Raw genomic sequence first — 104,016 nt, 5'->3', positions numbered from 1 at the left:
AAATTGACTATTTCGCATCGTGAATGCACGATGGTTTTTATCTTTATTGGGCTATATATTACAATTGCTATGGAAAAAGACCAAAATAGGATTCAAACTAAAGTCTAAACGCAGGATAACTTTGTTGACTAGATAAACAGAACGCTGATGTTATTACTTATTACACATGTACCTCCTCTAGGTTGCACTTGAAAATTTTATAAAACTTATTCCACAAAATACTTGTTTTCATTTACAGAGAGAATAAACTCCGAGCAGTTGTTGCTCAAAAGGGAGAGGAACGACAGAAACATGCCCTATTTCGTTTTCCCTAAACTATGGACAGAGCAGTATATGAACCAAAAGTGAAACATCATTATGTCTTCACTGTTCCTCATTCGCTTCAGTGATTTCCTTCTTAGGGTGCTCAGCTTCATTATTATACGCATTAGAATTGTCATTATTCTGTACAAAAGTGAAACATCATTATAGATATCAAAGCAACCTACATATAAACTGCACACGCCAGTTGCAGCTAAATAAATTTGTTAAATCATATTAAAGAGAAAATTGCTAATGGTTTATATTGATTGAAATCCCAAAGTATAACAGAACACATACAAGTCTTCGCTTAGGAATTCAGAAACAACACAAAAGGAAACTAAAATAACCTAACACAGGATTCAGTCCCTCACATTGAGAGAACTACCTCAATCACAACTCACAAATTTCAAAGCAAAGGTATCCACTATTTTTCCTAACTTCCTTTGTACAAAAACAGTCCCCCCCCCCCCCCCCCCCCTTCCTTCCCTCTAAGATATGAACTATTCCTATCTGAATTGGAATTGTATTACTGTGTATAGATGATGAAGGAATTACAAGAAAATAAGAACATGCCCCCAAGCCAGAGACACGTCTCTAGGCTACAATCGACAATAATCTCAAAACATATCCCCCACTTATTCTCTTTCCCCCTATATATCAGATTCTACGTCCTTTTCTCTTTCTATATAACTAACTCCTCCCTTCCCCCAATAGTGGTTCATGTTAGGTTGTGCTAGCTTTTAGGCACTTTGGCCTTGGGCCTCTTGGTGTAGACCTTAAGAGCTTTCTCACTTGTAGTCTGTCCAAGAACCATAGGAACTGGGTTCCCATCAATATCACCCTCTCTAATTTCAGCATTTTCCTCAAAGCAGAGAGAAGGGAACTTCTCTTTGATCGTCTCTGTCTCTGTCTCTGATGCCTCCCAAGTTGCCTCCTCTACCAGTTGAGCTTCAGAAATTGTCTTGCCATTTCGCTCCCCTTCTCTAGTTGCTAGTACTGCTTCAGGTGCTACTGGTTCTTCTTCATCTACCTGCATGTCAGGGACCCTTGAGTTCAACTCTCAACAAATGCACCAAATGATAGGAATTATTCCTATCTAAAAAGGAATTGTATTACTGCGTAACTGTGGATAGAAGACGAAGGAATAAATGATGAAAATAAGGGCCAAGCCCCCAAGCCAAAGACACACACCTCTAGGTTCCAATCAACAATAATCTCAAAACATACCCCCTCCCCCCTCCAAAAAAAAAGGAACTAATTCTCTCTCCCCCTATATATCAGATTTTATCTCCCTTTCTCTTTCTAAAACTAACTCCTCCCTTCCCCCCAATAGTGATTCCCATAAGGTTGTGCTACTTTTGGCACTTGGGCCTCCTAGTGTAGACCTTAAGAGGTTTCTCACTTGTAGGCTGCCCAAGAACCATAGGAAACGGTTCCCATTAGATAACCACCCATAATTAACAGCCTTTAGGACTGGAATTATAAACCATGACATCAACTATAAGATCATGTTAAACAGAAAAAACAAAAAATAAATAAATACAAATTATCAATTAAATATTTTGGACAGACTAAGGAACACTAATTTTAATGGACTAATAATGAGATGTGTAGATCAACACATACACTTTTAGTGGGACCATGAGCTGACATAACTTCATGCATCTTGCGCATAAGCATCTCTTCTTCGACCTAAAAATCAAAAGTTCAAAATTTAGAGAATTGTCGACACAGATGAATTTGGGTTCAATTTAAAGGTCATCCATTATCAACTCCTGTTCAATTATTTTTGCTAAACCAGTAGCAGAATAAAAAAAAGTAATGCAAAACCCTAAAAACCAAATTGAAAACCTGAAGTTTCCGCAATTCATGGAACATGGATCTATATGCTTCCATAAGGACCTCATTCTGACTATCCATGTGCCTGTTGAGTAGAAACATAGAATATGAAGAGCAGTTCAAGTAAATTAAAGCAGAAGCATTGGGTTGAAGAAATGTACTTCAATAACTCCCCAGTGTATCTTGGGTCAAAATTACGAAATTCCATGTCGATCCAATCGGAAAAGGGATCTGTTTAGTGTATAAATGCACAGAGAATAGTTGTGGGTTCGAACCAATAATGACCCGGTTGGATTTGCAGCTTAAACTGAACGGGAATTTGTCATGCACAGACAAAGAGATGCAAAATCGTGAAGAAATTCAATAAAAACTAAGGAAGAAGTTTAATACAATCAAAGCCTAAAAGTTACCTTAGATTGAGGGATTGAGAGAGCCAGAAAACGATTTGGATGTGGATTTCGGATCTGATGGGTTTGGATTCAGATGTTCACGTAAGATCCATTATTAGATAATGAATTTTGAAAATAAGACGTGGATAGATTTTAAAAGCTCAATCCTTAAAAATTATTTTCAAAAGATTGGACTGAAAAACATTTATTGTAAAAGTAGAAAACAAACTATCAACACATGGAGGCTTTTTTTCTTCTGTTTTTTTTTTTTCACAGCCAAATCATGGAAGTTTGTGATTAGATTATATAAAATTTGTAATATTTCTTGCTCTTTTTGTTTTCAATTTTTTTTTGTTTTTTTTTTAGATTGTAATTAAGATTTTTTGACTTTTCTGGTAGAATTTTAAGATATTTTTATAAACTTCAATTTTTTTAATCAGTTATAAAATTAATCATCAATTACTGTATAATCTATTTTTACTTATATACAGTGACCATTATCTTTTGTTGTTATGTCAGTTTAAAAATATTTATTGTGCATTATATATCTCTTTTGAAAATGCTTTAATTTAATTTAGGTTAATTAAGTTTTTAATTTTTCAATTTTTTTAGATTTCAATTTTTAGTCTTTTAAATTATTTTTTTTGACAATTTTTAGTCCTCCTATAATTTTCCAATAGTATTTTTAGTTCCTTAATTTTTTTTATCTATTTTTAGTTTTTTATTTATCTTTATTACTCAAGATTAGTCTTTGTTTTGTTCATTTTTAGTCTTTTATTTTTATATATTTTGAAATTAATTTTGAGCAATTAAAATAAATGAAGGACTAAAAATAGGCAAAAAAAATTGAGGGACTAAAAATACGGACAAAAATTTAACTAAGGACTAAAAGTTCTCAAATAAATTTTGAGTGACTAAAAAATTAATTAACCCTTGAAATTAATACAATTATAACTTTGAATTATTTAGAAAAATTAAGGTTTAAATATATATTTGGTTCATACAATTTAACACTTTTTTTCATTTTCGTCCGTATATTTTTTTTCTTTATTTTAATCCTTACAAAATATGTTTGTTTTGTTTTTCTTCTTCAAGTCACTTTAAATAACACCTTTGAATCGTGAAACAACTGTTTTCGGTAGTGAAAAATATATTTATATAAAGTGCTTTAAAGATAAAAAGAATAAAACAAAATATTTTATAAGAATTAAAACAAAAAAATAAATTTGTAAGGACAAAAATGAAAAAAATGCTAATTTACAGGAAAAAAGTATTTAAGTTAAAATTTAATGAAAAATCATTATACATTATACCAATTAGATATCACTATTAATAAGGCTTTTAAAAAAATATTATAAAAATTAACAAATTCATCCTGTGATTAGATAATACTTGTTAACCTCTATGAAAGTAATAAAACCAAGTTATTACTTTTAGGATGAAACCTTGATAAAATTCTATTGATATCAAACAAGTTAAGGTTTAAAAGTTCATGTTGGTTAAAAATAAAATTTCCACTAATTTTTTCATTGATTAGGGATTTCTATTTTTTGTTTTTTTTTTTTATATAAGATGTTATTGTTTCTCTGGCCTTATTAGATTTGATTTGAGTCCTTAAATAAAATTGGATTTCTATAACTAGAAATTTAAAAAAATATATCATTGTGAGAGTAAAACTGAATTTTGTCTCCTTAAATAAAAATCTGGTTTGAGTTTTATAAATAGATATTTCATACTAATATCATGATATCAATGATGATAATTTTTTTAAGAAAAATGTTAGTGACATTCACTTATACTCTCTCTCAAATATTCTCTCTATGATTGATTAAAATCTTTTGGAAATAATTAATTTTCATAGATTTCATTTCTCATTAATATAAATCAGGATAAAAAATTATTAAATGATAAATAAAACCTATTAAAATAATAATTTCAAATAAATTATAATCAATCATAATCTTAGGAAAAAAATTATATCAAAAAGAGATTATCGCTGGTATTTTTTAAAAAATATCATTGATTATATTTACTTAAATAAGTTTTTCAAAATTTCTTGAGTGAAAATAATCTCACAAAGAAAAAAAAATCCAATGCAATGAATTCTAACCATATATCAATTGATGAAAGTTTAAAAATAAATAGAGAAAATACTTAACACTATAAAAAATATAAACATGATTAATTAACATAAAGAAATATCCCACTTGCAAACAAACAATTAATTTCATATTCTTAAAATCTAAAATAAAGAAAAAAAATACGTACCATTCTATTTATCACATTAAATACTTACCTTATATGTGAAAAGATTTTCTTTTTGGTAACGGAACGGAAATATGCAGATTAATATATTATTATTATTATTATTTTTTTTTTTTGTTTCACCTACATTGATTTCGTCTAATTTAATTTATATTATACCAACATATACCACCACCCTAAAATACCAAAAGTGCAGATGCAGTATATAAAGGATTTTTTATTTTATATAACCTATGGTTTTGCAATAATCGAAAGCAATTGAAATTGTCCTAAGGTAAGGTGTTTGAATGCTTACATACATAGATTAAGGATTTTAGGACCAAAGAGGGAGTCATGAATGTGACAAACAAACCAAACCCATATGGTTCCACCAATGGGTTTCAGTCTCAGCTTCAACAAAATGGGTGGGAACAGGGATCATCTAGACTCAGACCCACTAAGCTTTACCCTGCACCAACGGCTCGCTACCAGGACATTGTTCGTGATGCAAACCTCTTCTGGGGAACGCTTCAAGCTTTTCACAAAACACTTGGCACCAAATATAAGTAAGAATTTAAATAAATCAATAAATAAATACTCTTTTTCAATTATTCTCTTTTACTGTTTTATTTGTTGCTGATTTTTTTTTATTTATTTACTTTGTTGGGTTGGTTAATTTGTTTATGGGGGGTGTAAATTTGTGTGCTTTTTGGTGTGTGTGTTCGCCCACATAGCTGATGGTGAAAAACGACATTTTGAAAATTTGCTTGTTTTGTATTGAGTTTAGAGTTCTAAAGCTTGCATGGTTAGTTAATGATCATGAAAATTGGCATGCTAGTACTTTTTGCTATGCTGTTAAAACTTGCCCTGGTTCTATTGGTTGGACAATTGGGAAAATTGTGGTTAATAGATTTTCTTGAAGTTGGGGTTTTGAAAATTGGTTGGCTTTAATGAGTTTGATGCTTCCTTCTTATTGATTTTATAGTGCACCTGTTATTTTCTCCTGTCTATTTATTTGCACATGGGAGTGTTGAATGAAGCGTGGATGATGCAGAAAAGTAATAATAGAATTAAAATTGATGTCACTTTTCCCCTTTTGTTTGTGTAGGATTTCTACTGTGGGAGGAACGCCACTTGATCTACATCGTCTTTTTGTCGAAGTTACATCTCGCGGTGGGATTGAAAAGGTATGCATTGCATACATCATTCTCTATTAATTGTAGAAAATCAGGCCCTTTATGTCATGAAACATGTTTGTTTTGTTTTCTTTGTTTATTTTTCCTTTTTTTATGATGTGATTTTGGTTGAATTGAGTTTGGTTTACTTTCAGCAGATTTGGTGCTGATTGTAGAAATTTTAGGTTTTAGATTTATCTATGATACAGCTCTGTGATCTTATAAAAATTGTTAGATTCATTTATCCTAAGCGTTTCTTAAATTCATGTAGGTGATTGTTGATCGTAAGTGGAAGGAAGTGATTCTGACCTTCAATTTCAAAGATACCATAACCAATGCATCATTTATGGTGCGCAAATCCTACCTCTCGATGCTTTATCACTTTGAGCAAGTGTATTATTTTGGGAGGCAAGGCATTCCTCCCACAACACCTGGTGAGGAAAGATGATTTTCTTTTTCCTCTCTTGTTTGAGATCCTACTTTGACTAGTAATATAACCAAACTAGAGGATATAAGTGAGAGGCATCTCTCACCTCTTGAGCTTGTTTTTTGGTTGAGTTAGGCCAAAACCCAAATTCTAAATGGTACTAGAATCTATCCTAGTGATTGTTGTTGAGCTTGTCAGGTCTTAGGATGTTCAGTATTGGCCAAAATAGAGATATAAGTGGGGACAACTCCTGCATCTTGTTTTTGGGATTGAGTAAGGTCTAAACCCATATTCTAAGATGGTATCAAAGTCTATGATAACGATTGTTGTTGGGCTCATCAAGCCTCGAGATGTCTAGATCTTGGTGTGAGGGGATTTCGGAGATTTCACGTTGACTAATGGTATGTTCAAAATAGAATATATAAACAGGGGCAACTCTCACCTTGAGTCTATCCTATGGATTGTTGTTGGGCCTATCACACATTGAGATGTCTAGTCCTCGACATGAGGGTTGCATTGGAGACCCCACATCAAATAGTGGCATGGCCACAATAGAGTATATAAATGAGGGACAACTCTCACCTCTTGAGTTAGCTTTTGAGTTTGAGTTAGGCCCAAATCCAAATTCTAAGACCTAATCATGTTGTGATTTTTTTTTTCTTTTGCATCTTTGTCTAATCAATACTTTCATTTATCCAGATCTTATGATTAGAGGCCAATCATGCCAACCCTATAGCTCCACAACCATTCCAGAAGTTGCTGCTGTGAATGATTCACCTGTTCAGAGTAAGTCAACATTTAGATCTGATTACTGCTTTGATACTTCATATATTCATTTGACTCTATATTTTTATTCTCTTAAAACTGTGCTTAATAAGACATAGTCATAATCTCCAAATTACTAAAACCTTGTTTGAGCAATTTTTGTAAGACCGCTTTTTAATAGAATGTACTTTTGGAAGAATCAATTTTGAAGAGTTTATTTTTAGTAGACAGAGTCCTCTGTTTCACATAAAGTCATTTTTAAGAATCTTTTTAACTTGGGTGGGAAATTACCAAAATAAAAATTAATGCATTTTATTTTGTGTGAATATTTAGTACTTTAATGGAGGCCAAACTTAATTATTAAGATTTTGTTGAAATCTGAGTTTTAGGAAGAAAATGTGGAAAACAAATAAAAATGTTTGACAATATGATGAGACTAATATCAGGTGTTATAGGATACCCTAACCTAATGTTCAAATTTGTATTAATTCTAAGTTAGGTACTAGTACTACTAGTACAGACCCAAGATAACTTAAAATATGACTGATAGCCATAATATTGTGACAGATTGCATGACTGGAAAGCTTTAAAACATACAATTGCCAACTTCCTTGTGCCAACAATTTTGACACATTCCTCATGATTTAGGCTATACTTTTTGTTGTCATCAATAAGCAAGTTGAAGATAACACCTACAATATTTTAATGTGATGTGGAAATAGAAGTAGGGAGCATGCTTTTTTCTTAGAAAATTTATTTTTTCTCGTCCTGCGATTATTAGTAAATATCTGCTTCTGTTCTTTTGAAATTGGAAGTAATGAAACAAATTACTGTTTTCAATGATTCATTTCTACAATTTCCACTTGGCATTGCTTTGTAGCTTTGTGTTTATCCAATCATGGTAAGTGGATATACTTCTCATGTATAACTGTAACAAGGATTTGCTTTCTAATTTGCAGGTACTCCAGTACAGGCACATGATGATATGGTTTCTGGAACAATTGATGCGAAATTTGATGTTGGATATGTAGTTACAGTGACTCTAGGTTCTGAGCAGCTGCAAGGTGTCCTGTTTCATGTTCCTGATAACGTGTCCCAGAGTTCTCATGCCGAAGGCACATCTAGTTCACAGAATCTTGGTGATGACACGTCTAATTTACAGAGTCGAAAGAGAGCAAAATATGCACCACGTGATCCATTTCGGCCAAAGTCAAACAGGAGCGGTTACAACTTTTTCTTTGCTGAAAATTATGCCAGGCTGAAGCCCTCGTATCATGGGCAAGAGAGAGCAATTAGTAAGAGGATTGGGTTTCTGTGGAACAATCTGTCAGAAGCAGAAAGACAGGTATAGATGCACTCGTTTTACCAATGACGACAGTTTTGTGCTTTGGTTTTGTTTGGCTGCTGTTTCCTTTTTCTTTTTTTAACTTCACATACTGGTCTCTAACATACATAGTGAAGATGAAGGGAAATAAATGGATAAGTTATGTGTATCTGGACTAGTTTTTCAGGCATATGGATCATTTTCCTTCTTTTTCCCATCATTTATCTCTTACTGTTTACTAATGAGGCACATGCTGCATTGAGTTCTGTTTTAAGATTCAGAAAATTAATGACATGTCTGGTATTTTTCTACTTTCAATTTATTGATGCTACATACTTTGTTGCTTGCTATATTTGCATTTGATGTATCTATTATTGATGGGGTTGCTAATCTAGATGTGTGTTAGATCTCGAAACAGTTTCTATTTTCTTCTTTGTACACATGACTTGATGCTTAGCTATTTTTTCATTACAAACTAGAACTAAGCTAAATTTGACTTCTAAGAGAATGTTCTTCCACAAGTTTTATATTTTATAGCTAACTATTTTCTATTTGCTTATGGAAGCTATAAGGGATAACCACTTGTAATTTTATGTGGGTAATAACGACTTCTCAATTCTATGTGAAAATATTAGGAAGGCTATAAATATAAGAAGGGCTATATTTGTTTTAGTAATAATGGCCTTTTGCTTTTTTTGCCTTTTATACAATTTAACTTGTCAGAGAAAAAGTTGTGTTAACCATAGAATAAAAATACATTAGCTTGCTGACCAAAGTCCAATTCTTTGTCATATGTATGGAAAAGATTTTGTTAGGAGAAACAAAGCTCACTTTGGTGATCTTTACATCTTGAAGGGTTCAGTTCAGTCTCTAACTTTCAGCTGGAGATACCAAGATACCTTTAGTGCTAAAAAAATTACATTTGCTTGCCAAAAACAGAACATCGATGTGGAGCTACCTTATTTGTTTGGAGTTATATTCTGGGGTTATTTATCTCCAAGATTTTGTCATGCATTGTTTTTTTTTTTTTTTTTCATGTGTGTGAATTTGATGCAGGTTTATCAAGAGAAAGGGATAAGAGATAAGGAAAGATACAGGACTGAACTGATGGAGTACAAATCCAATAATTCAACTCCAAATGCTCAATAGGCTGTTTTATGTAATCCTTAGACTGTCATTTCATATGCTTCATCTGTTGTTCTTTTCATGCCTTTGCTATAGTTAATTTTCTTATCCATTCTACAGAGAAACTTAGAAGAGTAGCTTTGTGACAATTCTGGTGTAAATTATGCTGAATGGTTTTAATAAACATCTTGTAGCGGTTAATTCATTGTAGTTACTCTTGAAATTAAGGGTCCTTCATTCAATTTAAACATCTTATTTGTAAGTCTACGTCTCATTTGTGACATGGCCTTGTTTGTTTACTGTTTTCAAAAACAGTTTTCTGTTTTAGGGTAATTACTTCCTCACATCCTTCTTTGCTTCCTACACCCCACAATAACAATCAAATGACAAAATTACCCTAGTGAATGCACCTCCTTCCCTAACCTGCAACAACACTGCCTTGCCCCACCCGACACTGCCCAATCCCCTCACCGCAGGATGGCTGGCGGCAACAATCCCAACTCTTCCCTCCATAACAAACCTCCCACCACTGACCATTCAGATTTTAAATCCACCTCCCATGCACATGATACCCGCCTTTCAATAAATCCACACGAAACCACTCTTCTGAGTCACATATCCTCCTCACTCATGAGTTATGACCAAATCACAAATTCTACTTCTTGAATCAACAGTTTAACATCAAAAGTGTCATGCTTAAAAATACATTCATTTCTTATCTTCCAAATGCACCAAGTGATTGCACACCACACCACATACCACCTCTCTTTTTTCACCTCTATTATTCAAAACATACACACATGTTGCCACAAGTCAGATTCTACATCCATTGATGGCAGTGTTTCCAAACCATATCCACTTTTGGGCATGTGAAGAGAATAACATTCCGCTTCTTGAGGTTATCCTTTGTTGGAAGCCTATTTTTGATAACCCTTTAAAGAAAGTGTATGATCTTTGAAGGAACTTTTAGGCTCCAAAAAAAGGAAAACACATGCTGTGGCGATGTAAAATGAATAAGACTTTATGGGCCGATTTCACAAAATACTCCCACTAGGGTCTAGCTCCCACAACCAAACATCTTCACCGCCCTCTTTGCATTTGTATATTTGCCACGACATTAAAATATTTTTTTGATAAATTTCACACTTTCAATTTCAATTATGAAAATGCTAGCAATACATTGTACACTCCACCTTTTTGGTATAATGAAGGGAGATATTTAATTATTTGTTTTAAATAATTTATTTTATTAAAAGCCGCCACTTCTATTCTGTTTAGTTCAGCACCTTCAATCGTTTCAGTTGCAAATAACGGCCTATGGCGCCATGGTTGTCATGGCGGAAGAACAAAAGGAGAAACGAGCCTACATCCCTACCCGACCCAGTTGAATTACATCCTTCAAAACCCTAATGAAAACAGAGAGAAGCTCCAAACCTGTCTTCTCTCACTCTCACGCGTTACTCTGCATTGCTTCGATCACTGCTGCCGACGACGTGATTTGGAACGAAAATGGTGTTATCTGCCAAGAAACTTAAAAAAGAGAGGAGAAAATGACACTGACTTGGATGACTACAAATCTACAAGACTATGGATTACAAAGAGAAAGAGGTGTATATAGGAGATTGGAGAAGAGAACCTTGTTCAAGTCATCGCAGATAATGGAAGCAACTATGCTTTTGTAGGTAAGACGTTGGAGGAGAAAAAACCAAATATTTATTGGATTCCTTGTACAGCCCATTGCATTGATATGATGATTGAAGACATTGGGAAACTTCCCTTGATAAACAAGACAATTAGAAGGGCACAAGACAATTAGAATGGCAATCAATCTTGTTGGGTTTATCTATAACCATTCTAGTACCTTGATTTTGTTGAGGCATTTCACAAAAAAAAAGGGAATTGGTGAGGCATGCCATTACTAGATTTGCTACATCCTATCTATCGTTAGAAATACTTCATAAAGAGAAAGCAAATCTTAGAATGATGGTTGTTTCTGATGAGTGGAACATAAACAAGTTGTGTAAATTTTAAGGATTCCCTATATTAACAATTATAGGAAACTAATAGGATCTTGAAATCTATGATTCTCACAAATAATAGATAAATAGTGCGTATATTTCTCCATAGTAAGATTTCTCCCTGGTGCACTTTGATTCCTCGAAAGAGAAGAGAAACAAAATTTTGCTTTCTTGACTACTCTTTCTATATCTCTATGTTGGTTAAAGAAAACACTTCTCTCTTAAGAAGAAAACATGTTAATGATTATTAACTCCTTTTATTACTCATATTTAACTCATTATAATTTAATCTTTAATTATTAATTATTTATTAGTCCCTGCATAATTCACATTGACTTTGGAATACATTAATTCTAACAAGTTGTCTAGGCAGGCTAATGGGAAGAAAGCCGAAAAAGTTGTCTTCATGCCTTCATTTTGGAACCATGTGGTTTTCACTCTTAAAGTCATGACTCCATTGGTTTGAGTGCTTCGTCTTGTGTATGGTGAAAGAAAACCAGTCATGGACTATATTTATGAAGCAATGACTAAGGCAAAAGAAACAATTATGAAATCTTTCAACAATAATGAAAACAAATACAAAGATGTGTTTGCAATCATGGATGATAGATGGAGTTTTCAGCTTCATCGGCCATTGCATGCTGCTGGTCACTTGTTAAACCCAAATATCTACTATGACAACTTGGAATTGGAGTTTGATTTTGAGGTCCATAATGGATTGTATGAATGCATAAGGAGGTTGGTGCAAAAAGACAAGCAACAGAAAGTACTAGTTGAGTCACTACTTTACAAGAGTGGCGATGTCCTCTTCGGTTCTGATTTTGCAAAATCACTAAGAAAAACCGTTGCTCCTGGCGAGAAACTAATTTAAGTTTTTTTTTAATGTTTTACTGTTAAAATTCTAAGTCATACTCTTTTGTTTTATAGATGATTGGTGGCGAATGTTTGGTCACCAAACTCCAAATTTGCAGAGGTTGGCTATCAAGATTTTGAGCTTGACATGTAGTGCATTGGGATGTGAACCCAATTAGAGTGTATTTGAGCAAGTAATTGTCAATATTATATATATATGTTTTAGTTTGATGGTAAAACTTATTATTATGTTGTTATAGGAAGAAACTAGTTGACACTTCTTTATAATTATATTTATGTTACAGATTCATTCAAAAAAGCGAAATAGGCTTGACCATAAGAAGTTGCATAATATGGTTTATGTCAAATACAACCAAAAACTCAAAGAAAGACATAATGCTAGAGATGAAATTGATCCAATTAGGCTCAATGATATTGCTGAATGTAATGAGTGGTTCGTGGGAGAGATGAATGATGCTGGAAATGAGTTGGTTCTTTATGATGATAGCACAAAAATGAAAAAAAAGAAAAAAGAAAGGAGCTATCAAGTGGTGTTCCAACTGTGAAAACTTCTAAAAAAGGTGCAGCCTCAAAAGGGAGACAAAAAGTGGTTGAAGAAGATGATGAGGAAGTTGAATTTAAGGAGAATGATGAGGAGTCCAAAGAAGAGAAGTTAGTTAATTTTGAGGAATCCAAAGGAGAAGAGGGGGAGGGATATGCTTCACTTGATTACAAAGAAGATGATTATGTTGAGCTTGAGGAAGAGGATTAAAGACATTTACTTTGTGTTTGCATTGCTTTTTTACCATTTTGTTGTTTTGAACTCATGAAGTAGATGAAAATGAGGTCGTTAGTGGTTTATACATTTTTATTATGAGACTTATGATGCTTTCTAGGAATTGAGTCTATGGTTCTTGACATATTTTGTTAGTATATTTAGTTTTTATTTATTTATTCTCAGTTTTTTAGTGTGTTATTTTTATTTTGTCCACTATGAAGCTGCCACCCGCCACACCATATGCGCTGCCATTATCTGCCATGGATAACGCTGGGAATGACAGTCTTTTTTGACTTAAGAGTTCTCACATCTGTTCATAAGCATTGCAATTTGCAAAACATATGCAAGATATTGCTTTCCCAGATACGTTAATGAGGAATGTTACAGTAGCTTTGGTGCTAAGCAATATATTAATGTGAGAATTCTGGTCAGCTGTCAAACTGATGGTTCATAAGTCATCCTACTAACTGATACCATTAGTTCTTTCTATAAATTACTCAAGTTATGGTGAATATTATTTCCCTTAATCTAAAAGATTGTATGCATTCTGATATATCTCAAATTTAACTTTCTAACTTCATGGATACTTAGAAGAACTCGAAGCATCATAAGGACAGAGATCTTCTCAAGGGTCAGGCTGCGAAAAGCCAGAAGGTGTAGTTGTACTTTTATTGTTTGACTTTTGCCCTGACCAACGCTTTTTTGTTTCATCATGGTATAGGCTATTTTGTGTTCAGTTATTTTTTGCCATTTATCTATTCATCTGCTTCCCCATTTACTTTTTATTATAGAAAGTTAAAAAATGTTCATTAGTCATTAATTTGTCAATAGATGTCCATTTTACCTACCATCTTTGCTTCAGTATCATTTTACTCGCTTCTGTTATGAGTTTGTAATAACATCACCAAAAAATTGTTCTACCTGAAGGCCGTATTGTACAAAATTCTTGAGTTTATATTCTTACTTCAGAAGCCGTTCTCAAGTTCAAATAGGTCGCCCTGGGTATTTTCCTACCTCAGTTTTAATGTGAATTACTATTTTATTTTATCAGAATGTCATAGCAGTAGCTTATCTTTGGTGCGGAATTGTATCAAACATGGACCATTACACTTCTTCTGTGCAATGAATTTAAAATATGAAGGTAATATGAAAGAAAAGGGAATGAGATGTGGATATAGGAAGGGTAATTAGACAACAAAAATATGCAACTTAAGGGTACATTCTTACGAGATTTCGTAACTTCATGACATGTTACACAAGTCCACATACATCATATCCATTTTGAAATTGAATCCCCTCCCTTTGAAATGTTTGCAAAATAATAACACGGCAGAAGATTAATCTGATAATGAAGCACTACACAAATGTCTTAGATGCTCCAAATAATATCATGCCCTTAATGTTAAGAATGGTGGGAATTCAGGAGAGGAATACTCTGTTCATTCCTGAAAAAATTTAGGGGGTCAAACTTTGTCTTAATTTGAGCTAATCTCCTAAAGTTTCCCTTAAAGTACTTCTTGCCCCAAACACTAGCTTCTGAGTAGCTTGTGCTGTCCAGCTTGTTTTTGCCCAAATCAAGATCCTTATAGTTGAAATAGGCAGCTCTAGGAGATTTTGAGACATAAGGAGTCATGTATTTATAAACCATTTTGGCCCATTGTAGATGCCTCCTGGATGCTTCGTCGCTATTCACTTCCCAATTGACCAAGTATTGTAAGTTGTACAAGTTGCCCTTTCTGTGGGGAAAAGGAATTTCAGATTCTGAAATTTCATTCATTCTACCACCATATGGTTCCATTATCAGGAAGGCTATTTCTTCTTCTAGAAGCAGTTTCCAAGCTCCTTCTAGACCAGATTTTGGTACAGGCTCCTTAAAGAAGTCAGACTTGGCCTTGAAAGATCTTTTAAACATGGTAGTTCTGTTGAGCAAGAGTTCTAGAGGGTCCTCTATGTTGTATCCAGCTATGAACATAACTGATTGAATCCAGCTCATTTCAGTGCAGTCTTTGGCCTGCAATCCCAATTCAGGGAAACTCTCATTCATCAGTGGGATCAACCTGTCTACTCCTCCTAGGAAAATAGAGTTGAAGGTTGCTCGGAATTTTTTTGATTTGTCATGGCCACTAATTTGAGCAATTACTCTAATGACAAGATCCTCATGCAAGTCATGTGCTATGTATTGCCACCTGTGAATGAGATCGGTGACTCCTTCCTCAGGTGTTCTAGGAACGTTGAACCCGGTAACAATAGGTGGAACTCTGACCAACTTGATCTTCCATGCAAGGATGACTCCAAAACTAGAAGCATCACCTCCTCTGATGGCCCAGAAAACATCTTCTCCCATTGATTTTCTATCATGAATCTTCCCATTTGCATCTATGAGGTAAGCATCGACAACATTGTCTGCTGCTAGGCCATGCTTCCTCAACATCAGACCCTGTCCCCCTCCACTTATATGTCCTCCTATCCCTACACTTGGACAGGTTCCTGCCGGGAATCCGTGCACTTTACTTGCTTTTGAAATTTTGTAGTAAAGTTCACCTATTGATGCCCCAGCCTGAACCCAAGCTGTTTCATCAGCAAGGTTAATTTCAATGGAACGGATGTTGATCAGGTCAACCATCACAAATGGTACATCACTAAGGTATGATAGCCCTTCATAATCATGGCCTCCACTTCTCACTCTTAGCTGCAACTTCAGTTCTTTGCTGCATAGAATGGCTGCTTGAATTTCTGATTCATGGAAAGGTGTTAGAATCATAAGAGGCTTCCTTGATGAAATATTAACCCATCTTGGATTTTGTGCCAATGAATCCCAAACTTGGGGATATAGTGTGGAGGATGAGGTGAAGGTTATTTTTTCAATGTGTTCAGAATTTCCATCAAGTTGGGTTAACAAGCATTCCTTGAATTGCTTCTCAACTGATGTAGCATCTGCACGTGAGATTGGAATAAGCAGTATCAGAAACACTGCACAATAACTCAATTCCATGTTTACAATTATTTCTCTAGTTTCAGTTGATTATGTTTCGTTACATAATTCACACATTTATATACATGATAGTTCGTTGACATCATTTTTATAAACAAAAGATCGATATGAATTTTTTTAAAAATAATTTATTAGTATGAATCTATTTTAATCATTGACTGTCAAAATTGTTATTTTGACAAGTAAATTTAAGCACAACATATTAATCAAATAGGTAATTTTAATTAATTAATGATCAAAACAGACCCATATTAATAAATTGTTTTAAACTGACACATTGTTTATAAAAATTAACCAAATTGATCTATTGGCTATGGGCATACATGCAACTCATGTTTAGGTGAAAAGGTTGAATATTGAACTAGATAAAATGCTGACGCTATTTTGTAATCAATCCAAAATTAATATACGTTGATTTGACTGTGCGAGGCGTTTACTATTCCATTTTGGCTGCTTGAGATATTGAAAGTAAATAAAAACCAAAACGTTTTAAACTAAATCACTAAAAATTATTTTATTAAAGGCAAAAGATACATCATACATGGATCACGAGAGAAATAAAGGATTTAGGGATAGTCTTTTCGTCATGGATAATCTATCTATCTAATCAAAATTCATAGGTTTGGAATCATATATCATATAAAAAATAAATTTGATAGAAAATGGCAATAATCTATCTATCTAATCATATATCATATATCATACAATAATATCATATGATATAATAATAAATTTGTAAACAAATTCATAGGTTTAGAATCCGGTGACATTCCAGAGAAATTTTCAAGGTTTGAAAACCTATATCAACAATGTGAAATTTCGGATAACACGGGCTATAATATCGTGTTTTGTAAAACCTGGTTTGTTACATATAATAATAATAATAATAATAATAATAATAATAATAATAATAATAATAATAATAATAATAATAATAATAATAATAATAATAATAATAATAATAATATCGTGTTTGTTATTATTATTATTATTATTTCAGAATACAAAGTATTCAGATTTTAAAATTTGTTAATTATTTTGAAAAATTATTCTAGATAAATATTTTATTTTTTATAATAAAAGACCCACTAATTATAATAAATACTATTTATGCACAAATTTAATATTATACTTTTGGATATTGCACCAATTTGGCAAACACTATATATTAATATTCCAAAGTCAATACATTTTTTAGAGGCACCAAAGACAATACATGATTTCTACTAAATTGATTTAATTTTATATTTATATATTTTTATCCAATAGATTGTACTTAATTGAATATTAAAAATTACCATTCATGTTAAAAAAAGGTATTCAATTTTATGGTTTTCAATATAATTAGCACTATGATTTGTAATTAAGCTGAATTTAATAAAATTTGAATTTAGTTTAAACCAAATCAAAAATAATATCTCACAATTAAGGTAATTTGCATTAATTTTATTTTATTTTGGGCATAATCTGCATTATTTTATAAAATATGGTTATTTTGTAATTGTTTAGAATACCACAATTGTTAATTTTAAGAACAAATCGGTACAAGTGAAATTGAATTTTTTTCTGCAACCTTCATTCTACATTCTCTTTCTCAAAGCATGAGAACATTGTAAAAATATAGAAATGTAGAGCGTGCGATTTGAGAATTCCTCCGGGCCCCTTAGTCCCCTATATATAAGTAAGAAAAGATATTATTTTCCTGATAAAAATATCTTATGGGATAATAAACTAAAAAATTTGAATATAAAAATAAAAATAGTTTATTTTCCTTGATTTTTTAGTATTACTTAAAGAAATTATAAAAATTAAAATATCTTTGCAGGATAATAAACTAATATATATATATATATATATATATATATATATATATATATATATATATATTGTGCATCAAACTATTCTATCCAAATTAATACTAATTAAGTGATAATAAATAATTGTTAAATTTGATATATAATTTTCTAATTAATCATTTTGAGTCTCGAAATAAGTGAACGGTGTTTAACAATTTAAATTAATATGATACAAGTTTAATTAGTGAAAATAAAGTTGATAAAAATATGTAATCATTCAAAAAATATAATTTAGAAAGTTTTAAAAATGATTTTTTATTGATAAAAGAATTAATTATGATTTGAATAGTATTATCTATATTTAATGTTAACTTATAAAATGATATTAATTAAATCTATAGGATAACCAATTAAAAAATATACTATATTATTTTTCATTCTTAATTTTTTAATAATCAATTAAAAAAAAGAAATAATAAACTTAGTCGACAAATTATACGGACAAAGTAAGATTAAAGTGGAATTTAATATTTACATAAACAAGGCAATTAAGTGCAATTGATCAGTTTAATAGAACCATATTTGTTCCTAATTATGGATTAAAATGAAATTATTTGCAAATTTAGATATTAAAATTAATAAGCAATAATAAAATTAGTGATATTAAAATATATAGCAATGTATACTAAATGGAAAAAAATGTAATAATTTTGACAATATGATGAGTAAGATTCTATTTTGTACGTTATATATTTTTCTTGATGATCTTAATATATTTCTGGTCATTCGCGTAAGTTATTATACTAGTGCTAAAAATACATGCATTAACATAAGTTCATTCTCTTAAAAAGAAAAAAACTAAGTTCATTGATGTTCTTGTCTAGGCTGTTATGGTACTCTTTATAAAAAAAATTATTATAATTAAATCTCTAATTAAAAATTAATTTATACAAATCAAAAGATACGTGTACCACGAAAGAAATAAAGTATTTACTTATAGTGTTTCCGTCATGGATCACGAAAGAACTAAAAAACAAAAACTAAGCAAAATTTAATAGAAAATAACAATGATGCTAAAAATGCACCAGTGACCAAAGTTCATTGAAGTTCTTGTTTATTGTTTAGGCTATTATGGTAATGGTACTATTTATATTTATTTTGCCAGGAGTCGAGATAGGGTTTGTTTTACATATTACTTTTTTTAAAATCAAGTTTTATTATTTTAATATTAATTAAATCACAGTATACTTAAGTTTGATGGAAGTATTAAACTTTAGTATTAATTTAATATTAAAAAATACTGTAATATTATTTACACTACCATTTCTTGAGAGATGCAAGTATTACATCATTCTCTTGTATTAAGATATACACTTTTTTTTCCCTTAACAGATGCAAATATACTTTGTTTTAAAAAAATTCTTTATATATAAATTTATGACTAAAATATCTATTGCTTTCCCCTATCTTATTTAACTATTGTATTTTTCTCTAATCTTATTTTAAGATATACACCACAATTTTTACCATTTTTTTATGTAATAAAATAATAGTTCTATATATAAATTCATAAGTTTCTACGATAAAATCATTTGTTAATATATTTGTCATTTATTTTTAAAAAACATGTTACTAAATTAATCGTTTTTTATAATTTTTTTGTTTCATAAATTCATTCTCTTTTGAGTGTCATTTTTAGCCTTTATATATAATACTAATAAAAAAACCTGGTTAAATATTTTGTTACTCTCAAATGTGGAGTAGGGGTTGTTGAATGTTGTGGATTTTTTTGAAATTGTTGGGAGCCTTAGCTTAACACATTAAGGTACAGTGGTTATCTAAAATTTATGGTGTATAATTATATGGTAACCACTGGTAGGATAAGTTTAAGTTGAATTCTATCTACGTATATGGATGGGGTATCCCTTGTACCTTGGATTTTATTAATATATATTTATCTTTGTCGATAAATAATAATAAAAAAAAGACGTTTTACTTTATCTATAACATCTTTCGAAGAAAGGCAATATTAATGTGTAGATAGAAAGCAATGTTAGGGCATCAAGTGAATGAACTATAAAAATATTTTAGTATAATTTTAATTTTAAATATATTTGAAAAAATATTCTTTAATGGTGTTTAATTAAATGAGCTAAACTGTATATTTCAACCATAAGTCGGGATCGAGGACAATGCAATACATATATCTCATAAAGGAGAAGAGTGTAGTTTATTTTAATGGTGATGAGAGGGACCAAATTATATATTATTATTATTACATAAAAGAAGAGGGTGGTGCAATACTGATATCTCTAATGAGAGGAGAGTGTAATTTACTCAGTAAAAAAAATTAAAAAAAAAGAAGCAAAATTCAATAGAAAATGGCAATAATGCTAAAAATGCATGGGATAACGAAAATTGATGTTTTTGTAACTTTTACATAACTACTTAAGAGAGAAGAAAATAAAAATTTAAAATGATTAAATTGAGTTTCAAAATTTAAACATTTATCTTTTGTAAATTAAAATTTATTTATTTATTTAGCTTCTCCAAAAGTTAAAGTGCATAAGTTCATTTTAACATATGAAGAAACTTAATGCATTTTACTTTATTGTATTCTTCTTTTATAAGTGTTAATGAAAAAAATTATCTAAACAAGATCAAGACTATTACGATTAGTTTGCTTTAAGACTCAAGATTGGACATATTTTAGATATTACTTTTATATAAAAAAAAATCAAGCTTTATTATTTTAATAGTAATTAAATACCAGTAAATTTTTTAAAGCAATTTATAATTTTATGTTAACAAACATTAAACTTTAATCAATTCTTACACTCTAAGTTTAAGTCCATGTTCTTGAGCATGAGAACATTTTCTATTTCTGTTTTACTCTTTACCTGTAACAAATGGTTTTGTTTCTGTGTTTATTTTAAATTCTCTAATTACTGATTATTTTAATCCCATGTGAATCTCAAATACAAAAATATTAATTATATACTGATTATTTTTTTTTTGGAAAGGGAAATTCACATTTTATAAGGGTTGCGGATCTGGATTGTTTAATATTTATAAGTACAAAAAGTCAAATCAACAGGTATTTCGGGCTGTTGACAAAATAGTTTCAGCATGTCCTCTACAGCTCTATTTCAATATTGTATCTTTTCATATCAAATTATTCTTAAACATGAACATAGCTCAAATTAAAATTCAGACAGTGCATGTGCATGCTAATCCGAGTCTATATATTCAGTCAAAAAAAAAAAAAAAAACCGAGTCTATATTTTTTTAACTAATTTTATTAATTTAAGCTAAATTTTTAATCTCTGTTTTTTTAAATTTCAAATTAAGAATTATTATTTTCAATTCATCAAAATAATAGTAAACTATTAGAGTAAATTTATAATTTTATCATTTTATTTCAAATCAACTTTTTTACTTCAATCTAATTAATAAATTTTTAAAAAATATCAAATAACCTCACAACTTATTTCATACTTTTAAATTTTATTATCCGTATTTATTTTAATTTAATGTATTTCTTGCTGTAAGGTAAAACCCACATAAAAAAGCACCATATAATTACTTTATAAGTTAACATTTCCTTGTAACCTATTGACGAGTGTAATTAATTAGTTAGTCGTGTCTGAGTTTTTGTAAATTATTTGTTACATGAGTTCAACAATTTTTATGAATCAAAGTTTTCTATATTACCTATTTTTTTTTTATAAAAAAAAATAATCAAGCGTGCATATATCAACTAGTACAAGATTGGTCTAACTTAATAAGATGTCACGATTTTGAGTTCTTATTATGCCATTTGTCAAATAAATGAAAATCCCATAATAAAGAGTGCTCCTTAGATGCTAAAAAAAATCTTGTAACAAAAAATGCTAAAAATCAGCTACAGAATAACGCAATCCTTTGTGTGTCTTTATATATATATATATATATATATATATATATATATCAACTAGTACAAGGTTGGCCTAACTTAATAAGATGCCACCATTTTGAGTTCTTATTATGCGGTTTGTCAAATAAATGAAAATCCCATGATAAAGAGTGCTTCTTAGATGCTAAAAAAAATCTTGAAAAAAAATGCTAAAAATCAGCTACAGAATTACATAATCCTTTGTGTGTCTGTTTTAATATATATATATATATATATATATATATATATATATATATATATATATATATATATAATTTTTTTTGTAAAAAAACAAAAACAAGTATATATATATATATATATATGAACTCTATATTTCTAGATATATTAATTGTATACGTGTGTGTTGCCAACTATTTCTTAATTTCTTTCATTCTTTAATAGTCTGAAGTTGAATGACAGACTTTTTTTTTTTAAGCATATCAACTTATCCTCGTCACATATACTATTGACCAAGCAACAAGAAATTTGCATCTGTGTGGGCTGGTTTTGATGATCGTGTTGAGATTTTGTGTATCATTGACCAAGATATTTACATTAATGGCCTGGCGTTGAATTTGATCGTCTTAAGTTATTTAATGTGTGTATTATTGACCGTCTGGTTTAGTGTCTTTCATGAATATTAATTGCTTACTGCTATATATATTGTTTGACTACATTAATTTCCTCTTGGAATTTTCATAAATTGAAACTTTTAATGGAATGCATGCATGCATGGCTGCTAGTATGGAACGGCTCGCGATCCACGCGTGGGTAACGGATCAATTTTTTTAAACGGTCTATAAGTATATCATATTTTTGAGTCCGTCCTGCTTAACCTGCTAGGTCCGCGAGTTATCCGCATTAAGATTTTATTGCTTCAAATATGAAATTATTTATTGTTGGAGATGTTTAAGTTTCATATTTTAGATTTATTGTTTGAATTTTCTTTTTTTAAAACATTATTTATTTTATTGATGTAATTGACTAATTGTTAAGATTTTATTTATATTTGTATTGAACTTAATTTGATTGTGTTGTATTTTTATTGAAATTGAAATTTTTTTAAAACTAAACCCGCGGATCGGCCCGTTTGACCCGTGAGGGTAGACCAATTTATTTGGTCCGTGTAAGAATACGGGACAGGCTGGCCCGATCCGCTACCAATACGAGCTTATGTGGATGAGCCTTACACAGAAAGGACCTGCATGCTTATTCACCCCTACTAGGAATAGAAAAAATATTTGAGCATGTAAAATTTGCGCGAATAAAAGTCTACACTCGATAGAAACTAATTAATTAGTTAGATTATCACATATAATTTAAACGAATATATCTCGTACCCATTAATAAATAGGGATGGAGACCAATTCCATTTTATATTTGTTATAACAAATTTGAGTAATTTAGTTTCTAAATGTATAAATTATGTAATATCTGAATGGGTAAAAAATAAATGTAATAATTATGTTATCTGTATAATAATTTGATGATAAATTAATTTTTAAACTGTATAAATTAATATTAAATTAATTATTGAATATTATAACTTAATAATAAAATAGTTCCAAAAATTATCAATAAAAGAAGTAATTATCACAATTTTTATATATTTAGAAATTAAATCAAGTTTTTTGTTCATCCAAAAACAAAATTATAATCATATATTCATCGATTAAAATATCATTTACCCTAATAATGTTACTAAAGCATATTTATTTAAATATATGAAATTAAATTATTTTAATTTATTGACTTTTATATGGACGGATGTGATTAAAATATTTTATCTTTTAAACTTTTGTTCGTACTTATAAGAGAATTATTTTATTTTATTGATTTTGGTCGGGACTTATGGAATTGAAGTATTTTAACATTTAAATTTAGTTTTCAATTAAAGTATTTTGGTTGCTGTTATTGTGTAGAGTAATTTTAATTTTAATATTTTAAATTTTTAAAGAAAATAAACTTGAATAACAATTTATTTAAGTAAATAATTATTTTTATTCTTGAAAGTTATGATAATAATTTAGTTATCGAAAAAGATGAAAACTTTTTAGTCTATCAATGTATAGAAAGTATGACAATAGCGTCATGTCATAAAACTTAATATCAAATTAATTCATAAACTTTAGAACTTAATGCCAAATTAGTCTTAAAAAGTTATAACTTAATATCAAATTCATCATTAAACATTATAACTTGATGACAAAATAATTTCATGAAACTTAATGACAAAACGTAATTATTGTTGGGGATAAATGTGTATCCCTAAGATCTAATTCATCATGTAATCAATTTTAGTAAAAAAAAAATCGTTGCTTCAAGAACCTGCATCTGGGTACAAATATATTATTTATTTATTTATTTATTATTGCTGCATATTTTGAATACAAAATAGATCCTAATTTTCTTCTATAATTATTAGGAGCACTTCTATATAACTATCAATTATCACACATTTAGAAACTAAATGAGAATTTTTGTTGTTTCATAAAAGAAATTGCCACCACTTCACACATTTGATAACAGTTGCCTCCTGCACTTTTTTACATTTTGGAAAAAGCTAACCTAAAATGCAAGCAATTGCCCGACCCAAATGTTTATGAGAACCTCAACCTCTGTCTGTTTCACATGGCTTTTCGAATTAGAATTGTTTAACTTTGAGGACTCTAAAGGATTTGCCTCACTTGATGAGAATGAAAATTGATTATGTTGTCTTTTGTGTTGAATTATGTTCTTTTTGTCATTATTTGAAGTCTTCAACTCGGTGTTTTGTTCACACATCACATATATGTTCATTATGTAAGTTGTCAAAAGCCAGAAGGTGTGGTTTTTTCTTCATCACGGTATAAGCTATTGTGTTTTGTTATTTTTGCCATTTATTTATTCGTCTTGTTAAATGCATTTGACTTTCATTATAGTAAGTTAAAAAAATGTTCATTAGTCATTAATTTGTCTATACATGTCCATTTTACCTATCATCTTTTCTTCAGTATCATTTTACTTTCTTTTGTTATGAGTATGTAATAACATCGCCAAAATTTGTTTTACCTGAAGGCCTTCTTGTACAAAATTATTGAGCTCATCTTTGGTGTGGAATTGGAACAAACATAGACAATTACACACACTGCAATGACAATTTAAAATATAAAGAAAAAATATGAGGGTGGTATGGAAGAAAAGGAGATGAATGAAAATATAGAAAGGGTGATTACTAATTAGACAACATAAATATGCAACTTAAGGGTACATTCTTTTGAGATTTTGTAACTTCATGATGTGTAGCACCAGTCCACACCCATTATGAAAATACATCATATCCATTTTGAAATTGCATCCCCAACCTTTGAAATATTTGCAAAAGCAGCATTCCATTCCAGATTTGGTCTATACCAATCACACAAAGTATAAGATTAACATAATATTGAAGTACACAAATGTTCTAGGTGCTCCAAAAAATGTCAAGCACGCCCTTCAAAATTAAAAAGGATGGTTATGTAGAAGAGAAATACTCTGTTCATTCTTGAAAAAAAATTGAGGGTCAAACTTTGTCTTAATTTGTGCCAATCTTCTAAAGTTTCCCTTGTTGCCCCAAACACTAGCTTTTGAGTAGCTTGTGTTGTGATGCTTGTTTTTTCCTAAATCAAGATCCTTATAGTTTAAATATGCATCTCTTGGAGATTTTGAGACATAAGGAGTCATGTATCTATAAACCCTTTTAGCCCATTGTAGATGCCTCTTGGTTTCTTCCTTGTTATTCAATTTCCACTTGACCACGTATTGTATGTTGTACAAGTTTCCCTTTCAGATTCTGAAATTTGACTCATTCAACCACCATATGGTTCCATTATCAGCCATGCAAACGTTTCTTCTTCTAGAAGCATTTTCCAAGCTTCTTCTAGACCATATTTTGGTATTGGCTTCTGTCGAGCAAGAGTTTTGGAGGGTCATTTTTGTTGTATCTGGCATCGACTAGAACTAATTGAATCCATCTCATTCAATGGAGTGATTGGCATCCAATAGCAATTTTGGGAAACTCCCATTCATCAGTTTGATCAACCTGTTTGTTTCTCCAAGGAAGATAGAGCTTTGAATGTTTCGTATTTGTCATCTTTTGAGTAATTACTCAAATGACAATATCCTCATACGATTCATGTGCTATGTATTGCCACCTGTAAATCAAATTGGTGGCTCCTCCCTTAGTGAAATGGATTTGATGAGGTCAACCATGACAAATGGGGTCTTAGTCTTACTAAGGTATGATAGCCCTTCATAATGATGGCCTCCACTTCTAACTCTTAGCTGCAACTTAAGTTCTTTGCTGCATAGAGTAACTGCTTGAATTTTTTATTCATAGAAAGGTGTTAGAATGATAAGAGGCTTCCTTGATGTAATATTAACCCATCTAGGATTTTGTTCCAACAAATCCAAGATTTGGGAATCCAATGAGGAGGATCAGGTGAACATTATATTTTCAATGTTTTTAGAATTGCCATCAAGTTGGGTTAACAAGCATTCTTTGAACTTCTTATCAACTAAGATAGAAGCATATGCCACAAATTCTCTAAAATTTTCACAAAACAAAAATCAAATCAATAAAAAAATCTCAATACCATGTCCAAAAATATTACAATTACACCCATCACCATCATGACTGTTGCCAACACCGCTGCCATGACCACTATTGCATCCACTGTAATGACCATCATCGCATCCATTGCAATGATTGTCGTCCCCACTATCACCATGATTATTACATGCCGCCATCACCATAACTGTTGTCGTCACATTGGGGACACAAAGTGTAAATAAACAATATGAATGAGTGTGTTAGAACCATTAACATGGATTTTTCTTTTTCATGTCTCCTTTTTATTGTTATTATCAGAAATGAAAGATAGATGAAAATCTGTTTTAGGATTCATTTATAAAAGTATTACAAAGTTGGTTTATTTATACAAAGACAGAAAATAACTAACTTGAGTAACCAACACTAACTTACTCAAATAATTTCTAGTAACTAACTAACTTCCATAACCAAGTAACTACTCAAATAACTTCTAGTAATCAACTGCAACTGCTTAATCGTGATAGTAATCACACTATTAAACACCTAACTTTTTTCATTTCTAGTGCTAGAAGGCTCTACCCCTTTTTGAGTAGTTTGTTGCTTATTAACTTGCATAAGGTATCAACAAAATATTTGGTCTAATAATAAGATACAAAACAAAAAATAAACCTTTTAATTATGTAGCCAAAGGTTTGATTTTCAGGTTTGTGTATATGAAAGACCATTTACTGAAAGATATCAGTTCCTTAAATGAATAACAATTCGTCAAGAGATTAGTTTTTAACTTTTGGCCTGGAGATATCCAGAAGTTCATAAAAAAAACCCAACAATGACAAACAAACAACTTAGAAAATATAGGAAAGAAATTTTTGGTTGAATGCAAAGTCTTCATAAGTCATCATGTTGGTTTTAAACACCCCCCCCCCTAAACTTGTTTTTGACATTGTAGCTCAAAATCAACAAATTGTGTGGGAAACTTGTTAGGAATTAATAGGATTTATACTAGAATTTAAAACACCTAAATTATAATGCAAAGTGCTCATAAATTGCATATACCTCTTGAAGACATCATTTACAGTAATCACTTGATCTTGTGAAAGCACGCATACATTAGGAACAAGATCTTCCTCTTGATCTCCCCTCTTTTACAGATTGACTATTAGATAGAGCAATGAGCCGTCAAAGAAAACATGAGTCAAGTGGGAATCTCTCCTTTTTTTAAAATATACATGTAACTTAATATCCAATAATCACGAATATTAGGCCCATTAGGCCTAACACACTTATCTATTAGGTTTAACCCAATAAACAAACATATAAATGTTTCTTAAAACCCAAATTTGATCACTTAATAATTAGGCTCACGGACAAATATATTAGGTTATATATTCAAACCCATATTTTAATCAAACAAAATACACCAATCAATAAAAAGCCAAACACAAAAAATTATAACAAAACTACATTAAAATAATCCAATTTGATGCATGGTCACAACTAGTCATCCTGTTGGTTAAATGCTAAGTGAAAACTTACATTAGAAGTAAAGCAATTTGATGCATGGTCACAACAATAGTCCAATACCCCACATCATCAAGAGGAAAGTGAAATTGTGCAAATCAATGAATCATGAAATTCAATCTTTTTTCAATTTTACACGTCAAAAATATTTGCTCAGCTACCTGTTTAGTCACATCTCAAATGTGGTATTATTCATTTTCCTTAGCAATTTTATGACAAAAATAAATGAAGTGTAGATTGGGACACCCTTTACCCCGACATGCATATAAATAGGAAAAACATATACAAAATGCGAAATTAACTACATTGATTTTATTTTAAACATAAAAGAGCTCATGTGGGTAAAATGGTCATATTCGCTTTACTATCACCAAATAAAACTTATTGAAATCTTATCCAACTCAGAACAAGACTGTCAAAGTTTACAAAAGAAACTTGTTAAATAGTGTAATAAAATAAAATAAAATAACATCATGTAATTGAACTAAAAACTCATGTCTCAATGTCACATCCTAGCAGAGTATTGTGTCACAACGTCCTCTAACATAAGGTTCTTTAAAGTCATCCACCTAGTCATCTACTCCCATGAACACAATGTTCGAGATCATCACAGGATCCAAACACAAACAACACACAAGGAATATGTTATTACATTTCTAAATAAAATGCAAATAAATAAAGACATAATCAATATAAAGTATAAAAGTATTTATAACATAACTCAACTTAATACAATCCACGTTACTTTACCACTTTATCATTTAAAATTCATTTTTCAATCACCAACCACTTTACACATAAATCACACACTCGAGTCAAGATGTAACAACACTCGTCAATTTCATAATAAACAATTCACAGGTGTTATGCAACAAGTATACTAAGACTCAAGTCTATATGCAATGTGATAACATGTCAGGGAAAAACAACACTAGGGTGCTTAGGAGTACATAACAAGGCACGCCACACAATGAGTATGTCAGGTCGCTCTCACTAAGTAAAATTATAAGGTGACCAGTCAGGATCACTCTATTTTGCAAGAATGTTCCAACCATATGGGATCAACATAGGCTTAAAGGAGCACTCAAATCGAGTGTATTTACCCCTAAGACCTAGACTTCGAAGAATCCGTTATGGCATCACCTTCCTAATTCAGGTCCAACCCCTAAAACAACTTTTGCATGCAGACACTGCTCATGAATTATACAATATTCACGACCTCACATTTATTTTCAAACATATTTAACACATTGCGCTAGAATTTAACATCTTAGGTTCCTAACTTGGAATCCTACACTTTTCTTTTAACACCTCGCGCATTGCGATACAATTTAACACCTCAGGTTCCTAACTTGGAACCCTACACTTTCATTTTAACACCTCGCGCATAAAATTTTTTCTCAAGGTAAACACCAGTCGGTTTATTGTATAATTCACAACTCACAACACAAATAATTGTCACATCAAGTATTAACCACACACTTATTCACAACCATATCTCATGTCCATAATTTAGCATCTCACAATGTCACAATCCACCATCACATATTTACGTGTATCTTGCAAATTAACACATGTTTAACTTTGCACTTATACTCAATCTCAACAATAATGTTATAATCTCAGAGCAACATGTTATCTCACAATTCATCACATATTTAATTTATCACTTATATACAATTTCATGATTCCAATATAACAATTTATCATGCTAATATAGTAAATCTTATCCAAAACACAAACAAATTATACATAAATGTTTCTCACAACATGGGGAATAAAATTCCTCAAATAATTTCACATAATCATATAGGAAGAATTACAATACAATAAACATCCTAAAATAAACCCTAATTTGATCCTCTAAGGATCCCTAAACATGTTCATTCTAATCCCAATTACGATGAACTCATCCCTTACCTCTAAGCAGGCACACGTGTGTAGTCCAGTAGCGATAGTGGAATATCTAGTAGTTCCCTAAGATTTATCAAGTTTTTTCTCTAGTTGCTCTGCTAGGGTTTCTAAGCATTAAAGAGAAGGAGAAATGATTGAAGCCTCCATTCCACTATCCACGTGCGAGGGGAATTGCTCTCACCATAGATATTATTTCACAAATTCCAACGGTGGAGATGTGATTTACTGAGACATGTTTGAGTGTATGCAGGAAAAATAGAAGGTTTGGGGAAAAGAAGAAGGGAAAATGAAATTGAGAGGAAGAGACAGTGCAACGATGTATCGTAAATGTAAAAATTGACCTAATATGTATTTATAATTAGGGTAGTTTGGGCTTATTATTTACTCTATTTTTCTTTATTTTATCATTTTATAAAAATAAACTATTTTACTACCTATCAAATAAATAAATAAAACATTTTTATAAGAACATCTATTTATTTTAATTAATAAAACTATTTCTCTTTATTTATTTAATTATAAAATTTTCATTATTTTTTGTAAAACTCTATATATTTTTAAATAAAATCCTTTTTATTTATTTTATGAAAAAAATAAGGTGTTACATAGATAATAGGTAAGGAACTAAATAATAGGTAAGGAACTAAAAAGCTTGAGAAGACATCTTAGGAAGGGTCATTAGACTAAAATAATTGGCAACAAGAGGGTTCATTCTTATGATATATGAAAATACATGATATCCATTTTGAATTTGCATCCCCTAGCTTTGAAATGTATACAAAAGCAGTATACTGTTTAGGGTTGGGTCTCGCAGAAGATTAACATAATATTGAAGTATTACACAAATGTTTCTAGGTGCTCAAAAAAATGTAATACATGTCCTTTATGTTAAGAACTAAGAAGGATGGGTGTGTAGGAGAGGAATACTCTGTTCATTGCTGAAAAAATTTTGAGGGTCAAATTTTGTCTTAATTTGTGCCAATCTTCTAAAGTTTCCCTTAAAGTATTTCTTGCCCCAAACACTAGCTTTTGAGTAGCTTGTGTTGTGATGCTTGTTTTTGCCTAAATCAAGATCCTTATAGTTGAAATAGGCAGCTCTTGGAGACTTTGAGACATACGGAGTCATGTATCTATAGACCCTTTTAGCCCAATGTAGATGTTTCTTGGATGCTTCATTGCTATTCACTTCCCACTTGACCAAGTATTGTATGTTGTACAAGTTTCCCTTCCTGTGGGGAAAAGGGGTTTCAGATTCTGAAATTTCATTCATTCTACCACCATATGGTTCCATTAACAGCAAGGCTAACGTTTCTTCTTCTTGAAGCATTTTCCAAATTCCTTCTAAACCAGTTTTTGGTATTGGCTCTTTTACAAAGTCAGACTTGGCCTTGAAGGAGCTTTTATATGTGGTAGTTCTGTTGAGCAAGACTTCTGGAGAGTCCCCTTTGTTGTATCCAGAAAAGAACAAAACTGATTGAATCCAGCTCATTTCAGTGCAGTCTTTGGCCTGCAATCCCAATTCCGGGAAACTCGTATTCATCAGTGGGATCAACCTGTCTATTCCTCCAAGGAAGAGAGATTCAAAGGTTGCTTGGAATGTTTTTGATTTGTCACCACTATTTTGAGCAACTATTCTAATGAAAAGATCCTCATGCAATTCATGTGCTATGTGTTGCCACCTGTGAATGAGCTTGCTGGCTCCTTCCTCCAGTGTTCTATGAATGTTGAACCCTGTAAGAATAGGTGGAACTCTAACCAACCTGATTTTCCATGCAAGAATGACTCCAAAACTAGTAGCACTACCTCCTCTTATAGCCCAGAAAACATCTTCTCCCATTGATTTTCTATCATGAATCTTCCCATTTGCATCTATGAGGTAAGCATCAACAACATTGTCTGCTGCTAGGCCATGTTTCCTGAACATGGTACCAACCCCCCCTCCACTTATGTGTCCCCCTATCCCTACACTTGGACAGGTTCCTGCCGGGAATCCGTGCACTTTACTTGCTTTAGAAATTTTGTAGTAAAGTTCACCTATTGATGCCCCAGCTTGAACCCAAGTTGTTTCGTCATCAAGGTTAATTTCGATGGAACGTATGTTGATTAGGTCAACCATCACAAATGGGGCCTTACAAAGATATGATAACCCTTCATAATCATGGCCACCACTTCTGATTCTAATCTGCAGCCCAAGTTCTTTGCTGCATAGAATGGCTGCTTGAATTTCTGATTCATGGAAAGGTGTTAGAATGAGGAGAGGCTTCCTTGAAGAATTCAGCCATCTAGGATTTTGCTCCAATGATTCCAAGATTTGTGTATATAGTGAGGAGGATGATCTGAAGAGCATTTTCTCAATGGCTTCAGAATTGCCATCAACTCTGGTTATTAACATGCATTGTGTGAATTTCTTCTCAACCAAGGTAGAATCAACACATGAGATTGAAAGAAGCAGTGTCAGAAACACTGCAAGATAACCCATCTCCATGTTTTCTTCTCTACCCTTTAGTTGATTGAGTTTTGTTTCATATATAAGGAACACTTGCCCACTTGAAAAGAGGGAATATTCTAGTAGAGAACATGTTGAATCTGTTTTTTTCCTTGAGTTCAAAACATTCCAAAACAAATAAACAAGGGGTTGTGATATTTCCAAAGCAGAGATTGAAACGGTAATGTTTGATTTGCATTTGTACTTAGCAAGTTAGCATACCCAAGATCGGCAGCCGCATATAAAATATAGTTCTTGTTGAGCTACAGAATCCATATATGTTCAGCAATTATATTCTCCCTCACTTGTCATGTCAATTTTTCTAATATCTTGTTTGGTTAAGCTTAATTTTAGAAAATAATTACTCAATAAGCGCTTTAAAGACAAAAAAATAAAATAAATATAATTTATAAAGATTAAAAAAAATTATAAGGACAAAAAAAAAATGCTAAATTGCAACCACTAAAAAGATATTTAAACCTATTTTATATTAAATTTTACTACTAACTTGCTTTTAAAATAAAACATCCAAATGTAAATCACTTCACATTGAAATCAATTTTAACTAAAACCATTTTCCTTTTTAAAACCATTTTTGCAAAGTTCCATCCCATCCCTTGTATAGATTTTCATTGAGAAAGTCCCAAACCATGATTTGAATATAAGCTTGTTTCTTATAAAACAGGCAGGTGATCCAAAATACTTCAGTTATATCTAGCGTACCAAGTATCAGGGAAGCTATAACAGCAACAACAAAAAGTTAAAATGGATTTTATATATATATATATATATATATATATATATATAATCAAATTACCACATATGATGAGATTGATTTCTATAATAATTATTTTAAAAAATTATATTTAAGATGATTTCTAATTTGTTCACAATATACAAATCTATATCTTGGCAGGTTATTAAAATTAAACTCAAGAAAAAAACTAACAATAACAATTGTCTTGCCAAGCCCAAATTACAAGGGGTTGTGCACAAAATGATATTAAAACAACGAGAGCGGATACATGCTCTCCCCCTACCCAGAGAAAGAAGGGTCAGTTTTATATAACAACGAAATTTTACATTCAAAGATCAGAAAAAAAAAAAAAACTTAAACTTCTAAGATTGCACAAAATGAACCTAATTTTGCAGACCTACGTGGGTACAACCATCCCAGAATTTTGCGATAACTGTGACATGTAAAGCCAAAAGATCAAAACTAAAAACATAAACTGTATGAAAAGATAAAATGACATCTTACATACTCTTCTCTGCAGCACAAAAGACTCCTCAACTACTACACTATCACCACAATATTTTTCCAACTCTTCTGCTTTGTTCTTCAGCACTGAAGCCTTATTCTCTGCATCTACAAGCTTGTTGAGAACCTGCACTTGACTTTTGGACAGTTTCTCTTGTTCTTCCAATAATGTCTGATGGAAAACTGCCCCATCCTTCAAGTTCTGCATTACCTTTGAGATGGCTAGGCATTCAACCTCAGCTTCAATCCTTAGCCTAAAAAGGTCCTCAAGCTCCGACTCAACCACTTTACATTTTTCATCCGACGAATCTACGGTTCTAGCAGACTCTTCCCTAGAAATCTTAACACTACTCGAGGATGTTTCAAGTTCAGCAATCCTGGAGTCCCTCAGAGCAAGCACACCCTGTAAATCTTCCAACTTGCTTTCCAAAATATTTATATTTTGTGTCAGGCTCAATACCTGAGGATCTGAGGAACTTGAAGCAGTTTGTTTAATTTCTTCTGCACCAGACTGACCAGATTGGCTTGATTTATTAAGTCCAAGATCAATAGTAGTACCAGCAGACGCACTGCTACACTTGGCTGAGTCATCATCTAGTGAAACGGCTTCAATCCCAATCTCCCTGAATTTCTGGAGTTCTGCAAGAGTACATGTAGTTGGTCATTAGCAATGCCACATGCCATATTTGATTCTTCCGTTAAAGACCACTTTACGGAAAAGAAGGAACTTCAGCATACCAATAAAAAATAAATGGAAAAAGTTGTTTCTCAGTAGTATGCAAATAAACAATTTTATCATCAACAAACAAACACTAAATTGATTAAATAAAAGCTTAGAATATAGACTGTCATTAATCATTCCAGAAAACCATAAATTTAAAATTGAAAACATTAATAATTAAGTATAAAATAGCATAAGTTGTTCCAGTAAATAATAATCAAGGTAGGATAGGGAAGTAGAATTGTAAAAAGTAGCTTAAAAAGCCAATAACCTATCTCCCATCATTGTTTTCAGTTTCTGGCTCAGGTCATATATTAGCCAACTAATAGGAGCAACAAAAATTGGCGGGTCTAGGATTTATATAATCTCTTAATAAATGGTTTTTACTTAAGGGTAAAGGTACAAGTAATTTCTGTCATTAATGAAAAAATCAACTGTTGATATTCCAACATGTTAATGATTTGTAATACATGCACATATAATATTGATGGTTGATTTTCTCATCAATGACTGAGATTACTTTACCCTCTAAAGTGAGTTGGACACTTTAAAGGAGGCAGATCCTGAATAGATAACCAACAAACAATATTACAGTAACAAGATAAACAGGATACTTTTGGAATGAAAACAGAGAATAAAATATGTATGGTGGTCCTACTAAAACAAAGAACAAAGCTTTAATAGAAAATACAAGTAAACAGTGAAGCAGAAGTCAAGTTTTGGGTTCATATGGAAGAAAATAATATTACAATAACATTACAATATGCAGGCAAGCTTGCACAATCAAATTAATACAAAATATAAAAAAAAAGTCACCCGACAAGTTCATAGTTAGATTATATTTTCTAATTTCAGGTTCCATTCATTTAGCTATCTATAAGTTCTTGCATTTCTCAATATAGATGAAATCTAACCAACGAATCATTCAATAATCTTCACAAAGAGAAAATAAGATTCGGAATTCCATTAAAGAAACACACCAAATACATTAACTATGATAGGCTCAAAATGAAGATAATTAACCAAAAGACAGTCCACCCACCAGGGGAAAGGTCAAATGGGCATACTGACATTTAGTCAAGGCAATCCATGATATTAGCAATAAAAAAATTTAGCCTGCTGAACCACTTGATTTAATACAAGTATACAACCTATCCTCTACAAGACAACTTATAAGCAAAATCCAAAATGCAAAAATTACATCTATGATATATCTTAAAAACTTATAACATTTAACATAAGTTTTCCACAGGCTCATTTTATATTTTCCACCTATTTATCAACCAGCAAAGTGCTACATATGCAATAAGAGGACAACAGTTTTTAAATTTAAAATTATAGGATTATTTGATTTTGAAAAGGCTTACAAAGGAGGCTAGACTAGACCTGTAGACCATCAGAGTTTTAAGGTTATATAATAAAATAATCAAAAAAAATTTAAAAGGGGTTCAAAAGAACAAGAAATATAAGGAAACAGAATATTGATCATTCAGAGATTTAGTTCACAACATATTCAGACCCATTGGCTAAGCTAAATTAGGTAACACATTTAATATTAGTGAAATATTTATCAGAATGTCCAACATTATGCCAAAAACTTGCAACTGCTACTAAAATTTGAAAGATATTTTTGTTTTCCATCAAGAAACAAACTCCTTAATTCAATAAGACCCTCCAATGTTCTAGATTCAGGGGTGCTCAAGGCACCAAACAAACTGATTAAACAGAACCAAATCAATGGTTTCCTTTGGTTGAGTTTAGAAAAACAAAAAATCATAAGGTTTAAACAGTTATGGGGTTCCAATCAGACCAAAATATATTAGGTCAGTTCATGCATTGATATCTGCCATGCCGGCAGCTTTATTGACAGTTGAATTGAATCACACAACAGAATCCAATGGTCAAGAAACTGCTAATAAGGTAATATATTAACATACATTTTCCCAAGGATTATAAAACCAAGAAACATAACAATATCAGTTGCAAACAAGGTGCACAGAGAAGGATACACACAAAAATCAAACGTTCCGGAAAAATAGAAAGGACAAACCTTCTTGAAGTGCCTCCTGGACAGCCTGAAGGCAACTAACTGATTCAATTAAGGGATCTTCAATGGCTGAAGATGGGTTGTTCACACTTTTTTCTTCTGCAACATCCCAAGACAAATTTGTACCCAAATTCTCTTGTAAAAGATCTTCATCCTCAACAACATTTTCGTTGCCATAACCACCTTCAACTCCCTCAGTGAAATGCTCACTAGTGTGTGCTTCACCACTATTAACTCCATCGTAAACATTTGGCTTACCACTATGTTTTCCATTACTAGTAACCAAAAAAACACCTTGCTTGAAGTTGGAGCTTCTTGAATCAGATTCCAAACTAGAAAAAGAATTTTCCTTCTCAATTTTGACTGTTCCACCTCCTCCTGGTTTGTTACTGCCTTCAGTCCGTCCCTTTCCCTGTTGAACTCGTTGAGCTGAGTTTGCTAAATGCTTTGAATTCACATTCTTACTACGGCTTTTCGCTTGCCTCAACTTGGGCTCGCTAGCCGCTGTAGAAGACTTGCTACTCCGATCCTCGCTATTCTCAGAATCAGTCCCAACAACAAAACCAGATCCAAGTGCATATCTAGAATCCAAACTCGAACCGTGGATCACATTGCCATCTGAAAACACTACATTCCCAAACATATTCGAAGATCCATCGCTCTTCTCCTTAACATCGCGCAGAAAAGACTGGCTTTCACTCAAATTGGCATTGCCAGACAACCCCCTCTTCAAGACTTTACCGGAATCAACGCTCGAACTCGGATCCTTAACAACATTCCTCCTAATTCTCTTCCATTTCTTCAACCCAAACCCCTTTGTTGGTGTCCCTTTGGAATTCACACCTTCCCCACTACTACCCACTTCAACTTCACCAACCGTTCCCTTTTGATCCGAACCATTGACATCCGAATTTCCCTCCAAACCAAACCCAATTATCTCGTCATCATCATAAGAACCACCGTTTCCATTCCCATCATGATTCACTTCATTCTCTTCCACGGATTCGCTTCCCAAATCCATGATCAATTTCAACCCTTTTCGCTAAATCTGGACACAGAGATAAAAACCAACTTACAATTAATTGCGGTTGAAGCAACAACACAAATGAGATTTCACGAACTTCAAAATCAAGACTCCAAAAAAATTAAATAAATTATTTTTGGGATAGAAACGGATGAATAAATAAATAAATATATAAGCAATCGAAAAATTGAATGAGAGAGACAGAAAGAGAAAGAAGAGAGGATCTATGATTTTGAGTAAATTACCTTCATAAACGAAGTCTTTGGATTGGACACGGAAACCCTAAAGATTGGGATTTTGATGGGATTTGCAGTTTTACAGGCGGAGAAGGGATCAACCGAAGGAGATGCAAATACTAACAATTATTTATTTATATATACAAATCATTACATTCATTTATTTATTATTTTCGTCCATTGTCTCTCATCCGTATATTCTTTACCTCTTAATAATATTTCGATATTATTTATTAATTAAAAAAAATTATTATATAAGTTAAATTATCTTAGTTAATTATTTTTTAAATTCATTTTGAAAATATAAACCAGCACTGTCAGTATAAGATTTATATTATCAATAAATAAAACATGATAGTAATGGTTTTTAAGGAAATAATTATTAAAGTCCATAAACTTAAAATACAGATTAATTTATGTTTAAATTATAGTGAGAAAACAGTTTATACTGTTTTTTTTTTTACAGACAGTCTATACTTTATACCGTTTCTACATATATTATTTATTATCTTTTCAAATAAATTATACCCAGTATTAAATATATTGATTAAATTTCCTATAATTAGTAGAAGTGAATTTCCCGAAAAAAATTTAACTTTTACAGACAATAAATTACGCTTTAACTTCTTTCTCATAACATAACATATCTCTATAAAATATGTCTGTAAACAATAAAAAAAATCATTAGTATTTTTTAATTAATTAGTTAATACTAGTTAATTTGATGAAAAGTTGAAACAGCGACAATGGGTAGCGTGGGCCCCATGGAGATGTTGGCCCACTGTCGCATCATATCATGGGAGCAGTGTACCTGGATCACAGGTTCGTGAGTGGTACATAATTTTAAAAAATAAATATACTGAAAAATAATAAATATTGGTTTTAATTAATATGCACTTTTAATCTATTTTTTTACTCTCTTTACAAAAAATGTAAATTTTTTGAACAGAGTAAAATTATAATTTTAAACTATCAAATCATCCAGAAATAAATTTTAATATATTATAGAGTAAACAAATTAATCATATGATAATTTATAATTAATTAAATGGTAGTACATAAAATATATATTAAACTAACCATTTTTCTCACTTTGTCTTTTTGAGTAGAATCTCTATACGGTACATCTTCATTTTTTTGACATTTTTTCTTCACCAGTCGTGGCCATCTGACTTTAAATTTGAACTCTAACTAGCTTTTTTCTTGAAATCCTTGTTACTCAAGCATGTAACTTAGATCAACTCTAAGCTTCAAATAACATTAGCTTTCAAAAAATCGGAATTCAACTAAATTCCAAATGATGCTTCTAACACTGAAAATTTCTATGTTGACACTAAGGATAAAGTTATATACTAATAATGATAATATGTGTTTCTTTTATCTCCAACAAGTTATCCAAATAAATAATTCCTTTTATTTGGAAGGAAGATTGATAGATACAAAATGTTAACAAATAATACCATGTCATAAGAAAAAAGAGATGGATTACAATAATCAACATTTTTTTTTCAAGTGTTTTTCTTAGAATAATGATATTCATCATATTCACTCTCTGGATACAATAATTTTTATCTCATTTTTACTCTCTTTAATGTTCCCTATCTCTTTTACCACATAACATATTATATCTATAATTTTTTTTCTTTATTATTTTTATTTCTCTCTATCCCTATCTTTCATCCACCATTGACCCTAATTCATTCCAAAATGAAATGAATATAACATTTATTCTTATCTCCCATCCACCATTAGACCCTAATTCATTCCAAATGAAATGAATGTAACATTTATTCTTTGGATTAAGAATAATGATATTCATCCCACACACTCTTGCTACTCATTTTCATCACAATTTTTTCCTCCAACTTTTCCTACATTTTTCATCACATCACATTTCATATCTTAATAATTCCTTACATCACATCCCTTACTTGCCTACAATAAGTAGTTATTGTACGAAATGCTAAGATGCAACGCGTTGTTATATTACTGTTTAATAGTTAATTGAAAACAATAGTACCGTAAGATTTGATAGAAAACATGGTGCTGTGTTATTGTGGACAGTTTTCATCATTTTTTTTATTGAAAAATTCATACTATTCAATAACACAAATCATGTTATTTAATGAGGCCTTAATAGATTACATAAAATCTTAGCAATCATACAAAAAACATCGATAAATCTCTAGAACCTAGCATGCCCTAGAAGACATATAATTCAAATTTCTGTTGTGGGTGGGGGCAATCTGGAAATTATGTCTATCTTCCTTTACCAACCTCTAATCCTAATGCAACACCTTCCCTTGTAAAAATAACATCCATCACTAGTAAAATTATATTTTGTCCATTTCAAGACATGAAAACTGTCCTTAATGCTAAAATAAAGTGCCACAGGAAGTGACAAATGAAAATTCTTCATTTTCCCTAGAACAAGAAAATTTCTGGTGTTCATTTACAATAAATCTAGCATTACAATCATTTATTGAAGTTCACAAATCACAATCAATCTACTGGTAGGGTAATTTTACAGAGTTTTGAGTTCTCGAAGGTTGAACCTTTTTGTTAAAATTATTTTTTAATTAACTTCATGATTGAACCGTTGCCCAAAAACTTAGTAGAAATCTCCTAATTGTATGATGAGAAAGGTTAACCTCTTGAGTGAGAACTGCACACCACCAATAAAATTTACCCTACATGAGATATTAACTTATCAATCAGTATTAGATTACAAAAGTAGAAGTACCATGCAGTGATATTAAGTGATTCAGCCACCACTTATTGGAGGAATTATGGCCAACTCATCAGTGTCTTTAACAATGGTTGACTCAGTTGTATACTCCTCATTCAGAGCCAAAACCATGCAGCCTCTTATTTCTTCCAAACTTGGAAACTTGACAAAAAGCTTTTTCAAACAATCATGAGTAGTACTTCCAGATGACACCTCCAGTGGCAACTCACTCAGGCCAGTGAGATCACGGGCTCTGGCGAAAAACAATACTTTTATCTTCACCAGAGAACTTTCTTTCTTTTTGTGAGTGTCATCTCCATCCAAAAGCTTAATATCTCCTTCCATTCCCTTTCCTGCATACAATAAGTAGTTAGAGACAAACTAGTACACACAAGAAAACTGCAGAAAATTCAATATGACAACATAAACCAGTGTTTACAGTTTATTTTATCCACTGTAAAACCAATAAGTGGAAACAATTCTGTCAAAAAACCATCTCTGGCTGCTAAAATTATTAAAATGAAAAGATCCCAATCATCTAACTGACAAAATCTCTCTCTCTCTCTGTATGTATATATATATATATATATATACAGTGAACATGAGAACATGCTTCTGGAAGTAAAAGTCATTAGTAAGTGTCACAATAGTTTGAGAAGGGGAAGGGGGGATTCAGAAGCTGCCACTAATTTTTATTTGAATTGGGAAAACCAGAAAATATTTAAAAAGAACATTTTAGTCAATAACGAGTCTTGTCTGTAAAACAATATTAAATTTAGTGTTCTAAGTATAGGGAAAGATAGAAAGTTATGGGCTAAAATGGTTATAGGTAAAGAGGCAATTGATGGACTAATGTAGTACAATGAGTTCAATCTAGAGGCTAATGATGGAATGATGGTAACTAGTACTGCATAGTGAAATCTGCTGCTGATAGGTGTGTTCCCGGTGCAATTTGATTCAGTTTTTGGCTAAAAAGTCATCCAAACCAAACATAAAAATTATGTTATTCGGTTTGGTTCAGTTTGAATGTAATATTTAATCTGAACCAAACCAAACCAATCTTTTGTGGTTTGGTTTGGATCAGTTTTTACTTGACACATCCTCACTGCTTATTTTACTAGTTAAGAGTAGGACCACAGAACAGTAACATAAACAGGGATGAAGAAGCAAAGTGATAAGGAAGAAGAAACCAAAGTGAACATTTCAAATGTAGATGCAATTAGCATATACACAACCGCCTAAACAACATAAAGTATATATTATACGAGTGACAGAATGAAACGATGATCAACCCTTGCAATCAGTTGTTGGATTAAAAAAGTTAAATAATATTCCATGAATCGCATTACCCTCAATTGAAAGTCACCATAGAAAGATCACAGCAGAGCAGAATATGATAGGAGCTCCTTACTCTCAATTTAAAATTATTGGTACAACCACAAGCATATTCCTACAATATTACAAAACACATAAACCCAATAATCCATTTACAAAAGCTAATCAAACTGGTATCACATCTCTAGAAATTATAGAAAGTATGGTGAGAGTGAGGAGGTCAACTTATTGAACTTGTCTCTCAATTTGGGATTGGATGTTGGTGCTGATTCTGAGATTGAAAGCGGTCGGATTTGTAGCTTTGAAGAGCAAGAATTAGAAGTATTCAAGAGAGTCAAGAGGGAACTGTTTGTTGAGACTCCTTACTTGCTGATAATTGACAAATGACAACAATAACCATTCCCTCCTTTTTTTTCTTTTTCTTACAAAAAAGGGGCCAATCCATTTATCAAACATCTTGCAAGCAGATACAAGTCACAACAACTACAAGTACCTTAACCTTACTCCTACAACAGTTAATTAGATAAAGATTTTCACAAATATAACCGTTTCCCAATTTTCTCCTCAGACAGTTGAATCATACAGCAACACAAAATAGACAATAAATTCATAAATAAATCAGCCACAAGATAATTCAATTCAATTCAATATGCAAGAGCACAATTATCATGCTCCAGCAAAGCACTCCCCAAAAATGAACCATTTAAACGAAACCCATTAACTAAAGTTGAGGTTTTTCATATGATATCCACATGCAATTGGTTGTGTAAAATTCAATTTGCTTAATGATTTAAACATGAGACATAATATGGGCTTTTGTGGAAAATTGAGAGAGGAAATTGAGACTTACAGAATTGCGATGTGTTGACGGTGTAAGAAATGGAAATGGTTCATTCATTTATTCTCACACACACGTGTATATATATATATATATATATATATATATATATACATATATATATATATATATATATATACATTGTACCCAAGCCATATGTCAGCAAAAAGACAATACTATTGTTTTGTCTGTTATTAAATGCCAGCGCGAGAAATGCTTAATATTATTTTGTATTTAACGTAAAAATTAGTGAAAATTACTCCAAAAAAAATTAAATGTGTGAAAAATTCTGTCAAATCAATTTTAAATTCAAAGTGAATTTTTCAAACACGTGAAACCAAAACGTACTGTTGAGAATGTGATGTAAAATGACGTAGGATTGTTTTAGATTAATTAGTGGTTCTGAGATGGTAGGATTAGTTTTGTTGAATACTAAGACGAGTTATTATTATTTTTCTCACAGTAATGTTATATTATTTGTTTCAATAAGATTGTTTTTGACACAAGATTGTAATCATATATTTTTGTTTATCTTTGGTTCGGGAAAGAGGAAGAAGAAACAAATAGGTGAGAAAATAAAAAGAAAAAAAAATAACAAATAGGATGGAAATAAAAATCATTTGATTGTAGAAAAATAGTAAAGTAATATAATATAAATTAAATTTTTGAGATTATTTAGTTTAAAGAAATAAATAAATATCATTATTATTATATATTTTTATTATTATTTATTTTTATTATTGTTAATTATTAGTATATAACAAATCAGGAAGGGACAACCTCCATAATCGATAATGGGAGGCACCATAATCAACGACGGGGGCATTTAAGAAAATAATCGTTGTGTGCAACATAAACAATTATGTTGTAATCTGCCAGTAGAGTAACATTATTATTTTTAGAAAAAACGTTAATTGAATTGACCTTACTAAGAATAAATTAAAATTAGTAAATGAAATTAATATTAGATTTTTAATAATTAAAAATATTTAAAAAATAATCTTAAAAAGATCAGTTAATTTTATTTTTGGTTATATTGTGTTGCCATTAAAGTGTTTCTGTAATTTTTATCATCAGTATTATCATTGAAAAAAGAGATTTACTGGAGGTTAATCAGATTCTTCTATAACAATTAATCATTAATAGAAGTGATAAATATTTCATATTTATAACATAATAAAAAAATAACTTATCCGAAAATATATAATTATATTTTTATTATTTTAAAAATATATTTAATAAATTATAATTTTATTTACAGAATAATAAAATATAAATATACATATTGATTTTTTGTGTGTGGAACTTTTTTATCATTTAAAAAGTTGATGTCTATGCAGTCAAGAAAAAATTCTTACTTCTCAAAAAGAAAAAAGTTGATGTCTATCCTTCTCCTAGACCTCTCTAACAGGGGAGAGGATACGTGTTCATGCTGAAGTTATATAGATTTATAATATTGGTACACTTTCTAGCATCAATTGAATTAGATTTTTTAATACTTGATCTTTATATAAGAAATAAATAGATGTGATTTTTTAATTATAAAAATATGAATCCAGTTTTAAATGTATTAATTGTTTAATTTTTTATATATTTAATTTATTATGAAATTTATTAATGAAACATTTACTCTGTATTTACTGAGTTATTAATAATATAGGTTAAAGATGTTTCTGGTACGTTTAATTTTATTTTTAGATAAAAGTCATTTAAACTAAACATAATATAAAAATGCGGTATATTTAAGTGTAATTTAAATATAACATCAAATCTAAATTAAATCAATTTTTTAAAAGTGAGCTCAAATTCATATTTAAAAGTAAAATTTACTCATATTAACTTGATATTAACTAAATATAACATCTAGTTTTCATAACATCTACTTTTCATATTAACTTGATATTAACTAAATATACATAATTATTATACTATATTATTTTAAAAGTAAAATTTATTTTTTTATTAAATTTTCTTTAAGATATTTTTACTTTTTTTACTCATTTAACATATTAAAAGGTTCATGTGCGGTTATAATTAAAATATTTTTTCCTTAAATATTCTTTCAATTTTTTTTTATTTTCAAGAGCTTTATAAGTTAATTATATTTATTTTAATGAAAATATTAAATTTTATAAACAGATATATTTTGAATATGTGTCACAACTGTTATCCGAAAAAAAAAATGTGTCACAATGGGAATAATACGTGCGAATGTACGGATACTAACTGGTTGATTTTTTTAATTTTTATTACTGTGTGCTTCAGGTTGACCAGTCGTTGGTCCAATTTCCAATACCAATTGTTTAAATTGGTGTCAGATGATTACGCAGATAGATACCCTTCCCAACTAGTATTATTATATGAAGTACCATCATAATAATTTTCTGTCACTTCAAAAGAAAAAACTTATTAGTAGTGTAAGTTTTGATCAAATCCATTTTTTTGTGGGAGATAATGAAATTGTTTTTAGGTAAACTACCATTTTGGTATCCGAAATTGTAATCTCCTGAAACTGAAAGTACGAAAATATTACCATTTTTGTTAAAATTAATATTTTTACCAACATGACACATTGTTTGTCTATATGGAAATTGAGAGTGCACACATGATAATTTGATACATAGGTAACAATTGATGATACCCACATAATAGTTAGATCAAAGACCAAAATGATAATAACAAGATAATCATCTATTATTCAAGTATTACACAACATAACCAAATATCACGGTTGTCTCATATTATTATATGTCATTCACATATGCAGCATCATCAATTATCATGTAAACAAATAGAATGTCTCATAGGCACAAATATTTATTTTAATGAGAGTTTTTAATAGCATAACTAAAATGATAGATAAATTATATTTTTAGGAACTTAAAAGATATTTTCATACTTTTAAGGCCTAAATAACTGTGAAGTACATAATAAAGTGACATTTTTCCTTATTAATTTTTTCCTACTGTTAGTATTTTGATAACTTGTGAAGCATTGGTATATTGTTGAAATTGATTTGGCGGCAACTAAATTCATGCATTCACGTGATTATCAAATCGAAATCATTGAATAAGGGATACATAGCTCAAATGTCAAAATAAATCTGAGTTTTTTTAATTTTCATATAACAGTTAACTGACTACATAAACACATAAAATAATTGAAAAATATTCCTGAATTGTACAACAATTTGTTACACGAAATCACACAAATAAGACCATGGGTTATTCACTTATTCAACTTCCACTCCAATCAAATAATTATTAGTTACTTGACTGGTGAAACCATTAATTCTTATTTTTGTGTCAATTTTTTCTTACTAACAAATAGCCTCATTGAAATTATTACTGTAATAAATCTAGATCCATTCTCAGAATACCAAACTTCTTAAAGTATGATTAATAACTATCTAATGACATTCATATGGGAAAAGGCAGTGAAGTAAAATCATACCAAGTTCTCACTCAATTATGATAAATAAATCTGTCTTGGGGTAAAACTCTGATCAATCTTTGGTCTTTGTGCTATTGACAACTTTAACTGCAAGAATTTTCATTTACAGCAGGTGAGAGCCTGAGAGCATACAGGGCCAAACAAATAAGACAAAACGAAAATTGCACTACGGTGTATTAAACTATTTAGTATTGAAATACTACACCATACTTGCTTTTCTTTTTCTTTGTTTTGGTAGTGGCACCAAACTTGTTTTTAAGTGCTTATTTAATTATTACTTGTCCATTTGTTTTGGCAGAGAAATCAATACTATATTTTCAATTCAAACTTGGGAGAATCAACCCCACGTTAGATACCCTGCAGAACTACATGATGGAGAGAGAAAAGGTACCACTGGACTTAGACAAGGGTCATTTCTTTTCCCTCCATTTCAAAGGTTAACCCTGGAGTTGAAGTTGAAGCAGACATAGAGAAGAAAATGGCCTTTACATTTTTGTTTTTTCAGCCAAAAATAGTGGAAAAATAAGGTAACTTCAAAGGTTTCAGACTTTCAGAACAGAAGTTAGCATCACTATCACCAAATAAGGTTGGCTTAGTGATGTGAGAGTCACTTCTGATTTCTAAGACTAACATTTTTTCTTTGCTGTTTCCTTTTCAACTACAGTATAGTAGCATGGCCAAAACTGGAAGCTGAAACTCATCTCCAAGTTTTCACATTCATCAAGCACACAGTTTTGATGCTTCACAACTCACACACCACATCAATCAGTTTTGAAGTACAGCACACAGCTTCAGATACTAAAAGCCAAGTGATGAATCTGTGCACCACATGCAGAGCTCTTGTGTCTTAGCCTTTTACCATTGGATTGCATTTATGTTTCCAGGACCAAGCAAATGCTGTAGGGTCATAGTCAGAGCCACACAGATACATTATTCAGGTCTCCTGTATCCTAGCAACAAATAATGGTTTTTTTTTTAAGACCTACCTATGTCCCACATAAACAATAGAGGAGCCATTACTAATTATTAAGAAAGAAATATTGTAGAGTGTAGAGCAATATACTATGTGTGTACATCTATAGTGAGATCTATCATCCTATCCTAAAGGCCACTAGCACTGCACTTGTTAGCCATCTTTGAAGAGTTTCTTATTCATGGACAGTGAAAGAGAGGACAACAACCACCGAGGCACCAATGCAACACACACTGCAATCTCTAGCACACTTAAAATTAAGATTGCAAGCAGCAACAAACAAGGTGAGGGGAGTTTAGACAACTCAAACTTACCTTCACCAAACATAAACAATACCACAGAATCATCTCCTTATGGCTCTCCTCTTGTGTCCCCACCTTCTTCAGCATTTGTTTCAGCATTGCAGTCTCCATATATATCTCCAAGGGCCATAATCCCAGACCCACCTAATGGTTCTTCTCCTTTGGAAAACCAACCATCACTACCAACAACAACAACAACAACAACAACCACTTCCACCCCAGAAGATGTGCCTAGCAGTTCCTATACCCCCCCTTCTGATCAATATGAGTTCTCTGATGACACTGCTGACACAAGGCTCAAATATGTGACATGTGTTCCTGAAGCAGCTCCTGAACGCATCTCATTCTCATTTCAAGTCCCCAGAATTTCTTTTGCAAAAGGTGCTATCTCACCTGCTTCCAATGCTAAACTAAGAAGCTGTGATGTTTACATTGGATTCCATGGCCAGAACCCCAACTTGGTGCGCTTCTGCAAGTGGCTTAAGTCTGAGCTTGAGCTTCAAGGGATTGATTGCATGCTTGCTGATAGAGGAAAGTACTCAGACAGTCAGAGCCATGAGATTGCTGATAGAGTCATTTGCTCGGTGGCATTTGGAGTGGTGGTTGTTACAAGTTCCAGCTTCCTCAACCATTATACCATGGAGGAGGTGAGATTCTTTGCTCAAAAAAAGAACTTGATCCCTCTCTTGTTTGATACAGGAACTTCTGAGATTATGTCTCTTCTTAACTGCAACTCTATTGACAAAGAATGTAAAGAGGCAATTGATGGACTAATGAAGTGCAATGAGTTGAATCTAGAGGCCAATGATGGTAACTGGCGAAGCTGCATAGCGAAAGCTGCTGGCATCTTAAGAGCAAGACTTGGTAGGAAGAATACTGAGCAGAAGGATAATATGCAAGGATTTGAGAGTTTACCTTTCCCAAGGAACACATATTTTGTAGGAAGAGAGAAGGAGATCATGGAGATTGAAGGCCTTTTTTTCGGTCGAGGGAATTGCATGGAACAAGTCCAAGATCATTGTAGGGCATTCACCAAAGGAGAAGCTAGTGGAAGTGGACAATCTGAAGGCCTTGCAGATGAGGAAAGTGAGCCAGTAATAGGTAGGTGTGGAAGGTATATTAGTCTAGAGATGGGGAGGTGCAAAGAGCCAACTTTAGAGGCTTGGGTTGAACCAACCATAGGAAACAATTCTGTGAAGAGGTTGAAGAATAAGAAGGCAAAGAGTGGAAACTGCAAGAGCTTGTGTAGCAGTGTGATTTGCATTAATGGAGTTTCTGGGATTGGAAAGTCTGAGCTGGCACTAGAATTTGCTCATAGATATCACCAGAAGTACAAAATGGTCTTGTGGGTTGGTGGTGAAGCCAGGTATCTTAGGCAGAACTTATTGAATTTGTCTCTCAATTTGGGATTGGATGTTGGTGCTGATTCTGAGATTGAAAGAGGTCGGATTCGTAGCTTTGAGGAGCAAGAATTTGAAGCATTCAAGAGAGTCAAGAGGGAACTGTTTGGTGAGACTCCTTACTTGCTGATAATTGATAATCTTGAGACAGAAGTGGAATGGTGGGAAGGGAAAGATCTATATGACTTGATACCAAGAAACACAGGAGGGACACATGTGATTGTTACTACTAGGTTGTCCAAAGTAATGAGCTATGATACTATTCAGCTTCTTCCTTTGCCATTATCTGATGCAATGATTCTGATGATAGGAAGAAAAATGAAAGATTATCCAGCAGATGAGATAGACATCCTTGAAAAATTCAATGAGAAACTTGGAAGGTTGAGCTTTGGCTTGTGGATGATTGGTTCATTACTGTCTGAACTTGCAATAGGCCCTTCTTCTCTCTTTGAGGCCATAAACCAGGTGTCACTCATTGAAGATTCAAACTCTTGCTATATGAGCATTGCAGAAGGGCAATGGTGCAAGAGCAACCCTTTTCTCATGAAGACCCTCCTCTTTTGTTTGGAGACTTTGGAAAAAACAAAAGGTAAAGGGAACATCTTGGCCATAAGAATGCTGCTTGTGAGTGGCTGGTTTTCCCCTGCTCCCATTTCAGCCAGTTTATTAGCCAATGCAGCAAAGAGTATTCCTATGGTTGAAAACCGTCTCAAGAAGTGGACCAAATCTCTGAGCCTAACACCTAGTTGTTTATCATCGCGGTCGTGGAAAAACGAAGAAGATTCAGCAATGCTTCTTGTGAAAATGGGACTGGCCAGATGGGCTAATCAACATGATGGATGCTGGCTTAATTTCCACCCCATAACGCAAGCATTCGCCAAAAGAAAAGGCAGTTTGCAGTATGCCAAAGCCGCAATTCAAGGAGTGAGAAAAATGGGCAGCCATGTGAACTCAGATCACTTATGGACCTCAGCTTTCCTTGTGTTTGGGTTCAAATCTGAGCCTCCACTTGTGCAGCTGAAGGCAATTGACATGGTTTTGTACATCAAGAGAACAGCTCTCCCCTTAGCAATTCAAGCCTTCACCACTTTCTCAAGATGCAATTCATCCTTGGAGCTCCTAAGGGTGTGCACCAATGCACTGGAGGAAGTTGAGAAGTCCTTTGTCTCTCAAATCCAAGATTGGTCCTCACATAATTCAATCTGTTGGAAAAGGAGGCTGCAAAGAGGCCAAAAAGTGGATGAATATGTGTGGCAGGATGTGACCTTGTTGAAGGCAACACTGCTGGAGACAAGAGCGAAGTTGCTAGCAAGAGGGGGCCATCTAGACAGTGCCAAGGAACTGTGCAGAACATGCATCAGTATCAGAACTGTGATGCTTGGCCACAACCATGCACAGACCTTGGCAGCTCAAGAGACATTGACAAGGTTGGTGAGAATGAGGAGTAAGATATGAGTATGTGTTTTTTGTCTTCTACTTTACTGTTAAAACTTCATACAAAACAACACATGTAATGAAAGGTGTGTAAATGTTACTATGGCAAAATAAGCATTACTGTGTATGAATGTACTACTAATGTTCCTTGTCTGCCTCAACAAAAAAAGTATTACTGTCGCAATAATGTTGTTCTTGTTAGAGGCATTTACTGTAATGTTGGAGAATATGATAGTGCCAATGGAAAATCTAGTAGTTACCTTAATATGTTGCTGCTCTTTGATTGAATTTACATTACTCTACTGCATATAATAGATCAATAAAAATTTCATTAGTGGAATTCAGCTGAGGTTTTCTACAACAACTTTTGAATTACTCAACGGTTGAGGAATTTAAATGAATACCTTGAAGACAAGTGGTGAACAAAAATTGTTTTCAACTGGAAGCAAACCCACATGCTATGCTGGTAGATAAAGAAAATTGTTTCAGATTTTATTTAATTAGAACTACATTTTTCTTATGTGTTGATTTTCAAAGTTAAGAATAATACAATTAATTACATAATTCTTAGTTTCTGAGATCTTTTTTCCCCTTAAAGAGGCACTTAAAAAAAACAATGAGCTGTTAGATTCAGCAAAACTGGAAATTTGAAGCATCAAATTGGTAATTCGAAAAAAATGAACAAAGCAGAACAGACCAACTTGATAAACTATTGAGATCAAATGAAATCATGATGACTAAATTATTAGAATCCAATGAGTAAATGCATTAAAAAAATCCAATGAGTAAATAAGACAATTTATGGGAATCAGATAAGGATGATTGACTACAACATTAAAATGACAAAAAAGATAATTATGAATCCTAATCAAAACAAATAGAAAATACAAAACTGTATGTATTTTCACAAAAGAAAGTATTGATGAGTTGGTATTCATGTTCCCCCTTTACAATTACAATCACTTATCAGTTTTAGGAAATTTTTTTAGGGCTAAGGATATGTTTGGATAAAATTTTTATATACTTCTAGGAAAAAAAATAAGGAAAAAAAATGAAATGAGCTTTTCCATAAAATAAAATTAACATATTATAAGCTAATTGGCATAATAATTTTTATGTTAGTTTCTCTAAAAAGATTTTTTTTAATTTATACATAAGTTAATTTTAACTTATGAAAAAGTTTATTTCATTTTTTTATGTTCTTCTTTTAAAAAAATTTTATAAAGAAGTTTATTTAAATATGTCTTAAATATCATTATTGAAACTGTTTTAATTAACGGCAACTTGGGAAGTGTTGGAAGCAAAAGCCAAAACTTAATTTGTAGGGGTTGAGCGAAATAAATGTTCTTAGATATAGGGCTCCTTTACCTAAAAAAAAAAGAAAAAAGAAGAAGATAGGATTCCTCGTATATACTTGTAAAGACTCTAGACCTTACCATAGCCGAAGTAAAATTATGATGTTATACTAAGATAGTAATATTGCTCCTCTTAAGTTTTGTGTTAAAAAAAATCAACTCATTCTAAACTCTTATAAATACATCATATAGTAGTAGATAAATATTTATTAAGGTTAAATATGATTTTATTCCTCTAAATATTAACTTATTGGTTTTAGTTTTCCTAGAAATAATTTTAATGTATTTGGTCCCTAAATTTTTTTTAAATGCATCTTTTAAGTATTTTATTTAACTTCATTTATTTTTTAGTTAAAAGTTTAATTAACATTTTTATTTCCAGCATTAGCATGCAATGTGTCCTGCTAGAAAGAAGAAAAAAAACATATTACAACTCTACTACTTCCAAACAGTACATATAATTAAATTCATATATTATCTCTTTGTTGGTGGAGTCTGATTATGGAACAAACATAGTTACATGGACCGTAACAGTTTAAGTCTCAGTAACATAATTTACAATACATAGAGGTAACTTGCATTTAATAAAAGATATTAAGGAAGTTAATAAAGAACAAAAAAAAATTAAAAATTTCAAAGACCAAATGGAGAATACAATAGAATTATTTTCAGAGGATTAAAACTAATATTCATTAATATTTAAAGGACAACATTTTTAATCCATATTTATTATATACTATTGTTACCTTTTACATGTACCACCTTTTTTGCTCACTGCGGGGAATTTTTTTATTTATTATTATTATTAGAAGATATCGGACATTGGTTAATAACTTAATATGGAGTATACCTCCCCCATACTATCTTAAAAGTCAGTTAAAAGCAGCCATCTAAAAAGCATAAAAAAAATATACAGAATATATTTAAATTTTAAAAAAAAATATGAAAAGGATAGACAAAAGGAAAACCACTTGAAGAGCATGAGAGTAAAGAATCTTTTGTTAACCAAAACACACTTCAATTGAAATTTAAAATTTAAAAAAAAAATTAAAGCAAAGCTGGCAATTTATACTGACATAGCTTTAAAAAAAAAGATAATACCTACTAAGACGCAATGTATTTGTATAGTCTATTTTAAAATTTATATTTGTCATCAAATTCCTTTAAAAACATCAAATTATTGGTGTCATGTTGACATCAACATACATACATCACATTAACAAAGATGATGTCAATATGATATCATGTCATCAATGTCGTGTCAACAAAAAGTGACACATCATTGATATCACATGGACAATAATATAATATCATCGGTATCACACTATTGTTACAGTAAAGGAATTGAAAATGAAAAAAAAAATACAAAGATGAAAAATAAAAAAATTATATAGACTAAGGAAAAAATGACATACTTAGATACACGAAACATGTTAGTTGACTTAGTGATTAAAAGAAACAAGAATTTGTGCGAGTGTTGAGTGAGGAAAAAAAAAGACAATACGTAATGAATTGATTATTTTTGTATGCGGATATATCGAGAGTCCTTAAAATGTGTTTTTTTTAATATATATATCTTGTAAAAGAAAAAAAATAATGTATATAACCAATTAGAGTGTTTAAAGTACTTCCTCTATTCATAATTTTAAGATACTTTCAAAAATTTGTTTGTCCTTTTATATAAGACTCTTATCTAATTTCTAAATGGATTAATTATTTTTTTTCTACATATTCTTATTTAATTATTATCTCTCCAAACATTAGAGAGAAATAATTAAGTGAAAAGAAAGATAAAAAAAGATAATTTTAGAATAATAGTATCAATAATTGAATAATTTAATGTGATTAACTAAATCAACTATAAGATGTGTGAATTAGTTGAAAAAATACGTGATTATCCACATTTTTTTTCCTTTTTTCTCTCTAATGAATTCAAGGGGTATTCTCACTAAAAGAGAATGCTAGTTCTATTACTTTAATTATTATTGGGAAAGGCCTCTTGGAGATTTGCATTTTATGCGGATAAGTCTGTGAGGACAATCTGTCAAACACGTCACATGCTATTGTATTATGTGTTGTTAAGCTTTGCGAGTCGAAGAAGAGTCAAAATTCATGATTACACAAGTGTTTGAGTTCATGATGACTGCTGTTTCTAATTTTAGTTACATAGAACAACACTATATACGACTTTTAATGGAGAAATATTAATGCTTTCTTTGAATTAGAAACAAATAAATAAACAGATAGAAAAGATTCACCATGAGTAAAATAAAAAGGGAAAGTAATAAAACTTTTATCCTTCATTTGAATAAGTAAAAGAAAATAATAAATAAATTACAAAAAATATTTTTATACTAATTAAAAAATTAAACTTTTTTGTTCCATTAATTTCTATTAAATATTTTATTTTGTTCCATTATATTAGTTTTTAAAGAAACTAAAATAACAAACATGAAAAAGACAGGTCTTCATTTCCCCTATATTCATGTCAATTTAGAGGAAAAAATTTCTTGTGGGTCTAAGAAAAAACTTCCGCCCTTCCTATTCCTTGTCTCAATAAACAGTACAAATTTGATATTTCTTTTCTATTTTCTTCTTATTCCCTCCTAAACAAACAAGTGTAAAACAAATCAAAACCATAACATTGATTGTCAAAGCCCGAGACGAATTTCACACAAAACTGTATCTTCAAAACATGTAAGTTACATATTCACAAAGTTTGGGTGGCAGTTGCTTATTATGAATAAATATTTTTAAATGACAAGAAATTTGTAGTGACCACTTATAGAATTTGATTCATAATTATGTGATAGTTCGAATAAATATTCCAATAATCTCTTAGAAGAGAACAATATTGAAGAAATAAAATGAATTAAACTTCTCTTATAAGTTAAAACCAACTCTACAAAAAAAAAGATAAAATCTACTTATATACCTGAAATTATTCATAAATTAAATGAAAAATTACAACAAAAAAAAATTAAATGCAGAAGTTAATTCTAATATGCAAGAAACTCAACAAGAATGTCAATTGAAAGCCATTCTGTTAAATAATGGCCAAATACATAAGCAAATTTGTTACAATGGGATATTTTACAATTTTGCATCATTCGACACAATTCTCCTCTAATAACCCTAGTAGTGATGCAGAGGCATTAAAAAGAGAGAGGAGAACATTGGACAACATAAAATTCAGCTTACATAAATACATAATTCCTAAGAGGAGACAATTTATGAAAATGAAAAAAAATGAAAATAAAAAGCAGCATTTCATTTTTGTATAAAGCTAATGACTAAACATACCACTACATAATGTCTCCTGAGAGTTGAGTGATCACAGATCAAAAGTGTTTCTGATAATCCTGCGATGGAGGTTGCTCCCATGGCCGCAAAAAGCCTACACAGAGCAATCAGTTTAGATACATAGGAAATGGGAAATCTGCACACAAATATTTTATCATTGTTTTATAAAATCTACAAGTTAATATTTACATCTCATAAAAGTTGCAATAATCAATTATATTTCAATTCTGGATTCTTATCATGCTTTAAGCAACAAACCGTGAATCATATATTCAGGCACGGGTCAACGCAAGCTATGTTTTAACTTTTAATGTATCCATACTACGCCCTACCTCCCTCACAAAGAACATGCAGCAGAGATGTTTATATGATCCACTTGCTAAATTCAGTCTAAAACATCCTTCCCAATATAAATGTTGAAGTTATAGGATAGGGCTAAGATAGGGAAACAAAAAAAAAAAAGAATCCTCAGTAAACTAAAGCTTTGTTACAAATATACATACATGAAAGAAAGTAACCCTTAAAAAATGCAGGCTTCATTGACCATACATCCTCCCCCTTTTCCTCCTTTTGTTTCTCTCCCTTTCGAGATCATAACGAAGTGCCAACAACTAAACAGGCAAAGCTTCAATACATGGCCATCATAGCTTTGCCACACAAACGACTCAGTTAATATATATATAAATCTTTAGGGAAACGATGATTTCTTAGATTGATTATCATCTCAACATTTCCCTCAAGTTGGAGCATAAAAATCATATGCAAAAAACTTGTTATAAATGTAGATAATCCAAGGATCACGAAAAGACTGATAAGATATCTTATTAGTCATTTAAGTGACAAAAAAGTAAAAATACAGTGACAAAATTTCTTTCATGAAAAGGAAAACCTACCTCCTTTTTGTTTGGTTGGTCCTCACAGAAAATAGTTTAAATTGGAACAAGCATGTAAGGCTACTTGATTATCAGTTTGTCAAATATCAATAGTTTTAGACAAAAGAGTTGACATGTTGCCATTGCTTCTGCATTTGACAAGGCAATAATACCCCGATTCATACTTTTTCAAGATACAAGATTGCCTCCAAAGTACCCTAAAGTCAAATATCTATTTGAAGGAGATCTGGCAATATCTGCATATGTGAAACCCATTCTCAGGCATGTCCAAATATTGTCATGTATAAATTCTTCTCTTGGTAGCTTTAATGAGAATCACATCTTTCCAATGGCTGTCACATGGAGTCTGTTGAAAAAAACTGACCAAGCTCACAACAAAGGAAATATCTGATCAGATGATAGTGAGCTAGTTCAACTTGACATTTGGATCCACAAGTGCAAAAACAGGTCAGCAGTTTGTCATTTCAGTATCCTCCAGTACACCCAGTCCATATTTTCTACATGAGACGAGATTGCAACACCAGTAATATTGAAACACTTCAATACCCAGAATCATGGGTAAAAAATGTGCTTTGCAGTTGGCAGATATTTTCCTTATCACAATCAGTTATGACATTATGACAACATCACCCGCATAGACAACCAACTGTATGCACGTGGAATAGTGAGGAATGATAATAGAAAATAGAGGGATCTTCCTCACCATGAATCATCTCAAACTGTTAAATAACTATGTTAAATCTCCCAAACCATGACAGCAAAGGTTGCCTCAAAATACAAGGAGCATTATGCAGGCAGCACACTAATCCAAACACCTTATAGTGTTTTCTCCATATAAACCTCTCTAGCAAGCTCTCTGCGAAGAAAGACATTTATAACTCCATAGGTCAAAAGGTATCACTATAACCCAGCTCATGCATCTTTGTCTAGCAATTAACAACAAACTTTGCATTGAGCCAATCAATCTGGCCACTTGACCAACTTTAACTGTGTATGCACAGAAACAACCAAATGTAAAAGATAAAAGAACCAGCCACCAAGTGCCACTAGAATGTAAGGCAATCATTTCATCAAATGCACCATTTTTTTTGCAACCCACAATGGCATGAAACCTTATCAGTAATCTTTGGAATATAGGCAGGATGAAAAGATGTGCCAAAAGTATAATTGGGTTAAAATAGAATCAGTGACTCAAATTCATACATGCAATGCAGACTGGGATTGGAGCAAATAACTTTTCAAAAGGAAACAGAAAGACTGGTTATTATAGATGGGATTGTGCAAGGTAAGGGAATTGGAGAAAGAGAGTCAGCAGGTGCTTCCAGAGGTCTGGCAAGAGGATTAGGATGCGAGCAACAACAATAAACCTAAACTCTGCAGAAGAACCAGTCAAAGGAACATGAAGAACCTCATACACAAAGGAATGCTCAGTAGAACTCTCAAAGAAGGTAAAATTTGATATGGTAACGTAACAGTTTGTTCCTGGAGAAAAACATCAATATCCTTTGTGAGAATTGGCACAAAGTTTGTCTTGTCCTAGATCAAGATCAAGAACAAAGCACATGCAAGGTGAAGCTAAGCCCACAAAGGGGAAAAGAAGGGGTAATCTGGTTTAGTAAAACCAAAGGGGGTAAGCAATTAAGTAAAATATGAGAACTGCATCACCACAAAACCTCAAAAGGACATTATTGTGAAGAACCAAAATATAAGCATTCTTTTAACTAATGGTCTTTACGCGTTACAATGCCATTTTTCCGAGGGTTGTGATTGCATGAAGATTGATGAAGTATGCCCTATGAGGCCATAAAGTTGTAAGCAAACCAGAAAATTACTCCTGGGCCATATAAAAAAAATAGAAGATATCTAGAGGTACAAAATTAATTGTGAAAGTACAAAAGGATTCAAATATAGAAAGCAGTGATATATTTTCATATATGATAACCTTGTGCAACAAGAATAATCATTGATAAATATAAAAAATACTATAATCCCAATATTGGGAAAAGCCAAACCAAGTCCCACTTTGACTAGAGATAATACCTGATAAGAGCTTATAAAGCTTAGGTACCCCTCACCTTACAAAACGGTTTCGTAGGAATGAGTTAGACCCAAAGTCTAAGATGGTATTAAAGTTTATCCTAGATCTATTATTGGACCACCTACCATATTATATTATTATTATTCATGCACCAAGCCCAATAGTGTTGGGTGTGAGGAGGATGTATTGGAAAAAACTCAATTCCCACATTACAAAAGATAGTTCCTAATAAGAACTTATAAAGCTTTTTTTGTTGTTGTTGCTTTCACAAGGAATGTTCTCTACTGGTGTAAGGCCTAATCTCTTCCGGGGTACAAAAGGCAAAAGGTTAGACCCTCCCAACTAGGTTTTCTCGGGAATCAAACCCCAACCTCTCTCCTTGGCAAAAAATCAAATTGAATTTTAGTAACAGAAGAGACATCTTAATCTTTGCTCAATTTCCCTTACCTATAACTTCATAGTATGATTCATGGGCTTTATCCCCTTGTACAGAATTTTCTAAGACCTCGTAATCTTGTTAAACAATTTTGCAAGCCAACTAATACTTTTCGCTCCTAGACCCTTCTATACCTCAATGATCCGCTCCAACTGCTTTGTTATTTGTCATCCTCTACAATGCTTCTTTAACCTCAAGCTCTCAAATTCTAAGAAAAAAGTTATAAATTTGGTCCTCATCCCTTGTGTTAGCCTATTTGAATGCAAAAGATTCTTTCTTCATTAACTAGCTTGTGAAAGTAATTTTCCATCCTTCAATTATATATATCATTCTGTAACCAAGACTTTACCTTCATTCTCAATGCATTTTACTTTATCAAAGTATCATGACTATATTTCCCTACTTATAGCAAGCTCGTAAATAGTTCTTTCTCCATCTTTAGTGCCCATCAAAAGTTGTAGCTCTCTCCTCATCCACCACCTTCTTGACATCTTTCATAGTGACCACATATTTTTCCCATTTTTCAATATTCTTACACAAACCCACACTTTATAACATTCTTTTTGAACCTTAACTTTCTTTTGCAAACTTCCATTTCTCCAACAAGATTATTTACCCTTAGGTCCCCAACCTCTTAAGTCATCAACAATCTGTTTTGCTACCTTCCTAATCCCTTCATCCATTTGTCCAACATATTTTCACTTCCCACACCCTTCCTCAAGAACTTTTCATTGAAACTTCCTAATTTTTTGCCTTGTGACCACTTGATCCTTGAAATCCTATCTTGGCTTTTCCTTACTCTCTTCTCAACTCTTACATCCATGACCTAACTCTGTGTTGGGTAGTCAATCTCTCCCCATGTATCACTTTGAAATCCATGCAAAGTTTTCTGCCTGATTTCCTCATAAATAAGAAATCAATTTGCGAGCATACCACCCCACTTTTGTGGGAGATAAGATGGTCCTCCCTCTTCCTAAAACAGGTGTTGTCTAGTATAAAATCATAATCAACAGAAAAATCTAGGATAGATTTACCCTAAGCATTTGCTTCTCTTAGATAGGGAAAAAATAAGTCCTCTTGTCCTGCTGGAAAAGGAGGCAGCAGAAGTCGTCATTTTGATTGTACTATGCAGCTTCAATCAGAAGTGTTTGAAGAAACTCCCTTTTTCTCTTCTTCAATGCAGGATTTCAATTCTGTCCAACAAGTCTTGCATGTTCCATCTCTTACTCCATTAGTGTCACCAGTCCATGAAATCCCTAGCATGGACACAAGTCAAGCCACCTATCCAATCAGCCCTACTCGATCTCCTCCCAGTGTTGACCAGCATGAGTCACAGAGAGCTATCTAGTCCTATGTCACAAGGAGAGTCCTCTGCTTCATGTCTGTCACCTTGAACGACTCATACCACGGTTCCAGTTGAAGATGACTCTGGGTGGCCAATTGCCCTTAGGAAAGGTATCAGATCTACCAAAAATTCTCATCCTATTTTTAATTTTTTGAGTTATCACCGGTTATCTCCTTATTTTTCCTTTATTTCATCCATATCACCTCTCACCATTCCTAAATATATTCATGAAGCACTTGATCACCCTGGGTGGTGACAAGCCACGGTTGTTGAGATGCAGGCTCTTGAAAGCTATGGTACATGGGAGTTAGTTCCCCTACCTCCTGGGAAGCAGACAGTCAGTTGTAGATGGGTGTATGCTATTAAGGTTAGGCCTAATGGTGAAGTTGATCGCCTTAAGGCTCGATTGGTGGCAAAAGGATACACTTAGATATATGGTCTTGATTACGGTGATACCTTTTCTCTAGTCAACAAACTCACTACTATCCGTTTATTTCTTGCTATGATTGTCATTCGTCATTGGTCTCTCCATCAGTTGGACATCAAAAATGTTTTTCTACATAGTGACCTAGAAGAAGAGATATATACATGGAGCAACCTCTTGGATTTGTTGCTCAAGGAGAATGCGGGTTAGTTTGTAAACTGCGAAGATCTCTTTATGGCCTCAAACAATCGTCACGTGCTTGGTTTGGGAAATTTAGTCAAATTATATAGGCATTTGGATTAAAACGTAGTGAAGCAAATCATTCAGTCTTCTATGGTCACACCTCACTAGGAAAGTGTATTTATTTGATCGTCTATGTTGATGACATAGTTATTACAAGAAATGATGCTGCTGCAATTTCTCATCTGAAAAAACATCTATTCAACCATTATCAAACCAAAGACCTTGGATGTCTAAAATACTTCCTTGGTATAGAGGTAGCTCAATCAAACGAAGGCATTGTTATTTCTCAAATGAAGTACGCTTTGGATATTCTGAATGAGATTGACATGCGTGGATGTAGGCCCCATTGACAGTCCCATGGATCCAAATCAAAAGTGGATGGCAGAACAGGGTGAACCCCTCTCAAATCCTGAGAGGTACAGGAGACTAGTTGGGAAACTCATTTATCTCACAATCACCAGACCTGACATCTCTTTGCAGTTGGAGTAATGAGTCAATTTATGCAGAATCCTTACACTGATCATTGGAATGTTGTCACTCAAATTCTCAGGTACATTAAAAAGGCTCTAGGACAAGGGTTGTTGTATGAAGATAAGGGAAACACCCATGTTACTGGCTATTGTGATGCTGACTGGGCAGGTTCTCCTATAGACAGGCGCTCTACTACTAGATATTGTGTGTTCATAAGAGGAAATCTGATTTCTTGGAAGAGCAAAAAACATAATGTTGTCGCTCGATCTAGTGCAGAAGCTGAGTATAGAGAAATGGCCTCAACTACTTGTGAACTTATGTGGATCAAGCAACTTCTTCAAGAACTTAAGTTTTGTGAAGTTCTGCAGATGCAGCTCTATTGTGATAATCAGGAAGCACTTCATATTGCCTCTAATCCTATATTCCATGAAAGAACCAAGCACATAGAAGTGGACTACTACTTTGTTCGAGAGGAGCTAATGGCTAAGGAAATTAGTACAGAAAAAATTGGCTCTAATGATCAACTTGCAGATATTTTGACTAAGTCATTAAGGGGGCCTAGGATTCAATTTTATTTCCAAGCTTGGTGCATATGATTTATATGCTCCAGCTTGAGGGGGAATGTTGGAAAATAGGTCATGATGTACCTAGAGTAGTAGCTTACATTTTATTTTTGTCTTTTGTATACCTGCTCTGTTCAGAGCTCTGTATTTTGTACTTACCTTTCTTCAGCTTACTGAGTAAGCTAAGTTTTCTAATATAATAGAGCCTGAGTGTGGAGAACACACTTGAGGATTTCCATTCAATCATCTTTAGTTACATTTAAGTAAAAGTAAAGATGAAGTAACAATTTATAGGCAGGATACGAAGTATAAACCAGGCAGCAAAATATGCAGGTGAGGTGAACAGAAGTCACATAACCAAATCAGCCGCAAAAACAAGTGCAAATGGTTAATCTGAGAGCTGCAATACAACCATGTGGCAGCTTTATAGACAGAACCAAAAAAGAAGCTGAGGAGCTCTGAACAGATTGTCACAAAAGATTGTGTCACACACCAACATCGATGACAGGACTGCTATGTGGTAGAAGTATATGAAAAGGTAGATGACAGCAAGGTTGAGTAGGCCAATTGATCGAGGAAAGACAATCTGAATGTTGGAATCAATCAAACTTCAAAGGATAAAAGGTCTCAAAATGTGTGAGCTATAGGACACAACCAAACATGGGTGGTTGGAGAACACATCCAAACCCTAACTGTTAGGGTTGATCACCTGATTCCCATATCCAAATAAAATGTAGAAAGATGAAAGGATCTTTGAGAGATCCCATATACAGAAGTGTCTAGCAGTATATGTGTGTCTTGGTGTTATTAATAATAGGTAAAAGGCTATGTAAATTCTATAGTTCAAGAGAACAGCTATGCCTGTATTTTATAGAACAGATTAATAGATAGCTAGTATCTCAACCACCTCAAAAGTCAACTAAAGTATTAGTGCAGTAACCTACCCAATTACTCGTAACTGCAGCATCAAATATCAACTAACATGAATCACAGGTACACTTAACAAATAAGAAAACAAACCATTAATAAAAATCTGTCATACTTAATTCTCCAAGCGACATATATATGGAATCATCCTCAGCAAGTGTCCCCTGAAACGAAAAGAATGAAATTATGAGAAAATCATCAATTATGATTATTAAGAAAAATCTTCTCAGAATAAAGAATCATTTCATTGTTGATTATAAAGGCATGCAGCAACAATCAAGTCAGCAAAGGTTATATTAAAAGGACATGCATCAAAATATATCTCAATTTGAAGGTAGCATTGTACCGTTCCACTTTGAAGGCCCATTTCATTGTGCACAGAGTTTATGTCACCAGGTACTGAAGAACAGTTAGGGAAATCTGGCCCAAGCAACTCTGATATCATAAGCCCATATCCATCCTGAACATCATGCATGTCAGCAGCATTTTGAGCATGGCTAGAAAAACCTTCAAGGCCAGGAAACATAGTCTCTGTCCTGTGATTTCAAGACAACATATTACGAAGAGAGTGGCAAGTAAATGAAGGATGTTTAAAACTATATGCTCCAGCTGATATTTTCACTAAGTAACTGAAAGCAAGGATAAAAAAAATAGATAAATTAGATCCTAACAAACACTAAATTTGAGAGATTGGATAAAAGAACGCTTAAAAAAGATAACATAAAATATCCAGGGGGGAAGGAAGTAGGAAAAACGTACTTTCTATCCATATTGTCGATTGACTTCTCTTCTTGAATGGAATCATCATTTTCTAAATCAATTACTTCAATCTCTTTGCCATTTGTTGCATGAGTATTGAATTTCCCTGATACACTAGCATGACTCATGGTCAGATCTATGTCAATTGGCACAGCTTTCTTTGTTTCAGAAACTGCAGGGGGGTAAATCAGAACTGGATGATCAACATGATTTTCATGCACTTCAGATGCTTCAATGAGATTCAGATCACAGGTTCTAAACGAACTCAGCAAAGAAGGCTTTTCCTCTGAACATTGAAGAAAGGGTCTATCTCCACCTTCTGTGAACTGAGAACCACTACTCATCAGGCTCCCCTGATCAGAAGCCATGGTCACTTTGTCAATATGTGAAATTTCATCTTCTACTGAGCTCTCTTTCACTTCAATTGGGTTACTATGCAGAAAGTATCCCCCACCTCCAGTCTTAGGAACAAGGGAAGGCACCCATTCTCTCAGCTTCTTGTTGTCCTCCCTCACATCATCATCATCTTCGGCAACACGCTTTTCACCACGTTCCTCAGCCAAGGAACTGCAACCTCCATACTCTGGTAGTGTAGCACCAGACTCTTGGTTGTTATCCTGCATAAAACCGCTATCCTGACCAGATTGACATGTTACATACTGAACTTCCCCGGCTTTACACACAGCATCTAATTCTTTCACATCCTCAGCAGCATGAACAGGTTCCACCTCGGCAACGTCCGCGTCAACATGTACTATATCATAACTTTTCTCACCTAGCAAATCACCCGATGAGGATCCTTTAACAGACTCATTTTCAGGCACCACTTCCTCAGCTACTTGAAGATCCCCGACATCTTGTGCAGTCCCACTCCCATCTGGGTTGTTCTCGGCCTTCAAATTCTTGCGCGTAACCGAAGATCGCCTCCTGGTGGGCACCTTGACAGACTTGCACAGCGAAACCAAATTAGCAACAACCCCACCAGAGCTACTATTCTCCTGATCACTCAACTGAGCAGACACATTCCTCAATCTCTCACTATCATCGTCGCTGCTGCCACCATCTTTCACCTCCTTAAGCCCAACACTCACACTCTCCAAATCATTACCAACACCAACCTCCATATCCACATCACTCGCATCTTTCCCTACACCACTCGGCTTCACCTCCAACACTTCAGCATTCACCCTCTCCTTATCCCTATCCTTATCATTCAAATCACCACCATCCTCACTCCTTGGCACGAATTCATTCAAATTCGAATTCGATTTCACCGAAGCATCATCAACACTATTCTGATGCTGCTGCTGGTACTGGTACTGATACTGGTGCTGATCCTCCTCACCCTGGTGTCTAACAGTAAATCCACCACTCTCATAATCATCATCCTCACCACCACCGGCACGAACCCGATCAGACCAAGACCCGTTCCTCCTATGCTCCTTCCCCCAATCCATCCCATTGCTCCTGTTGAAACTCCCCCTCCTCCTCCCTCCTCCCTTCTGCCCAAACTCATCAAACCCACCCAATTTCCTCCTCCCATCAACACTCCCGAGCCGCGTCAGGGCCGACTGCCGCCCGCCGCCCTCCGCCGGACTCTTATGGTTCTGCTGCCACTTGGGCGGCGGCGGAAGCGCGTTGGGCGGCAGCAGCCCCTGGGAGACCAAATACTCCGCCGCAAGCCGCCCTGCCTCAACGAAAATGTCGCCGCCGCCTCTCCGGCCTCTCCCGAGCCCTCCGTCACGCTGCTGGCGGTACTCGGAGGCGTAAAACCCTCGCGGACTCCGTTGTCTGGCCTGCATAGTGATCAAATGAACCTAATTAATTGAATTGATGCAGCAGCTCAAAATCTTTAAGCCATGGAATTGAACAGAAAGGGATCGAGTGAGTTAGGTAGGTTTGAGGGTTTTGGTGGTTACAAGTAACAGAGTATTTAATATAATCTATGCTATGCTATGCTAGAAAGTATATTAGATTCGTTAGGATTTGGTGCGTAAATGGAAAAATTGAATTGAATGGTACAGAGGAACAAAGTTTCATGCTCATGCTCTGCATTTCATTCCCCCGATACTATTTTTTCTTTATTTGCTGTTTTGTGTGTGTCACTGTCCTAGTCAACTTTTTTATTTTATTATTATCATGCTTCCTACGCATATATACGGAAACGTGGTTTGTTATATGTACAAGTTTATCATTCAAGGAGTAATGTATTAAGCATTTACTTAAAAATAAAAGTATTCTGCATTCAATGTTTTTTTTTTCTTTCTAGAAATAATTTTTTTTAATGCAAATGTGATTAGTAAATGCCAACAAGTCGTTATTCAACTATATTTGATCATTTTAGAAAAGATTCTGAATTTAAATCTTACGAATGAGAAAAAAAAAACATATTAGATGAGAAAATCTTAAAAATAAAAAAACATAGATTGAAAAATCTTAATAAAAGTGATTAGTTAACTTTTTTGATAAATATTAATAATTGACAAAATTAATAAATATTTTAGACTGATATAATGATTACATGAAAAAATATGATTAGTAAATGGAAACAAAAATTACAAATAAAGAAAAAAAAATGGACTCAGCGCATGGTATTCACATTAGCTTATGTTTCAGCACCTTATAATATTGATTAAATTATAATTATAAACTTCTTTTTTAGATATTATTTTAGGATAAATAGTCATTTTCATCTCTAAAAGTATATAACATGATAATTCCATCTTTGGAAAAAAAAAATCCCTTAAAATGTAAGAAGTGAGATAAATTTGTCTCATCCTTAACTTTTGTCCATAAATTTAACAATTTGCTGATATTTTCGTCCTTCAAAAATACAACTTAGTGACAAATATATAAACATAATTAATTGACATCAATAATAAGATACATGCACTAATAACACATTAGACTTAGAAGTTTCTGATTTTGTTATTGTAAATATTTAATGTATTATAATTATAATTATATTTATAATATCAAATTATCACAAAAGAATAAGACTTAAGAGGTGACAATGCAAGGTTAGGTTCTCAAAAAAAAAGTTTGTTAAATCTTAAATAAATTATTCACAAGTAAAAGAAAACAAATATGAAAAATCTAATAACAAGGACTACAATACTTTTATAATTTTTCCAAGCATAGTTAATGATCACCTATATAATTATAATGTATTTGTAATAATAATAAATGAGACAAAATTAGAGACAACTTCATATCAATATTATGGTTATAAAAAAAAACTTATTAGATTATTGAATGACACTTATCAACTATCACCCATTCTAATTCTAATGATATAAAAAAATGAAACATAATTTTTGAAATTTTGTTTAAAGTAAATTACATTAAATACTATGAAGTTTAGAGAAATTATATAAATTTTTATTTTTTTTTCTACTCTTACACTAATCTTCTTAATTATTTTAAAAAAATATTCATTAATATCCTTTTAAACATTACACTAACCTCCTTTATTATTTGAAAAACATTACATTATATTTTTCTACAAGGCAGGTTAATGTAAATGTTAAAAAAATAAAAAAAAAATTGTGTAATTTTATAAAGCCATAAGAGTGATTAATATAATTTATTGTTGTATTTAATATGTCGTATTTAAATGTATCCCACAAAACCTGGAATATGATCAATGAATAGATGGAATATTAACATCTTTTAGAACCTTCAAATTATTCATTTTTAACAATTTTATATGAAATTTCAAGAAAATACAATAAAGTTTCATAAAAATATCATCATGATATGGAAGAAAACTAACCTTCCAACTCACTCAATTATCAATTTTACAATGTATATAATATAAAAAAAAACTTTGAACAACTTCATTTTAACTATTTGCAAAATTAACATTATAAATCTATCTATATATTCATAGTAACAACTAAGTCGCATAATATTTTCAAAAAGTACATCTGGAATTTCATTTTTTGAATCATCTTAGAGTTTCTTCTTCTTTACAAATGAAGGAATGAAATGGTGGATCAAACTCTCAAAGTTTGGCATTTCTATTATAGAAAAAAAGATCCATCAAGGTCCAAGTCTTAGCCGATTTCATAGTAGAACTCACCTTAACACTGATTGGAATGATGGCCTCCTCACCTTGGATTTTATCAGTAAACGGTGTTGTCAACTGAGAGGGCAACAGTCATGCATATGCTTAGAGGGGCCTGATGGCGTCATAGTGGACGTGTGGAACAATCTTTTAAATTCAATTCCATCCCAAGTCATAATAAAGTGGAGTTCATTTATGAATTAGTCGGCTTTGATGAGGAGTTCAAAGCCAACCTATGACATAAAAAATCAAATCTATGCCCATCATATCATTCAAATTCCACACAATAGCATCCAAGTTGTGCATAAACACCTCCAATAGATCAGCCTGAAGCTGAGGAGTCAAGGTCGTACTGATCTTCATCTTTTTTGCCTCTACGATCTCCACTTCTTTCAACTCCACTATCAGACTCGGACCCAATCGATAAAATCTTGCCAAGGGTCCAATTCTAACACATGAAACTCGTGTTGTCTTATTGGTCCATAAAGCCCTCTTCTTGCCCTAAGGATCTCCTAATAACATTTCTGAGCAATCTCTTGATTAACACTAATGGTGTCGACCAACCCATCTTCCTATAAGAATTTCACTTCAGATGCGTCGTCGTACAATTGCTTCTAACTTATTCAACAACGGCCGACCGAGAAAAACATTGTAGGATGGCGATTCATTTACAATCAAATATTGAATCGTCAATGTCTTGACCCCTTCATTACCAAAAGTTATTTCTAGGCCAGCATAGCCTTGAACTTCGATTTCTTCCATCACAAATCTAACTAGTGCCCCTAAATAAGGGCTTAACAAATCTTTTGGGACCTTCAAGCCGATGAAGGCATCCCAATACATCACATTAGCCGAGCTATCTTGATCTACTAAGATATGTTGAATATTGAATCCCATCATCGCTACAAAAATGACAACAACATCATTGTCATGTGGTGAGACTCCTTTAAAGTCTACATCAACGAATATAATGTCGGGCGTAGATCGAGGAGGTTGGAACGACACAGTCATGACCGATCGAGCATAACACTTTCTTGCTAAAGAAATTGCTCTTCCTCCTTAAAAACACAAGCTATAGTATTGTAATCATCACAAATTACCTGTTCGTGATTGAAAGTTGATGTCGAACCCGGTGTTGGGGGTGGTGAAGGTGGATCTCTCTTGTCAGCCTTATCCCTTTCTTTTATGTTTCGATGGTTTTTTTTTTGTGTGCATATTTGGCTAACAACCCAATTTTGATCAGATATTCGATTTTCTCAATCTGGGCAAAACTCTTTTTAGTTTCATGCTCATTTGTCTTGTGAAACTTACACCACTTAGATCGGTCAAGGCCTAGTTGTCGTTCGGTGGAAGCTAGATACTGGATCAAGTTTGCATTGTACACCTCCTTCAAAATATATTGTTTATGAACAGTCAATGGTATCGGGCCAAGGATTTCATCTCATCCTCCTCCATTGTTACGCCTTGGACCATGACTAATTGCCCTTTTGCTTCAATTACTTGGAGGCTTCAAAAACTCCTTCCAGTAAGGCTTGGAACTAGATGCTAGTTGAGGTCAGTAGATCCATCAAAGGGTGGCAACTTCGAGATCAGAATGTTCACTAGAATCTTTATATTCAATACGACCACCTTGAAAGGGGTTTAAATCCCTTGGTTGTTCCTCTGCGACCCCTTCCAAAAGTCTGAGATTGCTTGCTTGGACCTCGAGGGATGCCTAAGCTTGATCAACCCTCAATTGCATCTTCAGGTTTTGTTGTCGTAGTGTGTCATTGGCCTATAGAGCTTCACCAACCACCTTCATTGCTTCTACATTCTCCCTCCTAGCTTTTGCATTTTCTCTCCTCATGTCCTCCATCTGCACCATTATCTGTTCCATTGTCAAGGGATCTCCGCCATCATTCCCCAAAGTGGATGTCACTTTCATGGTGTGCCTCACCATCAACAATGAAAGAAACAAGGTGAAATAGAAAGGGTGACATGAAGTGTTTCACTATGTCTCATGGTGGATGCCAAAATGTTCTTATAGCTAGATCATGCCTCAGAGTAAGGATACTTAGTACAAGAGCATTCAAGTGTAAAATGTAACATGTCTTACTAGGTCAAGTGTTGGAGCTTATATGGGGGGTGCACCACAACTGAACCATCTAATCTTCCCGGGCATGTATCTATCATATCTGATCTAACTGAACAATCCGATATTCCTGGGTGTAAATCACGAACGGTTGCGGATGCTTGTATGCTAAAGGTCTAATGACTGTTCGACAAAACATTTGCCTACAAATATAAACACAACTAATTGGATTCCGAGCACTTAACTTAAATGGCAGGCCAACCGAAAGCTCAACTAAGTGTGAGACTAATCGAGGGGATTAAGGGGGTACACAACCTTGTAGTCTCAAGTGCGGAAACACAAAAAGACTAAAGCTTATAAATTGATCAACTAATAATCAAGAGAATACACAACCTTACAATCTGAAATACGAAAACAAGAAGATGAATCAACCAGCTAATAATAAAGGGGTACATTTAATAAAATTCTCAAGACTAATTTGTTATTATTTGACTCCCAGGCGTCTCTCTAAATTTTTAAATAATAAAATAAATAAAAGTTAAATACAATAAATAAAATAAAAAACTAATAATATAAAAATAGTGGAAAATTAATATAGGTTAAAAGAAAAATTTAAAATTCAAAAAATAATTTAAGAATAAAATTGTCTAATAATAAAATGTCAACAATGTAATAATTCTCATTAATATAATTATAGATGATTGATGATTAACAAACTGCCCAATTTCAATGGAAGTTGATTTTTTTTAGTTGAAGGATCTAGTCTTTAATCGGTGATCACATAGTGTCTAACTAGGAAATAAAACTGCCATAAACAACTTTTTCTTTGTATATCTATTAAAATCTAATTAAATTAAATTCTACAACAATTCTTATCCTAATTTTTTTTGTATAACAATATTTTAGATGGCCGTGAATTATTATAAATTAAAAAAAAAAGAGGGGACGTAGTTTTCAACTTTGATGAGAACACGCTTTCTGGGTCTGTGAGAAGAACGCACCACAGACAGAGAAGGTTTGTGAGAAGTAAAGAAGACGCAAACAGTGCTTTGATTTTGATTGGATAAAAGGAACAAATAAACAAAGTTATATTGGAAACGTGCCTAACGCTACTTCTTCGCCACATGCAACAGTGACGCCACGTCACCGCAAGATCCATTCGTTTGGAATCATCGTTCCACCCACCTTGGTTCCATCCATCTTCAAAAAGCAAAGAATTTGAGTAATGGGTTTTGAAATTCAAGTAATTTGAGTCGTGGGTTTTGAAATTCACGCGATTTGGGACGTGAGTTTTTGAAATTCGAGGCCATTTGGTTGATGGGTTTGGGAGGAATCTGAGGAAAATTTTCAATGTCGGAGAGCGATCAGCGTCGTCTTCTCGGGGCTTCCGAGGATGACGTGGAGTCTGGAGGGTCGGAATTGGCTTTGGCGGTCGTCAATGGCAGCAGTGGCAACAACAACAACAACAACAAAGGTTTTAGGGATTTGTTAAGGTTGTCGGGTCACCGACACAGTTTGAAGCGCATTGAGAAAGAAGAAGATAGAGATAGAGACAGGGATAGGGGTATAGATAGAGATAGAAGAGATCAAAATCGGCATCTCCACGATGTGGATCTTGATTCTTCTGTTGATGTGCTTGGGGACAGTGCACCTCCTGAATGGGCGTTGCTTCTTATTGGTTGCCTCATTGGACTCACCACTGGGCTATTTGTGGCACTTTTCAATAAAGGGGTATGCCGAATTTTCATTCTTTTTTTTTGTTAATCTCTAACTCTCAGTAGTTTTTGTCTTATAGATCACATGGAGGATTGTCCAATTTGTAGTTACCGAGGTTTTAAATTGCGGTTTCATTGCGATCCTTGATGTTGTAGACAAATGTGGCTGCAACTGCAGTTGCTAAGAGTCCGAAAACCTTGACGTTGTGGTCAAAATCTCGGTTGAGAAACCTTGATAGTTACATGATTTTCTCAATATCCTTGTGAATGGCGTACTGAATTTGCCATAGTAGTGTAGTACTTAGTGCATATTGGATTCTCTTTAAAGGAAGTCTTCTACTAGGATGTGTTTAGGACAATTGCGAAAATTAGATTATTTCAGTAAAGGTTTATAATGTCTATGCATTTTTTTTTATCAGCAAAGATAATTTATATTGATAATGAAGTACCAGAGGTACTAAGGGTACAAATTAGCATGAAACATCAGTGAACTGGTTCCAAACTCAGACTTTAGTCAGTCTCGATGGGAACCAGAAACTAAGAAAATACAGTATGTGATTACTGCCATTGCAGCTACTTATATTCCCCCCCACTATTAAACAAAAGCTGATGATAAATGTCTATGCATTGACAGCGTAAAACTGTTATACACTATCATCCAATCATAAATTTCCGTTTAAATTACTTTAAGATAATTATTTTAAAAGTCAACAAACTTACCATACCTGGGTTGTGATTGGATGACTGTTTAAAACTTTTTATATTGTCCGTGTATAAATAGAAACAGTTTTTGTTTAGGTAAGTTTGTTGGAAAGTGATTTAAGATATAAAAAGTGATGAGCTGGGTACTTACAAGAACGACATACCGTACTATGGGCTTGGTAACTACTACAGTTCCAATTAGTGGAGGCAAAGGGAGACCTATAGAATCTATTGGCCAAACCACTAGGAAGGACTTAGAGATCTATAGTTTGTCCGCAAACATGATTTATGACTGAGGTAAATGGTGCCATTTGATTTATGTAGCCAACTCCATTCATTGGTAAAAGGCTTGATGCTAATGTTGTTTTTAATCTCTTGCTAAAGAATTTTTTTGAGTTGCTTTGCTATAGTGGATTTCAACTTCTTTGCACTGGTTGCCTATAGTGGATTTACGAATGAACATCATGCTGTCATTTGATTCATGTACCATTGGTGAAAGTATTGACTATTGATGGTTGTTATGGTTAATCTCTCACTAAATAACATTTCTTTAGTTGCTTGCTATACTGGATTTCAACTTGTTCTTAGCCCTGGTTGGGCTTTGTTGATGTGTTTCTTATACAAGTTCATATAATGGAGGCAAGATGTTCAGATTCTAAAACGAAAATGTGTTTGTCGTGTATGAAATGTGTGTTATGTGAACATTGATCTCAATGGACAGGAACAAAAACATACTATAATATAATGTTAGGAGAAAGAGTTAGTAATAGTTGAGTTTCGATGACCCAGATCTTGTTTAAATTGTTTGCAAATTGTAATATTATGAGTAATCAGATGACATGTATTCATGTTGTCTGCTATTTTATATGTTTTTTAATTGGACTGGCCACTGGTGTAGAGCTCTTGAAGTACATGACAATTTCTCTAATGTTAAAACATAGAAGTGAAGTTAGTACTGTCTTAAATGTTAAAAAGTAGTAGGGCTGGTTTAAGAATTAGACAGCCCCATAATTTATGCTTGTGGCAATTTCTTCTCATGTGCTTTGTTGGTCTGCCTCTTCATTGGTATTAGGAAAAACGGCATAAATCATAACTGACTGAAATGATTACAAATTCTCTTTTTTATACTAATCTTGTTGGCAGCTATAAGTCCTTTTGTGGCTGTTCTCTTTTTTTTATTGCTTCTATTGTTTAGTCGCATTTTAGTTGGTTTGGCATGTGTGGAGAAGACTTACACAAGTGCAGTAAGGAGAGTACATCAGATGGAGGCTATCCTAGTGGTTTGAGGCAGAGGGAGACTAATAAAAAATTTAGGAGAAACAATCAAGGATTTAGAACTCAATAATTTGTCTGTAGACATTTTTTACAATGGAACATTATGATATCATTTGATCCATGTAGACCTAGTGGGAAAAGGCTTGCTTGTAGTTGTGTGTGTATATATATATATATATATATATATATATATATATATATTTTCTTTTAATGTTGTCTGGTAAGAACTTGGGCATTTATAAATTATTCTGTCGTGCTTGGCAAGCCGTCTTTGATACTTGTCTTTTGTCTGTTTCTTTGTTATACAGTGAAAACTAAAATCATTTGGTTTTGGGCTATCTGGTTATGCATATTCTATTTTTTATGTAAGGATCTTTGCCAAACCCGATGAGGAAGATGATTTATCTGATATATAATGAAATGTGGTCATCTAGGTGCATGTAATACATGAATGGGTATGGGCTGGTACTCCAGTTGAAGGTGCTGCCTGGCTTCGTATTCAGAGATTGGCTGATACATGGCATCGAATCCTTTTAATACCTGTCACTGGAGGAGTCATTGTTGGCATGATGTGTGGTTTACTGGAAATACTGGACCAAATAAAGCAATCCACTTCCTCTCAAACACAAGGATTTGATTTTCTTGCAGGAATCTTTCCAACAATAAAGGCTATCCAGGCTGCAGTTACTTTAGGTACTGGGTGTTCATTGGGTCCTGAAGGTCCTAGTGTTGATATTGGGAAGTCATGTGCCAATGGATTCTCACTAATGATGGAACACGACAGAGAAAGGAAAATAGCACTTGTTGCGGCTGGTGCAGCAGCTGGTATTTCTTCAGGTAGCTGGCAATATTGTCAAAGTCACTTTTTAAAACTCAATTTTATGTTTATTCATTTCATATTATGGTCATTTAAACCTAGTTGAAAGTTTTAATGGTGATTTAACCAATGAGAAATTAGTAAAAAAGTTGTTTATTGGTTTACCATATGCCTGCCATGTTGTACTCATTGTAGATTTTCCAAAATTAAAATATCCTAGTATACATGATGTGCTATTTGTTTTCTACTTTCTTTTCATAAAAGAAGAATGATGCAGAACTGCTATATCTTGACACCATAGCTGAAAATAACCTGGCTACAGGACTGCTATTCTTCACAGGACAGTATCTCCTATCTGATAAGCACCCAAACACTTGGGGAACCCTCCCTTAAAAGTTAGCTATTAAGGGGGGAGAACCAGACCACTTAGGTACTCCACTGAGCATCCCATACTACTCGATGTGGGACTTAGACACCCCATAATACCCACAACCCTATCATAGCATTGCCCTTGAGAGCTGACGTCTTGGTGGCTGCACTCTATGATGCTTCACTCAGCCTTTCTGGTCAGACCTTCCGTAAGTAGCCCTTTCGGAGACATTGACAACCAGCTCTCAACCTGCCCTTGAGATTTTTCACTTTTTTTTTAATAAAAGAAACTTTTAATCAAGGAAAAAGAGAAAGTACTGTTGAGAAGTTTGAAACATCCCCTGAAAGAAACAAGAAAAATAATTATGTCGAGAGAAAACTAAATATGACAAAGTACTCCAATCCCTTGAAAATATGACAAAGAATCCTCTTGAAAATGACCGTTGGCTGAGTTTAGGGGCTAAGAAAACCACCCGTATCCCATAAGGCTTTGCTTATTTTAAAGGAGGGAAATAATATACCAAAGAAACTTTGTACTATATTCTGTGGCACCCACACCTTTTACACTCTACTCTAATTAAAAAAAAATCTTCTATTTCTCTCCTCTAAACCAAACACACCCTAAAAGAGGCAGAAGATTTTTTGGTTGTAGTTTTAGTTTCTTTTCAATTTTTTAGTTATAGCTTAACTCTGCTCTCTATATAATATCCTGTTGCAAAAGGACAGGGTCAGACAAGCAAAGAAACTTGGGGTTGCTTATATGATCTATTTTTGCTCCCGCCCCACCTTCTTGTGCCTTAAGAGGATTCGTGATCTATCCTCTGTTCCCTTTCCTGTCTTAAATTATTGTTTTCTAAAAAAACTGTATTGTTGCAGGAGGTGGGGTCCTAATAAGATGTTATCTCATGAGAGATGAATTATTTTTGCTAATAAATTTGTAGCCCTTTGGGCATTTAATTTTGTTGCCAGGTCACAGGAAATAAGTTGAACAAATCATTATAAATTTTTATTGAGCAGTAAGTTTACACGCATACTTTTTAGTAGCTTCTTTTTGCTTTTTTAATGGAGCTCCAGATTAAATATAATAAACTGTTATATATTGTGTTCCAATGTCAGTTCTATAAAATTATGAATAAACCTCATTTGAGTGAATGAAAATTTCTTTCCTATGTGAAGATCAAGTCCCTGTACAGTTTTCTTCTATCTTGTGGCACCTAGCTTTGCTAGAGAGTTAAATCAATCTTTTCTTCCCTTGCTGATCTTGTTTCTTTTTTAAGAGTATGGATTTACTTTGCAGCATCTGGAATCTAGATTATTATGCTTTGGATTTTTAAATGTTGGTTGTTTTAGTTTTCAATTGTCCTCTCTTCAGGCTTCAATGCTCCAGTTGCTGGTTGTTTCTTTGCTATTGAAACTGTGCTGAGGCCTCTTCGTGCAGAGAACTCACCCCCATTTACAACTGCCATGATTATATTGGCTTCTGTTATCTCGTCAACTGTATCTAATGTTTTACAGGGGACCCAATCAGCTTTTACAATACCCGAGTATGATTTGAAATCTGCTGCTGGTACTTTTCCTTAACCTTGTTGCGTATATTATATATGGTTTCGGTTTGTCATCATATTTGCCTTTTCAAATCTGGTATCTCATTTTTTACCCAATGAGAAGGAATTGCTGTACTTTTTCTGCTGAATTTATTGTTGATTGTATTGATGAGGTTAACGACACTTTTTTTTTGGGAGGATTTTGTTGAAAGTACTGCATATATGAATTATGAAAAGTACTTCTGACTTCCCAATTCCACATTTTTTAGTATCCAATCTGTTTTTATATTCAATGTATGTTATGTCTGTCAATGTATCATGTAAATTATAGTAACTAAGAAAATTGTATTGTATTTTTTTTATATTCATAATATGTGGCATAGTTGAGAAACAATTTTCATTATATGTGTCAATTTTCTCTCTCTACAGTCTACACAAAATAGAATGATTTATTTTATTTTTTCCCCATTGTCTTCTAAAATGGTTTATTCAAAGCCTCAGTCCCCTGTTAATCACATTGTATAGATCTGAAACTTTTTTACCTATGCTCCAATGATCTGTTTTAATAGAAAGGCCTAAGAGTTAGTCGCTGGTACATAAGCTCTATTGTCAACCAATATTAATCTTAACTTATTTGTTTTTCAATAGAAGAAAACCTTACCCTGATTCATGTGTTGTCTGATATTTCATCATGATGTTGCATGCAGAGCTACCTTTATACCTGATATTGGGAATGCTATGTGGTGTTATAAGTGTGGCCCTGACTCGTTTGGTTGCTTGGTTCACCAAATTATTTAAGATTATTCAAGATAAGTTTGGCATTCCTACCGTGGTCTGCCCTGCTTTAGGTGGCTTTGGAGCTGGGATCATTGCTCTTAAATATCCTGGAATATTGTATTGGGGTTTCACAAATGTGGAAGAAATTCTACGTACTGGAAAGAGTGCTTCAGCTCCTGGAATATGGCTTCTGGCTCAATTGGTAGCTGCTAAGGTTATTGCAACGGCTCTTTGCAAGGGATCTGGGCTAGTAGGTGGTCTTTATGCACCGAGTTTAATGATAGGTGCCGCAGCTGGTGCTGTATTTGGAGGCTTTTCTGCTGAAGTTATTAATTCAGCAATTCCTGGAAATACTGCTGTTGCTCAGCCCCCAGCATATGCTCTGGTAAGCTGAATTTACTGTAAGAGTATGTTTGGTATGGAAAAGAAAGAGAAAGGAAAGAAACGAGATGGAAAGAAAAGGAGTGGAAAGTAAGATGATTTTTTAGGTTGTTTGGTAAGAAAGAAAAGGAAAGAAAAGTAAAGTGTAGAATAAAAATAATTATTTTTAATTAATAAAAAGTTGACAAATAATATTTTTATTTTTTTAGTTTTATTATTTAAATATTAAAATATTGACACTACAAATCATATTATATATAAATGTTTTTATTTATTACTTTCTTTTTATTCATAAACTATTTATTTATTTATAGTTTATTTTCAATTACATATTCTAATTTCTACACATAAAATTTGCTGCAAAATTCAAAGTTTTGAAAAGCTGCTAGTGTAGGAAGGATTGCTTTATTTTTTTTTTTATGGGTCCCACTCATTTCATTCTTTCCTTTCCTTTTTGTGTTCCAAACTTTGGAAAGAATGAATTTTTACTAGTACTCATTCCTTTTCTATTCCTTCCTTCTATTTTCTTTGGTACCAAACACATCATAAAGTATGTAGGTTACAAAATGTCACTGCTAACAATAATACTGATTTGGTTGATGAAGATTCAGATAGTTACAAGTTAATCTAACTTCTGCAGGTTGGAATGGCTGCTACACTAGCATCTGCTTGTTCTGTTCCTTTGACATCGGTTCTACTTCTTTTTGAGCTGACAAAAGATTATAGGATACTGCTTCCACTCATGGTAATCCTTCAATAGAATTCTCTTACCAAAAAAAGGAAAATTACTGTTTGTTGCATGTGTAGTTTTCTGCTGTTCTAGTAGTTCCTATGACTACCAAAATGAGTTAATTGTAAATATCTTTCTTTTTGGTAGCTGAATTGTTAAAGATGATTGGCTTACTCTGACCATGATTCCTTTGTGTCACTGATGGTTATCCATAATTCTATATATCTGATATTTACACCATGGCAAGAGAAATTGTTTCTTTATGAAGCCATGGCTTTGTTGTATTTTGATCTGGAGTTGAAAGTCAAAGTATATTAACATTTATATCCATGCATTGAAAGAAGAGTTGCATACTTTTCTCTTTCTTCAAGTTCATATGTATATGTGTAGCCATTCTGGTATGCAACAATTGCTTATATAAACAACTCTTTTTAATGCAACCTTCTCTCTTTTTCACGTTAACAACTTTAACCCTACAATTCATTATGATTTATGACAGTTGTTTATTTTTATGCTGCTCCCTCTAAAATTGCTCTCAAATGATCTTGCATGTTTCTTAAACTTAGTGTGGTTGGACATGATCTATTGTCTGTGAAGTGCATTAGCTTTTAATGTGGTTTTGAATTCATAAATTCATTGCATTATTCTCTCTTTCAAAATATCAGTTGCTTTAGGAAGTTTGTTTTGTTACAGTTTATCTGTTGTTTTAGAAAATGAAGGTGGTATTGATTGGTATCTTCACTAAATGGAATGAGAGGGAGCATTAATGGAGTGATGGGTGTTTTGAATATTTTAGCAAAGGATAAATTAGTCAAATGCAGTTAAATTAATCAAGGCTATTTTATAGATTTTTTTAATTCTTGTGTAATTATCTGAAACGGCAGATATTTTAAATCAGAGAAAATACTTTTTTTCAACTACTCCGGCTTTGTAATGCATGTAGAATTTTCTATCAACCAGAACTTGTGGCTTTAATTTTGAACTTCAACCTTCTTGTTTTATTCAGGTTTCCCATCTCCCTTAACTTGCAAATTGTGCATCTTTTTATTGTAGTGAAAATTGCTAATATTTAATGTTCTCATATTTGTCGTGTGAACCTTGCCCTTAGGGAGCTGTTGGATTGGCAATATGGGTACCCTCAGTGACAAACCGGGTGAAGGAGAGTGAGACACCTGATTCAAGTAAATCAGCAAGAGGATACTCTCCAATTTCACATGCCGGATATGATAATGAAGATAACTGGAGACAAGCCAATGATGGGAATGATTTAGAACTCCGTATTGTTGATGGCACTAATCTTGAACCAATTGATAAGGAACTGCTTCTGGACAATCTTCAGGTTGAGAAAAGATTTTTCGCATTTCCTTCTGATGACTGTCATTTCCATCTTCTGATGTTAACTCTGCAGCATGTTGACTTCTTTATCTTGTTTTTTTTTTATCTGTAAACTCTGTTGCCTTTGACACTAATATTTTTGGTTCTCAGGTTTCTCAGGCCATGTCAAAACAATATCTGAAGGTTTTGTCATCTGCAACCCTGAAAGATGCAATAAAATGCATGCATGACAGCCAGCAGAATTGTGTGCTGGTGGTTGATAAAGAAGATTTTCTAGAAGGAATATTGACAGATGGTGACGTTAAAAGGTGTCTGTCCCAGAAGTCTAATGACACTTCGAATGGCGATTCAGGGATTGTGGATGTATGTAGAAAATGCCTGTTATTTATGTATTCAAGAGCCATGTCTGTTTGCAAATTGTTTTAGAACCAGTTGTTTTCCATAATTCATGAAAAAAAAAACAAATTTTTGGCAAGAACTGTATTCGGAAATATTTTTAGCAACAAACTTGACTGAACCAACTGTTTTCAAGATTTTGGTCTAGCAAGAACAGAATTGCTACTACATTTTTTTTTTGGAGTTATAAACTATAATAATGCTTTGATGAATGGATTTTAAATGTACCATTGAGAAAATTCATGTCTGGATCTTCATGCTATACTGCTAGGATAGAATTGTCATTAATTTATTATAATGTCTGTACTTCATTGTTGCCAGTCTTCTATAAATCTCTAATGATAATTCAAATTGGATATTTGACAGGCAAACACATGCCTTGTTTCCTCTGTTTGTACTCGAGGGATGAGCTATCGTGGACGAGAGCGAGGAATCTTAACCTGCTATCCAAATACTAGTTTGGCTATGGCCAAAGAGTTGATGGAGGCCAAGGACATTAAGCAATTACCAGTGGTTAAACGTGGTGTAGATCACAGTAGAGAAATGAAGAGGAGAATTGTTGGTCTTCTTCATTATGATGCACTATGGCAATGTCTCAGGTTTTTCTTAGAATCTGATACTTGTTTATTATACTCTTACACAACACTAAATCTGGGTTTCTCTTTTTCACGTATAAAATGCCTTTTAGCTATGTCCTTTGGATCTTTTATAATACAATGAATACTTTTTTTCCACTGCAAACTAGATTTTGTTTAATTAGTTGAGCACATGGGAATGATGCTCATTTCTTGTCTGTCTAGACTGACTATATTTTGAACAAAAGCTGGTTTTTAAAATTTCTACTTACCCAACTTTTTCCTGATAGTCTTTGATACGTTCGAAGAACTTAAGGAATCAGGCAGATAAGAAATCGATCTTTTAAAGGTTTATAGCCTTTTCTTCTCTGCCACTATTTGTTGAACAACATTATTATAAAAATAGAGCACAATTTTGTATATTTCCTGTGTGAATGTGATTATGTATTCCGACACATTTAATTGCCTAAGTACTGTTACTATTTGTTGAGATATGATAGCGATTTGGGAGATATGATAATATATGATTCTGTTATAATATGGTGAACAGAATCATATCTTAATCTCTACCATATTATAACAGAATCATATCTTAACACAATCTATCTTCTTTCCACATTTTCTTCCTGCTAGTTGGTAGTTGAGTATAATAAATACTTTTCTCTGAAGTCACAATTGTCTTCTAAGTTTTGATCTCATCATTCTGATGGCAATGTCTAAGAACAATTTGTAGCCAAGTAATTATTGTTTCCATTCATATTACCTTTGTTGATATATTTGTCTAATGTCTATGTGCAGGAAAGATATTAATCACAGGCAGACAGCCCATCAAAATAGGACAGATAACAATTTGGCTGTGAAAACAACAAATGGGCACTAATTCTGTAGTCAATCTTTTTTGTTGCTCTTATGAAGGAAATAGTGAGGTTGTAGCAAGAAGCTCCCTTGGTTGCCTTCAAAAGTGAGACTATATAATTCATGTATATTCTAGTGCCAAAATAATGGTTATTGGATAAGGAAGAAAGTATTTCCAACCCCCACAAGTCTAAATCATAACTTGAGATTCTTTTGCATAATTTAGGACACTGCAGCGTGTAAAGTAACTCTTGAGAAGCAAAGGACTACGGAATACGATGGGAAATAGAAAAAAAGGTGTTTAAACACTGAAATTTGTTCCTTTTGTATTTCTATTCTTCCCTCCTCAACATTGGACTTTTTTTTAGGCAAAGCAAAAGCATACTTAATTTCGATACCATTTTATTTTATGAAAATTCTGTTATGCCATGGTTCATCTTGTGAATTTCATCTCCAATACTAATATATTATTATTTTTGAGAATTCAATAGCGAAATATGGTTGATTGAAGCATGTCTTAACTAGTATTTTTACGACACTAATTTACATTTGTTTTAAAACATTTAGAAAAAAAAGACAAGTTATGCATTAATAGATTAAAGCAGTTTTACACATTCATCTAATCAAATAGTACTATATATGATAAATTTGATGACTTTTGCAATCACTAAATTAAAAGTCACACTAATAGTAACTTTTTTATTGGTTTATAGTATAAAAGGTTAAGAAAATAGTTTTATGCACTAGTAATTTTATATAGTCATTCAAGCACAAAACAATATATATAAGTTGATTGACTTTATAATAATTATCTTAAAAGTCATACTAGTGGAGTAGTGGTGATTTCAACTAATTAATAATATAAAACTATGCTGATTCTTGTGTCGATGTTAGAACCTTTTTGATAAGTAGTCTGAAAGTATTTTTCTAAGTGTTCAGCTCACCTAAATTTGGATGACCCTTAAGATTCAACTCATCTAAATTTTCTCATAAAAAATATAATTTAATATGATTTAAAATAAATTTTAACGGTTTAGTTTCACATATTGAAAAATTAATTTTAAGTCCATAATAAATTTTAAATTGAAAAATCTGTTGGTAGTTTAGTATTAAATAAAAAACATATACTAAATTTTAGTTTTTGAATTAATGTTTTAATTGAATTTATTAAATTAAAGATTTTGACTCAATCACATGTTAAACACTTTTAGTTTAACAAAAATGAACCATCAAATTGGTTCCAAGAATCCCATATAAAAAAATGTTTATTAGAATGAAGATAAAAAAAAATTGTCTTTTCAATATTTGACTCAAATTGAAACACATAAAACTCAACAGATTTTCGTCGTCAACAATTTCATGTTGATTAAAGCAATTTTAAAGTGAAATTTGGTTAAAAACACGAAATCAAATCTCGAATTGATTTGATTTAAAAGTTTTGCTAAAAGTAATTTTAGCATAATATTATAATTAATTTCATTTTACTGTAATCAAACATAATTTTGTCAAAGAGAGCTCAACTCTCTCGATCCCAAAGACAATATTAGACCGATGAGAACTATTAATATACTCTTCTAAATATTTTTATTATTAATTGAAACTCATAAAAATTTATAAACCACCATCAAATGATCTTCTATCCAACTTCCGTCTTTGACCAATATTTCGAACTCAAATACTGTCTCACTCACTTAACCAATATTTTCCTCAGCCGTCCCTTTCAAAATGAAAGCTTTGTTAGTTCTCACTACTATTCCCTCCTCTTTCCACATTCCAACCAAACGGTCCAAACCTACCTCCTCCTCCTCATTCAAAACTATTATGTGATTTCAACTTAAACTCATATGTAAATTCAAAATTAATTTTTGAAAATTCGTTAACTTACTTCACATGCATATACAGCAAAAGGAAGGAATAGTGTATAATAGATCAAGGATACTTTTTTGGTGTAGAATAGTAAAACTAAGAATCGAACCTAAGTTCTGGTTTTTTTTATTTCAACTGCAATCCTAGACTGGCGCTAGATGGTTTGAATAATGAATTACATGTTGTGATAAGAAGATAGATATAGAAAAAAATACAAACACTTTCATATATCTCTTTTATCTATTTTTTATTTATTTATAATAATCAATTATTTATCTGAGGGCGAACCCTGGTGCAGCGGTAAAGTTGTGCCTTGGTGACTATGAAAAAATATAGACACCACACATATATAATATATTTATCCTTCGAGAAAATCACTACTCATATAAATTACCCAACCAACAAAATTTAAGACCTTAAGCACATGCAGTTCAAATTTATAAAACAACATTAATTAACTAGCAAGGTTTCACCCACCAAAAATGGAACAAGAAGACACAATAGTGTTGTATCCAGCACCAGGCATAGGCCATATTGTTTCCATGGTTGAACTTGCCAAGCTTCTCCAAACTCACAGTTATTCAATCATAATCCTCCTTTCCACCGGCTTCCTCGACCATCCCTCCGTCGACGCCTATGTCCACCGCATCTCCACCTCCCACCCTTACATCTCCTTCCACCGCCTCCCCCACATCGCCCCCACCACCACCACCACGGTTAGCTTCGCCGCAAAGGGCTTCAACTTCATCAAAAGAAACACCCCCAACGTCGCCACCACCCTCGCCAAAATCTCCAAATCCACCAGCACCACCATAAAAGCCTTCATAACCGACCTCTTTTGCTTCTCTGTCACGGAAACAACTTCCTCAATGGGAATCCCAGTTTACTACTTCTTCGCTTCTGGTGCTGCCGGTCTCGCAATCGTCTCGTACTTCCCGAAACTCCATGAAGAAACGAACGTGTCGTTTAAGGACATGGTCGGGGTGGAAGTGCGTGTGCCGGGTAACGCGCCGCTGAAGGCCGTGAACATGCCGCAACCCATGTTGGACAGGGACGACTCTGCGTACTGGGACATGCTGTATCTGGGCACGCACCTTGGTGAAGCGAGTGGGGTTGTGGTGAACACGTTTCCGGAGCTTGAGCCTCTGGCGGTTAACGCCGTAGCCGGTGGCGCATGCTTTGCAGACGCGAAAGAAGCACCTCCGGTTTTCTACATCGGTCCACTCATCGCTGAACCACAACTATCAGGTCTTGTCCTTTTCGTTGAATAATCAGTTTTCTACGTTCTGAAATATTCTCCCTCATACCATTCAATAGTTAATAATAATCTATGAAGCACGGATATTTCATCCCATTAACATCCCATTGACATGTACAATGTTTAACACGCGTCCGTGTCAATATTTGACACCAACACAACATACATTCGTACAGATATTCACATGTCCGTGTCATGTCCGATGTTTGTGTCAATGATGTTTCATGGATAATAATAAACCCTGTACAAATCGATCACTAGTTCAATTGTAATCACCAAGCCCTCCAAAAGACAATCAAGTCTTAAACTTCACCACAAATTAACATCATGAAATTAATGATAATGAATCGCATTAATTAGGATAATAGCATCTCTTAAAAAGTATGATAGATCGATCGTAGGCACGTTACCATGCACGCACACTCCAATTGTCCAAGAGCTTTAGGCTCAAGAATCAACACATACGAGATGCAAGCCCAAATCAATGAACTAATAAAAGCTAAGAAGAAAAACAAAACACAGACAAATAATAGGATGACATACTCCTCATAAGGACAAGTCCAACCATTCAAATCAAACCATTTAGATTAATTTGATTTTTTTTTTGATTGAATCTGAATCAAATCAATTAAAATCCCACGATGATATGTAGAATCCATAAATTTCAAATTAAAATCAATCAGAACCAAACCATCTATATATCTATTATTGTTTGTTTTTATTGTTTTTTAATACTTAACTTACATACTATTACCACTTTTGAATCTTTTCATTGTGTTGCATTTTAGCTTACTTTTAGAATCAAGGTCTACGTTGAATAATTTTATTTATTTATTTTCTATTATTAATATATAGAGGAAGTTTTAAGATTTAATCAATCAATTAATCATGTGTTTCTTTTTTATATAATTTATGCAATTATTCAGTTGGTATAAGATAATTACATTTAAATATATTGCTTACGTTATTTTATGATAATATTATTTGTCAAATTTAAGATAAAATTATGTTACTTTAAAAAATCAAAATTGTTTTTTATTCTAAATTTTTAGTCGGACATCTAATAATTTAAATCAAACCAATCCATTAATAATTGGATTTGTTTGGTGCGGAGAGAAAAAATTATAAATCCAAACCAATTTGAATTTTATTTTCTCGCAAATCTGAACCATATCAACCATGAACACACCCACACCAAGGCCAACAACTCCCAAAACCCTTTTGGGTAAGAGAGTAAGTCAAAAGAAATGAAGGTATAATTATTTTTTCTCTTTTCTTGTTGTTTGGGTTGAAAATGAAAGAAAACAAATATACTACTTATTTTGTAAAATTTCATTAAACAAAAATGAAATGTATTAAAAAAGAATAAAAATATAAATATGCTCTTAATAATGGGTTAAATCCGTCGACAAGTAAACCTTTTTAATTCACTAAAACGGGTTTAATTGGTTTGTAAATCAACCCTTCAACTTGAATAATTAGCAAAATCTAAACGGGCAAAGAATAAGTGGTTGCGTTGGCCTATTAAATTGTTGTTGTTGAATTTTTTACCGTGTTTGGTTAAATATTTTATTATTTACACCATTTTATGCTCTCTCTATATATATTAGGAATGTTATGCTGTTTTGTAATACATTTATTTAATTTGTAATGATAATTTTTAGAAAATATTTGTATCAGGGCAATTTAATAAGATAACATTTTTGGTAATTAATTGTAAAAACATATTCATCTTTTGATAGATTTATATTTTACTTATGAGAAAAATTATATACACTGTACAAAAATTTATACAATTATTCAATCATGTACAATAACTTTATGGATCAGAAAGTTTCGAGAAAATTTTCATTTTTTTATTTTCTTAAAATAATTTAAATGATAATTTATAATTAGACAACATAATAATACACAAACATCAAGCTCTTTATTTATTTAGTATATTAATTTATAAGTTATCAATCTTTTATATTTGTTATTTTTTCTAAAAAAAATTAAACAGTGAGTCAACTCAATTAGAAAACACGTTCTCATTCCATCCTGCATGAATACCTTCTAATTTTAAATATTTCATAGAAACTTTTCAATTCTTTTATCTCTCTTTTCTTATTAAACCTAAATTTTATTTTATTTTTTCTCCAAGGGAATATTTGATAGGGTGTATCCATCAAACATTTTCCAATATATAAACAAAAACAAGACCATTACCCAACCAAACAAAAATGGAACAAGAAGACACAGTAGTGTTGTATCCAGCCCCAGGCATAGGCCACATTGTATCCATGGTTGAGCTTGCTAAGCTTCTCCAATTACATGCTCATTCAATCACAATTCTTCTCACCACGGGTCTCCTTGACCACCCCTCTATCGACACCTACATACACCGAATCTCCATCTCTCACCCTTCAATCTTCTTCCACCGCCTCCCCCACACATCACTCTCCACCACCACCACCGTGAGCATGGCCGCCAAAGCCTTCAACTTCATCAACATAAACACCCCCAACGTAGCCACCACCCTCACCCAAATCACCAAATCCACCAATATCAAAGCCTTCATAATCGATCTCTTCTGCACCTCCGCAATGGAACCGGCTTCTTCATTGGGAATCCCCGTCTACTACTTCTTCACCTCCGGCGCCGCCGTTCTCTCGCTTTTCTCTTACTTTCCAAAACTCCACCAAGAGACCCACGTGTCGTTTAAGGATATGGTCGGGGTAGAACTGCGCGTGCCGGGCAACGCGCCGCTGAGGGCCGTGAACATGCCGGAGCCAATGTTGAAGAGGGACGACCCTGCTTACTGGGACATGCTGGAGTTCTGCACGCGCCTTCCGGAGGCGCGTGGGATCATCGTGAACTCGTTTGAAGAGCTGGAGCCTGTGGCGGTTGATGCCGTCGCGGACGGCGCGTGCTTTCCAGACGCGAAACGTGTGCCTGGTGTGTACTACATAGGACCACTCATCGCTGAACCCCAACAATCAGGTTTTGTCAATGATCTCGTTCTCGTCTTATGAATTAAATAATTTTGTTCTTCTTCAAAAAGGTTCCTCTTTTTTCCATTCGATACAAAAAATTGTTCTGCATTGATGAATAGAATGGAACATTAATGGACCAAATTAATACACCGTTCTTATAGGATAAGCAGATGAGAAAGATAATTTTCTTTGTCGGTTTGCTCACTTAAGTTATAAGGATCAAGGAGTGTCATTGTTAACTTCTTTTTACTCCAAATATATTATTTGGTATATTTTAGTCCTTGATTTAATTACTTTTTGTTAGTACAATTTAATTTATAAATTAACCAAACTCGTTCCATATTAAGTGTATCTAAACAGTCCTTTGCAAATTTGGTTGATTGAATTCTTAGCTTTGTTTGTAACAAAAGCTTGGTTTCTGTAAAAATCAGATGTAACAACGGAGAGTAAACAATGTTTGTCATGGCTTGATCAACAACCAAGTAGAAGCGTGGTGTACCTGTGTTTTGGAAGCCGTGGATCGTTCTCAGTGTCACAACTGAGAGAAATAGCAAATGGGTTGGAGAAGAGTGGCCACAGTTTCTTATGGGTCGTGAAGAGGCCAACACAAGACGAAAAAACAAAGCAGATTCACGACACAACAACAACAACAACAACAATGGATTTCGATTTGAGTTCGGTGTTGCCAAGTGGGTTCATCGAGAGAACCAAGGACAGGGGCCTGGTGGTGAGCTCGTGGGCCCCACAAGTGGAGGTGCTGAGCCGCGGCTCGGTGGCTGCGTTCGTGAGTCACTGCGGGTGGAACTCGGTGCTGGAAGGGGTGGTTGCCGGGGTGCCAATGGTTGCATGGCCGCTGTACGCGGAGCAGCACGTGAACATGCACGTGATGGTGGGTGAGATGAAGGTGGCTGTTGCGGTGGAGCAAAGGGAAGAAGATGGGTTCGTGAGTGGGGAGGAAGTGGAGAAGAGAGTGAGGGAGGTGATGGAGTCAGAGGAGATTAGGGAGAGGAGTTTGAAGCTGAAAGAGATGGCTTTGGCTGCAGTTGGGGAATTTGGATCCTCTAAAACAGCACTTGCAAATTTGGTTCAATCATGGACTACTCATGTGTAACATTTTTTTTTATCATTAAAAATTGAAAGACCAAAAAAACAAAACAAAAGGCATGATATTTACAATAATTCACGCATATGTCTTGATATTCTGATATATCCTAGTGTTGTAAAACTGCTTTGTGTTCTCAAGTGGGTTTAAACTATGATTACTTGGATTGTAGTTTGTATGTTAGTGGCATTAATAATGTTGAAGTGGTTAATATCATCTTTCTAAATATGTATATCAAATTTGATATAATTTAGATATTCATTATTATATTATTTCTATTTATTTATGGATATTTACTTATATTTTAAATTATATGTTATCTGTTATAAAGTTAATTTACTTTATAAGAATTTTTTCAATTCAATGGGTTAGATTAATTGATTTTATGTTCTACATAAAAATTATCAAGTGGTATGAGTACATAAGTTTGATATTTTGCATAAGAAATTGTAAGTTATATATGAATTCCTAAAAAAATTACAGTTGTTCTTAGAAAATGCAGTTTTATGAGTAACTGTTGTTGAGATACAATTACTCAACAGAAAAAAGTAAGGTTAGAAACTCCCTTTAAAGTTATATATGAATTCCTAATAAAATTACAGTTTTTCTTAGAAAATGAAGTTTTATGAGACACTGTTAAGATACAAAACATACAATTACTCAACAGAAAAAGGTTAGCAACTCCCTTTAAAGTTGTTTTTACGTCCTTGCTTGTTATGTCCCTTCTGTGAGGTAAGTTTTGCATTTGTTTTAAAAGGAAAGAAAATGGGGACTCCCAATTCCTCTTACTTCCTACTTAGTAATATCTACATGCTCTGATAGGTTCAATTTCTAAGTGCATTGTGGTTAGTAATTGATCTGTGGTCTTGCTTATTTTCTTTCATCAGTTTTGACAACTTCTTGTTTGTGGTAAATTTTGCATTTTTTTGAAAATGGAAAACAAAGTAGGATTAATTGTTGGTTGGAGACTCTAGCTAGCTAGCAATGGGTGCGTGGCTTTTCTGGCTATTTAAAAGGCATAAATAATTGACCAATCTACAACCTGAACTTTTGCCTTTCTTTTCCATGGTCTTAACTCTTTAGACTTTGTTTTGTCTTGTCAACTTTGGATAGATGGTGTTGATTGAATGTTGTTACAAATATTATTTTGCATTCAGACATGATGTAAGGATTGTTATAAGGGTGTAGGAGTAGGAAGTCTTAATACGGAAGGGGAATCAATGATGATGCACATTATATGAATAAGTGGGGTTCAAATCATGAACATTGTTTGGGAGGGATTAGGTGGACCACACCTCCACCTGGGTTAGGGGAATTCACATTCACATTTTTCATGGTTTGATATGCTCCTTGTTTGTTGTAGTTTGTGTGTGTGTTTAAATGGGTAGGAATTTTAGGATTAAAACTTTTTTTTGAGAATTTTAGGATGGAGATTGGAGAATGATAATTAACATAAAAAAATGATATCACTAAAATTATGTTAATTATCATTCTCCAATCTCCATCCTAAAATTCTCAAAAAAAAAGTTTTAATCCTAAGGTGATATCACTTTTCCTTTCTTTTCCTAAGATGATGTAAAACAAAACAAAAAAATGTGTAAATGTCAGACACACTCCTACCCACGACAACAGTCAATTGTTTCAAATTTCTTTTTCTATCAATTTTCTTTTCATAAAGGATGTAGGCCACTTAGGGGTCTTAAAAAGAAATAAACACACACAACCTATCAGTTATCATTGTTTAATTAATTTATAAAATTTTGCATGTATTGCTTAATACATAGTTTGCTTTCGTATTACTTTTTTCCCTTTCGGTGATCTAACAAAAAGTTGGACAGTTTTCGTATTTTTTTTATTAATCATAATTGTGGTTGAAACCTACATCAAAGTTGTTGCATAGCTAAAATTTGAAGTAGGCATTATACTCATTACCATAAACCAAATTATATAAGGGGTAAATAGTTATTTTCATTTTTGAACGTGTAGAGTGTTAATAAATTTATTCTCGAAAAATAAAAATTCAAATTTTAGTTCCTGAAAGTAAAAAAATACAATAAATTTATCCATCCATTAACTTTGGTCCATTACGGTATATTTAGGGGCGAATTTGTCAGCGCTGTATATTTAAAACCAAAAATGACTATTTATCCAAAATATAATTGAGTCTTCATCTTTTTTTCTTTTTTAATCGTTACAAGCATAATATTACAATACACACTTAAAAATAGGAAAACAAGCATAAATTAGAAAAAAAACATAATAACAAACATAATATTGATTAATAAGCATAGTCTGTATATTGCTCTGAAATTTTTAATGTGACAATATTTTACCCAAAATACGAAACTCAAACAAAAATGAACAACCATTAACTTAATCCTTACAACAAAATGATACTCAACTTGATTTTGTCACTACCTAATGTTGTCACATTAGAAATTTTAGAACAACAAATAGATTATGCTTATTAATCAATATTATTATTATGTTTGTTCCAAACTTACGCGTGTTTTCCTATATTTTTTAAGTGTTTATTGTAATGTTATACTTGCAACGATTAAAAGGGGGGCAAGATGAAAATTAAATTATATTTTGGATAAATAACTATTTTCGGCCTTGAATGTGTAGAGCGCTTACAAATTCGTAGGCTCTTTCATTAATAGTAACGGACGAAAGTTACTAAATTGATGAATTTGTCGTACTTTTTTTTATTTTTGATGATTAAAATTTGAATTTTCATCTTTTGAGGACGAATTTGTCAACACATTATACATTCAATAACAAAAATGATTATTTACCGTTACATATACCTACCGGACATCTATTCTCTTTAAATGGAAAAGTTAAACACTTTTATTGCCCTCAAAATTAATTATAGTCATTGCAGAATTTGAAAATAAATAAATTTAGCCAAACAATCTTACTGGTTACTTCTGTTCAACTTGGTTAAAATGCCTGCAAACAGGATTACAGTAGCAAACTAATTGTACGATTGTTAACCTTTGTGGACATTCGTTGGGTGAAAGTTAAATTTTGTTTGACAAAACTTGCCTTAGAAAAAGTTGTCGGTAGCAACCCAAGAAATGACAAAACATAGGGTAATTACGTTATTGATTGGCCCTCGTGATTTGGAATTGATTTTTAAATAAAAAAATATAGACAAATCTCAATTTAATATTCAAACATATAAAAGTTAGTACAAAAAAAAATATAAAAGTTAAGTATTCAGCCTATCAGCCACACTTTATGTATGCCTAGGTACAACTAATCTAAAAAAATGATTCTGTCTACCAGTCAAACCATTAAGAGAATCCAAAACAAAAGTCTAATATATAGAGACTTCTTTCTCGCTCTTTAGACAAATGGGTATAATTTATCAAAGATAATGCAAAAACATAATTAAATTATATTACCAACTGACTTAATCAATGCTGAATCTAATAAAATATATTTTCTATAAAGAACAATTCTTAATTGAACACAATCTATCATAGCCACAAATTCTTAAATTGACCAATGCAATAAATGAGCAAAATAACATATACCTTTGACATGTGATGAAGAATGTCAAACATTACAATGAGTCTAATAATGAAAAGTCCGCCTATGTATGCCTTGGCATTACATATATGTATAATCTATATATGTATGTTATCAGATGTAAACATTAGTTTTTTCTTTAAAGAATCAGGGAATAAAATTTTACATATGAGGTCCAAGAGGCATGCGACTCATCATTTCTTGGTACACTGATGAGCCATTTGACAGGTTAAGGCCACCATGTTCAGGAATAGCCTCCACATTTGGCTCTCCCTTTGGCAACATGAAACCCAAATCATTTGCAGCGCATTGTTGTTGTTGATGTTGCTGTTGCTGTTGATGTTGTTGCTGCTGCTGTTGATGTTGCTGCTGCTGTTGATGTTGTTGTCGCTGTTGATGTTGTTGTTGCGCTGCCAAGAACGGATGAACAGGCATGACAGGAAGCTTTGCTTGCGCGTGGCCTAACCCTGACATCACCAGATTTGATAGCATGGATTGGTTCATACCAAAGGAGAAGCCATGGGATGGTCCTAGTTGCTGCCTCCCGGGTAGGTTGAATGAGCCAAGAGAAGGCCTCTCAAGCCTTCCAATGCCATTGTGAACTTGAGATGGTTCGGGTCTATGAACATGAGTCTGAAGAGCAGCTTGGCCAGGAACGGCATTGGAAGCATTAGCGTTGACGTGACTGCTGGCACGAGCAGCAGGAACATCATGGTTATGTTTTCCCTCGTATGTTGTGATTACAGATTTAAGGTCATGTGATGCTCTCTCCACATGCTTCCTGACCGTGCACCCTGCATTCGTGCACTTGTAGTAACTCCTGCAGCAAAAAAGCTACATTCAGCTTTGTAACATAAATGAAATGATGCATTGTTTGTATTAACGTATGTGCATGCACAGATAAGATCAGAGGAGAATGACAACCTTGGGTTGGGATTTCCTTTGACAACTTTTTGCCCATATTTCCGCCACCGATAACCATCATCGAGGATATCTACTTCGCTGGTAGTCTGTACAACAACTCTAGGCTCGCGAATGGCTCTAGTAGCTCCACTCAACTCTGCATATGATTCCAGTTTCCTGATAAAATAGATCATTGATTTCAAATTTTCAATATGTTACACTGATAAATATTAGTTTAGAAAAATTAAAAATTAAAGACAAGTACCTTCTCTTAGACTCAGATTCATCTCCTTCCCCATCATAACCTAATGATACACTACCATGAGTGACTTGATCGTCTTCTTCATTAGAAAAAGTAGATGAGGCATCCACCGCCTCTCCTGAATCTAAGTGAGTACCATTTTGAGCCTGCAAATTGGGGGACTGGTTGCAGTATTCAGGGCCAACAGATGCTGATGATGTGGCTTCAATGTTTTCATGCTTCCAATTAGCAGCTCCAGCTATATTTCCCTTTTGTACATTAGCCCAGCCCAAGTCACCATCACCACCATTGTGTGGTTCAACGTGTTCAGGGTTGTCCACTTGCATGTCAGTATGAAGGTTAACCGAACCTATACTTGACCGGCGATTTGGAGGAGGTTTTGCATGGTTGTGCGTTCCCTTGTAGATGATCTCAGTTATGTGGCCCTCATGAGATCGTTCTACTTTCTTCTTAACCTGACAGTTCGGATGAGTACACTTGTAGTAACTCCGTGGGTACTCGCTGCCCTTCACTTGCTTTTGGCCATATTTTCTCCAGTTATATCCATCTTCAGATGGTGCACCAACACCACCAGCCATTGAATCTCCATTGACTCGTTGATCTCCTTCTTCATCTGCTTGCTCTTCAACTGGTGTAGAATGTTCAATGCCACTGCCAACAGCATCAAAAGCCCTTTGATTGGCTGAGAACATTTTAATTCCATTATCTTTTTGAGGAGGCGATTCAACAAAGTCTTCCTGAAGATGAAGGCCACTTTTGTTCTCAGTTTGAGCTTTGACAGCATCAACACTTTGACATTGAAAAGAATTTTCAGACTGAGCCGAAACCTCAACACCAGGAAGGGATTGTTGAGGAAGTGTAGTTGGATTTATCTGCAAACAAAGGACCAACCAAATGACCAAAATGAAGAAATTAATGAACATATTATTATTGCCAAGACATCGTTGTCAAGTGTCAAATCAACTCACTACAGATCCCATATCAGAAGATATCTAACTTGAATTATTATCTATAATTGAATAACACCCGATGAATGTGTGGACAAATGGCATGTCATGTTGAATCGGAAGAGTAATTTGTCAATATATAAATAAATTTCCAGTAGTAAAAAAGATTATTAGAATGTGCTTACTTTTCTTCCAGCACCATGATAAAAAGAGGAGCCTGAATCTGTTGCAGGCTTGAAAGCAAAGGATGATGTGTAGATATCATCAAAGCCATTGTGTTTACATTTTTCTGGAGCATCAGATGATAATTCTGAGTGCCGCATGTTGCCATTAACCATGAACAGGAACTTTCCGGTTGTTGGAGATGGCTGTGCCTGAAATTAGACAGATTCATAGCTCAATAGGAGGCGGAACAATGTCAACAGAACCAGGTATCAGTTTCCTACAACAACAGATGGACCACTAATACTATTGGCGCCTCTAAAAGGGAAAGTGATAACTTAGGACTGTAAAAACTACATTTGACACCATGTGTTAAAGGCATAAAAAGTGCCTCATTGCATGGCATGCAGAGCAGCAAGAATCTAAGTGGTTTACAGTTTCCAAGATAGATAATGTGAGTAGCACTGCATGATGAAAATCAAATCAAATTTTAAGCACAGTTGCATACCATTACCAAGACAACAGGGTCCTACCAGGTCTTTCAAAGTTAAAGTACAAACATACAATTTACATATAATAATTATATACTCTATGTCTGAGTGCACCACTTACTGTTACAAAAAGTATATCGAAAAGAAAAAGTCACAACAAGACATGACATTTTTTTAACCTGTTCTAGAGGATGCTTCAAAACTATGATGTCAGAAAAGAGCTATCATATTAACCAAACAGCATGCCCCTGATGAAATTTGAGGAGCTTAAGAAAAGACAGAAAAGAAACATAAGAAAGAAAGTGCAAGCATGAAAATTCCAGAAGTGAATCAAACAAGGTCATAGGAAAACTTTAGATCACCTAATATAACGCTTATTCAAATTGAAAAAATAACCCGTACGAATCCTCATATGTGCAAACTCCAAACTACAGCATTAACATTACATAAATGAATTAAATACGCAGCCGTGGACTCCAGGAGCAATAATGGTTTGTGCTTTGTACTGTAGTATGCTTACAGCCACCTCTAGGATCTATTTCCTTCGATTGCCCCCCCACCCCCCCCCCCCCCCCCAATTCTTGATTTTTAAGAGAGTAAATAACAAATTCGATAAACAAATAAACAAGCCACAGCAATAAACCAGGGCTCACCAGTGAATTTGCAAGGAACACTGGAGAATCTAAAAGTGTAGTAGGACTGAGACCAGGTGGGATGGTCAAGTAAGGAGACTGAATGTCGGAATTAAGTGAAAGGTCAGTAGATCTAATGCTTTCTGTATTCAACCTCGGAGCATTAAACCCAGCTCTAGCAGCCATTCTTTCAACAAGACCACCCCGAGAGCTCGGCTTCTGCTCGGTCTGAAAACTCACGTCAGTCAATTGGGCTCCAGAATCACCATCCTGTGCCCTATCTTTCATGTTTTCTTTCCTCATCTCACTAGGCTCGCGATGTCCCGAAAAGGGATCCCCAGTTCTACCACTTCCAGAATGTTCTGAGATTGATCTTGTCACACTATCTTCTTCTAACATTCTGGAAAAAAAGGTCCTTGGACTTGGGCTAGCAAGACCCCAATCACCAGTAAGGGCAACATTATCATCAATCCCAGCCATTCAGACCTCACCTTAGGAACACCTAACCTGCATAAAAAAAAAAAAAATTCTGAAAAATAAGGCCAAAAAACACAGAAACCTCACCTTCAGCACCAGAAACACAAAATGACAACCACTCAAAAGATAAGAGAAGAAAAGGAAAAAGTAAATGATTCTGTTTTACAAACAGATATGGAAATTGCTTAATCTGCTGACAAAATAAAAGACAACCCTGCCAACATGAATCATCATAGGACAAATGCTTTTAACAATAAAAATTTCCAAAAAATTCATAACCCCCTTCCCACTTTGCTCATTCACCATTTGACAAAGTCTCAAAATCAAAATCATCATTAAAAAAAGATCCTATTTTTTTTTTCTCTTAGTCCCTTCCAACAAGAAATAATAAAAAAACCAAAAATGGGACAAAAAGGAAACAAAAACCGAACACAAAAAACACGACCGGATTCATGAAAAGCAACGAACAACATTGTTTCAAAATCGTTTAAATCACCAAACAAACAAGGTAAAAAGCACAAAAACAAATGAGAAAATAAAAGAACAAAACCAGAGAGAGAGAAAACACAAAAACAGACAAAAACGAGAGAGAATGATGAATGAGTTTTACCTAGAGAACGATGGATTGCTGAGAAGATTGAAAGAGAGCACTGAAATCACCACAACAACAACGGTTGAACCAGAGAAACGGATCCAAAGAAACCCGAACCCGACCCAACCAGTTATTTGGGTATTGTTGGTTAATGGAATTTGATCCAACTTTGTTATCTTACCATGTTGATGTTGTTGTTGTTGTCTGTCTCAGGCTGTGTTGTGTGTTTTGAAATAATTGTCCCAAAATATACAAAAAATGAAATGATTGTGTTGTTGAAGGAGTAAAAGGAGGAAGAAGAACAAGAGGAGCAAGGAGAATAGTTACAAAAAGAGAACCCAATTTTTTTATTATATAAATAAATGAATGATTTTTTAAATTATTATTTAATTATGGCATTGTTGTTAAAATTTGAAAAATAATAAATATTTATTACCACTCTTGTTAAAGCAAAAGGGGAGGAAGGACTTTGTGGGGAAGGTGGGAAGAGAAAAAAGAGAGATGATTGAGAAATGGTGGTGGACCTTCAAAATCAATCAAAGGAATCTTTCACACACAGACATATCCTATCTTTAATTCTCTTTTCAGACACTTATTCATTCCGTTTCCAATGTTTTTTTTTATTTTTATTTTGTAATTTGATTGTAATCTATAATGACACTCGCAAATTCTTGTTTTGTTTTCTTTTAGGAGCTATGTTGCAATAATAGAATAGAGTATGTTTCTTTTTTTAATTAAATAATAAATTATACATTACATATATATACTAATATCTAATAGTGTAATGATTTGTTCCATTCTTATTTAATTACAAACCATTATAATCATTTTTTATAATGAGAAAGTTTAGGTGAGTTAGGTTTTAAAATATCATCAGGATATCTTTCAAAGTTTAACGAGTAAAATATTTATATATTATTCATCAACAAAGTTTTCATATTAACAATAAAAATTGAATTATATCCTTTTGAGATATGAATTAATTTTTTACCAATTTAACTAATCTTTATTGGTTTTTATTATAATCATCTTAAGGTTATATAAAAGATGAGAGTATATAAGATTGGTTTATGAGGAGAGAAATGAAAGGACAAGTTATAAGTTCAAATTCTCCAGTTAATAAAAAACCAATAATACTAACGTTTAATATTTGCTCATAAAAAAATGATTCCTGTTCAATTCTAGATTTAAAATGGTGCTTATTTGTAGTGTTTGTTTCCACTCCAGTTTTAGGGTTTGGGTTGGCACCAATTTTTGTCACTTTCACTACAACCATAACAGCTGGCCTTTGTAGTTATTTGTTTTGGGAAATGAGTTACCGCGTTGTTGGATAGGGAAGATCTTGGTTCTTAGAGGAGTTAATTAACACTGGCATAGTATTATTTATTTAACTAATCACCCTTTTAGTGTGGTTAAATTTACGTGGCATAACCTCTTTGAGTCTTTTCCCTGTAACAAAAGTTAAAATTACGGTGAAATGTCACTTTTTTTTTTCCAATCATTTTGCTTAAGAATGTTATAATGCGGTGCAATATTAACGTTAGTGTTGATGTCATGTAAGGATTTTCAATTCTTCATTAGTTTAGAATGAAAACAAAAAATACTACTAGTATTCAAAATAAAATTTAGTAAAAGTGAAAACAATTACTATAAAAGTGTACTTGTTAAACTAATTATTGGTTGTTGGGTGAGAAAAAATAGGGATAAAGCAGAAGGTGCCTAGTTGCCAAACACTTGGAATCATGAAATGTAAGTGCAGCTTGTAACCAACCACCTATGGCTATTCTTTCTCCTTTAACATCTAATTCACATCCCATACAGCTCGTAGTATCAGTTGGTTTTGCATTTTGTGGTTGTCCACCACTTCATAATTTCACTAACAATGACCAAGTTCTTCGATAAAAAGTAATTATCAATCAAATCAATTAATATTTTGTAATAATAATATGATAAAAAAATATAATGAAAAAAATAGAAAATCAGTGGAATTATCAAAATAATTGTAATAATTGAAAAAAATAGAAAATTAGTGTATAATTTTAAATTTATTGTTCAAATTCAAAAGCAAAACTAGTATAAGAAAGTCTAAAGCTATAATCAATTTAGCTATTAAAAGATTAAAAAAATTATATTGGATATATTTTTTTTATACAAACCTCATCATTTCTTATTGTTTTTTTTTCACTAACTCTTATAATTTTAATTGTATTTTTAAAAATTCACAATATCCTTTTAAATCTTGTAAATTTATAAAATCTTCTTAAATTTTTTAAATTTATATGATATAAATCCATTAAAATTTAATATATCCTAAAAATATTATAAAAAAATATGATAAATCATAACATTCTCACGTAATCTTTTAAAATTTACAAAAAAAATTTTATACTAAAATAATCTTTTAAAATTTTAACTCAATATAACTCACTAAACTTTTTTCCTTATATGAACATGTGTTGTCCTTGAGATTGAAAGCAAAATTTGCCCGGTTTGTTTGAAGGATATAAAATTAATTCTTGCATTTTTTTTTTATAATAAGGAGAAGAGCACTCAACTTTACTAAATTTTATTTTTTTAAGTAAATACTTTAAATTTTTATTCTGTTTCCATTGATATTCAAACTTTACCTTAAACAAATATGTTGAACTTTAATTCCAAAAAACTATTAATCCTTAAATTCTATCTTTTATAACAAATAGTTCTATCTATCAAGTTAAAGTTAAATGACTAACAAATAGAAATCCTAATAACAGTTTATTTATCTTAAATATCGATTATTCACTTTTTTTCTTATCATTCATTTCCAAACATTAAAATATAATGAAAATAAGAATTTAGAAAGAAAAAAATATTTATCTTATACTACTATTCTAACAATAATATGTAAAATGTTTAAAGATAGTTTAATCAAAATCAATGTTAACATACTCTAAAAGAGGATAGAGAACTTACCTCTTCCGCCAAGTGAGCATTAAAATTAGTGGGAGAAAAATCCCAGTCATTTGATTGATCAGCCAAGACCTCATACCAATTGCCAAGTTCTGGACAAAAAAACAATATTGAACAAGAGTACCTTCCAGTGGATATAGAATTTAAATGTTTAAAGTAGTTGGCGGATAAAAAGATTTTTTTTATAAATGCACCCGGATCTTATAAAAAATCCAACATAAATTCTTTTCATTTATATAAATACAAGAAGATTTTTTTACCACTGTGAGCTCTTTGAATTAGATGATAAAAAGAATTTAAAGTACTTATTATCATAAATTGCTAAACCTATAAAAAAAAAATCATAAGTTGCTAAACAGTATGAAAATCGTCTACGTACGCAATTCTAATGAATTTGTACGAAAAATAAAACTTTGATCCCGTCCCTTCTTAAATGATCATGCGAGTTTGTCATTGGTTAATTATGAATTTGTATTTTTCTTATTAATTTGGTACCGACTAATATCACTGTTTTTTTTTTATTTATGTGAGAAAAAAAGAAATATACTAAATATAGCTTACTATTACTGATTCATGACAATAAACATGAAGCTTTTACATTCTTAGAAATTGATGCATGCCCCTCCAATTTTTTTTAAGACATACTTTGGAGTTTAGTCCAATTTTGGTTTTTCATAAAAAAAAAAGAAAAAACTAAGTTATTGGATCAAATATTTTTTTCCCTTCAAAATTAATCTAGTACAATCCATAAATATCCCTGATATAATACTAGTATAATTCTCAAAATTATATTGAACATCATATTGACTTAGTGACTATAGTATTCCTCTTTGAGTAAAGAGGTGGTGGTTTGAGCCCCACCTCTAACTAGATATGTTAAATTATTGTAAATGAGAAAAAAATTTAAGGATTTAATCGGTGTAATTGAACCATGAAAGACCAAAACTACACTATGGGGTTAAAAGTGTGACAAAGTCAATATTATTCAATTAAATAAGTAGACTTATTTATAATTTGGAATAATATGTATTTTTGACATTTTTATACTTAAACTTATAACAATATATATACCTTGCTAAGGATATTCCACTCCAAAGAGTGAGAAAATATGGTTTAATTGATTTTATGTATGTCTCAAAAGTGATTGATTTTGAAGAAGAAAAATTATTCGATAACACTCAAATGTTATGATGCATATCATATCTCAATGAAAACACTAGTCTCCTTAGGCTTCTCATTACACATAGTGAGTCCATTCTTGCCTCTCATAAGTTAGCTCACTCCCTACCAAGATACTACATGAGCTCATTCTTTCAAACTAATAGGCTAGATCACCTGTCATAATGCTATCTCATTGCAACACATAACTCATACCAATCACCATTATGCCTCTTATAGCATGATATCACATGTTCATAGCCAACGGAATAACATTCTAAAGCATAATCCATCCACACACATCGTGTTGAATTCAACTAAGCCTTATTCAAGTCAATCCATCTTAATACTATACCCCTTACTCATCTCAACAACTATCCACTTTGTATTATGGATAATATGATATTTCTTAAGTTTTGGATGTTATCTCACTCATTTTTTATTACGCGTCTATGACTTTTGCAGAGTGTAAATGCAATATTTAGAGTTATACTAATCCTATCATGTTGATTCTTATCTTGTTGTAAATCTAAGACAATTATCTACAATTTCTATGGTGATCTCAAAAGCTAGTTTAATCGTTTACTATGTCTAAAAGTCTCATTTAAACTAATGGTCCAATGTAAGTCTAGACCCTAGCAAAATAAAAACATAAAAATTATTGTAGGTGTTTCACGGGTAAATTGCAATAGGGAATTCATGGGCTAGCAATGATCTTTTGCATTTTGGGAGCGCTACATATGGTTCATGGGAAGTAGAGAATTCACGGGTTGGTCATGATTTTTGTTATCATGTCTGAAAGTGTTTCACGTGCAATGGGGAATTCATGGGTTGGTCATGAACTTCGCTACCTTGTTACTCTAAGTCATGTTTGCATTTTTTTTTTTTGCTTAATTCCTTCCTTAAGGGTCCCTAACATTCCATAATTCTCTAAGCTTGTAGGATTGAAGTCTAACCCATTACAAACCACAAAATACACATGAAGCACAAATTAAATGCATAGAAACATCAAATCGTAGAAATCAATTCTAAGAACATCAAGAAGGGGCAAATTACCAAACATAACCCAACCTATCAATTCATGACAACAAGAAAAAAGGACTTGGGATGTTCAACGTCTCAATCATGTAGTTCAGTACATTCAACAGCTTCGGCCTCCCTTAAGCTCTAATCCTAAAGATTATGTGGAAGATGTCTCTTTCTCAACTAAGGAAGCTTATACAAAAATTATTTACTGTGTCATTTACCCCAACTTCTCAGAACTTGTTCTTCAAAGGAGATTTAATGGAATGGTTACGTTTCAACTTAAAGCGCTCTGCTAAACTTGATGGGACTTTTTGGTATCAATGGCTCTTGACAGAATCTAGTGGAGGAGAAATATGTTTGTTTGTTTTCCAAGACAAATGGATTCCCGAATTTGGAGTGGTACTGCTTCAATTGTTGAAAGCACCGCTTGCTGATATGGCAAGAAGCTCAGCTGATCATTGAATCTGAGTTATGGTCCTTGCCCTTTGGAATGATGATGTTGTAGGATGCATAATGTCCAATGCATCTTGTCAATGGTGGTTCTGTGAACTAACAGAACAATGGCCCAAAACCCGTACAACCCAATAGCTCTCATTCTTGTAAATATCTCTTTATGTAAACATTTTTCTGTTATGATCCTAGAGTAGATTCTAGAATAGTATGAGGTGTAATTTGTTAGGCAAAAAGGACATTCTTTAGCCTTATTCCTTTAGGGTAATACATGTATATAAAATTGTATCTTTTTGCTAAAATCAATATATATAATTCATTCTCAAACCATTACCTCAATGTCCTGAATATCTTCTCTCTTGTCTTTATTCGTTTTATGGTATCAGAGCTCCTTCCTAGAGCTTTGTGTGTCGCCCTCCCATGTCTTCAACACCTCTTTCAAGTCCAAATAAAGACAATCCTTCTGGTTCTGGTTTCAATGATCCATCGCTCAACCCTTCAAGTCCTTATTTCATCCATCCTAGTGATGGTCCTTCCTTTGTGTCCATTACCCCTGTCTTTGACGAAACCAACTATCAGCCCTGGTCTCATACTTTCTGTATGGCCCTCATCTCCAAACACAAAATGGCATTCCTCCTTGGCTCAATCCTGGTCCCTTCAGTCAAATAACCTCTTTACTCTGGTTGGGAGAGATGCAACACTCTCATCATGTCCTGGCTTTTGAATTCACTTTCCCCCTCAATTGCTCAAAGCATCATCTTCCTTGAATATGCTACCGGCATTTGGAACGACCTTCATGAACATTTTTCACAGGGAGATCTTCTCCGTATTTCAGAGCTCCAGGAAGAAATATATGGTCTTTCTCAAGGTAACCGTCCTGTCTCTGACTTTTACACTGCCTTGAAAACCCTCTGGGAGGAACTGGATAATTATCATCCTTTTGTTACCTGTTCTTGTGAGGCTAAGAAATATCACCACTAGGATTTTATCATTAGATTCTTGAAATGATTGGATGAACGTTTTTCTGTTGTACGTTCCCAAATCTTGCTTATAGATCCCTTTCCGACGGTCAATCAAGTTTTCTCCATGGTGGTTCAACAGGAACGTCAGCTCAGTGTCGTTCCTCCTTCCTCTGCTGAACCCAATAGCTTCATCAATGCTTCCAATGGTTTTGGTAAAGGTCGCGGTGTGTTTGGTTCCTCGTCCACCAACAAAAACGCTTCCAATAAAAAGTGCTCTTACTGCCACCTCACATGACACACTATTGACGTCTATTGGGGGAAGACAACTATCCACCGGGTCATCCTTGCTACCCTGGCCTCCTACGGTTCAACAACCATGAATCCTCTTCTTCTACCAATAACGCTGCTTCAGTTGACCCAGTGGAGAGACCAACTGCTTCTTCAGGCCCTATTACTTTGACCCAAGCCCAATATCAATCTCTAATGGCCTTGATTCAACAACCCAACTCTACTTCTGATGCTACAGGGAACAACTTTGTCCAGCCCAATAGCGCCAATCTCATTCAAGTTGCTTTTAATAAAAAAAAATGGTTCTGACTCTAGTGGTATATCATTTATTTTTTGCAACAATACACACTTCACACACAATACTTCTTCCACCACCCGTAAACATAGTGTGCCCTGGATCATAGATTCAAGAGCCACATATCACATTGCATCTTTTTTAAAGTGTTTTTCAAGTTATTCTAAAATAAATCCTATTCAAATTAATTTGCCAAATAAATCCATTGTCACTGCTTTATATTTTTGGAACAATTATATTTTCTCCAAATTTCATTCTTCACGATGTCCTCTTTATTCCTGAATTTCATTTCAATCTCTTGTCTATATTTAAGTTGCTTAAGACTCATAAATTTACTCTTATCTTTGATGATTTCTTTTGCACTATATAGGACAAGCATTCGTTGTAGATGATTTAGTCCATATGGACATTTGGGGTCCTTTTTCCAAAGCTTCAATTCATGGAGAAAAATATTTTTTGACCATTGTAGATGATTTTAGTAGATATACTTGGGTAGTGTTATTAAAGTCAAAATCTGAAGTTAAAATGCATGTCCAAAATTTTATTGCCTTAATAGAAAATCAATTTGATTCCAAAATAAAGTGCATTCATTCATATAATGGACCCAAATTTTTTCTTAAAGATTTATTTGCCACAAAGGGTATCATTCATCACACTAGTTGTGTTTACACCCCTCAACAAAATGGGCGTGTAAAAAGAAAACACCAACACATTCTTAACATTGCGCGTGCCCTTATGTTCCAATCTCAATTACTTGAATATTTGTGGTCTCATGCCATAAAACATTCAGTCTTCCTTATTAATAGAATACCTTCTCCAGTCACTAATAAATAAACACCTTATGAGCTTTTGCATAATCATAAACCAGATTTTTCAATGCTTAAAGTTTTTGGGTCTTTATGTTATTCTTCAACCAATCGACCACATCAAAAATTTGACCCTAGATCTAGACAAGGTGTTTTTCTTGGATTTCAAACTGGAATAAAAGGGTATGTCATTTTAGATTTTCAATCAAGAGAAATTTTTATCTCAAGAAATGTCATATTTTATGAAACAATATTTCCTTTTATTCAAAATAATCAAGTTCCCAAGGAGGCCCAACATGATCCT

General features: G+C 32.9%; 11 protein-coding genes and 1 pseudogene across 19 annotated transcripts; 4 read left to right on the top strand and 8 right to left on the bottom strand.

Annotated features, from left to right (window-relative positions):
• Window positions 1-537: 537 nt before the first annotated feature.
• On the bottom strand, window positions 538-2,710 carry LOC114417453. 2 transcript variants are annotated; one of them, XM_028382667.1, is made up of 5 exons: window positions 2,553-2,710; window positions 2,304-2,449; window positions 2,155-2,227; window positions 1,930-1,995; window positions 538-1,333 (listed from the first exon to the last, which is right to left on the bottom strand). In XM_028382667.1, the coding sequence occupies exons 2-5, from the start codon at window positions 2,348-2,350 to the stop codon at window positions 1,037-1,039; spliced, it is 483 nt and encodes a 160-aa protein (XP_028238468.1). In that variant the 5' UTR covers window positions 2,351-2,449; window positions 2,553-2,710; the 3' UTR covers window positions 538-1,036. The 2 variants fall into 2 exon arrangements, with proteins under 2 accessions (XP_028238468.1, XP_028238469.1); XM_028382668.1 differs by lacking the exon at window positions 2,304-2,449 and having other exon boundaries at window positions 2,553-2,704.
• Window positions 2,711-5,021: 2,311 nt separating this feature from the next.
• Window positions 5,022-9,841, top strand: LOC114417451 (high mobility group B protein 10-like). The gene is made up of 6 exons (XM_028382664.1): window positions 5,022-5,341; window positions 5,884-5,962; window positions 6,222-6,384; window positions 7,077-7,163; window positions 8,102-8,487; window positions 9,523-9,841. Exons 1-6 carry the CDS (start codon window positions 5,130-5,132, stop codon window positions 9,613-9,615), a joined length of 1,020 nt encoding a protein of 339 aa, XP_028238465.1. The 5' UTR covers window positions 5,022-5,129; the 3' UTR covers window positions 9,616-9,841.
• A 4,550-nt stretch (window positions 9,842-14,391) lies between these two features.
• LOC114417450 (berberine bridge enzyme-like 22) lies at window positions 14,392-16,276 on the bottom strand. The gene has a single exon (XM_028382663.1). It carries the CDS (start codon window positions 16,229-16,231, stop codon window positions 14,642-14,644), a length of 1,590 nt encoding a protein of 529 aa, XP_028238464.1. The 5' UTR covers window positions 16,232-16,276; the 3' UTR covers window positions 14,392-14,641.
• A 9,165-nt stretch (window positions 16,277-25,441) lies between these two features.
• Window positions 25,442-26,709, bottom strand: LOC114416396 (annotated as a pseudogene).
• A 3,969-nt stretch (window positions 26,710-30,678) lies between these two features.
• LOC114414272 (berberine bridge enzyme-like 22) lies at window positions 30,679-32,451 on the bottom strand. Its single transcript, XM_028378568.1, has one exon. The coding sequence runs from the start codon at window positions 32,449-32,451 to the stop codon at window positions 30,862-30,864; it is 1,590 nt and encodes a 529-aa protein (XP_028234369.1). The 3' UTR covers window positions 30,679-30,861.
• An 895-nt stretch (window positions 32,452-33,346) lies between these two features.
• LOC114417448 (WPP domain-interacting protein 2-like) lies at window positions 33,347-37,883 on the bottom strand. The gene is made up of 3 exons (XM_028382662.1): window positions 37,750-37,883; window positions 36,484-37,528; window positions 33,347-34,351 (listed from the first exon to the last, which is right to left on the bottom strand). Exons 2-3 carry the CDS (start codon window positions 37,499-37,501, stop codon window positions 33,606-33,608), a joined length of 1,764 nt encoding a protein of 587 aa, XP_028238463.1. The 5' UTR covers window positions 37,502-37,528; window positions 37,750-37,883; the 3' UTR covers window positions 33,347-33,605.
• Window positions 37,884-40,109: 2,226 nt separating this feature from the next.
• Window positions 40,110-42,736, bottom strand: LOC114417447 (molybdopterin synthase sulfur carrier subunit). Of its 3 annotated transcripts, none has more exons than XM_028382660.1 (3): window positions 42,654-42,685; window positions 41,818-41,918; window positions 40,110-40,821 (listed from the first exon to the last, which is right to left on the bottom strand). In XM_028382660.1, the coding sequence occupies exon 3, from the start codon at window positions 40,811-40,813 to the stop codon at window positions 40,505-40,507; it is 309 nt and encodes a 102-aa protein (XP_028238461.1). In that variant the 5' UTR covers window positions 40,814-40,821; window positions 41,818-41,918; window positions 42,654-42,685; the 3' UTR covers window positions 40,110-40,504. The 3 variants fall into 3 exon arrangements, with proteins under 3 accessions (XP_028238461.1, XP_028238462.1, XP_028238460.1); XM_028382661.1 differs by lacking the exon at window positions 42,654-42,685 and adding an exon at window positions 42,029-42,582; XM_028382659.1 differs by lacking the exon at window positions 41,818-41,918 and having other exon boundaries at window positions 42,654-42,736.
• Window positions 42,737-46,450: 3,714 nt separating this feature from the next.
• Window positions 46,451-50,468, top strand: LOC114417446. Its single transcript, XM_028382658.1, has 2 exons — window positions 46,451-46,621; window positions 46,759-50,468. The coding sequence occupies exon 2, from the start codon at window positions 47,249-47,251 to the stop codon at window positions 50,222-50,224; it is 2,976 nt and encodes a 991-aa protein (XP_028238459.1). The 5' UTR covers window positions 46,451-46,621; window positions 46,759-47,248; the 3' UTR covers window positions 50,225-50,468.
• Window positions 50,469-54,563: 4,095 nt separating this feature from the next.
• LOC114417445 (uncharacterized protein At4g26450-like) lies at window positions 54,564-65,068 on the bottom strand. 3 transcript variants are annotated; one of them, XM_028382656.1, is made up of 4 exons: window positions 62,961-65,066; window positions 62,548-62,737; window positions 62,317-62,365; window positions 54,564-54,955 (listed from the first exon to the last, which is right to left on the bottom strand). In XM_028382656.1, the coding sequence occupies exons 1-4, from the start codon at window positions 64,760-64,762 to the stop codon at window positions 54,900-54,902; spliced, it is 2,097 nt and encodes a 698-aa protein (XP_028238457.1). In that variant the 5' UTR covers window positions 64,763-65,066; the 3' UTR covers window positions 54,564-54,899. The 3 variants fall into 3 exon arrangements, with proteins under 3 accessions (XP_028238457.1, XP_028238458.1, XP_028238456.1); XM_028382657.1 differs by having other exon boundaries at window positions 54,821-54,955; window positions 62,295-62,365; window positions 62,961-65,067; XM_028382655.1 differs by lacking the exon at window positions 54,564-54,955 and adding an exon at window positions 56,122-56,610 and having other exon boundaries at window positions 62,961-65,068.
• Window positions 65,069-70,057: 4,989 nt separating this feature from the next.
• Window positions 70,058-81,016, top strand: LOC114417444 (chloride channel protein CLC-f-like). Its single transcript, XM_028382653.1, has 9 exons — window positions 70,058-70,831; window positions 73,227-73,629; window positions 75,351-75,545; window positions 76,230-76,684; window positions 77,321-77,425; window positions 78,519-78,749; window positions 78,896-79,108; window positions 79,508-79,740; window positions 80,515-81,016. The coding sequence occupies exons 1-9, from the start codon at window positions 70,451-70,453 to the stop codon at window positions 80,594-80,596; spliced, it is 2,298 nt and encodes a 765-aa protein (XP_028238454.1). The 5' UTR covers window positions 70,058-70,450; the 3' UTR covers window positions 80,597-81,016.
• A 1,853-nt stretch (window positions 81,017-82,869) lies between these two features.
• Window positions 82,870-88,044, top strand: LOC114417443 (UDP-glycosyltransferase 88F4-like). Of its 3 annotated transcripts, XR_003667739.1 has the most exons (3): window positions 82,870-83,685; window positions 87,102-87,856; window positions 87,884-88,011. XR_003667739.1 is itself a non-coding variant. In XM_028382651.1 (2 exons), exons 1-2 carry the CDS (start codon window positions 82,920-82,922, stop codon window positions 87,779-87,781), a joined length of 1,446 nt encoding a protein of 481 aa, XP_028238452.1. In that variant the 5' UTR covers window positions 82,870-82,919; the 3' UTR covers window positions 87,782-88,044. The 3 variants fall into 3 exon arrangements, 2 of the variants coding, with proteins under 2 accessions (XP_028238452.1, XP_028238453.1); XM_028382651.1 differs by having other exon boundaries at window positions 87,102-88,044; XM_028382652.1 differs by lacking the exon at window positions 82,870-83,685 and adding an exon at window positions 85,844-86,677 and having other exon boundaries at window positions 87,102-88,044.
• Window positions 88,045-91,263: 3,219 nt separating this feature from the next.
• Window positions 91,264-96,109, bottom strand: LOC114417442 (probable WRKY transcription factor 2). Of its 2 annotated transcripts, none has more exons than XM_028382649.1 (6): window positions 95,797-96,109; window positions 94,731-95,216; window positions 93,610-93,798; window positions 92,481-93,349; window positions 92,237-92,392; window positions 91,264-92,132 (listed from the first exon to the last, which is right to left on the bottom strand). In XM_028382649.1, exons 2-6 carry the CDS (start codon window positions 95,187-95,189, stop codon window positions 91,475-91,477), a joined length of 2,331 nt encoding a protein of 776 aa, XP_028238450.1. In that variant the 5' UTR covers window positions 95,190-95,216; window positions 95,797-96,109; the 3' UTR covers window positions 91,264-91,474. The 2 variants fall into 2 exon arrangements, with proteins under 2 accessions (XP_028238450.1, XP_028238451.1); XM_028382650.1 differs by having other exon boundaries at window positions 94,731-95,211.
• Window positions 96,110-104,016: the final 7,907 nt, after the last annotated feature.

The sequence above is a fragment of the Glycine soja genome, chromosome 6 (assembly GCF_004193775.1).
Source record: "Glycine soja cultivar W05 chromosome 6, ASM419377v2, whole genome shotgun sequence".
Taxonomy (NCBI): Eukaryota; Viridiplantae; Streptophyta; class Magnoliopsida; order Fabales; family Fabaceae; genus Glycine; species Glycine soja.
The sequence above is the reverse complement of the archived record's forward strand: the minus strand, read 5'-3'. Positions and strand labels throughout refer to the sequence as shown.

Excerpts from the sequence above, each read along its gene's own strand:
- LOC114417453 (XM_028382667.1), bottom strand. The coding sequence starts at position 2,350 with ATGGAATTTCGTAATTTTGACCCAAGATACACTGGGGAGTTATTGAA. Across the intron at positions 1,996-2,154 it reads ATGAATTGCGGAAACTTCAG|GTCGAAGAAGAGATGCTTAT; the intron begins GTTTTCAATTTG and ends TTTGATTTTTAG. Across the intron at positions 1,334-1,929 it reads CTCATGGTCCCACTAAAAGT|GTAGATGAAGAAGAACCAGT; the intron begins GTATGTGTTGAT and ends CCTGACATGCAG.
- LOC114417443 (XM_028382651.1), top strand. The coding sequence starts at position 82,920 with ATGGAACAAGAAGACACAATAGTGTTGTATCCAGCACCAGGCATAGGC. Across the intron at positions 83,686-87,101 it reads CGCTGAACCACAACTATCAG|ATGTAACAACGGAGAGTAAA; the intron begins GTCTTGTCCTTT and ends TGTAAAAATCAG.
- LOC114417444 (XM_028382653.1), top strand. The coding sequence starts at position 70,451 with ATGTCGGAGAGCGATCAGCGTCGTCTTCTCGGGGCTTCCGAGGATGAC. Across the intron at positions 78,750-78,895 it reads TGCTTCTGGACAATCTTCAG|GTTTCTCAGGCCATGTCAAA; the intron begins GTTGAGAAAAGA and ends TTTGGTTCTCAG. Across the intron at positions 79,109-79,507 it reads GCGATTCAGGGATTGTGGAT|GCAAACACATGCCTTGTTTC; the intron begins GTATGTAGAAAA and ends GATATTTGACAG.
- LOC114417448 (XM_028382662.1), bottom strand. The coding sequence starts at position 37,501 with ATGGATTTGGGAAGCGAATCCGTGGAAGAGAATGAAGTGAATCATGAT. Across the intron at positions 34,352-36,483 it reads CCAGGAGGCACTTCAAGAAG|AACTCCAGAAATTCAGGGAG; the intron begins GTTTGTCCTTTC and ends GTACTCTTGCAG.
- LOC114417442 (XM_028382649.1), bottom strand. The coding sequence starts at position 95,189 with ATGGCTGGGATTGATGATAATGTTGCCCTTACTGGTGATTGGGGTCTT. Across the intron at positions 93,350-93,609 it reads ATCATGGTGCTGGAAGAAAA|ATAAATCCAACTACACTTCC; the intron begins GTAAGCACATTC and ends CTTTGTTTGCAG. Across the intron at positions 92,393-92,480 it reads GAATCTGAGTCTAAGAGAAG|GAAACTGGAATCATATGCAG; the intron begins GTACTTGTCTTT and ends CTATTTTATCAG.
- LOC114417445 (XM_028382655.1), bottom strand. The coding sequence starts at position 64,762 with ATGCAGGCCAGACAACGGAGTCCGCGAGGGTTTTACGCCTCCGAGTAC. Across the intron at positions 62,366-62,547 it reads TGGGCCTTCAAAGTGGAACG|GGGACACTTGCTGAGGATGA; the intron begins GTACAATGCTAC and ends TTTTCGTTTCAG. Across the intron at positions 56,611-62,316 it reads TATGTCGCTTGGAGAATTAA|AGAGCTTGCTAGAGAGGTTT; the intron begins GTATGACAGATT and ends CTTTCTTCGCAG.
- LOC114417450 (XM_028382663.1), bottom strand. The coding sequence starts at position 16,231 with ATGGAATTGAGTTATTGTGCAGTGTTTCTGATACTGCTTATTCCAATC.
- LOC114417451 (XM_028382664.1), top strand. The coding sequence starts at position 5,130 with ATGAATGTGACAAACAAACCAAACCCATATGGTTCCACCAATGGGTTT. Across the intron at positions 7,164-8,101 it reads GAATGATTCACCTGTTCAGA|GTACTCCAGTACAGGCACAT; the intron begins GTAAGTCAACAT and ends TCTAATTTGCAG. Across the intron at positions 8,488-9,522 it reads TGTCAGAAGCAGAAAGACAG|GTTTATCAAGAGAAAGGGAT; the intron begins GTATAGATGCAC and ends AATTTGATGCAG.
- LOC114414272 (XM_028378568.1), bottom strand. The coding sequence starts at position 32,451 with ATGGAGATGGGTTATCTTGCAGTGTTTCTGACACTGCTTCTTTCAATC.
- LOC114417447 (XM_028382659.1), bottom strand. The coding sequence starts at position 40,813 with ATGGAAGGAGATATTAAGCTTTTGGATGGAGATGACACTCACAAAAAG.
- LOC114417446 (XM_028382658.1), top strand. The coding sequence starts at position 47,249 with ATGGACAGTGAAAGAGAGGACAACAACCACCGAGGCACCAATGCAACA.